Here is a 120,532-nt window from a genome sequence, read left to right as displayed (position 1 = left end):
ATGTTTGAGCTTTATAAATTCTGAAGTAATGTTGGAAGTTTCTAAATAATTATTGTTTTTTTAATAAAGTTTTATAAATTTTTTTCATTATGTTATTTTATAAAACTTCTACTAAATATATATTTTTTAGGTCATTTGAATTTTACAAACTATTGATTTTATATACTGTGATAATTTACTTATGTTCTTTTGCATAAAATTTTAAATTGTTAAATTTTAAAAAAATTTCTAGTTTAAAATTATTTTGAAAAGTATTCTTTTTTAAAGGGACCAGTTTTTAATACATAACCAGTAAATTTTTCACCTAGGTAATTAATATGGCTTATTTTTAATAATATGTTTAGCTTAATAGAGAATTAGTGTGTGATGCTTTAAAACACATATAGAGGGGGGAAAAAAACCCCACAGAAAAAGGAGATGGAAAGATACTTATCAAAATATGAATAAGAAAATTATCATTGTTTTGCTAATTTCTGGATTTTTTATTTACCAATACATTTCTGTAAATTACATGCTTTTTAAGATAGAAATTTGATTTAAAAAATGTCCACTTTCTATTTATGTGATTATGAACAACAAAAAAATGCCGTCAGAAATATAAGTTTTCAAGTAATTATTTGGGAAAATGAACATTATTCCATATTGAACTGTATTTTAAAACTTCTGTTTTTTTTAACTGCAAATTTTAGTTTTTTAAAGTAAATTCCAATTTTGTATTTTGTTTTCAATGTATTTTCTGATTTAATTTTATAATATTAAAAAATAAAAACAAAACTTTTGAAAAAAATGTTTATTTCTTTCATCACATTTATTATTTATATACACATACAAAAACTACATTTCTAGCACTTTGATACAAAAAAAATCTATATTAAAAGTGATAGTTGAAGAAAGCTTTTCATAAAACAAGCTGGAAATCCATTTGCCCCATATTCCCTTCAAAGCATGTTTTTAATGGATTTCTCATTAATACATTTAAACTTGGACTAGACTTTAAAATGAAAGATTACAAATATGTTACTATTATGTTAGTAATATTTTAAATTGAAATCTATACAATGAATTTTCTACTATTTTAGCTTCATTTTTGTCTTTATTACTTATTTTCAACGCATGCAAAGATCAAACATAATTTTTAAATTCCTTTTTTAACATATGGAAAGTAACAAATTATATATAAAAATGAAATAAAATTCAAAAAAATATTTAGTGAGTTATTTAACAATGTGGTTTTGAATTCTAGGTAACAGTTAATACTCTTAATAAAGTTGTAACAATTTTAACAAAATGCAGATTATAGTAAATTGCTTTCTTTAATAAAACAACAAAAAGTTTCAAAACAAATAACTTTGAATATATATGGCTTAAAAAAAAAAGATGACAATCGTTTACACTCAAATCATATTTACAATACTATAAAAGGAAAATAGTAACAGAAGATTATAACGATTGTAGAAAACATTAAATTCAGATGACTCGAATGCACATTTTCAAGAATTACTGTACGTAATTAACATTCAAAAGTTGTTTTATTATTTTTTCTTAAGAAATTATTTCATATCTTGTATAACAAAATTGAAACATTTAGCACATTTTATATTTTTTAGCACCGAAAAATTAATTGTAATAATGATCTAATTTTTCCATTACATTTTAATTTAAAAATCACAGTATATTATTTACTTGACAAATAGTATAAAAATACTGTTAAGACATTTGAAAAATGTATAAAAAATGTCGATACAGTCTCATACTAATTAAGCTATAAAGCATCAAAAATTTTATTTTAATCAAGCAACTGAATGACACATATGACCAGATCACCCACTCCATTAAGCAGCTTTTTGGACATTGATTTTTTCTTCCGTTCCGTTCTTTTCACATTCGTATTCACTGGTTGAACAGAATTAGACGGCATTACAGTCAAGTCCACATTGTTGGACGATGCTACTTCTGGGGACGACAACGATAAAAGATTCTGATGTGGCTGACGTTTCTCTGCAATCTTCCATCCATTCCATCGATCTGGAAGAGATCCGACGCTTGTTGAAGTAGGATTGTTAAGCTTGGACAAAAACAGGTCTTTGTCTTCTTTGCATAAGATACCATGGCTGACTGGACCTCGAAGGAACTCCTCTGGTGTCATCGTGAGGTACCTGACTAGGTAGAGGGCCTTTCCCAGAACAGAACACTTATTTTCGGACGTCAGTTCCTTCCTCTGTTTCTTGCAGGCTCTGCAAGCCCATCGCATCACAGAATCGAACACAACCGCTTCGGAACTAACTTGTAAAGTGTCTCTTTTCACAATCTCTACCATCAGTTCGAGTTCCAGAGTTTCGAAAAGTTCGCTCTGTAGGACGTCATCGGCATGGTGGTCGATAATTAGGAAGCACTTGAAAACGAGTTCGTTCCTTTCATTATCGTTGTCGTGGCACTCTTCAAGAGGCGCGGAGTCGTTGCAAGGATGATGAACTTCTGGGCAGAGTAGATGGCTGAGGACGATGAGGACATTTGAAGTGTTGACGTTTTTTGAAATGTGGCTTAGGCAATGAGTGGTGAGTAAAGGAAGATGGTACACTCTGCTGGGATGCAGAAGACGCAGAGTTGAGTCTACAGTGAGTAAAGTGACATGCCCTGTGTAGATGTATCTAAAAATTTTAAAAAGTAAGTTTAAATTTTGAATGTTAAATTAAACATGATAAAAATAATTACGAATTGTCTTGATTTCGCTAAAAGTTATTATGTTCTTTCAATTCTTCTTTTCCCCATAAAAAGACAGAAATAACTGCTATCGTTACATTAAAAAATTAGCTCTTCAAATTTTTAATTTGTTCAAAATGCAATTTCAGGAATAAACATTTAAAGAAATGAACAAACATGTTCTTTCTAATATGAAATCAATGTTCAAGTCTAATATCAATGAATTGTGATAGCCTGTTGATAAGCTATCGGCTTTGGGGCCGGAGAGTTCCAAGTTCGGAACCCGATTCCATCGATGAATTGCTATACAAGTGACCAGATGCATACTAACTCCGTCTGGGTCAAACGTTATCTAACGTGTATGGAGAGGTGGTTTGGTGATAGAGAAAGTTGCCGTCCTCTTGATCTGATCATGATTCAAAATTACGATGGCCATCCTCAAATAGCACTCCTGCTTCCCCAAAATAGAATATGTGTATGGATAAACTAACGTTAATAGTGTATACTCATTTGTATTTTCGGAAGCCGCTTTTCCTCGAGTAGTCTTTCACTTTTTTATTTCCTTATACTCGTATCTTTCTAGATTTTCAGGATATTCTTGAATATTTTCCTCTCGTAATTTCAAATGAGAAAAAATTCGTGACCAATTTTTATTACATAATTTTTTACGGCCTAAAATTTTATGAATTAGAGCAGCACTATTAATGATAAAAAAGAATAAATTCCTTTTTAAATAGATACAAAAATTTCATGGAAAAGTTTCAAGAGATGGTTTTTTTTTGTTTTTTTTTCTCGCCTCCGTTAGCACAAGTTGCTCTATAACATTGCTATAATATATTCGCAATATTGCGCGACGTTTAGAGCATCGAACAACATTAAGGAGGATATCATGCAATATTTTGAACTTATAAAAATACCATCTGTTATCAAATATTGAAGAAACTGAAAGAAGACATCTTCAAAGTTTTCGTGACTCTTTCTTTGTTCAGTCCTATCCTATTTGATACTGCTGGTACTGTTTAAGAAACCCTGGTTTAACTTTGAAATATCAAAATGCGTTGTATATAAACTCTAAATGTAACTATGATACTGTAATTTGAAATATATTTTCATTCACTGATTCATCATTTATAACTTTGGTTCAAATCATATGATCTTCATATTCGATTAAAAAAACAGCTCAGCAAGTGCGAATTCGGAGTTATAGATTTTTAAGGTACTTCATGTAATAATTTAGATATAATAAAATCAACATCTAATTGAGTACCCTCATCTGTGTTTCTCAACTTAGTTTAACTACCTTATTATCCTCATCTTAACATTACATGATGAATCATCTTCTGAAATGTACTCACCTGAGCATTTGCTCGAAGACTTCAGGTTGGAGATTGGGGAGTTTGAGAACGACTGGCGTAACTGGTTCTGACTGGACATCCACGCTGCTGAGACGGGCCATGAGCTCCTCAGCTTGATCCCCATGAGCTGCCTTCAAGAGAGCGGACAGTGTTGGTCGGGTTTTGCTAAGAATGAAGGAATGGGCAGGGAATCTCCATTCCTCTTGGCCTACGATGAAAGTGATGTCGCTGTGATCTTCGCTGTTGTAGAACAGATGACCAGGACTTGGGGCAGAAGGTTGAGGAAGTTGTTGAGTGTGAGAACTGTTTTCCTATTATAATGAAAAAATTCGCATTTAAGAAAATTATAAAGAACTCATATTAAAAAAGAAATCTATTTATTTTCTAAGGCAAAGACTTAATTCAATTTTTCTATGCCCACTTGTTAATGATAATGCTCAAACAAAGCTGCGAAATGGTACATATTTGATTATTATGAACTGTTATATTTTGCATCTCTTTTAATTGGAATAATCTAGAAATGTCTGTAAAGCTCTTTTGGCATTTAGAAGACCTGTTTTGGTGTGTGTTTATGTGTGTGAATAATGAATGAGAGAAAACCTAGAAATGCTTATGAAAGCAAATATACATTTTTTTATTCAGTAGTTTTTTCTTAATTTGAATTTGCCAATACATTAACCCCGTGGGGCACTTCGAAATCAGGATGAGATGCTTCCGGCATGGTGGTTGGATCTCGCTACCCTGGAGGGTACACTAATAAGTGGGGGATCTGACTCCTCCCATCGATGACGGGACGTACTTCCTTCGGGGAGGGTTGTACCGTGGCCGGTTACGGCCCTTAGGACACTCAACCACAGTTCCCGCCAATGTTTCTGTTGCGGCAGTCCGGTCATTCAGTTTTTATGTTTTAAATCTGTGTGTTTTCGTGGCGGGTCGGAGAGTTAGATGTCTGACTTGCCAATACATTTTTTTTTTTTTTTTGTTCTGTTAGTAGATCGTCATTTGTTTCAGTCCAATTTTAATGATTAGTTTTAATTTGAACATCCTGAATGTAATCAGGGGATTGCAAACCTCACATTTTATTTGCATCTTTTTTATATTTTTTATGGAAGACTGTAACAAAGATTAATGCGCTGAGATCTGCTAATATTTTCTCGAGATAGATGAATTTTCTTTAGTGTAAACTTATTCATTTTATTATTCATTTAATCAAGCATATTTTACTTTTGAGTGGCAGAATTAATTATTTCATAAAGTTCATCTTTATTTTATTATTATTATTATTATTTTTTTTTTTTTTTGTTCCAAGCATGTATCGTCTGATTTCTTTTTCTTATCGAATGAATCACTATTTGTTTCAAAGTGCGTTTAGTAATTATTTTTTATTTAAGTGTTCGCGAAAATTATAGATAGATAAAATCCCACTGAAAGGAAACAAAACTTTAAATATTAATATACATTTACATCCAAAGTGTATAAATAATATACATTTTTAAATCTCTTAAGCACTCTGAATGTGCACGAGATTTTCTACTATAACTTCCATTAGTTGATCTGTGACAATTACATCTGAAATGCTATTAACAGGTCAGCAGCCCATCTGTACGAAGACATCTTTTAGTACATCAAAAAATATCGAAATATGGCATAGAAATTATATAATGAAAACCAAATTTGTCACCTTCTGAATTTTCATGAAATACTGCTTAAAATTGTGCTGAATAACCCATTAAGATTAGAGTTATGTAATCGGAAGTCAGCTATTTGCAAGTATAGTAAGGTTAGTATATAAAAATGACTAACCTTACCTTAGATATGCAAAAATCACGGGATAATGCACAAATATATGCGTTTCCGGATTTAAAATAAAAAGCGAAAACAAAAGCATTCTTCTTTTGCAAAATCAATCCGTGGCGTGAGGTTTTCTGAAACAGGATCTTGTGCATTCACATCGTTTTGAAATGTCGCAGCTTTTGCCTATTAAAAAAAATATTGCTGTCCTTCCTAATATTATTATTATTTTACTGATATTTAAAGTAAAAATTCTGTCTCTAAATTATCTTTCATTCCCAGGATGAAAGATAATTCATTTTAATTCTATTCATGAATGCTGAAAAGACAAGAGGTGAAGCACATATTTGTGGGATGTTTGTAAATCAATGCAAAGTGGATATATGTAGGACATTTGCGTGAACAATGGGATAATACATTTTTTAGAAAGAAAATACGAGAAAGTTTCGGGGAAATCACTCCTTCTCGTTTATTTTATTCTTTTTATTTTCAGTGGTACATTTGAATTTCATTTTATACGTCTATATTTGATTTACTTTTATATTATGCATTACACTCTTCATCTAAATTTGTATTTCTATTTTTTAAATTTTAAAGACTTTCTTTTATTTTAGTAATTTGTAACGATTCGGCAAATTTCATTTAAGTTGATTTTAAAAAATGGTAATAATCAATGTTCTTTCTCGTTTAAAAATTCTATTTTATCGAGGATGGGGAGCACTGAAGTAATTAAAATTGTATTATTGCTTCATTACTCAAACATTTATTATTATTATTATTAATTTACTTGTTGAAAACATTTGTAAAAAACACATATAGCTTCCATTTCCGTGAAACCGTTATTTTGCTTTTGTTACTGGCTTTACTTCCCACAATTCAACGGTATTTGTTCACATCTTTAATTATTTACTTTTTACAACTATACAATTTGAATGACAAATTGTACTCATGAATTAAACTACAAAGAATCTTTATTTCCCTCTATTTTCGACTATTAAAGAAATAATATATATATATATATATATAAAGTGGAACGTGGGAGCAGGATGGAGGGGGGGGGTAAAAGTCTGAAATAACTTCTGAAAGGGTTGAAGTGGCACAATGGGTATACAAATGTGTGCGGGGTGAATGCACTCACCAGAGTGAGGTAGGTGGCTTCGGCAGGCTCCCTGTGTTGCACCCTCGTGGTGACGACAGGGGCGGTGGTGGCGGTGTCTGAGCAGAGTGCAGTTCCCGTGCACCGCATGGGGGGCAGCAGAAGGGTGGGTCTGGGCGTGGGCGGGGTGGAGGATCGTCTGCGCGGATGCTTGGAACTGCTCTTGCGCCTCCATGCGACTCCGCCGTTCTCCGAATCCTTCACGCGAGGACGGCACTGCAAGAGAGAGAAAATGTCTTTTGTTTACATTCAGAAAAAAAGTTAGAAAAAAAAATGTTTGAGAAAAAAATTAATTAGAAATATGGCTTATTATAGTGTTAATGATAAAATTCAGGTCTCTTTATTCGAATGCTCAAAAAATAATTTAAAATTGAAAAATGCAAATGGTTGAGAATGAGAAGAACAATAGGAAATCATTGGTTATTTTTGGATAATGTGGAAATATTAATGCTACTTTTCATATTTCAAAAAAGATTTTGCATAAATTTATCATTAAGTTTATCAAAATATTTTGCATAATCTGAAGCAAACGATTTTCAATAATTACGAGTTTTTGATGATGAAAAAGAAATAAAACTGACAAGTCATGTTGAATTTTGAAAAGTAATACGTTTCGAAAAGTGAAATTAATGCAACATTTTTAAATAAAGAGAAATTTTTATAAAGACCGGAACTAATTAATAATTTTAAACTGCTTTCTTATTAAAAATTATAGGAATTTCAAAAAATTCAGAACTTTGAAAGTGAAATTTTGTTGCATTATCTATTAGCAGAAGATGCATATTCATGAACAAAGCTCATTAAAAAAAAAATCTATAATTTTTTCTTTTACTTTTCAGTGTTAACTTCAATTACACTTCGTGGTCTAAATACATGAGGATAAGAAATAAAACGCTGGATAAAATTATATACGCATAAAAATACTTTTCTGAAGTTGGGTCTTTTGATATTATGAATGAGGTAATATGGACAAACTGTAAGATGCGTGAATAATTTTTAGGCCTCATCCTATCATTCGCTCCTTCTCAAATATAAAATCTAAACCTTCAGGAATTTAGAGGTTTTAGAGCTGATAATAAATTACGGCAGAATAGATCCATCATTCCTTTTCGATACATTTCTTAAAAATAGTTTTGTTTGTTCGAAACAATACTGTATTTATACTTAATTAATATGAAGCATTTTTAATTATTGCCATTAATTTTAAGTAAATTTTTTACAGTAAAGAGATTATTTTATATTTTAAATTGTTTTAACTAAAAGATAAAATCAAATAAAGTATAAATCGCACAAATCATATGCAAGCATTATTAAATTTCGAGCAGTTTGGAATACACTTTTATTGTTGATAAATATTTTTACTATTAGTTTATTATAATTATAGTATAAAATTTTAATATACAATGTATTTAATCGATTATTTTTTAAAGATACACATCGATACAAACATATAGCGAACATAACATCGAATTCACACTGAATGAACAACTTTGAAGTATTTTTTTGTTATAATTCAAATGACGCCATTTTATTAATATAATACATTGGGTATTACTAACGCTTGATTTTAAAATGATGAAATTAGTAAAATTGAAATAAATATTCAATACATATTTATGTTCATTTTTAGAATAATCACTATAATAAAATGATAATAATCATGTAAAACATAAAGTATTAGCATACAAATCACATAAATTATCTACAAAAGTATATTTTTTATCATGGTAATCTTCTGAAAAACTGATAGCAATAAGTTTAATATTTATGCCGTTTCAAAACTCGATACTTCTTACCTTTCTATGCAAAATAGTGAGAACATGTTGAAACATGAGTAATACCAAATATTCACATCACCACCTGTCAACACTCCCTTATTTTCCATACAGCAGCCACACGATTCCGAAGCAGTACCACTCGATGGAAATACCACGGGTATCTCCCTTCTAATCACCATCCAGCCTCCAAGATCACTACTACTAAGATACCATCAGGGGCATTTCTCTTTAACTTTGGTCAGTACATTTCTAATCATCAAACCGTGCGAGAACTATTTCGTGAGTTCTATCCCTCTCAAGGTCACGACTTGTTGGAAAAGAATCCATGTGAAACATATTTGTCAATCTCCCGTTAGAAAGTAAAAGTGTTGCAGAAAACTGAAGTGCTTCCATATGAGCGAGCAAAAAGTTTATTGAACTAAAACGAAAAGTAGAGATTATTTAGGCGCTAATCCTCTTGCAAAACTTGGATTGTTCACCGATATTCGCGCTCGGATGCATATTCATATGTCAGTCGGTGGGATGTAGTATTTTTTTTTTTTTTTCTTCACATTATTGTCCTATTTATTGATTTTTTTATTATATTATCTGTAAGTATGTTTTGATTTTTTTTTACAGTGTAGATTTTTGTTTTATTTAATTGGGTTTCTTGTTTATAAAGATGGAATTTTGTTATTGATTTTTCACTCACTTTGATGTGATTTAGCGTTCTGAAATCGAGTAAAATTATGTGCCACCGATGATAATACGATGCTTTAATATTTTTAGAATTTAATTATTACATAAATTTCTTAAGTCTTAATTTAATTTTTATTTCATATGTTTTTTCTGATAGTATCTTTGTGAAAAAATAATTACAGGATTCCATATAAAGATTAATTCTAAAAATATATAAATGTAAAAAAAAACAATAAGAATAAAAATACTTTTAAAAATAAACTTCTATTAGTATACTGAAAAGTATAAAATAATAATTTCTGTTTGGGAACTGAAGATTGAAGTAAAAGCTCGCAAAAGCGCTAGGAATTAAAAACAATTCCACATGGAAACTAAGCCATAATAAGAACATTCACTAAAAGTTAACATAAATTATGAAAATGTGATTATAACTCTGTTTCATTTGGAGAATTTAAATCAGCTCTGCGCATTTTTATGATATTTGCTTTGAAGTTCATATTTTTTGGTTTTAAAAAAATCGTTTTCTATTCTTTAATACTTTAGTGAAAGCAAGTTTGTAAAGTTACTTTTTTATATATTTTTTCAATTATATATTTCTGAAACTATTGAAGTATTGCATCGAATTTCATCTAAATTGAGTTTTGATAATTGAGTTTTGAATGCTTTATAAAGGCAATCTGAGACGGATTTACGACAAAGCAAACTAGGCAGCTGCCTCGAAATAATAAATTGAGAGAGAAAGTGGTACACACAGGAAAGAATAAACAATTTTTATGATCTTAATTGCCTTACAAATAGAAATAATTCCATAAAAATACAAATTTTATCAATTATAAAATAAGAGGATAATATTAATAATTTATCAAATATAACAAATTAGGCTGATATCTGTTTCATTATGTCCACTTTGTTATAACAAAATTTATAAATCTCGAGTTTTTGCTTAAATAATATTATGTATAAACTTGCTTAACAACCAGTCATGAGTAATTAATAAATAAGCAAAAGCATATTCATAATGTTATTAAAATAAAGAAATTAACTTAAAATAAACAATTAACATGCTGATTAAATTAAAAATGCATTAAAATAAGAAAATAAATAATGACCATTTTATTGAGAAAAAAAAAGTGGCCATATAATGTGCACTGCCTAAAGCTGCAAATTGTTTAAATCCGCCAGTGAAGGCAATGATTTGTGTTTAAATGATATAAAAACTTGGTATGAAGAAAAACATAAGTCCCTAATGTAAGATAAATGAAGGTATAAAGTTAACAATGTGTGCTTTTTATGTTTGAGGTCGAAATTCAAAAACTAAGATAAATGCTTATTTAACAGCATACTCAAAATATTATATTCAAAAATAAGCTTACAAAACAACCTTAATCGCCAAGAATGGATCCGAAATATCGTCTAAGAAGCAATTGTTATTGATACCATCATAAAAATTTGAAAAACTATGTTAAGTAAAATCGTTTTTCATCTGATTTCAGTACCTATCTCGTATGGTGGAAATATAAATTGTTTCTAAATTCTATAAATGAATATGTTTACAAAAATTAATGCCTAAATTTTCATGCGATATTTTGATAAATAAACAATATTTTTTAGAATATTGTGCTAGAACTTTCATTTCCTTATATTGATGTATCTGGAAACATAAGTTAAATAATTTTAAGGAAGCATTTTCTTCCCCAATTTCGATCAAAGATTTAAAGCATTTTTATCTAAAGGGAAAATCTTTTTACTTCTAAACTCTGTTTAATGTTTTCTTTCTATAATGAGCAATTACTAGGAGACATTTGTGCCTTTCAGTTTCAATCTTTTCATCTACAATTTTTTTTTCCTAGATGTGATTTTTCAAACCTAACTCACAATATTTTTTTTATTGATTATATTCTCGTGTAACGCGGATTTCGTTTATTTTGCTCTTTTGCATCGTTTTTAAAACCTTCAAACTTCAGGAAAAACTATCATTGTATAAATTACAACATCTTATTAGATATTTATCTTATTTTTTTAAGAAATATATCTATAATTAAAGTAAACGTAATAGATTTTAGAAATGATATGTATTCTTGTTGCTGAAATGAAAAGTTCAGGCAATGTAGAATACTTTCTATTCATCCACTCAAGTTCAAATACATTTTTTTAAACTTGTAGTGGATGACACTTGATGCTAACACAGTTTTTTTCATGTATTAATTAAATTAATTAACACTATTAAATAATTAAATTTGACATTAATTAAATTTATCTAGTAATTTCTATTTGGTCGCCAAATCTGTCGTCATGTAACCAAATGGTCGCCAAGTTTGTCACCAAGCTCTATTTTGCCACTTAATATTGTAATTCTGTCATATGTATATACATATTAATATTAATTGTAATTATTTAATAAAAAGTAACTAAAATAAAAAAAAAATTGTTGATCTAAGTAGGAATTGACTTAAAATTTTTTTATATATTACTTAGTTTTTATTTCTCAATTTAGAGGATATTTTATAAATATGGCTTTTTTTTTTTATAAAAATGACTCAAGAGATGACTTAAATGCTGATTTTATTAAGGGTTACTTAAACTGAGAATCTTATTTCCACTGGAGTCATGAATGCATTGAACATCAGCTTTTCAGTTTTTTTACTGAATAACCGTATTACGTATATTTTTATCAGTTAAAAAAAACATTAAAGTTTCTTGCAAACTTTAAAAAAAATGCTCTTAAACTAATATTGTTTATTATTAATTAACATTCCTTTCACTTATATTATTTTCCTATTTATATTTGAAGTGACTGTCGCAAATGAAAAACGAATGTAAGAATCCCTGCTTTATATAATAATTATCCGATGCAAAAAATTCTAAACAAATTAAAAAGCTGTTTTGGAAACACCTAAAGAGGGATAATTTCTTTTTAAACGACATTTTTTTTTTTTTTTTTTTTTTTTGACAGGTTACCTCAATAATTTGTATTTTACGCTAGAGAAGCTAAACACCGAGACAGACAGACTTTAAAAAAAATCTCACAGAAAGAAAGAAAAAAAAAAAAAAAAAGCCCCGCCATAGTTTTCCTAAGCATCATTCTTCAATGCGATAACTTGAAAGCGTGGGACATTTATGGCATTTGGTAACAAAAAGGGAGACCTTCAGTTTAACGGCTCCATCTGCTGTCGATTGACAAAACCGATTCGGTAAAAATCCCGCCGATCTTTTTATTTATTTGTTATTCCACGCAAGCACAAACACATCGCGGGTTGATGGATAGAATGAATTGCAAGAGTAAAAACCTTCTTTGAAAGGAAATATTCACACCACCAAAAGGAAACCGTTACTCTCATGCCCAGACTAATAATAAAACTGAAAATAATTAGCTCGGAAGCATTGGATCTTTAGGTTTGTGATTATTATTTATAGCAAAGCTCTAAACAAAAAGGTTCTGTTAGTGGCAGTGGTAAATCTTAACATCAGCGAGCTATCCATTTGCATGAGCTGGAGTTTAATTAGCAGTAAACGAGATTTTAAATGGTTTTTCTCAGAACCCGGGGTAATTGGATAAAGGAGCGAAAAGGAAAAGACCATTTGGTAAAGCCGGTCATAATAAATAATACATCTTTATATCAGAGGAAGATATTCTCCTTTTACGATACGTCTTTGCTGGAAAATACATTAATAAAAGTGAACATGCTGTGTTGGGAATGCTTAGTGAGCCATACATGGAACAAAACAATAGAATTTAACATCTGCAGCGGAGTGTTTGATTCGTTTATTTTGTTTTGTATCCGTCAAAAATGATTTAAAACGTACGTTATTTCAGCATTTTGTCTTGTATATCATTTTTATATAGTAGATTTTGGCCCATTCTCAAATAAAACGCTGAATAACAGTAGCTGTTTTTCTTTTGCAAAATGTATCTTTATTGATAATAGTTATTCACATTGAAAAAAAAAACAAAGCTACATAGTTTGTAATATTAGCTTGTTTCGTTAAATTTTTTTGGTGATAATTAAGTACTTAATTAGATAAATCATCTTTAAAATGATTTAATTTACGAGCATTTTGATTAATATTATTTTTTTTTCAATATTAATAAATTACAATCTGGAAAAAAATGTTACTTCAGTTTTAGATTTTTCTTTAAAACTGCAAATGACATTTTTGAAGATCATATTGCCAAAGTCAACTTGCATTTGCAACACGCATTAATTTGCATAAACATTTTTAAAATGATGGTTACATGCTAGCATTTTATAGTAAGTTGAGATATGCATAGTTAAAAATAAAATAAAATCTTCTATAGAGCAGAATGCTAGATACATAGCTACCAAATTTGGCATTTAGTTACTTCTTGGGTAGCAGATGCTCACTCAAAAAGACTTTTCAACATTTTAATTAAATATTTAATTAAAAATTAATTAAAAAGTCAGTTTTTTCTTCAATAATTTCGATCATATAATTGCACAAAAAGCATTTTACATCACTTTAAAATTTAAAAAATACGCTTTCAAGAGATACTAATTTAATTTCCATACATTTTTTTTCAAATTTTAATAAATTTTCCTCGTTATATGTATGTATTTTATAAAAATGCTTTTAGTTGTTTTAATATGTGCAGTTACATACACGTGCATCACAACGATTTTATTTGTTCTTGTTTTCACTGCAACATAATAATAAAAATATGAATAAATCAATTCTAAAACACCATATTATTATGATGTTTCGGACTAGAAGTTCGAATCTCCTTCAATATTACAGATTCGAAATGAAAATAACTAATAAATGTTTTTTCAGTAAATTTCAGCAATGTATACGAGATTTAATATCCTATTTTTAACACAGAACACATTTTTTAACTAAATAAATCATACCAATATAGACGTAAAATTATAAAGCTAATTTAACTTCACAGATTCCTTCAATGATTTAAAAAAAAAATCCTTACAATTTTTTTCTCTTCTGGAAAGGAAAAAGTTTCATTTGAAATAATTGGTAATAAATACAACTAACAAAGCATAAATGCTAAATTTTCCAATATAAAATAGAATCAATAAAATATTACAGACCGCGAAATTGAATTTAGCTATGATAATGGAATGAATGGTAAGCCCTTTGTGATAATGAGGCACTCAATTCACCATGACATAATTCAAGGTATTTCTAAATATATACCGGCCTGTCAATAATGATTGAAAAAAATTCAGATTGATAAAAGATTTGTATTCAAATGAGATGAAATCTATACTTCTAACAAGTTGCATTTGAATTAATCAAAGCTTAGGCATTAGCTTCTTTCTCTTATATAATCGTTATCAATCACAACAACCTGGAGTTTTTCCGTCAAGGATGTGAAATCCAAGACCGGTTGGGTGTGGATTTTGATGAAGATGCTGGGGATGGCAGGAAGCAAACGAGGTCAGGAAATCCGGCGGACCGTAAACTGGACAGCGAGGGAGAAAAACACGTTATTACCAGATATCGATCTTGCCATGACATTGTGCTTGGATTGCGCAAAGTCAAAAAGACACTTTTCTCATTACGACAATTTGTGACTTTTCTTTTTCTCGCCAAAAGTCAGAAAGTTTTGGAAACCCGTGGAAAAACTATCAGGGCGTAGGGTAGGGCTGTTGCACACATTTGTTTTGTTGTTACACGGTATTTATTTTTTTCAAAAGTGGGTCATTGAAACCATTGGACGTTGGAGTAATTAGTCACGACGAAGTCAATGTGAAGAGCAGGGGGGTTTGCAAAAGACAGTATTTATAGAATTTGGAGTAAGACGTCAAGCGTGACGTCGGGCAAGGGGCGGGTAATTGCGCATTGGTGCTTATGTTCAATGCCACCCAGAAAAGCTCGGTTCCGAAGTCAAGGAAAAACAATTACAATGAAAAAGCGTCAATTTCTGTTTGTAAAAGTCAGTGGCAGGTAATTTCCGATGTTTTATCAGATATTGTTCCACTCACTTAGTCTGCTTAAATAAGCTGTCAAATACATACCTCAAGAAGATTGTAATGATTTGAAAAGTAGGAATTTAGAAATGTTTATTTTTGTCTTACTAGTGTATCTATTTAAAGCATTTTTAAGATAAAATAAAACATTCAATAAAAATAATGATCTTTTTTTCTTTCAAGATTTTCCATAATAATAATCAATAACAAAAACAACATTACAAAAAAAAAGATATATTGTAAAATCAAAAGTATTCATATTTTTTAAAAATTATACAATTCAAAATTTCTTATGTGTAAAATTTAAGAATTCAATATAAAGCAAGAGAAAATATTAAAAATTTTTAAGAGAGATAATTAAAATGCAGATTGATAAGTAATACGAAAGAATAAGTAACAAAAAACTGAGGATAAGTAACACAAAACGTTAAAAAAATTAATTATTGAATATTGACAGATTTTTATATAAAACATGTAAGTAAACCCCGTTTAAGAAATATATGTGGAGCAGAAATAATTTATATGTAAGCCATTCTTTTATTTTTATTACATCTTCGAGTAATAATAGTTTATTAATGCTATAAAATATTGACATCATTCTTGGAGTATTTATGCTATCCATTATTTATATTAACATTGTTCTTCGTTAATGATGATTAATTAACAAGACAATAATTAATCGATTTTAGAAATTAGAATTATATTAATATGAATTTATTAACATAATTAAAATATTAATTTATTTATGTTTAAAAAATTAAAAATAAATTTTGTTTTAAAATTACTAGCATTTTAAGATAAGAATAAAAACTGTAAACACAACTGCAATACACAATTGAATTCAAATCATATCAATTTGAGAGAATTCATACACAGCTCAAAAATGAATTAATTTGAAGATGACATATTATTATCTATGTATCGTTTTTTAAAGAAACGAGTTCACTGAATTTTAGAATTTTTTTTTCCATTATCAATATAAAGTTTTAAGTTTCTATGATCAATTTTTTTACTATGAATCCAAATAAAGAAATGAATGAAGTAAAATCATCTATATTATTATTTTACATCTTTCTTAGAGGAAAAATTGTTAAGCTGATTTTTAAGAAATCTAAAGGCACGAGTTTCAGATCCATAAACACTTTTATAGCGGGAAAAAAAAAAAAAAAAAAAAAACCAGAGAGGAATAGTTTTCCAATACCATTTCTTCCGTCTACAAAAGACATTCCCGGGTTTGAATATATTTTTTTCAACGCTCCAGCAGGTTTTCCTCCCTTCTCGATAGGTGCACTTTTTACGATAGGTGCACTTTTTTGTTATGCAGTCAATTTTATGGAAGAGTCGAATTGATATATTTTATTGTGCTTTGATTTCCCCTTGCTTTTGTGAGTGTAGTGACCTTCAGGATTGGAATTTCGGAAAGGTTTGCTTCCATAACTTGGCAAAATACAAAGCGCGTTAAAAAATTACAGCAAAAAAAAAAAAAAAAAAAAAAAAAAAAAGGAAAGAAAGAAAAGAACTGTGTGAAATGTCTTTATCAATGCTTCATGTTTCTTTATAAAAAGAATACTGTGCGGTGTAACTTTTTATATCTCTGATGTGTGTTTATCCTTTTTCTTAACGTAAAGGCGAAACTGAAGTCTCAATTTACGAAGAGCTCAATTTTAGACATTCCCTCCAAATTTTTATTTTAAAATAGTATTTACGATTCATTCTAAATAAGCTTACCTGATCCCTAATATACATACTATATTTTTTCTCATTATGAAATGACCTTGATTGTCAAAAGAAATAAGCTGCTTAAGTCAATCCATAAATTCTTTTTTTTAAACACCTACTAATTGTTAAAGCACGAAATTTGATTAATGTAAACCATTCCGATAATAATCTCCATAAATTTGAAAAATACTTATTCTTATTTTCTTTATCTCCGAAGACCAACTTCGCAGCTGCCAGAGGCCGCGCTTTAATCAATTCTTCAAAACATGCGTGGAATTTATGCGGATGTAAGCAGCATTTTCAAATACAATCAGAATGTGATTTAAGGCTTTGGGAAATAATTGTTTAACTTTTAAAAAATATCAATTCGTTATAGATATAACTTTTCTCTAATTTCCCCATCCAAATCCCACTTTTTTATTTAATTATTGCTAACACGCGTTTAAAAAAATTGTTGAATCTCAGCACGCAGGGATAAACTTTCCTAACACCTACGATATGATTTCAAAGATACCTAAGGTTTACTTTCCTGAATCGATATGTGTCAAAGAAATACCTTTCTGAATCTCTTAATGAAATCGCTGAAGGAGAAAACTCCTCCCCCCCCCCCCGTTTTTTTTTCTTGTGTTCTGGTGTAAGCAGACGTGTTTCGCCTTTCGTCACTGTGTGCAAATTATGCTTTCCAAGATAAAATAAATTGAAGTTTATTCCAAAAGTCTTTTCATTGCGGTCGCGCATCTGTCAAAATCATGCTATAGAAGCTGAATTTTTAAAAATTAGATTCCTTATTTGTTTGCTTTTATTTTTAGCATTAAATATACCAAATAAACTGTTATTTTTACTCGTTCAGAAATGATGATTAAGACCATGTAGGTATCAGTTCCACATTTTTTATGCCTTTTTAGAAGTTGAGATTTTTTTTAAAAAAAACTTTTGATATTATTGACAGAAAACTTAAAATCACGGAGCAGTACTTTTTCTAAAGAAAAAAAAATGATTAAAACGAAAAGCATCATCAATCAGGAGAACAACAATAAACATTTATATCGCATACCAGCTTTCTGGTGTCATTTCTACCAAAATAAGGCATTGAAAGGTTGTGTCAATAAAGCAATTAGAAATGACAACAAACGGAAAGAATAAAATAAATTTAATGTATCTCAGTTTCATTTACAAGTTTTTTTCTTTCTCTGTTTTAAAAATGATTTAAAAAATATTATTTAGAACAATACAACAACAACAAAAAAAAATCATTTTCGATTTTTATATATATATATATATTTGAAATACTGGAGACAGCATTGAACTTTCAGCCCAAGTTCCCTCCCACCCAACAGCACTGCCCCCCTCTTTCCCTTAAAAATTCTTGAACTACTTTTATAATCTCTTTGACACAACCTTTCAATGCCTTACGGATCGCTTTTTAAATGCAAAATTCGTTTTTCATAACCCCTTTTTTGAACATGATACCTATCCCTCTATTCACAGTTTTCACCAAATGCGCATGCATACACGAACGAGGAAAGAATGCGTGCAGGTGGTTGTGTGTTGGAGTACGGATTAAAAAAAGTGTAAAATACAATAAAAAAAGACGGCAAGGTTATTACCCTCGCATGCATTGTGAAAATTTCACTTCCCCTTCTGCGAAAGTGTGATGCGGAAAGGGGTTGAGCACAAGTGTGTGCGTCACCAATCTACTGTATGGAATACAATACTGATATTTCAGCAATTTGACTTTTTTATCGTCTTTAGCTGCAGTGAACGCTTATAATTACTTGTCAAAGCGGCGATTCAGGAAGTGATTTCTTTTATTCAAAACAAATACCATAGGTCAGTTTATATTTAATAAGGCTAACAAAAAAATTTTAATGCGAATTGTATGCAAGCCTCTAAAGCACGTTGTAAATAGAATCTGACAAAATTATAAAGTCGTTAATAAAGCACCCAACCGAAATTCTTAAAAATCAATAACATTTCTGATTAATCAAATTGTGTTAAAATTATCATTCAATTTGTAGGCATGGATTGAATAGTCAAGATAAATTGTCATGCGGATATTACAATGATACTTTTATAACACTTTAATTACACTATAACTTTTATTACTTAACTTTTATTATTCTATATTTTTCAATAAGCATATTCAAAAAACTGTGAGTTCCACTGTAGAGGATGGAATGTAATTGAGACGATCTATGCCATTCAAATAATGAAAGTAAATAATTTCTCAAATAAATAGAAGGCACGTTAAGCACATTGATAAGGTAATTGACTTGTCGAACGGAAACTGACATTATACCAGCCACTATGGATAGGCTTATTAGGAATTATGTATATTTTGTTGTAAGATGGTGTGTATATGGATTTACAATATAATTCCCGCTTGTGGTATAGGCAACCATTTAGAAGATTATCAAATTTCAGAATTTAAGTAGCATAAATAACCAGGCAACGTGATTTCATTATAACAAGCAAACTCAGTAACTAAAATCGACTTTTATGTGCCGATAGAAATGCTCTTGTTTTGCAGCAGAATGGAAATTTTCCTGCAATAAATCTATGCTAACATCTATTAGGATTGTATACATTTAAAATGTCTGTACATTCTACTGATTTGCAATGTTAAGTTGCTTATTTTCAATTGTTACATTTGATTTATATTTGCTGTCAATCACTTTTCTTTCAGAAGCAAATCTTATACAGTTTGCTTATTGGTATGAAGTTCTTTAAAACTGCCCGCGCTTGAGACACTGATACCAGAGCATCGTTTACCAACACAATCAAAACTGTTAAACATATTCCTTAGATGTTGGGGAGAATTAAACCGATAATTAATTTTTGAAACGCCTTTCAAATGTTATGAAGATCAAGACATTAAATTCAATCGTACTTATCAAAATCAATCCTCAAATATTAATTGATTTGTGAACAACTTACACAGAGGTAAGAAGACTGTAAACAATATTATGAAAAAGATGAAAACATCCTTTTTACTCATATTCATCACTTCTCTGTAATAAATCATTAGCATTTAAAAGGGAAATGAGCTATACTGGCGATATTTCACAGATAAGTTCATGTTTGGATTTATTAAGGTCAAGGTAATGTTACAGCAGCTGCTTCAGTTCGGACGTTACAAAACTAGCTCCAACTCTTTTTCACTTTGACGGTTGACGAATACACCTGCACCACATCGTGAATAACAAATTATTGATAATTATTTACATATACTTCTTTTTTTATGCAAGAAATATTGGAAAAGTGCCGAATACTTGAAGACCATATAACAATTTTTATTATTTTACAGCAAAAAAAAAAGAAGAAAAAAAATGTATAAAGTATTTTTAAAGGACAATTTATTATATATTTTGAAAAATAACTATTAGAATTGTGAATATGCAGTCATTTCTTATCACTAACAATACTCTACTATTAACGAGCATTTTGTTTCATGCAGTCTAACTAGGTATTGAAAATGAATCGCTCTCAAATAAATAAATAATTAAATAAAAGGGAAGAAATAACTAAGGTAAGATATGTTTTTATATATGCTTGCAAATAATAAATTATAGATTCAATAAAATGAAAATCCTTTAAGCATTTGTGCTGAAAGCAGAATTTAAAAATCCAATTCATAGATAAAACAGTAATTCTATTTATCTCCCAGCAAATATTGACTGATTTCAAACAATTTCTAACAATTCAATTGAACTTCCTTTCTTAGTAGAAGATTCCGCCCACTATAACAAAGAAGCGTAATGTTGAAATCAGAAACCTAAATTACCATTATTTCATACCCAGTGCTTGTGGTTCCCGAAAAGATATAACCGTGGAGGGAGAGATAGGAAAACAAAGGGTCTGAACGGAAAGAGTTTTGCTGCAGGCGTGGCCTCGAAGGCTTGTTTTGACTACTCAACGGAAGAACTACATCCGGTCGAGCAGTCTTAACCTACATCGACTTTTCAAAAATGGCCGGACTGTTTGTTTCGTCCTGATCAGGACATTTCATTATGCTTTAGCTTTAATTTTTGCTGTAGTTTTACAAAGCAGGAAATGAAAGCGATTTATTAATTAGGAGACGAGACACGTGTTCGTTTGACGGTTCAATGATTTTAATAATTGCGTACAAGATGATAAGATAATCAAAAAATATGTTTTATAGATTATTCACAAACTATAAGTCAACTAATTTTATTTCAGTAATTTCATTTTAATATTTATAATAAACAATTTTATATAAAATTTATGATAAAACCCATATTGTCAAAATATAAAAAGTCTGAAAAATATTTAAAATTTCTTTAAAACTCTTTTTGGAGTAAAGCCTCTCCCCGGTTCTCTTCTAGTTTCCCATTTTTTTTTTATTTCATAATTTCAAAACTGTTTAAAGTGATAATCATATTCTTGAGCCTTATTTCAGCTCCTAAAATCGAACAGTTTCGAGTTAGCATTTCATTAATACGAAGAGCCTATAAAGTATTTCACGAAATTTAACATCTAAGGACCTAAACTGAAAATATAAGTAAAGAGGACGTTAAGTGCAAAATTTATTAAAATTATAATAAAATCGGAATGAAATTTTTACTAAACATATAAAAAAAATTTATTTGTGGTTAGGAACGAAAATATTTTAAAATTCAGATAAACATATTAGGAAAAACTTTGAAATAAAGATGTAAATGTAACAGGGACTTACAATAGTTTCGGAAGGCTTTTGCTTCTTACTACGACTCGAAAACTTAGACAAAGAGATACCAGTTCAGTTTAGAGTTTATCCTGAGATTGCAATGCAAACTTAGCAAGTCATTTCTTATGATTTTTGAGCTTGTCATTCAAACGTCATCTATAGCGAGGTCTGTGAAGTTCATTCCGATAAGATTATTTTAGAATTTAAAAGAGAAAAGGATATTATTAAGAATTTGCTGAATAATAATGAACCAATTTTTTTTATTGCAAGAAAAACTTTTTATATAATAAAACTTCTAACTTAATGAAACTACTTTAGATTTTTTTCAGAGTTATAAACACCACTGTCATTTTGTTACAAAATTGGGTTGCTTCAAATTATGTCAATATATTTTTTTTATAATTTTTAAAAGTAAATGTTAAATTAGAGTTATAGATAGATATAAGTTTTCTAGATTTATTTAGTAGTTTTTTTTTCATATATTTTGCAGGCTTTAAATCAGTATTAAATAATGAAATGAAATAATTGCACCAGAAGGAATGATTTGGGTTAATTGAATCAATCTAGAACAAGAGAAGTCATAAAATTTGAAAACACATGTTTTTTTTAAAATTTTTTTATTTAAAAGCAAAATTATAGATCACCAACATCATGATCTAGATTCTGGAAAATAACAACAGCAAGGGAAACATAAATAAACATATTAAATTTTTTTTTTTTTAATGAGTGAATTACATTCTGTCACTTTAGATTTTCAGAAACTTAGCAATCTCTGCTATTAAATGCTCAAATTTGTGACAATGAAGAGCTCATTTTCCTTGACACCATTGCTTTTCTTTTAAATCATATTTTTTTCCCCCTTCTACTTTTTGGCTGGTAGTTGCTTTTTTTAGTAGTCCTTTTTTAAAAGGATGATTTATGTAGAGCAAACTGCTATTATAGTACTGCTATTTCTACGTTAAAAAAATGAGGTTTTGCATCTTCAGTAACCTAAAAATAAGTCATCTTTGTCTTTGATAATAACACTTTTGAATTATTATTATTTATTATCTTATTACATTAGTATTTTAGGTTATTAAAAACTATTACATATATTATTTTTAAGTATTGGCTTTAATATAGTTTTATATTAAACTTAAATCCCTCATAAGTAACAAAATATGAGGTACATCGAACGATGGCAGTGCAAAGAAATAATTAAGATAATAAACTTAGTGGTTTAGAAAATAAGAAAAAATATCGAATCTTATCTTTACTGGGACAAATTTAACGAATCAAAAATATTAAATGTATTTCAATAAATAAAATAGATGTGGAAAACTAATTAAAATTCATATAATTAATAATGCAACGAATTCTCAATTACACTTCATTATAAAAAGATGCCCATAATAATAATAAAATGTTTTACGAACAATCGATAGCGTAAATAGTTTAACGAAACAATTAAAAAAATTGCTTTTTCGACGAAACTAGGCTTTTATCTTGTGAAATAACGCAGAAATTTCTTCCGCGATCTCTGAATTCAAGAACCAGTCTGATCGGGAAGAGGAATGTTTGAAATGGGGAATAAAAACCAGGTTAGTTGACCATCTTAAAAGTTAGTAAAAAAAAGTGGAAAATGCAGAACAAACAAGCAGTAGCATGGGAGAGCCACCAAAACAACAAACAACGGTCTCCTGGAGCTAAATAAGTCGTGTTTCTTCAGCCATCCACCCCGTCTCAACGGAATCTTTGCTGAATATCAGGGGAGCCCCATTGAGAGTGATCTTTCCCATCAAAAAGGCAATCCAGTAGTTCCCCCAAGCATCATGACCCCGATTTCAGGCCATTGTCCAGGTACTCCAGGGACATTTTTTGCACTTCTTCCCACAGTTTCTTAAGGGAGGGGGAGGGGGGGGGAGGTTCAAGGGGAGCGATCATTCACGACGAGGGGGCATTGAACCATACAGTTCTGGACTAACTTATTATCCTAAGAGTTTGCTCCTTCATTCAGTTTTAATAGTAAAAATAATGTAACGAGTTCTTTTTGATGAAGATAATAAAGAAATATTTTAAAGAGAATAAGATTTTGGCAAATAACAAACCATCAACATTTAAAATTGCTAAACACGCTCCATTTCACATGATATACTAGATGATGATCTCCTGTGCTGCTCAGTGGACTTAATGTTAATATATATTATGGATGCTTTGTATGAAAATGTGTAATGAAATGGACGAATCAAAAGTATTATCTCTTTTATAACGATGGAAGTGTTAAAGTACTTAAAGCACTTCTTCTTGACAAGCTGCAAGATCATAATTTTTTTAAAGCGTTTAATATTTTGACTCGTAAATTATAAATTTAATTGCTTTTTAGTATTACAGTAAACAGGGCCTTGTATGAAACAAGATAAATTGTTCAACGGTTATAAATCTTTTAACATTTTGTAAGATTGGTTTTAATTCTTTAATTCAACAGGACAAACCTATTTCCGAATCAAGTGTATGTATAATCTGTGTTGACTCGCATTTATTGCTTACTGAAAGGAATTCGCCTTCAGTTTATTTTCCTCTTGCACTTTTCTAATTATAAGAGCTATATATATATATATACCACGAATTTCATTTTTCTTTTCCATCACTAATATGACAAATTATAGTTTTTTTTTTTTTTTTTTTTTTTTTATGTCGTGAGGCTCATATTTTCTAGCTCGCTTACAGACTTTCTTATCTGTACGTTTGACGTAAATTGATTGTGATTTCAGTTTAGTTACGGTTCGTCAAGCTATAACATCTCACCGTTTAGCTACATATTTATTTATTATTATGTTTACAGTTTATTATAATTTATTTTTTCGAAATTCTTCATTTCGATATAATTTTATGCAAGATGTAAGTTCAAAGAAAACTTACATGATATATACTTTTCATATTATTTCATGCTCGCATGCTAAATTTCTTGATTAAAAATTTTTATGTTTCATTTAATATCAAAATTTTAACCTATTAAACAATTAAAAACACTTTTTAGACGTCCGATATTTTGATTTGTAGCCTGGTAATTAAATATTAATTAACAGAATGAATTAATTTTAATATTTCTGAAATATTAAAATATAGTTTTAGAGTATTAAAAGGATTATGAATAATTAATATACCGCAAAATAATTTAGAAAATTCAAAAAGTTAAAGTATTAGTTTAAGTGTATATACTTAACATTATTTCATAAAACTATTTAAACTATATATGCGCAATAATAATGCAAAATAAGCAGTTAAGAAAATGATTTTAAAACAACATTAATTGCCTTTTTATATAACTGGCATATACTATTCTGTCAAATTCTAAAATAAATATTTAATTTTTTAAAAAAATAAACTATTCCAAAGTAAATCAAACCGTTGAAGCGAAAAAATGTTTAAAAAAGAATCACAATAATTCAAATGCTTTTATAACACGAAATTCAATTTGAAGCAGTTTGTTTTATAGTTATGAAAGCAATAGCATTTGTTTGTTTGTTTTTCTTGAATAATCTCCCAACTAACACGGAAATTACCGTAAAAAGTATTAAAATTACACAATAAATAAATAAATACTTAGTCTTATACATTATGCACCAAAATATGCCTGCAGAAATTTTTAAACGATGGTGAGCTAACAAAACATGATTCCTTCTATGGAAAGTAAATATTTCAAAAAAGGGAAGAAAAAAAGAGTCTTAAATCCTTTTTCCCAGAGGGTAGAATGACATACAAGGAAAAACCTCGTTCTGCGAATTTGATCATGACGTATAGCCCCTTGAATAAGGTCCATAGAAAAGACTTCATGACTGCATACAGAAATTTTATCGACCCCCTCCGGTGACTCATATCTAACTTCCCCCCTTCATGTCCCAGGGGCAATTAAGCCCTTCGTATGTCCCGCTGAAGGGAGAGGGGGGAGAGAGGGGAAAGGAGAGGATGAAAAAAGGTACCAGAATTTCACTAGTGGTAGGGTGCAACGACCTCAGCAAGTGTGACGGGATAAAATAATATTAATCACTGAAATAATGTAAAAAATAATTATAAAAAAGTCTTTCATTGTTTCCAGCGTTGCGCTTCAAGGGAAGGAAACTATTTTTTTTTTAAGTCTGTGTTAGGAAGGTGGATAGTGTGTTGCATTTATTTATTTGCCTATACAATTCTCTATTTAGCAAACATAAAAGATATTACTGATTAAAAGAGGAGGGAAAAGATGAAAATATTAATACTATATATCATATAAAAGAATATTACATCTGGTGATATTCATAAATAGAATGATAAATTACTCACATAAAAGAATAAAAAATTTAAGAGTAGGGCAGTTTTTTTTTTCTTTTAATTAAAAAAAATGAGATCCAAAATTTTGAAATTTAAGAATAGAAACATAAGATGGTATATTGATTTGAATCTCAATTTATGAGTTTTTGATCCAAGAATTCATTTTCGGGGGCCATTGCCGACATTCTTAGTTAATTCTAGTACATGTTATTATACTACAAATTTATATATATATATATATATATATATATATATATATATATATATATATATATATATATATATATATATAAAAATTGTAGTTCGAAAAGAAAAACTAATCAAATTGTTCTTGCAGATTACCGTATGTAATAGCACTAATCCAATCTATCAATCGAATAAAATTTAAAATGCTAAATCATTTTTAAAAAATCACAAAGGTTTATTTAAAAATTAGTTCTATGACACTGAAAAAAAAAATATTTCATAAACATCAGAATTAGAGCATTATATTATTTTTCATTCTTTTTGAGACATAATTGTTTATTAGTATAGAATTTTATTAATTTTATTAAACGAGACTTCCTTCATTATAAGCATTATCATTGATCGCAATCAAGAAAGAAAATGATAATAATAAACTGCTGTGAAAATTAATCATGTAGCACACACGCATGCGCGAGTTACACATACAGATTTTAATATAGTGGAAAAAAAAATTCGTAGAATATTTTTCAGATGATTAATTTTAATCGCGTCATTTCTACGTAATTAAAGAAATGCAATTTTGTGTAACTAATCCCTACGTTTCTTAATCATAACTTTCTGCCCCATTATTATGAGAGCGTGCAGTTATTTTGTTTTCAATTTCATTCTTTACACATGACAAATTATAAAAACAAATGAAAGAATTATCGAGAAAAAGAAAGTCTTTAAATTTGAGTTAGCAGTTAAGTTTAATTAAACAAATGTCTTAGCTACTTGTACTTCAAATCCACTCGATAGTTATTTCTGGATGAACCTCAAGACTTTGAGCAACCTCCAAATGCCATGGATTGTATATGATCTGGATATATAATACAATTTTTCACATAAAACCAGATAGAGGAAGGACATCTGGGTTTGATGGATTATATCACCACTAAGCCTGCTTTGTTGGAATTGAATATCGATCCCACAATTCTGCGGTTCCAAAGTTGCGAGTATTCCATGAGGGTGCCGCGATTCCACAGGTTTATCAGACATTTTGTAACCTGTCAGTTCGAAGATCAAATGAATTTCATCAGCGATTTTCAGTTTTTCAGGATGGCAGCCTTCCATGCCAGTTTTAATGTTGTCGCCCTTCTAATGATCTTTTCATTTTGTTGAATCATCCCCCTATTGCAATGAATCTGGTATTTAAAAATATAAATATCAACATAACTTCGGTATGTGTTTACCTACTGTCAAGAATATGTTATCAATGTATCTCAGTTTTAATTTCGATAATTAGTTCATTAGAATTTGCGACATTTTTCGCATCTTTTGTGCCTCCGAACAGTTTAAGAATCACTAAAGCATGAAATTGATTTATAAACACATTAATGTGTACATCTTTTGATACAAAAACTCTTCTAATGCAATTTTAAATATTAGAACGGTATATAAGAGGAACAACCCTAGGGAAATAATATAAACCAAATAAAAAGAACATATCATCTTGCTATCTCTTCATCTGCATCATTCAGGCAGAGGTAAAATGAAAGAGTTCTTTACCAAAACGGTCTGCAGTAGTGAGATAGTGAAAAATCAGAATACTGAGTGACCTTAGAAAGCGTGAATAGTTTACGAAAGCAAATAATGTGCCTTATAAAAAAAAACATCAAAAAAGGGGAAAACAATCATTAAGGAATATTATATACAATTCTACAGATTTCGAAAGGACGATCTGTGAAGTTAAAACTTACGAGCTTCAGGAAATAATTTATTAATGGCATAGTGGTTAAGATCAGGAACTCGACACCGCTTCTATTGAAGGTCTGCGTCATATTAATTTGTTACCAATCTAAACGAATTTAGAGGTGAGTTATAACGACTCTACTACCATTTTCGTCATCTGATCTTAGCCCAGAAATATAAAATTCATGCCAAATTAGACTTCTAATTGCTTCAAAATAGCGGAATTAATTTAATTATGTTAAACTTCATTGCAAGTAAAAGTTATTAATGGTTCTTTACAAAGTTTACGATTCTGCCAATTATACTTTATAATAAAATGATTTAAACGCGTTGATAAATCGTCGTACATTCTTTTTTTAAAACGAGTTGAGAGGAAAAAAGAAGTGTTAAGTAGTTAATTTATTCAATATACCAACCTACACACAAATAGATTGCAAACAATAACTGATTAGCCTAACAGCCATTTAGCCGTTGAAATAATAATCCGAGCGATAAAATTTCTTTTTCCGCATTGTAAGTCTTATCTAAACAGCAGGAATCTTCCTTATAAGAAGCAAGTAATGGGCTTTCTGTTTGACGCGTTTTTGTTTTGTTCTTTCACGTTTCAACGAGCAAGTGCACTCGGTTGCCATAATACTTCAGGTAATAAAGCAGCCTGTCCTTATTGAAATGCACCACGAAAGTCTAATTATTTTGATGAGGGGAGTTCCCTTATGCAACATCAAACAAGATATCGTAACGGAATAATAACGTTCACTTGTGGCCTTGAAAGGAAACGGGTGGACCGCATTTTCGGTTTGCCCGTGGCGCCGTGCCATTTGAAAACGATTTTGGACAAGAAACGTAGGAGTTAAGAGAATTTCTCCCGTTCGACTTCGATTTAGTTTTACAAGGTCTCACAACAAATTCTAAGTACTTTTTTTATAAGAACGAAGAGGAAGGAATATAAGTTTATTTAATTGCATGGTTTACTTTTTGAAGTATGTTGATAGGATATATTTATAACTTAAACCATCACTCATAACGAATTAATAGCTAATTTACCAAAATTTACATATAATATTTTATATATAATATTTTTTGTGTTTCTGATAAACGTCCTCTTTTATCAATGTTCGAATAATAAATCAGACAAAAATTAGTTATTAAAAATATGTTTATTTTATTTCTTATTATTTATAAATACACAAAAAAGAATAAAATTGCGAAAAAATCTTTCGATCCCCCCATAAATTATTTATTTTTTTACACAAAAGCAGCAATTACGTTTTGAACAGACTAGTTTTGTTTACCATTTCATTCTGAAGCTATTCCGGTGTTTTTTGAACACTCGTCATAATTTTAAATTAAGATCAGTTAACAAAGACGGTTCCCAGGTTTAACCCTACTTACTCATTTACCACATCACAACAATGAAAAGACGTCTGATTCTGAAAGATTCAAAGTCACTCAGACCAAGGTATATGACAAATTTTCAGTAGAATCTGGTCTTTTATCTATAACCTTTTAGTCTCGCAGTTGAGACTCTAGATCAAAACGGCCCCAGAGAGATTAGAAGGACGGCTGAATTCTCTGAAATATTTCGGCTAACTGTGCTAAGAAGAAAGTCTCTAAAATGGGGAAAACCCTAAAGGTGGACCTCAGAGCTGCGGAATCCATTTTCAAACACTATATTCCAAAGAAAAAGTTAAAGGGGTAAAAGAGAAAGAGGGGGGGGGGGGGAAGAAAAGAAGTAGGGGGGGAAATGAATTTATGCATCGCATAAAGGGGAATATAAAAAAAAAGTCGTCTTTTCATGAAACAAATACTTCTACTTTCATCCGATAAAAGTATTATACATTTTAGGCATAATTTTACCCATACAATTAATTAAAATAAATTCTTAGTATAAATTCTTCCGAACTCTCGTACGATTCAAATATATTCTAAATTTTTCTTCATTTTTTGAGAACTTCATTTTTTAAATGAACTCGTTTAAATTAATAATATTATTTAAATAATTTGGAAGAAACTCAAGTTTAGGAATTAAATATTATGCTTACTTTTTTTTACTTAATTCAACAGTGAAAAATTTTGAAATTGAACCGTAATTAACATTCTAAATTTTTATACTAGTAAGATGATAACAGCAAGATTCAACAATTAAAAAAATTAACTAAATTATTCGGTTCTTTAAATTTGGTATTAATCATAAATAGGCTAAATCATTGTTAAATAATAATTGTAAAGGGGAAAAAGTTTTTCAAACAAAACAAATTTTTTAATATACATAAATAATAATGCTAGATTTTTTCTGTTTATATACCATGATTTCTTGAAAAGTTCATGTAAACATGGAAAATTTTATGAAATATCTAAAATAACAATAGCGATTTAATAAGTTTATGGACTAAGAAAGGCACAATCAATTGAAATGAAGAAAAAAATTACTAAAAAAGAGAAGCATTAACTTGTGGGAATAAATATCAATTTTAAAACTATTAAGGTAAAATTCTGTCGTCCGTAATATTTCTTTATTGCACATTACATCAATAATATAATTATTATCCAATGCAAATCATTAATAAACAATTAGTTAACTATAATAAAATTATCATACACATTGATAAAATTATAGTTACATAATATACCTAAATTATGATGATAAGTAAAATAAGCCAACATCAATAAAATATAAGGAAGAAACTGTTCATATTAATAACTGAACAATTAATCTTACTGCTATCGAGAGTTACACGAAAGTTGTCATAAAATAACGTTGTTGAGTGCATGAAAAAATACGATTCAAATACAAATGTACGAAATGAAAAATTGATTAAAAATGCAAACTTACGCGCTTGGGCAGGAGTTTCGCCCGAATGACCACAACCCGTTTTGATCCAGATGAGGATTTTCGGATGCTATAGTTGGGAGCATCGATTCCTTTGTAATACTGAGAGTACAGTTTGTCATTTCTGTAATCAATGATGAGGTAATAAACCGGCGATCTCTTTGCAGCTTTTGGTTCCGTATCGATTGCCATTTTTGAAGAAGATGATTATATTTTTTTAATAAGAGTTTAAATTACAATTATAAAAATATCACAATCCAGAGCTTTTCTGGTATTACGGTACAATCTGGTAATTCTGGTACTGTTAACAAATGCTGAGCTCTGACCATATACATTCAAATATGAAGCATTGAAGAGAAAAGAGTTTTACTTTCAAGCACTTTTAAGGTGCGAATTGTTCCAGCTCAGAACAAATTATTTATTCATGCAAGATTTTATCTAGTTTTGTTAGCACTTTACAACTGATATTTTAATCGCAAAATTTGTGCAAGTGTCAATCAACAGTGCAACCGTTTCGCCGGGCGGTATCATTGTATGAAGTTCGTTAGAGAAATATCAATTGAAGAATGGACGGACCATTCGCACACCACTCGAATGTTTTCTTTTTTCCTACTTGGGATAAGAAGAGACTATTGAACGCTGCCTCCCGCTACTTTAAGGGTTGCTTAAACGGGAAATAGAATGGTTGGTCGCCAAAGTTCGCCAAAAAAAAGCTGGAGTAAGAATTGAACAACTCGCTATGAGGGGAAAAGTAAAAAAATGTTTTATAAATGGGGGATTTAAAAAAATCTTATGCCAGACATGGAACCAAAATGACTACTTACTTTGCTCTTTTATAATAAATAGAAAATTCAATTTTTTTTTCGTTTGATTTACAATGTTTTTTTTTTTTTTTTTTTTTTTTTTTTCGCATGAGTAATTGCTTTTCATTTGTATCTCAACAATTGCAAAAATCTAATTTGTCAGCGGAAATTCTTAGAAAAATGAGATCACGATTAATTATATTTCGAAATAAATTGGTCAGTTTCGTATTTCTTTAGAAAAATTCTATTTTTTATTATAGATTTGTTTATAAGTTTGTTTTGTAAGACATTAAATATAGTATTCTCGGTTATAATGTAATGTAAAAGTAATGTAATAATAAAGAAAAAAATGTAAAAGTAATTATAAATTATTCTTTGAAATGAAATAGCATACACTACAAAGAAATAGTAATAAATAGAATAAATAGTTTTTTTTTTTCAAATCTTAATTGTTGGTTTTCTAATTATACATAACACTAAAATCGAATAGACAGTTTTTTTTTTCAAATCTTAATTGTTTGTTTTCTAACTATGCGCAACACTATTCAGATTTGCAAATAGTGTACTTTTTTACACAATTTTTAATGGTAAGTAATTATTAAAAAAAAAAAAAGTAAATAATTATAAAAAAGAGTAATCGTTTTCTGATATTTACTATGTCATTTATAAAACACTTGGCAAACTTCTAATTTTAGTTACTATTTCCGAATTAAATACGCGAAAAAACACTTTAAAGAATCTTTTTGCTCTTCATGCTCATAGTATTAGGCATGAGAATTGGAAAAACAGGCGATAAATATAACAAAATGGAACTCCCCTTCCCGTTTCAAAGCCAATCACACGGCGTGTTGACATCCCAACCACGTGAGATTGAGTTGCCTAGCAACGGGACTGTTTTCTGTTTCGGAGCCAAATAGGCAGCTGATTTTCAACTCCCGCATGGAGATGGTTCATCTAAAGAGGAAAATCTACGCGGGTAATAATGTCAAGCATAGATTTAGGGTTAGATGCTAAAAATAATGTTTTTAAAGGGATCAGAAGATAGAGGCGCATATTTTTTTGAAAGTTGTAGTTTTGTTTGTAAAGAATATGACAAAAAAACTCTTGTAAAATAGCATATTTTACAGTAATTTGAAACGAATAAAGTTGCCAATCAAGCGTGTTATTTCACCAGAATACATAGACGTAAATCGAAATTACATCAATCGAAAATAAATTTCATTTATTTCGAACCACTGTATTATCTTAATCGAGCATATTTAGTAATAAAATAAAAAGACGGATTTGTATCTTAGATGAATTCTGGTTCATGGATTTTCAGAATATCTCTTCAATTTTGGAACTAACTTTCAGAAATTTTATAGAAGATCAATGCGTTAATAACCCACCTATCTCAAATAATATTATTATCTTATTTAATTAAGCGTGATATTTATCCGAGGGAAATACACTTAGCCGAATGATTACAATTGCAAATTAAATCGATGAAATGTACTAACGTTGGCTATTGTAATTAAAGTTTATAAATAAAGTTTTTATATTTGAAATAAATCTTCTTTGAACTTTTGAAATTTATATTTTTTTTTCTCATAATAATTTTTAAAATCAATGTTTTCAGAAATTTTTGCTCATAATCTAAAAATTTGACAATTCTAATATGTTTCTGCAATTCATTATGCAAAGCCGAAAAATGATATTTTTTAATAATGAACATAATGAGACCAAAATAAAAAAAAAATTAATATATGTATGAAAAAGAGGATATTTAGGGGATATTAGGATGAGTTATTAGGAATTAAAAATAAGAAAATAAGGAGTTCAAGATTATTTTTAAAAATTTTTTGAACAAGATATTTAACTGATCGATAAAGTATCTATCTTTAATTTAAAAAGGAAGTACTTTAACCAATAAAATTAAATATATATCAAGAATTTTTAAAAGTTTTGTTCGTGTAATCTTTCATTAATTTTGAAAACCATTTTATAATACAGTGAACGAATCATATAGCTTTTTCTTAAACTGCCAAATTATATATTCTCCTGGCAGGACAAATTTTAATTTAAGTAAATCAAATTATGCTTAAATTTAATTCTATAAAACGAGGAGTATTTCAATACATGTTTATAGGCAAACTGATATAATTATTTAGTGAAAATATTAGGCATAATGATAAAAATAATTAGCGAAACTATTTTTATCAATTTATGATGACATGCATTCTACAGAAGAAAAGTTACAAATTTACAAAAATTCTGATTCAGATATTTCGGATTATTTTTTACTTGCTAAGATCATTTTTAATATTAAAACAATCTTTGGTAAATTTGAGTAGAATATTTGGATCAAATTATCAAAGTAAACTTTAAAATTCTGCAAAGAAAAAAAATTACCTTCATATTAATTATATAACACACCAATATTCCTAGTCTTCTTTTGCGTGAAAGGGTACAACATACTCACTAAAAATGAGTACAGTCCTGAAAAGCGGGTGCTAGCAAACACCTGCTACAGAATACCAAGACTGTCGCGCGTTTTGTCAGACCTGTAAAAAAACTCGCGCAGTGAAAATAGCTTCCGAACATACTTGGGTGTATAAAAGCATTAAAAAAAAGCGCATGAAAATAAAAGAAGAGCGAAGGGGGAGGGAGAAAGTAGAATAGACTTACTCATAAAAAAAGGGGAGGAGGTTGCATGTCAGGAAACCCAAGTTCAGTTATGTTCGAATGAACGAGTTTCTTGTCATAAAAATGACTTTTTTTTTAGCCTTCCTGCAAATGTCAGCGCGGAGAAAATTTCATTAAAATGGAATTTAAATTAAATAGAGCTTTTTTTTTTCTATTTTGTGAATTTTTATATTGAGGAGAAAAGGCAGAAATAAAATAAAGGTCAGGTTACGTGCAATATTTTAACAGAATGACGAAAATTGAATCATTTTGAGTTGCAACAATGCATAAGATTCGACATAGTAAAGTTAATTTATGTTGTAAAAGCTCGATATCTTTAATTTGGATGCTATCGGATATAATGAGATATAATATAAAAAATTTGTTGAGCCATAAGTGTAAATTTTTGACTTAAAAAGAATATTGTGACAAAAAAATAAGACCTTTAAGAAATCTCGCAAACATTTAGAGAAATCTGAACAGTATTATATGAGTTCATGAATTACTAGTGAAAAGTCTTAGCCAGCAGTTACCATTCTGCTCTTCTATATAAGTGAATTTTATTTGTGCATCAGATTAATTTTTTTCCAACAAAACAATGTGAGGTTTCGCAAAATAATTTTAATAACTAAAGATCAGAAATCGAAATATTTTATTATATGAGAAATCGAACACATAACCCAATCAATTATGAAAGTATGCTACTCCTGAATTATAATTTGTTTACCCGCTTCCCTATTGGATGTTTGAAAGAGGTGTTGATTAAGGTGTATGTACACACTTGAAACTTCGAAAATCGTTCAAAATATCGAATATTTTTTTATTGCTTAATAATGTTCTCTGATTCTTTAGCTTTCAAACGATACCAAGAGGTTGTCAATATTCGAAATATTTCTCGAGTTATAATTATTTTGCTTGAGGTGCTTTCATTAAAAACTCTAGTTACGGTGTTTATAAAACTCATTTTATGAAGAATGATATTTTTCCACTATGTTGCTTCATTCAAACAATCATAACTCAACAAGAAATGAACCAAATACAGTTATTTGTATATCAAAATAATCTGTATTAAATAGCGGATGTTTTGTGCCTCAATCAAAGTTATATTTAAAGAAATAAATTTTTAATAGCTGTTTAAAAGTTAAAATTACAGAAAAAATCTCGGTTTTTCTATTCATCATTGATAAAAAAATTAAAAAAAAATTATATAACTAGTTTGAGGTTATATATAATCAGACAACATGAAGACTAATATTAGGCATAATTTCCAACTAGAATTGTGTGTCTGTACAAATTAGAATGTAAGATATCATGTTTCAAAAAATAGGCTAATTAGCTTATTAAATATTTTTTAATTAATTAATAATTAATGTACTATGGTTTTTTCTCACTGAAATGAGTTTAAACATATATTAATAACCTACTGTGAAAAAACTGGATTTTTTAAGTTAAAATTAAAAAAAAAATCTTCAAGTGTGTACGTACACCTTAAAAAAGGAATTGCGCAAGATGATGGTGAGTGTTTGGTGTTTCTTCCAATTAAAACATAGTTGTTTATTAATCATAATTATCATTACAGTGTCAACTTTATGACAATTTTATCCTCTTTTTAAATAACATAACAAAATACATGATTAATGAAAGCAAAGGCATACTATGCCTGTTTAGATTCATATAAATGTATTAATATATACAACAGAGGAAGTATTATTTTCCATTAACCTTGAAATGCATCGTGTAGCCATTTGGTTACACATTTTCATTTCCATTTATAAGCCTCACATGACTGTTCTAAAGGGCATCAATGAATATTTGAAAATCCTTCCTTAAATGTTCTTTGATAAATGTTTGTAGAAAAGCCTAATCTATGGTAATAGTAGTACAAGAATTAGATTTAAACAATAAATTTGGAAAAACACCAAAATGGCTGTTGTATGAATAATTCTACCATTAAAAATACTATCAAAACATTTTTTTGTGTGTGCATTGTAAAAATATATATTTGTAAAAATTAACTTTTATTTTTATTGCAGAGTTTTTACACTGTGGTTTATGTCATTGGGATTCATAATGTTATCATCTGGCACTTTTAAACTTTTTTAAAGATTCACAAAAAATAATTAAAAAATTTTTTAATAATTTTTTGCAGTTATTCAAAACACATATTTTATTTTGTAAAAAAAAAAAAAAAATCTATAAAGTCATGCATTCTAGGGTTAACTTGAAACCGAGGTAAAGTTATAATTCTTTCCCAGGAATATTAATTAATATCAGAAAATTATCCATTCAGTTCTGTTCTTTCTATTCGCTTTTTAAATTGGAAATTAAAGTTCTCTCATTCAAAAGAAGAAAATAAATTTCGTATAGCACAGACACAAACACGAAAAAAAAATCTATTTTCGAGATTGACTTTCTTCTGAATTGTGGAGGCGTTTAAGTCATTTTTGTCAGTTAAAAAAAATATATTGCCACCTCACCGGATTTGACTAAAAGATCACATATTCTATATTTTTTCATATTCTCTTTGTCCACGAGTTTCCTTACCTTCAAGGTTGGCCAAGAACATAAATCATCGTTTGCGGCAACTATTATGAAGAAAAAACCGAACTGAATCACGTACGGAGGGAGATTTTACGATCGTAAAAGTTTCTTCAGTGGAGCGGCTTGTTCATCAAGAGCTCTTTTTATTATTTAACTGAACAATAAAGAATTCCAATGTTAAAAAATGCTTGTAAAATTTCAAGGAATGAGTTATTCTTTAAGTCAATAGTGAAATTTCGTACAACTTAAAGAAAAATTTCAATATAATTCTCTCGATATTAACAAAGAGAAAAAATATTTTCTTGAAAATCAGTTTGTTTATGATGAGAAGTTAAGATGAAGGTGCTATTGCTTAGCAACTATATGATTTAGATTTAGTTGCTAAAGATATTTGAATACATGGTAGAACATAAGCTTTTCTATTTTTGAAATCAAGTTAAATGTTTTTCTTAATATAGTCATTACATCGCCTTTTTAGTTATCATTAATTTTGTGCTATTATTATTCAGAATGTAAATAATTAACATACGAAAATAAAGCGCTTAATTACGTAAATTACTTAAAATAAGAGAAAGAAAATTTTTGTCGTTGTCAAAAATTGTAATTAAAAATTAACTTCTCTAATAAATTGTGGCTAAATTTATGATCTAAACAGACAGCATGGCTGAAGTTTCATAGATTTCCATGAGCTGGAAAGATTGAACCATTTTATTTGCGCACCTTTATAAAATGCACAATCTAAAAATCAAAATTTTGTTAATTACAAATTTCTATTATCATTTAAATGTTGCACAAAGCATGGAGATATTATTTGATGCTTAATAGACTTTCAGTAAAACAGAATAAAAGCAATAATGCTTGTATTCTGCATATAAAATATTTCATTTTTTTATATATAAAGTGGCTGAAAATTTTACCTAAAAACAGCACGCAACATAAATAATTTGATCATATGACTAATTTTTAATGTGTTAACTTAGCAATAAAAAAATGAAAAAAAAATACTAGAAATGGATAAATAAGTTTAATTATAACAATTTTGAAACATAATCTACAAAATCGTCATCAGGAACCTTAAACATCGTTAAAAATAATTGTAAAAATTAAATGTTTAGGAGGCTCTACTCTACATCTATTTAATTATTGGAATAAATCGCATGTGGCATTATAAACGCCTGGCAATCTTTTTCTCATTATATTTAAGTCAATATTGATCAAAATATTTCGATCATGAATTTAGAAATCAAATATTTTTTTTTATTAATTATTAATTTTTATAATAAATTTTAAAGTCAGCATGGATTTTAATTTCCAAATATTCATCAATTCACTTTGTTAAATTATTAGATTTTTTTTCAGCATATATAAAACAAATTCATTGTTTTAATTTCACTGTTAAATTAGATCCTGCCACTTTACAAGAGGATTTTTTTTAACATCGCTTGATATCGACATTCAAAATTTTTTATTTAAACCCAATTTTTTAATTGCATATAAATTGGTAAGATATATTGATGTTTCAAATAATAAAAATTCCTTTTTCGATAATGAAACGATATTTGTTGAAAATTAAGGTTTCTATGTCAAAAGTTCTATGAGTTTGGCATTCGAACTTTTGATGGATGAAGATTGCAATAATCAGAGAAGATGAAGGATAAAAAGAAAGCTATAAAGTTAGAAATCTTTTTCTGTTAATTTGATAACATGATTTTGCTATCTATTCATTTCGCACCATCCCATGTGATCCATTACAAAATGCATAATTATACAGCTGATGTTGCTGGTGCTGTTGGGTTTTAAAATTTGCTTTGGAATGATCACAATAAACCAATCCCGCATCTTGCTGCTTCAACTAGTTTTTTCGGCTGCAAACAGTTGGTCACATTGACATGGACAAACAAAAAAAAGGGCAACTTATTTTAACTGTGCGAGAGGTCATGGGCGATCAACAGGCCTTTTCCTGTGCCACAGTGTTTTCTTTCCTAGGTAATGGAGAGTGTAGTAGCTAATACAGGAGAAAAGTTGAAGGACTCATCGATAACGACACGAGTTCAAATGCCGCTTGTGGTTTCATAATTACTTCATTTTGATTGAAAAGAAAAGTTAATACATGTATGTATAGTAGTTCTGTTTTTTTTTTTTTATGCAGTTGAGAAAATAGAAAAGCAAAACTGGAATCTTTTATTAGTAGGGAAAATATCTATATGCATTTTTAACGAATAACGATTTTACTGACCGGATTTTCAAATTTTTAACTGGCATTATTTCAGAGGTTCTCAATGCATGTACCATTCATAGTACATTGCATTTGTTTTGGTAAAAGAACTTCTGAATAAAAAATTTAAATCATTTTTCAAAACTAATGTAAAATTTCGTTACTTTTTAATCTTTTATTTTTATATTTATAATGCATATATAAATATTTCCCGCGCTTTTATTGTCTCCCCCCTTTAAATTGTTCCCTTGGCGGTTTGTAAAATGATAGTTAAATTCTAGAATGAGACCAATTTTTAAGTATATCATGTGAAAGATTCTATGAATGAGTGCAAAAATTTTATGCAATTTTCGATTAAAAAGATACAAATGTAAATACATTTCAAACAAAACAATGAAATTTTGAAAGACTTTTAACAAATTATATCTTAGCAAAATTGAACTTTCAGCCATGGTTTACAAGAAAATTAAAAGGATGACTAAGTTTGAACCTTTACTCTTCAATGGATATAGAGCTCGACATATCGAAGTTGGCTAAAGGGAAACAGATTCTTAATCAGCAATAAATCAAAATATGTGCTATTATGCCTTATAATTTTTATTAACAATTTTTGCAGTATATAGTATACTTTCATTTTATAAAATGAAAGTAACATTTTATTAAATTATATTTATTTTTTAATTAAATAGAAGCTTAGGATATATTTATAGAGCATGGTTATTTAAAAATTTTATTTCCTAAGTTTTCATATCTCCGAGATCGTAGAATTTGTATTAAGCAATTTAAGTGATTAATTAATTAATCACTTAAATTAACTAAATTAACTAAAAAAATTTTAAAAAGTGTATGCATTTTTTAAATATTTAGAAATGAGATCTGTTAGCTGGTTTTGAATTTTAAATGCATGACATAAACTTATTGTATAAGAGAGAAGACATTTGTTTATTAAGCTGAACAACATAGACAAAAGTCTGTTTATAAATTTCTATTATTCCAAATTAAACTGTACTGTTTTTATTGTTCGTTTATACTCGTAATTAAATATCCTATCAAGGAATAGATTGATTCCCCAAGATAATTTCCAAGGCAATTTTTATAAAAATGCAGAAATCCATTTTGAAAATTCCATTTTTAATAGATAAAAATGTTAACTACTTGATAACTACAAAATGTTAGTAGTTATATAGATAAAATTTAGTATTGAATTTTAGCATCAATTTCAGCCGGTTGACAGTCTGCATGCTCGAGTGCATGTAAAAACTTAACAACCTATATAAATGAAATTTGGTTTATGATCTTTTAAACAGGAGTAATTCCATATCAAATTTTGGTGCCAATCAGTAAAAAAAAAAAAAAAAAAAAAAAAAAAAGCATCGAAATTGCATGTTTATTTTTCTTTATCGTACCATGAAGCATAAAACTCTCATGTACATGACTCTGAAAATAAAAATCTGAGCATTCGTAACTTCTACATATTAGCTCAAAATCCACAATTTTTATGCGGAGAGAGAAAGATTGATAACACTTCAATTAGAGACTACGCGATAAAGATTCCTGGAGATCACTCTCACAGACAGGGTAATAATTGATGTGAAAATATGTAAGGTGTTTTATGTTTTATATAAATTACTAGAAGCCATAAATATCGTCTCAAGTTCAATGCAGTTTTAAGGAAGTGATATAAATTAAATGACCATCCATGAACTTTCATAGAAATGACCATGTACGAGGTCATGAAATAATAAGCACCAGGTTTATTAACAATCAGTTATTACTCAATTTTTCAATGATTTTGATGCATTTATGAGCATAAATACCTTGAGAGAAAGTATGGTGGGTGAGGAAAAACAAAAGAACTTTCTCCTTCTAAGGAGCAATATTCGGTGTCTTAATGCTGGTAAACACGCAAACATTAGGAGCTGAAGAAACGAGCCATAATGTTTTTCTGCATCATTTAAGAGGTAATACGAAAAGAATATAGCATAAATTCCTTTTAATATGCTTTCATGACTTAAAACTGAAAAAAAAAACGTTTAAACACAACATAATTTTATTCTTTATAACTAACTTAACTAATAATAGCTTGATTATTTGATTTAAGATTACGTTTAAATGTATTATTTTTTTTAATATCGAAAACGAGTAAGCTAAACACATCTTTATAGTTAGATTCTCTTTATGGACATTATGAAATACATTTTAAACAATTTGTGATATTAAATGAATCATAAAAAATTTCCTTATTTTCAATCATCACTTTGAGACAAGATGTATTTATATTTTAAAAATCAAAAATATTTGATCAACTTTTCTTATGGGGGAAAAATACAAATGTGTAATATATGTATATAATGGATTTACTTATTCAATCAAAATAGTTTCTAAAAACCAGAAAAATCTCACAATTACGATTTTTCTAGAATAATGGAAGAATGAAACTGTTTAATAAGCTTAATATCTTTTAAAAAATTCAAAATAATCAGTTTTGAAGAAATATTTATGGGATATCTCTAATGAAATAAAACATTAAATCTTCCGAAACTTCGCGAAATAATCGAGTAAACCTCAAAAAAAGTATCTTGTTATTATCTAAGTATGCTCTATGTTGTTAAAAACAAAAGATAATTTTAAGTCATTAAGCAAATTTGAAAATAATCTGTTTCAATAAATAATATAGTTTGAGAAATATTAAATGAACAATCATTATAATTTTTAGAAATAATGTAATAATTTTTTTGCGATAACAAGTACATAGAAAAAAAAAGTGAAAAAAATAATAATAAATAAACGTTTAAGGTATTTGATAATTGGTCTTCCTCAAAATAAATGATATAGGAAATTCAGATACAAGAAAAAAAAAAGAAATGAAAAATAGTCGGAAGAAAGAAAAATAAAAATTGGAAAACTCGTTTCAAGGAATAGCTAATTTTACACAATTTTTTATCCTATTATATATATAATTATTAACAAGTCTTTATCTTTTATGAACAGTTCAACTACATTTTCGACGCTATTAAATTACTGAAAAGGTTTTTTTTTTTCTTGATTTTATCAAAAAATATAATATGTCTTAATTTAGACATTTTTCTATTTCGAAAACACGTGTTGAAAAAGAAGTTAAAAAATTTCAATGTCAACTGCTAATGAACGCATAAAAAGAAAGACATTACATATTTTCATCCTCTTAATCCATATGAAAATCATCCTCTTTAAGATTCGTAATGTTTTTATTAGCATCTTAATCGCTATGACTTCCCATTTGACCATAATCACTGTCTAAATAGCAATAAATCATGCACGTCGAATCTTATTAATTGGTGTTTTTAGTGTAATTTTCATCAAATTAAAGGATTAGTTTTAACAAATTATAAAAACTGAAATCTAAGAAGTTGAGAAAGAGAATATTAATCATGAAATAATTGTTATTGTCAATAGCATATTTAATTAACATAATTTTTTACTTTACATTTTATGGATATTTTTAACTTCTGTTTTATATTATTAAGTTCATTAGAGCATTCTTCTTCTTAGCAACTAATTAATACGACATATGTAGCTTTTCATTGCTTAATTCATGTCACGGATAGCAGAATCCATCGCAAATGACTAACGATGGATTCTGACCCCGATCAGATTTTTTCAATGTATTTATTTCGGCGAAATTATTCCAAGAATATATAAAATGGTGTTTTTGTATGCATGATAAATTTGGAGACAAATTACTCTGTTTTTTTACTTAAAAGGTCTATGTTTAGGTGGCTTTGATTTGTAATGATTTGAGAAGGTAGATTCATAATAACCTGATGACAGAATCTCGGATTCCAGAAATGGCAGATTTTCAATTAGACCGTTGCCTAGGGCGTTGGTTGAAGGGGCCGCAGTAAGTAAATGTTGATAGTCTAGTTGCCAAATAAATTAACTTGTAAAAAGTACATATTTTATAATTATGCCATATTGAGGTAAAATCAACACTCTGTGAAATAAAACTGATCAGGCTTTTTTCATTATACTTGCTTAGTTAGTATGGTATTTAGATACGCCGGATATCTATTTAAAAAAGAGTATTAAGAATGTAGAAGTCTGAACATGATTTCGCTCAGTCATGAATCATAAGAATTAAAACAAATAAAAAAACATGCATTTTATTAAGTTACTGAAAAAAAATCAATCTGGAACAAACTGTTGATAGACGTTAAGTTAAAAATGTGCTGAAATCTGAAACTAAATCCAACTCTATTAATAGAGGCATTCCATAGTGTGCTCTGCTCAGAAATTCGTCATAGGTTTATAGTTGATTTTACTGTAAACGCGCCTTGAATTAGATTTCGCATAGTAAATCTGTCATGACAATTAAACAATCTTCTATTGGTATAGCATGGAAGTTTGGAGAAAAAGACGATGAACCATTGAAAGTATAATACAAAATTCGAAATGTTTCTTATTATCCTCTTACAGTTTTAAAACAGAAAGATTATCTATATAATCTTACTGACGCAATCTTATATGGAAGGGAGCTTTTTGTTATATTGATTTCTCACAAATTTCTTCATGTGCTATAAAGAAATAATTTTAAAATTCAGTAGTTCACTGTCTATGATCACGATAAAATCAGAGGCAAGACCAAATTCAATAAAATTATAATGCATTTTAGTGAAATTTAAGAATTCATATTTTTTAGATAATAATACTTAAGCTCTAAATTGGATCGTTGAGGTATAGTGGCACGAATATTGTTTTAGCAATTCTGATTGCTTTTAGAAATGATTTCAGAATTTATTTGTATTAAAATGTGGCAAAATCGTAAATGTAAAATCAAAACTTTGCTGCAAAGGAAAATAAGTAAATAAATGATTTATTTTGCTGAATGTTAGGACTATACAATTTACTTTGGCAGTGTTTGTTTCTGACAGAAGTATAACAGTGAAGTCTTTCCGAAAACAGTGTTAAATGTGCCTCTATTTAAAATGGTAACGGAGTAAAACTTCTCTATAAAGGTTTGATTCTTTCTTGGTATCAAATCTGCGAGTTTCATAAAGTCCTCTACATTAGAGGACTTAATGCATAATGAGTTCTAAACCATGCAGTTAGTAATTTTTGCATAAGGCAATATACACTTAACTATTAACAAAAGTGACTGTTTGTTGTCTATTTGTCTAAACAATGAAATCACACACACACACACACACACACACACACACACACACACACACACACACACACACACACACACACACACACACACACACACACACACACACACACACACACACACACACACACACACACACACACACACAAAGAGAGAGAAAGAGCGCGAACATAAAGTGCATAAAAAAATCATTCTTCAACTTGCGAGTTCGGAAAATATTCCATCAGCACTTTTTATAGCGCATTTCCCTACAATCCAACCACTCGGCACATCTGGTCACTTTCACTGGCAGTTGATTCGCTAATTATACCTTGAACAGCTCGAGCAGTGCCTCTCGCCTTCCTTTGAATGTCACGAAAATAAAAAGAAAGGAGAAAGAGAGAGAAAAAAAAAACTCTATCGGTAGTTCGGGGTCTTCCCACACATGCAGCAACCCCCAACCTCCCCCTAAAATCCATAACTGCACACCTGGAGTCAAAAATGTACTTTTCACTTTGGATGACCTATTTTGATAACCTCGAGGGTACCCCCAGGGTTGAAGACCCCTCCAGGCATTCGAAGGTTAGCGGGTTGGAGGGATTAAAAATATTTTCGGTAAGTTGATTTGAATTGAATTTTTATTGAATGCATTTTTTTCAGCATATTGTAATTTTCGGCTTTTGTTTAACGTTCTGATTATGAAATTTTAGTATAGTATTTAAGCAGCACAACACTGCATTATATACATCATTTATGAGCTTCCATGTTTGACATATTAACATTGGCATAAATATTAACATTCTGAAATAGAAGAATATTAATACTGATTAAATCTGAACTTCTTTAAAAAATTTACGAACAAGCGCTTCCAAAATGGAAGCATTTGGTACTAATCAAACAAATAACATGTGTTTGAAAGTAATTTCATATAATAAAATTTACATGTTTGTACATTCTGAAGCAAAAGTTTGGGATCAAGTTGGGATTCGATGAAACACAAATGTTTGTATATCTGGTGCTTGCACAATTCATTGATGTGCTTTCTCATAATGTACATAACAAAGGAAATTATCTCATCACACAGTTTCTTCTGAAATATGAGGGCTATAAATTCACAATCAGTAATAACATTTGAGTCATTTGAGTCACGGCTATAAAAATTTTCCAAAGAAGCTTCCGATACAGTAGTTTCAATGGCGAATACTTTTAATTTACTTGAGATTTGATTTTGAAAGCAAGTATACACATCGCACATCCATAAATTCAGTTTTAACTTTATATATGCTAATTTGACTAAATATGCTGATTCTTGCCTAAAATACAAATTTTGATTTCAATCAGTAGGAACAAAAGGCGTACAAATACATATATATTCGCACGATAAATTCAGTAAAAATGCTAGATTCACACCCAAGATCTATATTTCGCAATTATTTGCTAATGCTATGTAAAATCTTTGTAGCCTTATATAAGGTTTATAATTTTATACAGAGGGACAGAGATAAGGTCTTTATTGGAGAATATTCGAGAAAGTTTCAGAAAGGCCACTTCCGCTGGTGTCATAACAGAAGTCCAGAAACTAATCGTTAAAAATATCCTCTAAAATCGCACAATAATAAATTCTTTTTTAACTTTTTTCTAATGCATGCAATGAATAATATACATTTATTAGAGGGCATGCGAGAAAGTTTTTTTTTGGGGGGGGGGATCATTCCAGCTTGTTCACAATCAATATTCTCTTTATTATAGAACCTTTTTCCTATTTGAGAAAAAAATTGAAAATTTTGCTTAAAGTAAAATGCTGGCGAATTAAAAATAAAATCCTTTTACCTAACTAGGAGACAGTTCTCATGAAACTCTTCCACGTGTCTCACTTCTGGAGGTCATTTCCCCAACAATATTTACAGACATATCATGGGATTATGGATCAGAAACATTCCATTCCCATCGCTTACGACTTTCAATGCCCCGCAAGAGGCGCTGCTGCCATTAATATTTCGTCTCGGAACCCTGAAAGAGCAATCTGGGAAAGGGCTGAAAAGAGCGAAACCTAAACACACGCCAGAGGTTGCTGATAAATGGGGAAAAGCAATCAAGTGTGGGGGGGGGGCGATGAAAAAAAAATGAAAAAGTAGCCCGCGGCGACCGCCAGAAAAACGCTTCCGCACAGATGGCGAATGTCGGTTTATTATCAGTTTCGCCGATGAATCTTGAAACACAATTAGCAGCTACCGAGCAACCAGGTGGAACGATTCTTCTTTTCTGTTAAGGAAAAGGATTTATTTATTTATTTATAATTGCTCTTCTCTGTCTATTTATAGGGAACAATAATTCTCTCTGTACGAGTACCCTGATCAAATGACAGTTTTTTTTAAATGCTTCTTGACAAAGTGACCTTTTTACTTAAAAATGCACTCGGTTAGTCTTTGAAGTTAGCTAAGATGCTTGATTGAATAAGTGCCTGAAGATGAATAATTGAGCTAGAGCCGTTGGGAAAAAATCTCCATATTTTTGACAGATGAATAAGGCAAGCGAGTGAAACAATGGTGGAAATATTAAATTCAAAATGAATAAATATTTGGGAGTGTAAAATTCCATTTTAAATGCTTAATGTCTGATAAGAGATTCAGATAAATAGTTTCTGCAAAAATTGATGTATTTATTTATATAAAAATTGTAAGATTTTAGAAATATTTTAAGACTTTATTTATTTTAGAATATTGTCTCATTGAAATGCTAGCTTAGGTGCCATTTTTACCACCTGATCATGGTTCGAAGTTCCTACGTTTTTGCACAAAAAAGATCTTCATGTATCGCCAAAATGGGACTTGGCGAAATGAAATTAAAATTTTTTTTGGTATATCATTAATAAAGTTATATGTGTATTAAAAAGCATTTTTTGTTTTTGTTTTGGAACATTGTATTTCCTAAAATTAATTATTGCATGCTTCTTACTAAAACATTACGAGTACATTAGTATATTTGAGAAAACTATCTTAAAAATCAATCCAATTTCTTAAAAAACGCAAAGTAATTTAGCTATGAACACTTATGCGATTTTTCATCGGTAAGCAAATGAAAAATAATAAAACAATGAAAAAATAACCCATGTAAATGTAAAGAACAGCATATTATTCATTTTTTTTTGTATAAAAGGCTGTGGTAGCGCAAAACATAAATGCTGAATAATCTTTTTTTTTATTTTTGCAATTCTATTCTTTACGAATTAAACTTATAACGGAAACGTATTGACATTTTCAATTCATATAAACAGTTTGATAAATTTTTCATACAAATACAACTATAAGTAAAATTACCATTTTAAGAGAGATAAATGAATTTTACCCAGTTTTCTGTCATTTTGCGCAGACTATAAATTTATTTATGAAAAGTTTTTTTCGCTGAAGAAAATAAGAGTTAAAAAGAACTTCTAATTATTTTAAAATTATATAATACCTTTGTTTCAAACTTTTCTGAATTAATTTAACACACCCATGGAAAAAAAAAAAACAAGATTATTCAGGTAAATAATGTATGTTGAAAGCTGAAGTGTCGTCTTCATCTCTGACTACGGTTTAAAATGCTAGCTTAAAGTACGATGTCTGCCTCACAATAGCTTTCGTGTTGTTACAAAACGGTACATAAATATAACGGGACTACAACAAACGCTGTTTGAAGGATTTCTGAAAGTCAGCATGTTATTGTGCATTTTTTTACACGATTTAAATAACATAGTATAGCCCCGGTTAATTAAGTTAAGGAGGTGGCGTTTCGGATAATGATTTTTTGGTTAAGTTCCATTACCATTTTGTAGCTAGTTAGAATAGGCAACTCGAAAATGTTTTGGTTATAAAACGAATTCAAAATTTCTTTTATAAACACGATTAATTCCGCTATTAAAGTTAAAATTACATTTTTATGATAAAATTAGGTACATTAACATATTCTTATTAATAGTTCATATTAGCTTATGAAATTTTTATTAAGAAAACTTTCTAATTTTTGTTTTGTTTCTTGCATCTCTTCTAGCGTTTCTTGAGCAGAAATTTTTCGGCCTTTTTTAAAAATATTTTTATTAAAACGATGTCAGCAAGGGTTACTTACTGTATTGCTTGACTAAACTTAGGTTGTCGGGCAATTAACGATTACTCCCATGCAGTAGAGGACGTGTTTTTTGGTTTTGCGATTTCGGATAATTAGGGTTTCGGTTCATTCGAGTTTGATCCACTGGGATTTTACTGTATATTAAGTTAATTTTTTTTTTAAGATTTGCACTTAATGGTTGATGGTATCTAATAGCCTGATCTCCAATTATATTATAGTAAATGAGTAAAACATGTGGTGTTGCATTTTTTTGTGACCAAAATGCTCATCCAATTTTGTATCCTAAACCGTTAATGCGTTTGACAACAAAATCAAAGTGAAAAGTGTATAAATTCTTTTTGCCCATCAAAGAACTTAAAATGTTATTGTAGTAAAATTATTCCGAAAGAACGCGGAACAAGGCAAGTACATTTACAGAATAAAATTACAGAATAAAAGATAATATCTGTGCACGGAATAGATAAAAACACGTTATGTGTTGAGGATAAGATCTCTCTCCCTATATATATATATATATATATATATATATATATATATATATATATATATATATATATATATATAAACCTCCTCTCACGCATTGATAATGAGCAATTAAAACGCAATAGTCGGCCAAATCATGTAACCCATTCTCTCAGTAGACAGACCGTTAAACCTGCAGGGCATTTCAATCCTAACTCTTCTCTTTTCAGGTGACAAAACGTTTTTACTTTTTCTTTATTCTATCCATCAAAAGTTGCTTTCACGCAACTTCACATCGTACATACTTGTAGTAAGTGTCTCGTACGTGTTTTTGGCTATAATTACTAAAGTCCAAAAAAAGTACAAACGGGTTAAGGTCTGATAGCCGAACATCCGGTCCAAAATAAAACTCGTTTGAAGACAAAGCAGTTATTACTGGGGCCAGCTGGGTCTTGTAACATATCATCCCAATTAAAAATAAATATTTTTTGGAGTTTTGCTTTTTAATTTCACCAGTGAATGAATGAACAGCAAAATAGTGCTCTTTTTTTGTTCTCATCAAGTTTTTGATTTTTGACAGAACTTCCGGTGAACGAATCACGTCAGGTTTAATTTTATTTTCAAACTTTTCCAAGAAATTACTTTTTAGATTAGTTTTTTTTTTAAATTTTTTTATTAAAAGTGAACTAGAAGTTTCTTATCAGACTTCCAAAAGAATTACAATAACGAGGCTTATTTTTCAAAATTTTTTACGGAAGGAAGCTTCCACAGATGTATTTCCATATCAATTAATGGATGTCCTGGTTTGACTAAAATGAATGGGTAGCGGGGATTTCTCCCACACAAAGAATGAAACAAAAAAAAAAGCGTTTCTTCATAGCTTCATAAAAATTAAGAAGAGATGACAATTTTTATCAAAACTAGTTTCATCACATTTTTACAAAATTACTCGCCATCTGAAGCAACCAGTCAGGGCAGCTTTGTTCTTTTTAAATCACTCTCTTAGCTTTATTCTGATCTTTAAATAAATGCTTCGCTTTCTTTTCTTTTTCTACTTATAAGTAAGCACATGAAATTAAAAAAATCATAAGGTTTAATTATATGAAATACTAGTTTCTCATTAATTTTCATCTTAGCATTCATTGCACTTGAATTTTTTTTTTTAAATACTAGTTTCTCATAATTATTCATCTTAGCATTCATTGCACTTGAATTTTTTTTTTAAAATACTAGTTTCTCATAATTATTCATCTTAGCATTCATTGCACTTGAATTACAGATTTTTTAATTTAATAAGAGAAAGAAAGCGAAGTCTTTCACTTCTCTGATCATATGTATATTTAATTATTTGTGATAAGAAAAAAAAAGGGAAAAAATACATTTGATAACCCTTTTCCATGATGTATCATTTGCATTTAGAAATGTTTACATGTCTTGGGAAAATCATGCATAAAGTGATGAGGATCATTCGGCACCCCCTCCCACAAGTTTCTTTAATGTTGTACTTGGTTTGAATTCAATGCATCGGATTTTTCAGTATCTTAATTTTTCGGATACGTATCACTTTTATTATTAAGTTATTATTAATGCTTCTGTAAACATCCAGATAAGCCGCAATTTGTACTCTTAGTTTCAAAATCAGCTAACTCTTGCACTTTCATTATCTGATTTAGAAACTCTGAACACTACGCAAACAATAGTTTGCTCTCTATGTTTGAAGTTAACAGTATAAATTCGTTTTCAAGTTTAGGGGGAAATTAAAATTAAAAAATGATTAGAAATGCATTTTCTTTATAGAAAAACCTGTTTGTTAGGTTGGAATGTTGCAGAAATGTAAATAGAAATAATTTCAAGCAGTTTTGCGCATTTGGTACTTAATAGTAAAGATGTCTGCTAATCTACTGATGAATGGAGTTAGTGAAATGCTGCTCCATTAAAAAAAGATAAAGGGAAAGAGAAAAATACTTTTGCACAAAATATATGTAGAATCTCCAGATGCATAGTTTATTTATGTATTTTAAGATTAAAGACTAATATGAGATAAACTTAATTTTCCAAAATACTAGACAGTTTAGCTTGCATAGATTGAATAAATTCATTTCCTTTTAATGAATCCCTTTTAATTGAGCAGCTAATTTTTACTAGATTCTCAAATGTCTTTCGTATGTAATTCATTATTAGTCGGTGCACCCAGCGTTACTCGGAATGTAAATATTTTCCTATCTTTTGTTAATAAAAATGAACTATTTAATTAATTAGTCAGAAGCCTTCACTGATATCTTTCTCATGTTCCAAAATTCTCCATCGGAGGGCACTACGATTGTATGGATGAGAGGTTGGTAAACAGATAAGAGGGCTTTCGTTTCTCCAGTGAGCCTAGCAATGGCTCACTGAAAAAGTTACTCTCTCCAATGACGGGATATATCTACAATGGAGACAGTGTATGTTGGCCTAAGATGACCCTTAGAACTGAACTTCATCTGCCGTGAAGATGGTCATCCAGATTGACCTGGATGCCAATGCAGTGCGAGAGTACTTCATTTGCAGTTACTTTTCAGCCTTTTGAAGCAAAAAGGACATAACATAACAAAGGTTACAGTTATCACATTTCAAATCAATTATTTCTGACTACATAGTGTAAAATCATATGCCAGAAAGTAGAAATATATTTGATCATAGATGGAACGCCAACGAGCATACAAATAAATGCATTGAAGGAATACATTTTCTCCTAGTACGAATAACTATATACTCTAAGTAAAGTGAGTAGTAAAAAAATAACTATTTAATTAATTGCAACAAAACCTGTAATAAAAATCTTCCTTATGTTTTATAGCATTTTAGAACAAAATTAGAAGCTAATTTATTCAATCACATGTATTTTTACAGCATGAAAATTATTTTTAGGAGACATAGGTCTTTTGAGGATTGTAGATGCCAGTCGATAGGAGACATAGGTCCTTTGTCTCCTATCAACTGACGTTTGCTAGTGATTATATGGACTGTCCTTTTTTGTGATAGAATCGAAATTTTGCTTGTAAAAATAAGCAGGACAAAGCATTCACGGCAAAGTAAATATAATTTATTACGTGTATAATGCAAAGGCGCCGCTCTCAATAGAATGGTGTATTATCTTTCTCATTAAATCCTTTTGCATTAAGTTTCATAAAATTGACAATGTTATTAAAACATGTTATGAAAATGCGAATTAATATAGTAAAAGGTCTTCTTAATATCTATATAGAAATTTACTAGATCTTATTTTGTATTACTTTTAATTTCAAGTGAGGTACAAATTGCCTCTTCCTTTACAATTTTCAAGATGTTTTTGAAATTTTTAATGATATAATTATAAAAAAAAGTTTTTCTTACATTAGATTTGCATTAGACACAGTTACTTTAATATGGTGCTGCGTATAATTTTTTTAATAAATAACAGAAAAATTGAGAATACAGAATTGTCATTTCACACTTATGTAAGACCATACTTGGAAAGAGAAATTGCTGTCTATTGAGAAAGAGTGACTGGAGAAAATTTTTTCAACTTGCACGAAAACAATGAATAAATAGGATTGTCAGCACTATAAAGGAAAATTTTATCTGAAGAAAGAAAAGATTGTTTTAATGAGAAATACATGAATAGATATTTTTATTTTTGAAATCGAAATTTCCTGACAGTTAATTAAATTTAACATTTAATTGTTTCGGCAATAATATTAAACCGTTTAATGCTCATGAAAAATACAATTTCAAATTAACCTTGCAGCAAACATGACAACCGTACACATTAATTTTTTTTTCTAAAGCAAGCCAGCAGGGGTGGTTTCCCCAGAACTTTCTTGCATGCTCTCTAATAAACTTGTCACACCAGGGAACGCCTTACATGGCATTGATGTACAATAGCTTTGAAATATTAGCTTTTAGCCAATTTAGCATTTTTATAGAATTAATTTGGCGTAGTTATTTGGCGATTAATCCCTGATCGCGTTAACAGTATCAAAGAATCGAATTTCTGTTTTAAGCACATTTTTCTCAACAGATTGAAACAAATATTTGACACAAAACTGCATTTGTAATCACAAATACCGTAACAAATTTGATATATTTAAGTCATCGCGTTTTTTGTTTATTTCTGAAAATACAGACCGAAAGACAGTAAATCCATAGTTGGATTTGGCTCAAAATTTGACAGGTGTCTGCACTATAGGAGATAAATTTCTGTACCGAATTTCATCTGTCTAGCTCTCTTCGTTTTGTAATTATCGTGCTAATTTATATTCGAACAGCCGGACAAACGGACTTCCTCTGAACAGAATTTTCTCAAAATTTGACAGAAATTTGCAAATTTGGTGTTAATACCGCATACTAAATTTCAACCGTCTAGCTCAAAACGTTTTTGAGTTATCTTTGTCACAGAAATCAGATAAACTTACAGGCATATCCAAATTTTTTCGAACTCGGAGGGGTCTAAAACGTGGAGATTCGTCAAAATTTTGGGTTCGAATTTTTAATGATTACTGTATTTTCTCTATATTACATGTAAGAAAGTAAAAAGCAAACAAAGTGTTACTGAAAATTTAATATTTATTTCTATGCAATGATGAATTTTAGAATTGATTTTTTTATGACCCATTTAAATTTCACTAAAAGTCATTATATCCTACTGAATATAAATCCAGAGGTATTGCACAGAGGTATAAAAATGTTTAATCGTTTGTGAAATTTGTACTTTTAGAATATCTTATTTAATTGAAGTTCCTTTCAAACAATTAACCAACTGCTTTTGGCAACCACCCTATTCGGCAGGAATATTGATTGTATTTAGTTTCAATTTCAAATCTTTGCATAATTTTTATTCATCATTCATTCAGCAAAATATTTTAAACTTCAACTTGGTTAGCTGTACCTACAAATAAATTGATGAAATGTGTCTACTTCTAGAAGTTGTGTGACTCTGTCAAAATTTTATTTTATGATGTATTCGAAAATACGTAAACAAAAAAATTGGTTAAATCAGTACAGTGATTGGGAAGTTCTTGATCTCTGTTAATTTTTTCAATACATGCATGTCATATTTTTGCATTCATAATATCTGGAATGTGCTGTTACTGAAATATTTATATTTCCTTTGTAGACAATAATGAAACTGTTTTGTACATTGAATGACAGGGTTTTTAAAATTTAAATCTGTGATTAAATAAGAGAGCAATTAATTATAATAAATTCAACTCGAATACGTTCAAGTACATCAGATGTTCTTAATATTCTTATAACATTTTATGTCTTAAACAGAATCCCCCGTCTAAATAGACAATTAAATAAACTCGATGTCGAAGGATTAACTTGATTTCTGGCTAGAACACATACATAATATTAATTACAAATTATTTTTTCATGATACAGTCTGGCAATGGAAGTATTATGTCAAATAAACAATTAATTTTAATAAAAATATGTGATATATTTTAACTAAAAAATTATTTTACAAGTTTCAGACGGTCATAGAGATACTTCGGGTTCTTCATTTGTAGTTGTAATACAATTATTTGATCATGTTATCAAATGACTGCAGTTATGTAATCGTTGTTGCTGCATGTTTATCTTAGTTTAAATAGAGTGAAAAATTTGCCACCGTTAAAAAGGAAAAAAGCGATTAAACAAATAAGAGTCTATCTTCCGGCAGCCGCACAGTACCGAGAAGGGAACATTAAAAAAAAACCTCAAACAAATTGGGAGAATGATGTGCTAATATCAACGGAAGTGGGCCTGTTTTTTCCTAGTACATATGTCCTGTGTGTAAACATGGCGTGCAGATCCTCGTTGAATTTATTTCATTTAGTTTTTTCAGCACTTTTTATTCTTCGTTCCAGGTCATCAACCTTTATTCTGGGTCTGGCTAGTTGCCCGGTGCCTGGGTTGGGATGCGCCCACCATACGCAAAGTGGGTTGCTGTCTTGAATATGAAGTTATTAATTATAAAACACGTGTTTAAGCAATCTGAGGGTGGCAGGACAGTGGTCTTCAAACGCCCGATGTATGACACATTTAAGTGCCGCTCCAACAAGATTCATTGTTTCATTCCAGGAGCTAAGTAGCTCATGAGTGGTGATGAGTTGGGCTGTAATTGCCATTGTGGGGATGGAGGGTTCCTTTGAACTCCTCAATCATCTGGCTGGTATGAAAATATATAGTTTAAATTAAGACAAGAATGCTACGCTCTATTGAATATTTTTTTGGCATTTATATCCCGTGGTAAACAGGAGCAAATTGAGCTATATATACATTAATATTCTGAATAAAATTATGTCATAATTTGTATTCATTGTTGTTATTTAACTAACCTCGGTGAAACGCAAGCTAAGGTTGCTGATTCACAATTCAAAAATGTCATAAAAATAAAATATTAAATATTTCTATTTTTTTATAAAATCTATTTCATGAAAGATTAATTATATATATCAAGTTTTTCATATCTCAAATGTAAAATTTTGCTAGTTATCTCACGTAAGTATTATTATTGACTTGTATTCTACAGACGCAGCGGATAAAGCAGACCGATATTCTATTGAACATTTCAATTGATATTTGCGTCTTTTTATTTTGACACTTTTATAGAAATGAGTTTTGAGGAGTTATTATTATTTTGAATTAAACATTATATTTCAAGTGTCTCCATAAAAAAGAAAGTAATCGGATCCCCAACAGTCGAAGAATTTATTTCTTATGCGTCCTAACAATTTATTCTTCCAATTTTATTCAAGCAAAATAATAAGATGTTTTCATTCCTGCAAGAATTCCAATTTTTTTCTTAAAAAAAAATCTTATGAATGCTTTGCTTAACACTTTCCTGTTGTAAGATAAACAGTACAAATAAATATATATTATAACACAGAAAGATCCAAACAATCCATACAGTGACAAATCACTCAGAAGATATGACATACAAAAAAAAAGCTAACCCATTGACTTACGAATTTCATTTCCTAATTGTTATATTATCCTATTTTGGACATTTATTGTTATTTCCATTTCCATAATAAATAAAGGGCACTTGAGATATTGACGTTTCAAAGTGATTTTCCCATTTTTTAAATATTTTTGCTTAATCGCAAACACTAAAAATTCAGTAAATCAATGCACATGTCAAACGCCTCATTATGGGTAAAAGAATTTAAAATCTTATTCAATAGTCAAATGAAAATTACCAATTACCTATTAGTACAATTGTAACGGTGTATTAAATTACTTTTTATGAAAATATAGTTTTAATGTAAAAAAAGAAGCTATAATTGCTATAAAAATATACTCACGTCCAAAATTGAGGTCACAAACATAAAATCTATGAAAACTGATAAACTATTAATTGTGCTGCTACGAAATTTGGAAAAGAGATATATTAGAAAAGTGTTAAATCACGAATAAGAGATCAAGCATTTAAATAGGGGAAAGTCTGTCTAATATGGAGTGTGACCACCGTGCAATGTTATACTAGCCATTGCACCGTTATATTATAATACCAATGAGTTCTCATATTGATTATGAAGGTTCAAAGAGATGTTTCTGGCAACGAAATCCATTCTTCCAAAAGCATGGCTTTTAACTCCTGGTGAGTCTTGGGAAGAGGTTACGCTGTACAATGGGTCTTCCTAGACCATCTCATACATGTTCAATTAAGATCCGGTGACTTCGAGGGCCAATCCATACGGTAAATTCCTCTTTTTCAAGAAAATCATCAACAATCTGAACTCTGTGTGGCCGCGAATTATCGTGTATAAAAATGAAATTCAGGCCAACAGCACCAAGGAACAATCTCACATAGGCTTCAAGGACTTATGCCAGCAATGTGCGCTGGCAGTACCCGCATAGAAGACTTGCAGTGGTGTACGACTGCCCAACATTATGCCGCATTTTTACTGGCAGCAAATTAGAATTATTTTGAAAAATAAGTTTGTGACCTTCATTTTGGACATAATCGCATTATATAAATTAAACTTACGAAATATCCGATTGCCTATAATATATTACATATATAAATATGTATAATGAGAAATCAATATGCGCTATCAAATATATAATATTTTCATCATTATGCAAAGTGTATATACAATTTTGAAATACAGTATAGAACAAAGAATTGAATCGTTATTGAAGTATTATTGAATCATTCTTGGCGATTAATCCCTGGATGCGTTAATAGTATCCAAAAATCGAATTTGTTTTCTAAACAAATTTTTCTTAACCGACTGAAACAAAAATTTGACACAAAACTACATTTGTAGTCACAAATTTCCATACCAAATTTGATATATTTAAGTCATTGAGTTTTTGAATTATCACGTTTACATCTTTCTGAAAGTACAGACTGACAGACAATCAATCCGTAATTGGATTTGGCTTAAAATTTGACAGGTGTTTACGCAATAGATGTTAAATTTGTGTACCCAATCTTATCTAACTAGCTATCTTCGCTTTGTAGTTATTGTATTAAATTATATTTGAATAGCCTGACAGACAGATTAGCTCTGAGTAAATTTTGCTTAAAATTTAATAGAAATCTACAAATTTGGTATAAAGACCGTATATCAAATTTCAACCGTAGAGACTGTCTAGCACAAAGAGTTTTTAAATTATCTTTGTCACAGATAATGTCGTATTTTCCGAAATCGTGTTTTTCGAACTCAGGTAGGTCTAAAATATGGAGATTTGTGATAATCTCCAGTTTGAAATTTTTGACGATTACTATATTTTCTCTACGCTTACGTATACGAGAAAGTAAAAAGAATAGGAATTCATTTTTTCCCCAAACGAACAAAGAATTTTTTTAAAGACATAAATGCGAAAGAAGTTCATGATTAAATATTATTCAACACATTATTAGATTCTTCAAAAGCGAAATAAAAACAAATTTAAATATAAGATCTGGAGCTTTAAATAATAATTTAAAATAAAGCGGACAAAGGAAATAAGACACCATTTTTTAAAAAGTAACTTGTAATTATTTGATGGTACAATCACTTTTCCTTTATTTTCATCTAAAAATTCACATTTTATCACCATCGAACGATCTCCTAAACTACTCCTCATTTATTATGAAACTTGTAAAATAAAAATTGGGAAAACAGAAGTTAAGAATTAAAATATGAATGAAACTACTGATTTTTATTGGTCAAATGAATTTCAGAGAAGAAAGAAATGTATTCATCAGTTGTTGTTAAAAACATCCATTTCAGTTTGCTGAAAAATATAGAAAAGCTATATTTATATAAGGAAATAAACTAGAAATTTATCTTCTGAACAAATGTATTTAAAGTTTGTTTAATGTTTTTAAACGAAGCAAAAGAATATGAAACAATAAAATGAGATGCTGGATTGATATTTTCCTGCTACTATTCATAACATAAAGTTGAAAAAACAATGCTTTTGACGTCAAATTTGTTTTATCGAGTCACGTTTGACGAATTTAATTTTTAAGACCTGCTTGACTACAAAGATTTAGGGCTTTCGGAATATTTGAAGGATAAGGATATTATAAAAGCATAAAGAGGAATGAAAATAGTTTTAATTAATATTTATATGGAGTTATGACGGATCGCATCAAATTCTGTAAAAAAAAAAAGCTTTAAACATACTTTTGAAAATGATAATAACATAGGCAAACTTTCTTTGTATAATCGGTATCCGAACACTGTTTTTTACTGAAAAACTAATCATTATTGCTCATTGAATCAAAGATGCATGATGAAATAGAAAAATGATGCCAGTAAATGCAATTTTCGTTATGCATGGTTTGTCTTGGTTTTGGGAATTATGACGTAAGAGTTATTTAGTTGGTTATAATAACTAACAACAGAGAACGATGAGAATTTAAGGTTGTTTCAAGGTAAAAAGGACAATAGAAATTAAAGAACAACATATATAAAAATGTAGAGTATAGTGTAATCTAAACACAATTTTGGTGAAATAATGAAATGGTATGGCTTTTAAAAAAGTAAAATCTGAATATTAGAAGTTTTACTAAGAAGATATGGTGATAAAACTGAGGTCGCTTAGAAATCATGCAAATACAATATAAGCATTCTGACACGATATGATGAATAGATATGATGCAGTTGGAACATGGAATCATTGATATTAGTTCTGCAAATCATTCGCAAGCTCAATTTTTTTGACGCAATAGTTTGTTGCGATTCAGAATTCAAACCTTCCGAATTCAGTTGATTCAAATGCATATAAAAATTTGCCATTTTAAACAAACAGTTAATATATTTTTAGAATTTGAAAATTAAATCTAATGTTAAAATAAAATTTCTGTCTTTGTTTTCGATATATTACAGAGTGTAACTAGTTAATATCAGTAATTTTTACTTAACATTTAATTATTTCATGATGCAAATAAAAAATGAGTTCTTTCAAAATTCAAGCAATATTTCTGTAATTTGCATTACTTTATGAAACCAGATCGTAAGATTTTGTAAAAAGAAACCCTTATAAATTTTTTCGCTCCTGGAACACAACTTTACAAAAATTTCAATTATGTCATTTCATAATTTCTAATTTTTACAAAAATATTCAAAACTGCTCAGAAGTGCGCTATATGTATATACTGCAATAGTAGCATGCGTTATCAATATTTATTTCTTCTCAAATGTCCACAACATAGATGCAATTCAATTTTCACTTATTGTTCGATAATTTTTCAAATAAAAATGTGATCTTTGCGTCCTTAAATTTCAAGATTTATATACTCTAGCTATTTAGAAGCATTAAGCATTACTTTTCAATTAAAGGTTCAAAAATTTTCTTCATTGTAAGAAAAAAAAACTGTTGTAAATAAGTGAGTCAATTAAAGATAGAACATCTCATAAATTACTTCTCAGAGTTGGCCCAAATATCCATATTTAACAATAGAAAAGTTTTTTTTTGTAAATAAAATTCAACGCAAATAAGAAATTAGAAATCAAATTTTTAATTTGGAATTTACAATTATCATAAATGGCGCATTAAATAAAGAATACTTAAAATTTAATATTATTTGAATTTTTTATAACTTTATATTAATATTAATGTTGATGCATTGGATATAACTGAAGATTCAAAATAGTGTATTATCTAGAATCTATTCGTTACAATTGAATTTTTATGAGAGCGCGCACAATTAGTTTATAAAAATAAATTAAATCATTTTCTAATCCGTTAAATTTATGAAGATTTTTCTAATAAAACGCTAAAATTATACAACTGGATTAAGTCGAGGACTTTTTGAATAACTCATTCAGAAATATTTATGAAAACTTTTATTCTATTAATTATTTGAAATGTGGAAGACTGTTAATAGATATAAGGAAATGAACATAAACGTGTCTTTAATGATATTTCTCATTAATAAAAATTTTCTTTCTGAGAAAGATATTACATACTTTAAACTTTAACCTTAATATTTTTGTCACTTTCATATAATTTCATAAGCGATATTCATCTGTTGAATTTGTGCAAATTCTATTTATTTCAGTTCTACTAAATGAAAAATGAATGTAAGGTACATATTAGGAAAAAAATCATCTTTTAAGAAACCAGTAACAAAGAATTTAATTATCTTATCACATTGTACGTTTTATTAATTTTTTCAAATGCTCTAAATTTTCAGAATACTTAAATTTAAAAGAATTCAATTAAATAATCAATGCTATGATATAAAATTTCCAAATAAAAACAACAGCAAAAAAAAAGAATATCAAAGACGTTATAAATGCATCTACATTATATGCTGCATTTCATTAGCTTGCACATTTCAGTTTTCAATAATAAATATTCATTTTTCAGCAACTAAATTAAGAACCATTGTATATTTTATAAATGCCACATTCTGCTTATATATAAATTGAATTTTAAAATTTCTCTGCTATAAAAAATTAATTAATTACCTTAAATGCTCCCTTTCGTGATCTGAGCGTGCAGTAGACGGAGAGATTTACTTCTGTTTGGCTGTCTTGCAAGAATGTCATGATTCCCAATAAATTCCCATAAATGTGTCAAGGCTCGGAAAGTTTCTTGAACCGAAAGATAACTTTTTAGGCAACTTCTATTTACATTGTGCCGGGATCCCTTGTTATGGTTTTTTTGCAGCAGAGCCAGGCAAGCCGGATATCGATAACCTTCAAATCCTTCATCCGCTCCCGGCGGAAATCGGGAAAGAACACAGCACGATGAATCCCATCGATTTCACAGAAATCAAAAGTGAGAGAAAAATTAATTAGGCATGGCAACAGACTGCGGCACTTTCGTGTGTCTCCGGGGAAAGATGTTTCGGTTTAGATTGCTTTGCTAATTGGACACAGTTACGCAATACGGAGCCAACTATCATTTTTACGAACTTAAATCAAAAGTTCGTAAAAATGACCTTTTATGAAGTTAACTTGAATAACAGATTTGCGATGCAAAGTTGAACCAAATTCAGTACAATGCAAAACACGTCATTCAGAAAATGAAAAAAATCCGATTTGAAAAATGTAACATTTATGAAATTCTTTGTGAAAACATTCATATCGCAAAATATGCATTTTGGAGTTGATTCTCAACTGTGTAGCAGTAGTCAGTTTGCAATCTGCCGGAACAATTTGTTTCCATTGTTTTTTTAGTTTGGGTATCAGCTTTAAGTTCGTTTTTCGAAACTTGATAGTTTAATGTTTCTGTACTTAATAATTCAGTTTATGCACGAGAGCTGGGGTTATACCTAATTTGTAATTTCAAACGGTTTTTAACCCTGAGATCTCATTTATAGGATGAATACTTTTTGATTACTAAAAATAAGGAGAATCCATAAAGAACATAAGCGATTTAAAGTAATTTTAATTTCATATAAGTGTCATCCTTTAACTTTTAATATAAATGATTTATTAAAAGAAGAAAGAAATCTTAGAAGAAGATTTTTTTTCCATAGATGTATCTATATGGATTTTTTATTTTTTTTTTATTTTAAGACATCGTGCTTCTTTCATAAAGTCATTTTAAAAAAGATTTTTGTAAAGTCATCGCTGATTTACAATTGAACTAGAAAATAAAATAAATCATGTTTCTTTTATTTTATGAAATTTTACTCTTTATTTAGGTATAGAATTCTCTTATAAATAAATACACATCCAGTGGAAATAATGATATAGCTTTAAAAATCTTTAGCAACCGTTTTCAAAACTCAAGAGTCAGGAAATTAAATGGCTGCAAAATCAGATATTATCACTCTTCGTACGTCAGAAAGATAGTTTGAACTGATATGAATATTAGATATAATAGGCTTGTATAAGTTTTGAAAGTCATTATTACAGTATGAAATAATGTAAATGTAAAATGATGTAAAAGCACTGCCAGAAAGAAGAAATAAGTACAGTTTTAGATATATAAGAAGTTTTAGAATATTTTTAAAACAAAACTGTAATAAAACAATAAGCGCTGTGAAGTAAATTTTCACGCAACTAGTTTTATGATAGCTAGAAACATTAAAATATGTTCAAAAATCTTTTCCGGGCTTAAAGTGATCATTTATTTAGTGTGTTATAAAGCTTGATTAAATACAATCTAAATTTTGACTAAACCCATAAAATCAAAATATGTATTCTTAACATAGATTGAATTTCTCTAAGGATAAAATATAATGGTGTAGAATTAAAAAATATTTGAATTTTTATTGCATTTTTTTAATTTTATAAAGATAACGAAAGGTGGTAAATAATATTTAAAATTTTATTGACTGCGATTATCACCCATTTCTAAATCAATGATTTTTTTTTCTCTGTGATGGTCTGAATTAATTCAAACGAAGAAATACTTTGCGTCAATAATTTATCCCAAATAGAAATCTTGATGAGCTATGTATGGATTAAAGCAATATTTCTATATAGAAAACTTCTATATAGCTATTCCACATACAATTAGTCTACCAAAAATGTTGATAAAAATAATGCTTTTCACAGCTCATAATACTTTAGAGTGAGAGATAAATCATAAATAACCGATTCAAATATTAAATTCACGCAATTTAAATTTATTGCTTAAAGAATTTTTTTTTTGTAGAATTCTAGAAAAATGAAGATATCAACAAAACTTAAATATGAATCTTTATAAGTGAAATAAATTTTATAATTTTAACTTTATTTCAAATTTAGGAAACAAAGTATTTAGTTCTCATGAATCATACCCCGATTTTGCATCATTAATTTAACATCATGTTTCAAAATTTCCATAAATTAAATAATTAAGAACAATTTTGATTAAACCGTGGTAAATAGATTACGTAACTACTAGCTGTTTAAGAGAAATTTATGAGCTTGATTCTTTTTAATGTAATAGAAAACAATTGCTTAATATGAAGTTATCTCTAAACATGGCTTCAAAATTTGATAAAAGTGAACGTAGAGAGACAAATTTACATATTTTTTCAAATGTAATTGACGTATAAAATGTTTTAAAAACTGCGAAGACGTCGAAGAACAGCTGATATATATTAAAAAGATCTACGCCTATTTACAATAATAATCAGTCATTTATTTAAATGATTTATTAAAATAATTTTATAAAAATCTGAACTTAATTCCTTGAGCCGCATTCTTAAATTATTAAAAAAACATTTTAACAGAAATTCACAGACAAAAAAAGGGGGGATTGAAAATTTAATTTAAAAAATTTATATGATATTTTGTAATATTTACTTAGGCATTGCAACTGCCGAAAGTTTAGGAACACCTAAAAAAGTTTTAAAAACTTGCCTTATTCATCATCAAATGAAACACATTTCCAAATAATTTTTTCACACAAAAATTAGAATTCATTCTTTATTGGTGGTATATAGAATTTGAATGGAAATCTCGTCAGTTTCGATAGCATTTCCATTAGTATTTACGGAGACTGTTTTGCTAATCTGTTTTTTTTTTTTGAATTTAAAGAATCGAAATAAAATTTATCTGAGCAATTGCTTCAAAAAAGCATACTTACGGAACTGTTACGGCAAAGCATATTTTAGAAGAAAATATTAACATAAAATATCAATTCTGAGGCTACTCATTCTGTTTTAGATGCCCCTGAATTTTATGCTCAGATACTACATGTAGGTGCATCCTGCTGTGTGCAGTGCTTTACGTCAATAAGACCTGGAACACAGATGCGACATTGAATTTATGTGTCTTCCATACCTTCACATCGGGAGGTACTGTCTTTCCTATTTAATAAACATTACAAAAGAATGAGTAATATCACTCATTTCTTTATCAATCTGCTTCCGAATGCTTGTTAGTTCAAATGACGCAGGGATTTTTAAAGTGATGGGATCATTTTGTTTGGGCCATATGACTTTGTTACGAAATGCTAAATGGATATGTTTGTGAAAAAATACACACATTGAAATGCAGAGTCCTTTGTTAAGAACCGTACTTTAAAGCTTAATATATAGCAAAGAATTCTTAATTCATCTTTTGGGGATAAAATGTTAAAACTTTTTCCTGAGTTTAGTTTAGTTATATTAACATCCTGTTTTAAAGCAACACTAGGGCTATTTTGGGACGGACCTCGTCATGTTGAACTGCGGTCAGATGACAAGACGACACCTGAGCTGGAACCCCTCTCCAAATTTCCACACAACACCAGTGGGAGGGCGTTAAATTTTTCCTGAGGATAAAGTGATATTTAGAATAGCTAAAAATGTGTTATAATTTTTGTTTAAAATTTGACAGTCTTTTCCCTGCGGTTAAAGGAGATTTTGTAAATAACAAATAATAAACTATTCTAATATCTCTATGCATTTTTGAAAGTTTTTTTTTTGTACCAGTTAACTTCAGTAACCAACTCGCTAACTGGGAAAGCTGATTGTTTCATTTCAATCAATTTTGTTTGCATTGTTTCAATCACGTTTTTTGGTTTCTTGGATTTTCTCCTAAAAGTACTTATAATTGCGACATACATTTAATTCAAGCCAACTTCGGAGCTTTGTTCTTGTGTTCATTCAACCGTGTATCCTCATAATTGAAGAACAAAAAGCATAATTATATATGTCCAAAGACATGTTTAGGAACTTTGTGACCCTATGCAGAGAATATTTTGAAGTCCCTCATATATTGAACTAAATTAGTTTTCCATTTCATCACATTTTTACGTCACGTTAATCATTTATATAGGTCAAGTTTTTAATTTACTAACTTTTTCAGGATATATATGTTTTTATGTATTATGACTGTGCAGCATTTTTTAAAACAGTATTACATAATTAAATACTCTTTGTTTATAAATATTGAAATAATTAATTAAACGTAATGAAAACTTTAAGAAAATGATCAATTATATTTGCCAAGATGTTAATATCGTCCATATTTTATAATTCACTGAATTTATAATTTTTATTATTTTATATAGTTTTTAAGCTAATAACATTTTTTACTTTCTTCTATGTGTAGTACAGAGAAAGTATAGCAATCGTGAAAAAACTCGAACTCGAGATTTTGAGGAATCTCTACATATCAGACTTCCAAAAACACATTTTTAAAATTCTCCATCTGTCTGTGACAAAGATAACTCAAAAACGCTTTGATCTAGACGGATGAAACTTGGTATACGGTCTTTACACCAAATTTGTAGATTTTTATCAAATTTTGGGTAAAATCCGCTCAAGAAAAGTCTGGCTGTCTGACTGTTCGAATATAATTTAGCCCGATGGCTGCAAAACGAAGAGAGCTAGATAAATAAAATTCGATAGACAGAATTAACATCTGAAGTCTGGACACCTATCAAATTTGCCAAGAGATTGACGGTCTGTTGGTCAGTACTTTTAGAAATATATAAACGCGATAACTCAAAGTCGCAAAGACTTAAATATATCAAATTTGGTACATGATTTTGCGATTATACGTGTAGTTTTGTGTAAAATCTTTCGTTTCAATCAGTTAAGAAAAACGCATGTAAAGCACAACGTCGATTTTCGGATACCATTTACCTCATGCCAAAGTTTAAACGCCAAGTATGGCATGATAGATCCAGTAAAAATGCTAATAACTCGCCAAGTAAGTATGGCATGATAGATCCAGTAAAAATGCTAATAACTCGCCAAGTATGGCATGATAGATCCAGTAAAAATGCTAATAACTCGCCAAGTAAGTATGGCATGATAGATCCAGTAAAAATGCTAATAACTCGCCAAGTATGGCATGATAGATCCAGTAAAAATGTTAAATTCACGTCATAAGTTAATAGTTCGTAACTATTGTACTCCAAAGCATTCTCTGGAATAACATCTTTATTAGAGTATATGTGAGAAAGTTTTGGGGAGAAAACTCCCTTCCCTTCATCTTGGCAGCTGCCTAGTAGGAAGCTCACTCATATCTTCTAACATGTAACTGAATGTCATTTTTTGATACACCGTCATTTCATCTAGTAATATATTCAATAGACACCAGAGTTAAACCGTCATAGCATCTTTCACTGGTATGACATGAACAAGAATCTTCTCATTTACGATTCTGCAATATGGCTGATAGTTTCAGTTTTAATGTGAAAGTAGAAGTGATCAAAATTCAAATATTTCAATGGTGTGCAGGATGATTTGTGATGCATTCATTAAAAAAAAAATCTCGGTTTCTAATTTTTTGACGATTGCAATACTTTCTCTATACTTCTTATACAAGGAAATAATGAAAGTAGGTACACTTTTTCAGCATATCATCAAAGAACTTTTATACTTTATTAAAAGGGGATTTGTTCACCGATTCTATGTAAAATTTCATGCGCTATAGTTAGAAAGCAAAATTTCAGATAGAATGACAACGCATTTCAACACACTAATGTATATGACAGGAAAGATTAGCGCTTAAAAATGAACATCATAAAAGTAATTACAGACTTTTGAAAAATATGGCATTCGGAAAAGAGAATCGAGAACAAGGAAATAATTACTTTGTTAAAGTCGAGTCTTCTATTTTCTACTATTTAAAAACGACTAAGAATATATAATTTATTATGTTCCTTTTTGCAGCTGATATATAGACGATTTTGAAATGCGAAATTAAATTAAAAAAAATGTTATAAACACAAAGAAATACAAGATATTTAAAAGAGGAAACACAGAATTATTCTTAATCGTAAAATCAAGTGGTTTAAAATATTTTCATCAATTTAAGAATAAGTATTAATTTTGAATCAAAATAACATAACAAATAAAAATAACATCCCCTTTTAAAAAAATTATAGATGACGTACAAACTCATTTTTATTTTTGATAATGCTATAAATAGATTCATGGGTAAAATTTTGAAGAAACTTTTAAAAATGATGCTAATTTCCGAGGAACGATCCAGAATAGTGTTGCAAAACATGTTTAAAGTGTTTTGAAAGTTTATTAAAATTTATATAAACTGCTGAATAAAAGAATGACTCGAATGATGTAGAATTTAGTGAAAAATTCTACATCATTCAAGAATTAGTAGAATCAATTATATGCAATAATGCGATATCGGGATAAAAAGCAAAATTTGCTCTTAATTTTAATGCATCAAAATAAAAGAAAATAATAATGTTCGCAATACATGCATTTTAAATCCTTTGAAATATGTTTACTATTTGGTAGCTCTAGGTCAAGTAGTCTGTCCTGTAGAATATAACAGACAGCCTATCGTTTTTATTATTATTAGAGATGTAGCACCGAATTAGTATCATTTATACAATTAACACTTCTTTGAAATATGAAGAAATTTGAGCTTTTATACGTTGGGAATCTCAATAATTGTCATCTGTCTTTCATCTTTATAAAAAAAATTGGGACCTTACCAATATATAAGGGCTATATACAAACGTACTATTGCTATAATCTCTTGAAGGCGAAGAAATGTATTCCTTTGCCTCAAGAAACCAGTAAACAAAATCCTATTTCCAATACATAATCTTTCTACCATCTTGAATGCTGCATCATCGTTAATATGAATTTTTGATTACATTATCCTCTATTAGCTCCCAGATTAATTCAAGGTTTGTCTTTCCGGAAATGTGACCTCAGATGTAAAAAAAGAAATGATAAGGCATGCTTAAAATAGATGACATGGGGAATAAATGAATCTAGACTAGGGACAGGGTCATTAAAATTAAGAATAGAAAAGATATCAATTATCGATTGCCTTCCAAACATTAAAAGGATTATATATTTTTATAATATACAGTTAACGGATGATTTTTTACAAAATCATTCTGCCTTTTTTTTTGAATATCAAATATGAAAGGAAAAAAAAAACGGAACCAAACAAAAAATATTTTCCATCTATGATTTCAGTATGCTGCCAAATAATGATATAAAAAATGTTTGGAAATTTTTGTGCAGTAAAAGTATTTTTTGGAGGTTTTAGAAGCACATATGAAGCTAAGATGATAAGTATTCTTCGATCTATTTTTAAGAAAATAAGCAAATAGAGAGAAAAATGATTACGTTAAAAACATAGTAATGAATGAAGATCGAATGAATAATTGTTAAAATGAAATTGTTTTCTATCGCAATGATCCGAATGTCCATATGCTTCTTTTTGTTTTCATGAGCCTGATTTGAAAAAACCTACATAGTGTTCTTTTATTTTCTCCCTAGGTTCTCTCTTCAGTAGGAATAGGACTTAGTAACTATTTACACTGACCAGGATCATTGCAAAATTAATTAATGAAAAGTAATTAACTTAAGTAATGTAAATTAAATAGCTATTTGTATATTAAAAGGCGTGCACGTTGTGAATTATAAGAGGAAGCATAAATTCTCCATTGGATTTAATGTTTAAAGAAAGCAATATTTTTAATTATTTTTAGTTCCAATAACATGAAAAAAAACATATTAATAAAAGTCTTGATGAAACAATAAAGTTTTTGAATTTAATTTCAACAATTGACGGCAATTCTACAAATAATGTTTCGATTTAAAAAAAATTCTGGAAAAAAAACTGATTGTTAAGAAAATTGTATCACTGAAAAAATAATTACAGATTCTTAAAAATACTATGTGAATAATTGTTGAGAAATTATTGGGAGAACACTACGCAAAAATGACAAAATTTGATCATATTTGAAAACTTAAATGAAATTAATAAGAAATGATTGATTGGTGAAATTTTGAAAATAGCATCATTACTCTTGGATTTGGAACCCGGAATAGCATGCTTAAATTTGATATTGCTACTGTTCGCCCTTACAAACCACTTCTTGTGACATCCAGAGAAATAGAAACAAGCATTTTATGTTTAACATTATAAAATAGAGAAATATTAAATAGGAATAAAGGAAGTACTGATACAGCTCTTAGTTTTCCTCAAAGGCCTACAAAAAAGGAAAAAAAATTTTTTTTTCATATTTTCTCCTTTTTTTATAATTTTAACGAATGAATTAGATATATGCTATCTAAAATATATAATCAAATTAGAGTATATTTTCTATTTTCAAAATATAAAATAAATAATTTGCAGTCGCTAATTATTTTATATTCAGCAAAATATGAAAGTAAGGATTTAATTGTATATTTTAGAAATTAGACGCTAATAAACAGTATAGATGTTTTAATTTATGGACAACATTTAAAGGATCAAAGTAAATATATTATAATTTGCAGAATATACACTTTAAGTATATGGCAACAGCTAATTTTTTTAATCGTTAGAGGTAGATATGTTTTTTCTAGTCGGAAAAATACATTCAATAACGTAATGAAATATATACTTTTGAATCAATAAAGTACAAATGAAAACAATTTTAATTTCTTATTAGTAATATTCAAAATCGCCTTTTTAATATATTTCGAAAAAAAAAATAGTTTTTTGCCTTTACATTTTAACCAAAAGAAATGTCATTCTTCTGCAATTAAAAAATGACGAACAATGAAGCTTTGAATTTTATTATTTTAAATTAATCAACGGATGCTTCGAGGACTTTTCACCATTGACCGTTGTATATTCCTGAAAGCATTCTTTGAATTGTCCAAAATTATCTAAAATAAGGATATTCAATGTTTCTTGACAAACTTAGCTGTAATCAAAGAACAGTAAAAATGTTTCTGTTTAAAATGTTAAAGTGACGTGAATATTGAAACATGACTAATAGTACTAGAGTATTGAGTAAATGTTTAGACCTTGTGATTTTTCAAAAGTAAAATTATTAAATCAAACAGCATAAAAAATAATTTTTTACCCCTTTTTAGAGTATTTTGTAACTGTAATTATACATCTGTTTCTAATGGTTTAGAAATTAATTATTAGGTAGTGATGAATTAATACAAACTCTTTGCTAACAATATGATCTTAATTATTGCTATTACGTGATTATACAACTTTCGTATTCTCAGCTACAAATTTTCAAGTCTTCGCGATATCTTAAAAACATATATTCTTATGTTGATGTAGCGACTCAAACATAATTTCTGATTCATCATTTCTAAGAGACCTTCTTCTTCTAAACGCACAGTTCAAAATTAGCGTATCTAATTTTAATTCTCACGTGACCATAGACTATCAAGTTCGTTTTGTACGACGCAAGACACTTGATATGTTTTGATTCAAGGTATCTAAATATAGATATTCTTTCCTCAGAAAAAAGTAAAAAAGAAATACATTTTTTTCTAATGTTTTTACTCTCTTGAACAAAACGATCAGATCTGAAACGTAGTATATTAATATAAATATAGAACTATTCTACAAATTTTGATCATGACGTATATTGTATGAATGGTTTCGAAACTGAAACGTCTCTATGTAGATCAAAAATAAAAGCGCCATTTAATGATTGTTCTCCAATTCATATATTATGAATTTCCATATTTGAATATATTTCTAATTACTGAATACAATGGAAATTTGGAATGATTTATAATTGATAATTCAGTTTTGCATGAGATTTTATGATAAGATATTCTTGTCTTATGATATCAGAGATTCATGAATTATGATTTGCTGTCGGAGCAATTTATTAATTGTAGGGATTGCAAATAATTTTTAGGCATATAGTCTGATAAATTATTATAAATTGTATGAAGATAAATTATCAATGCTTTATGACATGATGTCGGAAATTCACTAATTGGGCTGAATTCAAATTATTTTCTAAGTATGTAGCTTATTGCGAACTGTTTATAAAATTCTGAGTAGTTCTGTCATAAGACTGAAATCTCTTTCTTGAACTTCACAAGCTCTTATTGAATTTAAATGAAATAGCGTAGTAAAATTTATTCGTTTTTTTGAATGAAGGAAAGTCACGTAATCTATTTCAGTCAATAAATAATAATTCTTTTTTTATAAATATAGTAAAATACATGGCAAAATTCAAATGCGATTTTTTTTTTCATCAGAAAGATTTAGAATTTTACATTCACAAATTTCTTTCATGAAAATTATTCTCCATTTATGTCAAAATACAAAAAAAGTAAAAATTTTTTTAAACATGCGCAAAATTTTCTTCGAATTCTAAAATAGTAGGCATTTTAAGCCATTCAAATATACAAAGCTAACTTAGATAAGTTTATAGTTATTTTAACTAAGATTTACCTTGTAATTATTTAATCTTACAAAATAACTGAGAAAGAAACTAAACGAAACCAAACTAACTAACAAAGAACGAACATTTCGTTTTTTTATCCGTATAAGAATTTGTATTTTATAATTGGAGATTAATTTAGAATTTGTATTTGTATATAATTTTTTTATATATCCATTCTATCTTTAGTGAATATAATGTTTATGCATATGACATATTTTATTAGTTAGGTCCTTAAAAATTGAAATTTAGTTGAAAGATTAAAAAAATTCTATTTGGTAAATTCCTACGTATAATAATGTTGAATATGTGTATATCTATGTATGTTGGCAATCTACAGGACAGTCCGACAGCTATATATATATATTCTATAATTTGGTATCTGTATATTTCGGCGATAACTCTCGAGATATTTTTGTATAAAACAATTTTAATATCAACTATTATTCAAAAAAATTACCTTTTTAATAATATCGATTTAACTGTCGTGCAAATTTTTCTGAATTTTGGCAATTATTTTAAAATATTTTTTTTGCGTAATTCTTAACAATACATTTCAGTGTTGAACTGAAATTCATAACTGCTTTCTTTGTTCCATCAAATATTTAATCAAATAAATATTTTTAATATTAAGGAAAGCTATAGAAGAAGAGTTCTAATTAATATCTGTACTTGAAGAATACACGTATGGATTTAAGTATCATAATTGTAAGAAGGTTGATTATCCCCGAAATTATTTTTTTCACTATAATGTAATGAGACTTATTTCACTATAATGTAATGAGACTTTCACTATAATGTAATGAGACTTATTATTAGGATAGTTTATATATATATAATGAGTAGAATAGATACAAGCTTATTAAAATAATTCGAGTTTGAGATATATCACAATTTGATTCTTAAAAATATTTCCTTGAAGGGGGAAAATATGAACAATAAGTTCTGGTGAAGAAACTTAAGTTCAAGTAAACACAACCCATATTCTTGTCGAAAGACATAATTGCCAAAGGCGGCTGGTAAATATTATAATTCGAATGAACAAAAGATATCTGGGAGTAATATAAATTGCACATTATAAGTAATAAGATAAACTAAAGAGATAATTTTATGAATGATTAAGAGATATGTACCATAATTTGTGATAGATATTAAAGTTGAGCTTAAAAGAACCTAAAATGTTTCGTGGCAAGATGGATATTACATTTTAAAAAACGTTTTGCGAGCATTTCCTTCTGTAAACAAAGTTTTCTCTGTTTAAATAACCTTATTCAAAAATTATAACGTTCTGTATTTTTAATGTCAAATTATAATATTATTTAAAAATACAAAAATGATCAAAATTCTAAAGCAATAATATTAATTTTCCTAACTATTCTAATTAGAATATATTCTTTCAAAAGCGAAATTAGAAATAAGGGTAATAGAAATAAAAAAAAGTGTATCTCACTTTTCAAATAAAAGTACTTTTTTAATTGCTTTTAAAATATTAAAAAAAATCGGCTTTCATTTTTAAAAAAGAACTTTTTTAAACCATTAATTATAAACAGATAATTATATAAAATCAATAATTTATGAGCAAAGTAATTAAACATACAGCTGTAATCGGATATTTCTAGCTGATTACCATATTTTTGAGAATATTCAAACATTCCAATCTCGAGAAAAAACGCATTTATTTTTAAAATCGTTGAAATTAGCTTTCTTAAAATTTGTTTGAAGTTACACGCTTCCTCTCCCTGTGTAAAGGAACGGATACATACTCATAGCAACTTCTCTTTACTAGCCAAAAAAACATCTACCTTTATCTTCATGTTTCGGTCTTAAATTTTGATTAACGATGGTGATCATGAAAAACATGAGGGTGGCAGGTGTTATGTCTGCGGTTTTAGCAGAACAAAGCACTCACAAGCTTAGAGGCCTTTTGAAAAGAGCTCCTTAACTAATTCATTTTTTTCTATTAGTATGGACATTTAAAGCGTGAAGGAATAAATAATATCTCTGAAAAGATATCTTAATTATGATTCCTTTACATAAGATAAACATTTCAAAACTATCGCTCATTAGAATAACTAATTAATTAATCATATTATTTGATTTATAATTTAGATTAAATATAAATAAGAATTCATGATTATAAATGCAAGGAAGTTTTGAAAATACAAGATTTGCCCAGCAGATTTCTGTTTGAGACAATGACATATAATAATACAATGCAAAATTAAGCATAGCACAACAAATTTTGTTTCCCCCCTAATTTATCCAAATAGTATAAATGATTATAAAACTGTTCTGTGGGTTAAATTTAGAATAATATTGTATCTATAAATTATTTTATCATTAAAAATGTACTTTTAAATTTGACTTTTCCTGTGCTTTAAAAAAAATACAACGATTTGAAAAGTTGGGTGGATTTAATATTATTAGAGGATGATAAGGGAAGTCATGCCATGGACGATCTGTTTGGAAGTGAGGATATCGTTGAAATAAATTGGTAGAGTGGTCTGTCAATTTAAACACTATAATACTTATAACATATAATACTTAACAGTATTATATGTTACAGTATAATACTTATAACATAATTACTTAAACAATATAATACACCCACAGTAAATACTTAGGGTAACACCCTTCTGAATGTTCATATCCACCATTGTACAGTAATAATTAAAACAAATATTAAACGAGAATGAGGCATTTCTACTCTAAAAACTGCACGATAATCTTGTGTTAAATATAAAGATCGTTGTTGTACTCGCCCATTATCTGTACTCAATATTTGAGACTAGTTTTATCATGTACAACTTAAACGGCGGTCCAGTTTAATGGATTAAACTACAGCCCAAACTCTTTTAACTTCTTGAGTTAAAAAATTGGATAACGGACACAGGAATCAGGTAAAGACCAAGAGAGATCATTTCAGGCGATGTAATTTGCCTTCTATTTCATGTTGACGATACTACTAACTTTGATAGCTACAACTGGAGAAGAACGAAGCTATGTTATGTTATATTCAACTATAGTATGAATATGACTTGCAAGTAATTTATGTAATGTAAATACTAATAGAAAATGGAGCAATAATTCAAAAATTAAAATATATATTAATGACTGTGACTCTATCTTAACTTTGATTTTAGATGTAGTGAATTAACATATCTATTTTATATTGGAAATGAGGAACATCTTAAGTACAAGGTTGAGAAATCGCGAGGAAAATAAGTTGATTCTCGGAAGATGCAATATGGTTATGCTGTTGTATTGGCCATATTTTCGATGACAGAATGTACATTGATGAAGAAAAATCCAGTCCTGTAAATGGACATACGGTGAAAAGTTCAATAGGTTCGAAAAAGGATGAAAGCACTTGATTCGACATGAAAACACGAATGCCTTTAGAAGCTGAAGCATGTACGAAATCATAAGTAGAAAGACATAGTCGAAGCATGCAGAAAACAAAATCACACAAGCAGCAATTCTTAATAAATAACCACAACAGCGCAAAGCACTTCAAGCAATTTCGCTGACAAACTATACCCCAAAAAGAAAATCATCGATTACTCCTTTTCTCGACGCTACTAATAATTACTGACTCACTCGACTCCTCTTTTTATAGTTCCCGGGATAAAGTATCGAATTTTCTAGAACAAACATTGGAACTTGAATCTTAATAGAACTGTCGCCAAAATGTCGCCTACCATAGAGCACCCGAGCTCTATGGTAGGATAGAGATAATTAAGTTACGATTATTCTATGATCTTAAATTTCAATCTCAAGATTCAGAAAGAGTATTTACCGATAAACAATAACCATAGATTGTTTTACGGAATATAACTACTTGACCTTTTATTTCTTCAGCAAAATTTATCCATAAATATTTGTGACTTTCTGTAGCTAATGTTACTGATAAGTTTTTTTTTTTTTTTAAAATGAAGCATAGATGTAATTCTTATTTTTCTGTTCACATTATTTTGGTACTTTTAAAATTATATAACAGAGTTTAACTTTCGAACAGAAATTTTTGAAAACCTAAGCTGGTACGAATTATTTAAGTGTAATAAATAATTATTGTTATTGTTAATAATATAATATGTAACGGGCAACACGACTATTCTTACCTCGAATTAGATTTTCTTGATCATTGTCCTTTGAAAACAGAAATACTCAGTAATTTTATATGAAAAACTTTTCAATTATTTTGCAGTAAGTTTTTATATTACATATTTTAAGACAAAAGTTCCATTTAAATAAAAATATGCCCTTTTAATTTCTTTCCAATTATGTTCTGAAAATTCATTTTTTCAAAATATTATAAATTATCTACTTTTAAATTGTAAACTAGATAAATAACTAATAAGACCATTCTTTAAGAATAATTAAGATTATATTTCTATATCTGCCTTCCTTTAAACAATCGTATAAGACTACAGCTTGTCATAGTCTAACCAACAGCAAATAAAACTAACCGATAAAATATTAACAAAAAAAGCTGATAAATAACAAAAGGAGAACATCTAGTTTTGCATAAGTTGAAGTTATCTGTAATTACCTCTGCTCAATGTATGTTACAGTAATTATTTGTGAAGAAACAGTTATTCTAGCAATAAAATGCATCAACAGGATATTACTTTATAAATGGAGATAATATTCTGAATCAATACGAAAAATAAATTTTGTTGCTTTCTCTATCATAAACATAATTTTTAAATATGCCGAGAAAGATTCTCGACATTGTTGGTGACAGATTAAAAAGTAAGTTTGTATCTTCAAAAATGATCCTTCCATTTACAGCTTTCATAGCGTAATATTAAATAATAGATATGTTTCTGAATCGTATTGTATTAATTGTTCTATTGTTTACTGTGCTTACATATTTTGAAAATGAAAAACATCATTTCACCGTTAAATATTTAAAATGAAAACAACCTTGAGATTTCGAATCTTTTTAAATGAGTGCCAAATGTTATTGAATATCAGCATGCCTAGAACCTTGTTAGTGTTTTTCATATTGAAGTATCAGTACATGCAGAATCAATAGTAAAATATCGAATTTATATGCCTGAAAACTTTACATCCATTGAATATCAATTGATTTGAAAAATACAATATTTTACTCATTATTCTCTATCAAAAGAAACCGCCATAAAACATATTTCATTACAATGAACCGGATTGGGTGTGATGCATTATTCGACTTACTATTCTCTTCTGGCAGTCTTAATGGATTTGTAGGAGTGCCACACTGAAGTTTACGAAGCTATTTTGGACATCGGTAAAGAGGTGAAAATACAGACTGGAGAATAATGAGAACGTCTTTAAAAAAGAAAAAAAACCCGACATTATTCGAAAATACAAATCTATGCAATCTAAAAGAAATGTTGTTCCAAATGTGGTATTAAATTATGATATACTTTTTGATGATATTCACAGGTATATTGATGGCGGCTTGAAAAATTTATTTAAACTTGCTAAGATTATTTACAAAAATTGCGCAGTTATTATTATCTATTCCAAATGAGATTGTATTTCATGGCTATGTCTATCTTTTTGACGAACAGAAAAATTGTGATTCATTGCTTATTTGGTAATTGAGAATGAACTGCTCATTATCGCATATAGAAATATATAATTAAAAGAATATTTTAAATAATAGAAAAAGGTTGTGAGTCTTCTTGTGATATGAAGTGACATCTTAGCTTTTTTGCAAATAGCTTGATATTTATAAGATCTAGATAATTCAATAAAACTTTTCATCACTACACAAAATAGCAACAGTTCATTTTTCAAAAATAATTATCTATTAGCTATTCCTCCTTTGGTGATGACTTTTTTTTTATGAAGAAAAAGTGTTTATTATTGAGGGAGTGATTTTTCATTTTGAAGTTTATTGTTATTTAAATGCTTTAATTTCATATTTATATTTTACCGAACAGGTGAAAAAACAAATAACCGTTTTTCGCCTTTCGAGAAAGTTAAAAAATATTTAAAAACCAGACTTTGTTGCAAAACAGTTTATATCCTTCAGATTCGAAGTACCTCTCAAATACTTTGTATTAAATTTACTCCTTTGGGTAATAAGACTGTTATTGGTTCATAACGAAGGCTAAACTAAACCCCATTTTATCTGAAGTGTTTAAACACGGTTATACCTTTATTCCCATATTAGTTAAGTCTACAGATATAAAAAGAAGGTACAATGGTAGAGTATATGCAAACTTCTGAAAGGGACTGATACAATGACAGATTTCGACAATTTAAAGCCACAGACGAAAAATTATTCCCTCCTTCCTTTATATCCAAGATTGTAAATTCTCCGTCGACTAATGCTGCAATAGGTGTAGATTATGAGACCCCATCATTCATTCCCTCCCTTTCACAGGGCTTCGAGGCACGAGACAACGCCTCTAGCACCCATGCTAAAAATCGCCACTTCGCAGATAGTTCATTGACTAATCACTAAGGAGATGAGGTAATAAATGGCTGGAAAATCCTCATCCAATACGAAAGTGAACTTAGAACAATATTGCTTACTATTGGACGTTATTTTATATCGGCTGCTGAGATTACTGGACCTGCTTTACTTAGAATTCTTTTCCTACAATTACGAGAAATGTTTAGTGGATGACCATACAGTTGGAAACTGCTGAGGATATCCTAGTAAGTTTCTCAACAATTGCCATGGCCTTCTCAGAATAATGTTATTCAATGTATCGATGAAGTTAGATATGTGTCACAGCTCATAAATGCAATATCTCCTATGAAATCCTGCATTTGGGAAAAATACTTACTGTCATCAATAAAGCATATTCTCACTAATAACTAGTTGTACTTCCATTCTGTATACACTCTATATAATGGAACAAGACGATGGCGTTTTTAACTTTTCACTGCGTATAATTCTAATTTTTCTTTAAATATCTGTATCCTCTATGACATTTGTAAGTTGCACTGATAAATTCTGAGTGTAACTCCGAATTCTGAAATAAGCTTTCAGCTTTCTTTCTTTTTCATTTTTGGGATACATTACACATATATTATAATATATACCTATCTAATTAGCGACAAAATTTTGATGCTGTAACGCATACATTAAAATTCGCATGTCACAGATATTTTGCGATGCATATGTATATGTAAGATAATATTAAAAAAAAGGATTAGATAGCCGGATTAGAACAAGTGACATTGAATAGCAACCGTACAGACACATCGCACAATCCTTTTTCCTCCTTTTGAGTTAAATTGACCAATACAATCACTGGAAATTTTGAATACATTTTCACTGTCAGAAAATTACTGAAAAGGAAATAAACATTCAGCTTATGACATCAGGTTGACCATTATATTTAATTTAAGTGTTATGACTAATGAATATTGCATAAGTTGTAATTGTTATTAAAATATCACGTAATCATGTTAAATGCTTTTCAAAGCTGAGTTTATTTCAAAATGTTTTCTTTCGTCTTGTATTTCTCAATTGGTTGCATATGAAAATAAATAATTAGGCTGAACAAAGACAGCTTATAAATGCATTTTTTCCCTCACTAAATTAAAATATTTTCTTATGCGATTTCTTTTTTTCTTCCCTTTTTTGAATCAGCTTTCCAACTGTATAATAGAAATGAACTCTAACGAATGGAATTACATTTTCAAGTTTTCGCAATAAGATTTTTTTTTTTTTTTTTTTTAGTATTCTTTTGCGCAGTGAATAATTAATTCCTAAGAAAGCTTTAAATTAGGGGTTTTAAAATTTCAGGTTATGAAAGAGATTACTTTCCAAAATTTAACTGTTAAATAAGTTGAAAGAAATCAATGTAGTAATATCGTATTTCGCATATCTATTGAACCGTGCAATTAATTGCAAAATATAATGAATCATATCTGTGGAGGCAAGGTTATAAGCACGTTAGTGATTTGGACACTACAAACATCCTTTTTCATTTTTTAAATAGATTATACGCATTAAAATGAAGCTTGGGAAATGGTTTATTTACGGAAATGACGTTGGTTACGGAAACCACAAAATCGGAAAAGCGTGGGATGAGAAGATAGAAAAACATCCGAGATCATGGTGCTCACACTAGCGCCATCTGTATTCAAGCTGTTAAGTTATTCAAAAGAGAATTCGGGAAAAAATTGAGAAAATAAGCTAAATAATGGAGAAATATTTATTTAATTATTTGCAGAATTTAATACAATATGAATATAAATCCTGATCAATAGACAGTTTATTTCTTCATTAGTTTAACAAAGATTCATCCGCTAAATTTCTTCTGATATAAATAGCGAAAGTTTGTGTGTCGGCATTCATTATGAAACATTTGCAAATTTGGTGTTAATACACTTTGAGCGATAATAAAGTGCAACTCGATGCTATTTTTTAAAAATCTTAAATCAGAATTTTACGCAATTAAGAGGCAAATACAATTTTGGCATTTTTCGTAGCTAACTTCTGGAAATATCTGAACAATATCGAAAATTTGTGTCTAGAAAACAAAAGAAAATGCTGCTTTCAGCTCTTTCTAAATGTTTAATTTAATTCAAGAATGCAATAATTTTAATTTCAGTTGTTTTTGTGTGTGATTAAATAAATACATTCATTGTATTGAGTAGAAATACTAATCGAAATAACAATAAAAAATATATAAAATGCTTTATTTGGATGCAAGTGTGAACACACATTTAAATAAATGCCATTATATAAAAATATAATGGACAAGCAAGCAGGCATAGTTACAAAAAGATGTTTTGCTGATGTAAGAAAATATAAACTTACCATATTCATCAAAATCTCGAGGTCGAATACTTCGGCGATTTTGAAATTAAGCGTTATTATTTGATTTCACTAATTAGCTATTTAAGCTATATACAAAAAATATAAAGACATAATTGCTTTATTTTATATAACCTATTTCCTCAAAATCATAAAATACTTCATAATAGAATTCTAATTTTTGTCTAATCACTGGGGTACAACATTGGAATAAAAAACTGAACTATGAATTTCTACTTAATACTGCGATACCAACTATTTTGCAAAAAGATGCCAGGAAAAAAAGCTTATAAAATTTTGATCATTTAACAGCATGCAAACTGTTTTTAACAGTAAAAAAATAAATACACAATAAATTTTTGCTATTTGTTAATACATCTGTCGCAAGTTTAAGTTTGTGGCCTTTACTTCTGTTAACGTTTTTTTTTTTTTTTGCATAATTAAATTGTTTATTTATTTTTTACAATTTTAAACGTTCCGAATAAGCTCCAAAAATTACTTCAAGGAAAGAAAGAGAAAAAAATACCTCAGATGTTTTTGTTTAAATATTTATTATTAAAAAAGTTTCGAACCATTTCTCAAATATCGTAGCATGATCGGCTTTTAGGCTTGATTTCCATGTCTAAGCTTATTTTTTTTATTAGTCGTTACACGTTCAGCTCTGTGTTTTTGTGGACAGAATATATTCCTGTTGATCGGTCAACCGCTTATCTGTTTGTCTCTTTGTTCGCATAATTGTTATATAATAGCATTCTATAGCTTAAATTCCTTTAATTTCCCCCACATAACTATTTTTTTCATATAATGCAATTCACTTCATGTAATTTACAAGTAGTATGTCAGAACAAAATATAATGCATATCTCGGAAAATTTTGAATTTGAAAAAATTATTTTTCACTGAAATCCTGCCTCAGAAAGTTTGATTGGTTATTAAGGTGAGAAATTAATTATAACTTCACCAGTAACATGCATTCAAACAATCAAAATACAAAATTTTAAGAAGAATATTATTTTACAGGATATAAACTAATGGCTGAAAACTTATGTATATTAGATTCATAAATTTATTTCCATCCGACAATGAATAATATTGTTGCAATTAATTTTTAATTCAATTAATTTAATTGACTTTAGAATCTATAAAAATTACATTTCAACAGTTTTTTTACTACTTTCGCGCTGAGTATTTTCTTAAAAATATTGAAATACTTATTTTTTATTATTATCATTTAATTAAAAAGTATGTTACAAAATATACATTAATTAACTTCTGATTTAAAATCTAAATGAGCTGTAGAATCACAATTGATAAAAAATTGCAGAAATATTGAAAAATATCCTTTAAAAATTGATGTATTGAAGAAATCATATTTCTATATAGTCAAAAAATTAGAGAAATTCTAGATTTAAATACTAAACGAATAAAGGGGAAAGAAATAAAATTTGTTATTTTTTTCATTTCATAGCTGTGAATTTATTATCGATAAAATATTTTTATGGTGAATTTGTTACCTTCTTAGGTTTTTCAAAATGTTCTAAAAACATGCTCAGCGAATTTAATTTAAATATGTAATATATTTGCTCAAATAAATGTTTTCATTAAATTTAGTTAATTTTAGAATTTGGGATAATGATAGTTAAAAATTTGAAAATGGCTTTAGAATTGCCATTTTTTGTTCCTTCATCTATAACTCTCATTCTTAATATATCATTTATTTTTCTATCTATTCATATCAGCATTCCTCTTTGAGAAAATTTCTTTTTTCCTTTTATTTTGAGAAAAGAAAAATCGATCATTAATTTTTATCTAACATATCGATCCCTTAATTTTTTGTTACTCAGCCGTAACAATTAGAAACACATATAATTAAAAAAAATTGTGGCATTTAAAAATAATTTTTGCTACGAAATTTTTTCACTTGATCGAATGGCATCATCATAATTAAGGAAGTTTGAAATTTTTAGTGCAATAAATGCTTCTTTCGGAGCAACGATTCACAATTGCCTTATTTAGAATTTTGCTCAGTATTTACATTATTGCAGAAGATCATTTCATTCTCTTTGTAGTCAATATGCCATCTGTTGCGATCACTATACTATCATGAATTTCACAAAAGGCACAATTTTTTCTTTCTTTGACATTCTTCTTGCCAGTGCAGGATTATGGTTGATTATCCTTCAAAAGAATTCTTTTTATATACTATTGCTGTATATGTCAGCCATAAATAAATAGATTAAGGACCATTAAAACCTCCTTATACCAAAAATATATTTGACAATTGAAATAAGTTTACGGATACACTATATGCCTGTTGAATTGAAATATCAGTTCTATCTGTATTGCTATACAAAAACAAGACAAATTTTAAAAGAAAAAAAGTGATAATTGTTTAATACTAAGCAGACAATGAGCCACGCAATGTTGGCGTTTGAATGCATGAATTACTGGAAGCGAAAAAAAAAATTATCCAACTTCCTGCAAGCGAAGTGTTACTTCCGGTCAAAATTCCAAATCTTACTAAGAAAACGGAGCAACTTTCTAAGAAATATTGTAGGCAAAAAGTTCAAGGCAGATTCGAAAATGTAGTCCGAAAGATATCTTAATGTTATGAAGTCAAATGGTTGCATAATAATATTTTGGGTTCAATTTATCCGTCTTAATATTGTTTTTAAAAATGTTCTCTTATTTATGACAACACTAATGAACATATAAAATATATTTACTATCGTCGGGATGCTCTTGTGTATAAACGCAGCAATTAAACAATGAAATAAAAAGACAATTGTAAAGATATAAAATGGAATAATTGAAATGCTCATTTTTGTAATGAGGTGTATAATTGTTTTTTTGTGCAATAATTTGTTAAAAAAATATCGAAGATTTTGATTAATATTTGGTTAAAAATTTACGAAAGGTTTATTTTTAATGAATATATTCTACCCCCAAAATAACTAAGGGTCCAATTTGACAGGTTCAACGGTCTATTTTATAGAGCGTTTTCAGTTATCTTTTTCGTTATACCTGTTGAATGACATAATTTATTGAATGACATAAGTAAACCAACCTATAAACATTATATGTTAAGAAATTAAATGCACTTATTAAAAATATGTAAAAATTCTGGGATTTTATAAAAAATTGACTTTCCCTTACATATACAACTTATATTAACTTTGATAAGAAGACACTGAATTTAAAAACTCTTAATTCTAAACATGCAAAAGTCAGTGATAACATACGCATTAACAGATTTTCTAATATTACATTTTTATCAAAATTCATTTTCATAAAATAATAATCAGGGGGAGCTGATTATTTTTGTCTGTTTGTCAGAAACATAGTTGTCTCAATGAAATTTTTTCACATATTTTCTTATATTCCATTCCTCTGCATGAATATTTCAGACCGTCAATAAGTTCGTGAATGCTATGAGTGTTCAGATTTTTATTTTCAAACTCCCACATGTTGGTGTTTTGTGCTTCTTAATATAATGAATAAAACAGAAAGTCTGAATTTGTGACGTCTTTTTCTAAACACCAGAAACCAAAATTTGACACACGATTTCAACTTTAATAACAAGATATCAAGCTAAATTTCATTTATCTACATCATTGCGGTTTTTGAGTTATTACATTTATGTTGCACAGACTGATAGACGAGCAACCCATTAAACGAGTGGGTTAAAAATTTGAACTGAATCTACACTTTATATATTTAACTGAGTTTTAAATTTTATTTATCTAGTCCTCTATTTTTGTAGTTATTTTATTACATTCCCCTGTACTAGGGAAGGCAGGCAATAAAAAAAATCGCGTAATTGGATATCATATAAAATATGCCAACAAGAATTTTTAAAATTGTTTTAAAAGCCAACTACTAACAAGAATCATTAAATTATTTAATTATTCTAGTTCAAAATGTTTTTTGTGTTGTTAAGTTCTGAGACAGACATAACTCCAAAATTTTGTTGTTTTTCAGATTTGAAAAGGTCTTAAATGTAAAGATTTGCCAAAATCTCACGGTCAATGTTTTTGATGTTTTCAATAAACAATAAACAAATAAAAAAAACATACCATAATTGTAATCCAGTACTACCTTTTAATAGGCTATTAATACCTTTATTCCATTAGATTATTAATTTTAAATTATATTAAAACAGTTTTAAAAAGTTTCTATGAGATAATTTTAAAAAGAAGGCGTATTACTCCTATTTTCAATTTTGTTTTTATTTTAAATTACGTTCACCAATATGGAGAGATAAGGGTTTATTAAACATTATATTTCCATTTAAGTAAATAATTCTTTAAACAAAAAATACAAAAATAATTGAAAAAGTTTGATATATATGAATCTTTTTTTATAAATTACATAAGGCGTATATTACAATAGAGCTCATGTACCCGATGTTACTAGTGATTAAAATGTTTTCGTATGTAAGATTTTTACTTTTATTTTTAGTTACAATTTTATTTATTTATCACATTGCAAAAGATGAAGGTAAAGATGACAGGTGATTTCAACGACAAAATTTTCATAATCTATTTTATAGACTTTAGAATTATTTTAAAGCCAATGAAAGCCAGTCAAAATATATTTAAAAAATAAAAATATATTTTGGTAGCATTTATATCAAATATATGGAATATATTTAATAACAAAAGATGAAAGAAGAGTAATTTAAAATTTCATATTAACTTAGCAACAGGCTATCTATAAATTATACCCATACCTATACTTATAAATTATATTCTGATAATTAATAAAAACGAAGGAAAATTGCATGAAAATAAAATTGGGATCACTGATAAAGTAAAATATTGTATTATAAGATAGCATAAAAATATATCTTATGAGATAATTTGCTCCGATTTTATTGCAGAAAAACGGCAGAGTTTCTATTAACTTCTAATTATTAGAATAAGTTATTAAACTTATTCTATTATTATTATTTTACACTTTAAAAAAATTATAGTATTCTTTATCTTGTCTTAAATTATAAGAGAATAAAGTTGAGTTGAAGTCATAAAAAATAAACATTTAAATATTTATATTTCAATTCTTTTATTCCCTTAAACTAACCATTAGTGTCTTATTTGGCCGGTGATTTTAGAGACACTAATTTCATAATCTATTTCAATAAATTTTTGAATTCTTTTAAATTCAATAACATAGTTGCCAAACTATATTTAAAAACTGAAATATATTTTGGCAGCATTTATATGAAATAATATGGAATATATTTTTAATATCAAAAGATAAAACAGGAGTAATTTAAAATTTAATCTTTGTTTAGCAAAAGAGTACCTATAATTTTTTTAAATTTAGAAATCATCTACATCTATTTAGTTACTTATTAAAATCAGAAAAATTAATAAAAACGGAGAAAAATTACACACAACTAAAACTGGTATCACCAAGAAGCTAAAACATTGTATTTTAAGACGGTATAAAAATATTTCTTATGGGATAATTTGCTACGAATTTGTTGTAAACGTTTCGATTAACTTCTAATTAATAGAATACATTATTATTTCTTTTACTTTGAAAAATTAATATTATTCTTTTTCTTGTCTTAAATTATAAGAGAGTAAAGCTGACAACAAAAACAAGAGTAACAAAATAAACATTAAATATTTTAAGCATTCCATTTATATATTTCTATTCTTTTTTTACTTAAAATGACCACTAGTGTTTTATTTAAAAAAATTGCTATGGCAACAACTGCATTTATATAAAATATTTAAGGGATTCAATAAGACGAATTTTTAAACTATAATAAAACTTTGATTAATTACCTGATTTGGGTCTTCCAGAAATATAGATGCTATTTTTTTATACTGATTATAACAATTACATATGTTTGTGTTTATTCAAAGTTCATTTGTTTTAAATATGATTTGTCATTTTTCTGTGGCGTCACATATAATGCCACAAATCAAATTTTATCTAATGACCATTTTGAACGTAGTTACTGCTAAAAGTACATCCATACTGCTAAAAGTGACCAAAAAGAAGAAAAGGAAGACGAATTATTGTGTTCTTTTTTATTTAAAATGCCACCTCTAAAATAAAAATGCCACGTATTCATGAATGGTATATAATATACTGCAATTTTGTTGATATGCATAACTTTTTCTAAAAGAAGATGAGTTTTCAAAGCAATAAGTTTGATTTCTTTTTTCTTTTTTTATGGTTAGTTTTAGAAGTGCATCGAAAATATTTTAATTAGAATACATTTAAATAAAACATCTTTTATAAATCCTACCTCATGATCCATGATCCAAAAGTATATCCAGAAACCGCTCAAGTGAGATTTCTTCACAGATTTACTTCATAGATTTAGATTTAATTCTTTTCGTATAAAAACACTCAAGAGTCTTAAATCGAAGGATGTGTTCGCAAAGTAGTTTGTAAATTTCTGGAGGAAGTTAAAGTCAAAGAGGAACAGTTTGGTGAAAAGAATGATGGGATAGTGTTCCCACTTTGAGCAACAAAATCATCATTTTTAAATTCCAGGGGAAACGTTTATAAATAACCACTGTGGACTCTTCCACGGATGATGTCTTGCGTCACTATCCTCTTACTCTTCCTTATCTTTTTAGAGTAACGAGGTTTTTGTTGGCAGATGGTTGTAGGTAGGTGGAGAGTTCTTTTCCGATCCATAAACTTTTTCCGCCAACAGATCCTTTTTTCAGCATAAACATGTCATGATTTCAAAAGTCCACATGGTTGTTAAATTTAGAATTTTCTTACCCGAAGATCCAAGAATCCATAGTTTGAAGAATATGATTACATCAGTGCAAGCAAAAGCTACAATGTCTTATTTTACATGTGTTAAAATGTATATGTTTAATAAACTAAAATAATAAAATGTTTACAAACCAGAAAAAATGAATATTTATAGGAAAAAATTCCACTTACTATCGAGCAAACGATTTCTATAATTTTAAATTAAATATTTTATATTAAGAAATATTTTTCGAATTATGTCTTTTCGGATTAAGATGGAAATTATTTTGTAATATTAGTTGAACACGACATTATTAAATATTATAATATATAATTTAATTTACTGCTAAAAGTACTAACTACTACTTCTGAAATACTTCTACTGCTAAAAGTTTTTCTGTAATCAAATGTATATTTAATTATTCTTCAAAGTAATATTTGAATATGGGATCTGGAAACATTTTTTCATATTATGAGCTTAAGCCTAAATTTAATTTGCAAAACTTATGAACAGAAAATTAATTAAATATGTTTGTTATTATATGTTATTTGATATTCCCAAGTAAAACCAATTATAAATTAGTGATTATAAAACATTTATAATTCATATGATATTTTCTCTTATAATACTAGGAACAATTCCAAATATTCATATAAATTTTAATTTATTTTTAAAATTAAATATAGTAAAAAGCATTTTTCAAGCATTCTTCGAATTATCAATAGCTTTGTCAATTAATCAAAAGAACAAATAAAGTATCGAAAGTCCCTTCAATCGTTTTATTTACACTTTTATAATAATAAAAACCTTGTCATTATTAAAACCAAAAATATTTATTTTTGCCATTGCGATAAATAAATATGAATTTAAAGTACAGTAAAACCACGATTATTCGAACTGAGAAACCATAATCACCCTTAATAACCGAAAACTCTGTTAATGGAGATTAAATTAATTATTTTTTTAACTTATTTTAATAAATTTCGAGACTTATTCTTTTTTCGACAAAGTTTCCAAAATTATTTACTTGAAATTATAAAAATTATTTCGCAAATGTTATCATATATTAACATTTTAACAAGCAATTTTATTAAATGTTAAACATGAGAGAATTCGCGAATGTTACTAATTTTCATTTTTCCCTTGCATTTTCCCGTTGATTCTTATCTTTCTGAAAAAGATATCAGCATCCAACTCAACAATAAGAAACTTTCCAGGTCAGACAGACAAGAGCATATACAGGAGCATTTTTTATGAAAAATTCCTAGAGTGCTCAGTATTATAGGAATGTCCAAGAATGGACGAATGTACCTTTTTCCCTAAATAAGTTTTTTGAGTTATGACAGATCTCCGCCCTAAAATAACCTTTTACTGATCCTAAAATTCGGCTGCAATGTTAGTGTTAACATTTTTTCCCATTTCCTTGATTTTATTAAAAAAAAAAAACATTCCTCAGTTTTCTAACGCAAAACTTGGTTGATTAAGGTCCGAATACTAGAAGTTCTACAGGATTGATTTTTTTTGAAAGATTTCAACTTTGCGGATATCTAAAGTCGGATAAAAATAGTTCAAAGCATTTTCTTTCAACTTAGTTTTTTTTTGTTGTTACTTTTTTTAGAATAAAATAATTTGACAAATGAAGGTTTTTTTTAAAAGAGATTGAAAATTAGAAAAATGAAATTCTTTAAAAAGTTTGAGCTTTATTACTATGTATTTCAATATTTAAAATAACAAACGAATGATTTACTTTTTAAAGTCATTACAAAATTGGATGAATGTAATTTGAAAACTTTTGATTTATTATGTTTTTAATTACAGAATTGGTTTTAATTATAGTTTTATCTATATAGTACCATTCATATTCTTACAATTTTTTTTCTTATAAACTTTTTAGAATTATATTTTTAAAAACAAAATTAAATGTGGCAAATTCTAGGATATAGAAGTATTTGTCCACTTTTTTTTATAAGTTCAATTTCGGAAAATTCCATCATGCAACATACAAAACGAAAAGCAGATTCTGATATCTTTAATTGAAATTAATAATTTTTGAATATCATAACAAATTTATTTGTTCTCTAATTCATAAATGCAAAAGTGTTTAAAAATTTGCTTAAAACAATTTTTTTAAAAGTTCAGAAGTAAGAAATATTTGTTTGAATATGTGTCTGGATTTATTTCGACAAGTGATATGCTTTATTATTATAAATAGAAGAAAAATTTAAATTGCGGAATTTTATTTAGACACTTGTGTATTCGTATATTCTACGTGAATTTAATTCCAATGCCTTTGTTATACGAAGAAAGTGGGATTATTGATCATTGAAGTATTTTGTTATACATCAACAAAAAGGAGCATTTCAAATTTTATCAAGAATTATTTTCTATACCGTAAAAAACTTTATTTCTATATTTCCCTAAGTTTCCCCAAAAATTCTTTGGTTTACCATTTAGATCAAAGGAAAAAAAAAAATTCTTATTTCTAAAAATAACAACTATTTCAGTTCCTTTGTCTATGGATCATTGTACTCAGAAGCGCCATCTATTGTAATTTTGAGAAACTAAATTAAAGCCACCGTTAAATTGAATACGAAACAAACGCAGAATTTAATTTCTCGGTAGTTTAAAGATCCTTTAAATCCATTTAGAAATAGAATTGTATACTACCTAAATTTTTGATATAGAACCTTTTTCTATTATAAAACCAGTTTAAAGTATCAAATTAAGCATTTGAAATTTCTAGATAAAAGTCTGTAAATGTTACTTTTCCTTCAACCATTTAAGTGAGGAGAGAAACTGTTTTGTTTTCGTTAGAGATGAATAAAATATTAAATGAAATATAGCAGCCGATTTAGAACAAAAAATTATTGCTTATTTTTCTAATTATGGCTGATACATTTAATAAATAAATGAATTTTTTTTGTCAGACAAAATGGTTGATAAAAAACCGTCTGCTTTTTAAGATTCTTTTCTTGCTCTACTAGTGTTAAGTTGTTTAGATAGTTGTCTTATTTCCAAGTATTACTGAAAATTGTAAAATAACTCACTGATATACAAGGCGAGAAATTTTAATTTAAAATAGTTGGCGAGTTTACAAATTTTCCGTAATTAGAAATCTGCATGAAAAAAAGATGAAATAAAATGCTAGTGATATAATGAAAGAAAAAACTGACATAAGATTAAAATATTCTTATTGTAAGAAATTTAAATAATTAAAACTGAAAAATTTTAAAACAAGTTTTATTTAAAAATAAAAACAATCAAAAGAACTGAATAATTTTTTTTCTGTGGAGAAAATGGAGCTCATAGAAATGATTTCCATTCTTTATAAAAACAGCAAACGATATTGACAGCAAAGAGATATTCATTAATTTTTTATAGTAAAATTCAAATAAAATTTTTCTAACTATTTATATGATTACGAAAAGAAATTGAAGTTGCTTTAGTTGGGTAATATTTTTAATCAGGAAAGAGAAATGAATCTAGATCTTTGCACATTATCAGCATTGAAAAACCTTGGGGCAATTTTACAAAATAAAAGCTAATGTAAAATTTAAAATTACATTCATTTTCAGAAATCTAAACATATTATTAAAGTTTGAAAAACTTGACTAGAACAAAGGTTTTAATTACTTTTACCTTCGCGTATACATAATATAGAGAAAGTATAGCAATCGTCGGAAAATTCAAACTCGAGATTTCGAAGAATTTCCGCGTTTTAGACTTCCTTGAGTTTGAAAAACACATTTTTAGAAAATATCCGTCTATCTGTCTGTGACAAAGATAACTCAAAAACGCTTTGAGCTAGACCGTTGAAATTTGGCATACGGTTTTTACATAAAATATGAAGATTTCTGTCAAATTTTGAGTAAAATCTGTTTGGAGGAAATTTGTCTGTCCAGCTGTTCGAATATAAGTTAACACGATAGTTACAGAACGAAGAGAGCTAGATAGATAAAATTCGGAACATAGATTTATCATCTATAAGGTAGACACATGTCAAATTTTGAGCCAAATCCATTTACGGGTTGACTGTCTCTCAATATATACGTTTAGGAACATGCAAACGTGATAGCATTAAGACGCATTTTATATATATGAAATTTGGTATAGGATGTTGTGACTCCAATTGTAATCCTATGTCATTTTTTGTAATTTATTGGGATTAACGCGTCTATAACATAAATTCGACTTTTGGATACTATTTACTGTATACCAAGGATTAATCTTCAAATAATTCGCCAAGGAGGACATTATAAATTCAGTAAAAATGGTAAATTCATGTCAAAAGTTAATATTAAAGTTAACTGTTGTACACCAGTTAATAGTTACAAAAGTTAACTATTGTACACCAAAGCCATATAAGGCGTTCTCTAGCATGATATATTTATTTGAGAGTATGCGACGAAGTTTTGAGGAAAGCACTCTCTCTGGTTCCATAAAAAAGGCCAGCTATTTTATATCAGACATAAAATTGTTTCTACTTAAAATGCTTGAGTTATTATACGAAGATGAAAAACCTTTTGAAAGCGAATCTTAAAATATCCAGCACAGCTGCTCATATTACAGATTATATGTATGAAATCATCCGCTAAGATCTTTAAATTGATTTTTTTCTATTAAAACATTCGTAAAATGGATAAATTTAGAAATGGTGACATATTTTACTCGTACAAGCTTATTAAAAAAGCCTACATACTTTTCAGCTTTAATATAAAATCATCTACTAATCCTATTTTCAATTAAAAATCTAATAATCAAATGATTATTACTATTTTGGTTTAAAGTGCAAAGCATAAAATTTGTAATTAATTTTAAAATGACTCAGGTTTTTTTTATTTACCATTAAAAATGTCTGCAAAAATTATTTGTGGGTATTTAAAAAAAGACATTCTTCCTATTCACTTAAAAAAACGAATCATTAAAAAAAATACTCCTCATAGACCCATCCATATTAAGATAATCGATAAAATTGTTCAAAGTGACAGGTTTCAATCCATTAATACGGCATAATAGAGGTAACCAAAAACTATTTTTCTATTAATAAATGTACGACACGCCACTGCCTCCACTCCAATGATAGAGTTAATGAGGGTTTAACGAGAGAGTTTGGCTATTTTCTGACCCGACCAGATGATTCATTTATGAACTTAACGTAAGTCATGCTTGGGATATTTTTTCCATTTTCTATTATCGGCTCTGTCAGAGATGGAATTTTAGCCTAATGATATTTTCACCTTATCTGGTTTTGTGTATTTTGTGAAGAAACTGATCCGTTAATAAAAGAAGAAGGTTGTCCGCACTCCATTGAGGGGCATTAATTATTAATATTTCTTTTTATGCTGATGATTTTTAGTTATGTTTTCACGTAATGTTTCAGATCGACGGATATGGTGATCATCTAATTCTTCTAATGATACTGGAAAATTACGTTATTCGTTACGTTACCTCGCAATTTACGTTATTATTCTATTCAATTATGTGAGAGGAAATAGCAAAACTCATAATTCAATGAATTCATCTAGTATATCAAGTAATTCGGAAAGATTTCTATAATTCGATGAATTCATTTAGTATATCAAGTAATTCGGAAAATTTGCTATAATTCGATGAATTTGTCTAGTATATCAAGTAATTCGGAAAAAAATACTATAATTCGATGAATTCATCTGGTACATCAAGTAATTCTGAAAAATTATTATAAATTTTTCATGAGTGATTTAGAAATAACTTCAAAATGGCTTGATTTATAAATGAAAAATTGATTTAGTATTGGGATAAAAAATCCTTTTTAGCAAGACAAATTATCTGTTTTAGGTTTGAAGAAAATATAAGAGTACATAGAATGGCAAAACTGTTTGAAAAATATGAGTTTATAGTCCTCCAAAATAGATAAGTGCATATAATAAATGGTACATCAGTATAATAATTGGTACATTAATAAGAAGCAACGAGCCTTGTCAATTTCAAATAACAGATCATTTGAGATAAACAAATATATAGTTAAACAATAGTTTCAAAGACAAGCTTCAGATGACATATCAATTAGACTATATATATATATGTGTGTGTGTGTAAAAATACAAATTAACAGAACAGATTGATCAAAATGATTAGATTGGTTTTTGCACCATAAAAACCTCATTAACCAATTATCATTGTTATTAAAAATGTTTAGATGGTAAAAGTTTGAAAATTTTTCTTAAACGTGACTTTTAATGGGTCATGGAATTCTTAAAGATTAATGGGCTTGTATAAATCCGGTAGAATAAAATAATAATTTCCTAATATACATTAAATAACATTATTTTTCTTATTCAAGAGCAATTTTTAAATAAAACTATTGCATTGGGAGAAAATGATGTTCCATTTTTTTTCCTTCTTTTTTTTTAGAAGAGCAAAAATAACTATCAATTGAGATGGCAGAATAGAGAGCTAAAGTTAAGTAATTATTCAAGAATTGTTATTAAAGTGAGCTCATAAGGTTCAATCTAGGCAACTTATTGTATTAATAATAGAGAGATATTTCATATAGGTTTTTTAATAAAATCAAACAAACAGTCGTATAAATCAAAACTGCATGCAGAAGGGGAAAACATGAATTACCATATAATAATTTGTTACGAATCTATAATATTTCTTCTTTGCACATTTAGTCCCAAAGTAAGGAAGATAGTTTTAAGGAGAGGTTCCTGGGTTCCGGGTCAATGTTTCTTGACAGTCGCGGCAAACTTGGCAGCCATGTGACAGCTAAAATAAAAGCTCTACACAGCTAAAATACAAGAGGAAGTGCAATATCCTTATTAAACTTGGGTTTAAGAGATTCATTTAGGAGGTTCTGCTGGAGGATCTATATTCACTTGAAGAAATATAGCGAATTGAATTGAGTGAATTCCTTTTTTGACTTCTTTAGTTGTCTTACTTTATGTTTTGCTATTGCTACGATTTACTATTTGTCTGCGTGTTGTCCACTTCTGTAAATTATGTCTTGTGTATACTGCGTTTATATTTTGCCTGTGTTTCGTGTTTTCTCGGGGAATAGCGCATCCTTAACATTTACCGAGATAATTGAAGTTGAAGTTCTCATCATGCATTCAACGGACCGATTTTCTTTAGAAAGACTTTAGACAAACTGAACATAGATATGATGACATTTTTTCTGAATCATATGAAAGGAGTCCGAATAGTATTCTAAAACGATTTACTGTACCACACACACACACACATGGAATAATTCAATTTTTCAGAATTATGCGACAAAAGTTGGTACAAACAAAATCTCTTGATTTAACAAAATTTCCTAAACGAATAGAAGAGAAAACTAAATGAGTGACAGTAGCAGCTAAATACTTTATACTGTAACTGTTAAACATATTTGATTTGTTTTTAAAGAAGGCAGAATAATGGTTTTTATTTTAAAAAATTGTAATATCCAGATATATAAGATAGGTGGAATCAGGAATTCTTATATGCCCATGGTAGATAACTGCAGATAATTTTACGATAAATATGCAAAGATAAAACAAAGCGTAGAAAATAATGAAAACAACATAAAATGACATGAAATAAATAAACGATCTGGAACTGGTTTCGAAATTACACAGAAATTATTCATATTTTTAAATTTGCATGAAAAAAAACTCATAAATTATTAGGGACTTTGGTAATGAATTTCCAGAATAATTTTTGTTGGCTTCCTCAGGGTTAGTGTCGGATTTTCAAATATAAGACCAGTGCAAGTCTAATTCGAGAACCAAATTCATTTATCTGAAAGCAGATTTATTTCCATAAATTATAAGAATAAAAATATTTCTTCAAATGTACTCTTTTGGAATTTGTCCTTATTTTTTTTTTGTTATAATTGAAGCTTAAAAATATATGCATCGGTTCCTTTAATATTTTTGCATATCTCATTTATTCTATCACTTATATACTCGAACTGAACTGTAACATTTCACGAAATAGCAGTCACGTCACAATCAATTTAAACTTTTACCGAAAAAAGTCGTCTGCCTCTTCGTACATGACCTCGTTTCTATTTCATATTCGAGCATCTAAGTCGGCATTAAATGAAAGTTGGAGACATAATATTCTAAACTTATTGGCAGTGTGCCCGCTAACGATTTTTCGTTTTTTCCTTCATTTCATTTCATTTCTTCTATGCGTGTTGGGAATATCAAAATCGTTTAGGCTAAATTATTAATCTATTTCACGACGAAGTAGAATGAGAAGTAGTTTCATTTATTTCAGAATATACTTCTCCTCTGAGTCACATTTCGATTATAGTTAGCCCTTAAATTAATTTAGCTCGCTTTTCATTAAATGAAACACTTTTATACTATTGAATTAATCAAAAATAAAGAGATTATGCATTGCCTGTAGCTTTTTTAATATAATTTTAGTGATTAAAGATAAGTAAGGGTCTTTTTTTAACAGGTAATGCCATTGCTCTTTCTCTCATTAGACTTTCAATCCCTTCGTTTTTTTATCAAATGGAGAAAAATCATTTGACGTTAGCCACATGACAAAAATAACTGTGGTTAAGGCATCTAACTTCCTGTTATTTCTTGGTTTGATATTGACACCAAGCCCTACTGCAAGTTATGCAATTCAAAATTAAAATCCAAATAAAAAATCCAACGATAACAAATTCAAGGAAAACAAAATAAGATTTCAAAATTAAATCAACATTCAGTTCTTTATGTCACTGTTTATATCGAACAAAATTTCTGATGTAAATACACCGAAGAGCTGGCTCAATTAAATAATTAAATAAGATTACACAGATTTATAATATTAGTTTTCAATTGTTGGAACAAAAGAATTTTAAAAAAATTCTTCAAACTTTAGATAAATTTAATAAATTTCATTATTAATAATTTTAACGTAATTTATAAGCTGTTTCAAATACAATAACGTTTTGAACCAGCTTATAAATTATTTCAAAACCGTGACTTCATATTCATATAAGAGGACGCTGCTGAAGCAATATTTTTGCATATATTTTGTATTTTTAAAATAATAAATCAAAGATTAATACGTTAAAGGAAAAATAAGGATTATACCTGGGAGCCACTTATCAACAGTATGGCACTATTCAAATAAATTTTCTCCGAATGTTATATAAAACCAGCAGGAATGGTTTCCTCAAAATTTTCTCGCTTACTCTCCAATAAAAGTGTTATCCAGCTTTTCCCATCCGCATAAAATTATGGTTCTTGGGAAATCCTTTAGTATCATGAATTCTCAGATTTTTAGTTTAGGTTTTCCATACATAAAAGATTTTGGTTTTACCTGTATAGTAACAAAACCAAATATACATTTTGGACGTTTTTATATTCAATTGATTCTAGCCAAAATTTAAAGCTTGCGGTTTTAAAAACAAAATCACAGATCAAATATCATTTATTTTTACTGTGTTTTTGAGTTTTTGTTTTTACATTTATAAGAAAATACAGACAGACAGACAGCTTTGTAATAACCGTGTTCATTTGCAATTGGGCAACTAGTCAGATAACCTTCCTCCGAAAGGATTTATTCAAAATGTAATAAAAATCTACAATTATGATAAATAAAGAACACGTACCAAATTTCATACTTCTAGCTAAAACATTTTTGAGTTATAGTGCATACCATCATAGATAAACATAATCCCCAAAATTTTCTTTTCGGTTTCAGGAAGATATAAAACATAAAGATTTCCAAAATTACGGAATTCGAATTTTTTTTACGATTGCAATATTTTCTATTTGTGTACACTTCGAAATAAAATAGGAGAAGTGAAAAATTAAATGCATGCTTACACAAAGACAGTTAAACAAATAAATAATTTCTGGCTATAATGAAAAATTCGGCCTTAAATATTTCGTGAGATGTTGCGTTGAAATGTAAGCACTAGTTAAGATAAAAACAAATAAAATTCTGTTGGAGTAGTGCAAAATTTTTGTTTTAGAATTAATTACTTACGAACTAATGAACAATAATGCTACTCTGTTTTTTTTTTTTTTTTTTTTTTTTTTTTTGGAAATTCTATAAAACAATAAATAGAGTTGTTCCAAAATGTAACATGTCCCTTCGTATAATATCCCAGTCATATGACACATGTCAATAAATGTGTTTCAATTTTGGGGAGGGAAAAGTCTGTGAGAATTGTAATTTTAATCATTTGTACAAAATAAGGAATGAAATTTGTTCGCGTTTAGTTCTGCATTTTTTAATATAAAATGCATTTTATTTATTAGTATTTTGCCTTAGTTATTCTGTGGCGTCACGTTCTTTTGACACTTGGAAAAAAATCTCATGGGAATGCAAAACTTATGCATGTGCAAAAACTCATGCGTGGACTTGATGCCATCCTGCTGACATGGATTCCATTTGCAAGAAACTTTTCAATTTAACACTTTAATTTTTATATGGAGAAAAATATAGGACTGAACAAATACCTTCCTTATTTTTTAGAACTGATTAAAGTTAAAACTCTTATAGATTTTCTTTTTTAAAAATTAAATTTTGGATAAAATTGAAATTTTTTATAGAATTGATTAGACATCATTTAATGTTTTCTACTGCTACAAAAATTTCAAAAGATAATTGTATATATGTATATATATTTTCTAAGTGAGGACAAAAAAATCACATTTATCATTTACGGAATATTTTCACAGAAATTGCACAGTCAAAATAAAGCAAATTCTTGGGAAATGCTGCAAAATTATGAATGAAATTGTGAGAGGGGCATTGATCTTGATGATACATAAGTGTATAAAATCTAAGGTTGAACCTCTAAAAATGGAGCCACCTGTTGATATTTGGTAGAGAGCCAGGCTGAAGTTTGGAAAGAAAAACGGACATTACATTCCCTTCAGAATAATTTATCAACTTGGCAGAATTGAGCTTTAACTTTTCAGTAGGCTATGTAAAAAACAAGTAAAACTCCTAATAAGTTGTCAATGCTTCTATATTTTTTGCTATAACCTATCACCATTTATGAGAGACATGCTAAATTTTATTAGTTATAAAAATAAAATGATTTTATTTATGAATTTAGAATTTCATTCCATGCTCTTAAAATGCACATTTCCAATAAGCTTCAAAAACTTTTATTGTAAGCCATTTTTCTATATTTGGATTGAGTCACGTGTTATTTATAGCAATAAAAATAATTATCATGGCATATATAAATAATAACTATTAATGTACATGACGCCTCCCACATTGAAGGTATCATGTTGAATTCTTCCAAAAAGAATAAAAAGAAACAGTTGAACTTCGTTTTTGTTTGTTTACTCTCTTTTATTTGATGGTTTTTGGAATCTAAAGCATAGCAAAGTTACAGTAAATACGCCTTGAGCTATATTTGAAATTTTTTTGTATATTTTATTTTCGCAAATGATAGCTAAAATCACATATAATTCAAAAATACCTTTAGTTAATTTGCGGGAAAAGTTGTAAAAAATTGCATGCCTTAGAAGAACATAATGATGTTCGATAAATTTTTTTCTGCATCTCCAATTAATGAAATTAAGAGAAGGATTAAAACAATGGGAAAATTTCTGATTGAAAAAAAATAGTTACATCTGAGTCACAGTCAGTAATATGAAAGTATAAGAAATTACAATAAGAATTAGAATACGCACTTTTTTCTTCCAACTCTAATGCATCATAAGCAATAAAAATTTCTTTCATCTGGTGATGTGTAAGGAAAGATGTTGACATATGTATAAAGAGCTACTAGAAACAAAACAAAGTGTACTTTGCACTGTTTTAGAAACAACAGAAAACATATTTCCCACCCTACAACGACATTTCATTAGCATTAAGAAACACACTTCCCAGAATAAATTTTCATTGAAATTCAAATTAATTTCGTTTATTAAATTAAAAAGGAATTCAATTATTATATAAATTTCCATACAAAGAGCAAGAAATTTTTAAGATAGTAGTAGTTTAATGGGGTAAAAGTTAGAAATAGCTGCACTGTGTCAAACACATAGTAATATTAAAAAATACTTCTGAAGATTCCATTTTAAGAAGATGTTTGATATTTCGTTTCATCTGTTGTGCTACAATTACGAATTTGCTGTGAATATAAAGAAATTTGTAGCGAGTAATTCTGTTGGTATAGAGAAAATTGTTTTTTCTAAATACAATTTGGCTTCAATCAGTAATATTATCAATATGAAATTTCAAATGAGCTTTCTTATCAATAACTGTTTCTTTTTTCATACAGCTATAAAATTCTTCCTAAAGTGAAAGTTTCTGAAAGGGATTTGTTGTGTATCTCACAGATAATGTTTGTCCTTCCTGCCTGAATCACCTGGTCACGAGTCTGTCCCCTCTTGTCCTTGCTCCCGAATAATAAAGGACGTATCGCAATGGATCATACGAGTGGATCACAAGACAAATTCGTTCGATTCACGTCAGATTTTAAAACCCCGTTTCATTTGCAGACGTCTCAATTAGGGATCAGTCGGCATCCGCAGGATATCCGGATGAATTATGTCGGAATGTGAATTGAGAAACATGTAAACTTTATGTTTGGTTGCATCATTTTGTCGACATTATACGTCAGAGTAAACGTGACAGTTTTTTTTTAAGACAGAATTTTTTTTCTCGTTTCCATCGCCCATTTTGTTATTTTAAGAATATATTCTCATCCTTATTCCATGCCTTTTCCCCATGGAAGATTTTATGTATTTAATGGAACATGAAATGAATTTATGTTGTTCACATGAAAAATGTAAATGAGCATGGCTGTAACGTATCACTAAATATAGTCCAATATGATACAGAGAGCATATGCTTGTCATAAGACATATTATTAATCATTCAAAAGTGTTTGATTCCTTTCTATCTGCCTAAAGCTAACTGAAAGCGATGAATAATTAATAGTAGCATAAATTTGGTATTAAAAGATTTAATAGATCTATTAGATACACTTGCTAAGAATCAATAAGAATTTCACACATTGGAATATTTTAAATTTTGGAGCATCTGAAAAACATTTCTTATTATTGCCATCTCCAGTTTGAATCTGATACTTTTTATTGAGCAATAACGGACATTCGCATTGCTTTCTAATATCAGACTTCTTTTGTTTCATTTTAATTTTGCAATTATTACAATACAGGCAACTTTTTTTATACATTTTGATTATGGAAAACTAAATTTCTATTCAAAATTTGTTAATTGAAAATCTCCGACAATGAGATTTTTTAAAAATACTTTCCTTGGTACTATGTTTGCAAACTTAGTTCCTTTTTCTGAATATTTCATTTAGTTTTTAATGCATCATTGTCTTCATACAGTACGTAAAATGAAGTGTTTACTGTGCAGTTTTATTTATATACAAATATGTTGTGTTAAACTTAGCAATCCATACGCAAATCATTAAATCAACACATTAAATATTAAAATGCCTTGCATAATTTCATACACATCGCATTGACTTCAATTACATGAAATATACTTTTTTTTTCAGTCATCAAATAACTCAGAAATTTTATATAATCATGCATTCCTTATAAGTAGTAGCGAGGGAAATCAGTATTCTGGGAAAAAAAAACTGATCATCATAGGCAGCAGCTTAAAAATAAAATAATACTTATAACCAATATGATTTTATATTTAATTTGATCTTCAAAGTTTCAAATAAACAATCTGTAATTCAAAATATTAATTTGATGATCATTTTTAGATCTTTTTACTACTGATAAAGGAGACTGGTTTTATTGGTTATGATACTCTACGCCCTATAAAAGAGAGAAACTATTTGACCGAGACTCGCTTAATTCGACATATATATATGATTCGGAGTAAGGATGAGTTACCTCAGCGCGGCTTTAAAAAAAATTTCAATGAAAATTTTAATTAAATAAAAATATTGGGATATTTTGTAGTTTTCTGAGAATAATATTGCAAAATAATATATATTTCTTACTTTCAGATTCTTTTAAATTCTAAAAAGAAAAATCCGTTTTAATAATACCAATTTAGTTGTCATTTCCATATTTTCAGATTTTTTTTGTAATTTTTAAATATATTTTCTTGTTTAATTTTCAACAATGAATTTCGTTGTTGCAATAAAATTCAAACCGCTTTCATTTTTTCATCCAAAAATTAAAAAAAAAAATTTATAATGTCGTTTTTAGATTAAAAAATAAAAATGTCTTTAAAAATCTTTTAGCGATACAAATTTAATTGCAAAGTAATATTTTTTCTAAAATGTTTACATTACTCTAAAAATATTTTTTATAGTAGAATTTAAAAAATTATTTAAAATTATTATTAAAAATTATTTAAAATTATTAAAATTATTAAATTATTTTTCAACATTAAATTTCATTTCTACAATAAAATTCAAATCGTCATCAAATATTTAATTGCATGATTTTCTTTCTTTAATTATTGAAAGCTATAGCTAAGAAATTTGTGCAATATCTGTACAATTTACATGAAAACTAAGAAAATGATTAAAGAATTACATATGTTAGAAGATGGATGTAACCGGACAATTATGCTTTCAACAGCATAATGATGTCACCGGATATAACTTCATTATATACATACTGAATAGAAAAGGTCAAAGCTACTAAAATAGCACGGTTTTAATATCTGTTCAAATTCCATCCTTAAAAATAATTGGTTATGAGAATTATGAGCATCAAGTTATGTATAAGGGATTCAATTAAAATTAAATCATTTAATATTCCCTCGAACCGGCTGGTAGCCACAGGTGTAATAAATGTAATCATTATAATATTTCTGAATCAATGTGTAAAACTGAACAGTTACAAAAAAAAAACCATCATTAAAATAAACTAGATGTAACTTTTCAGAAACAAAATAAAGATTTAGCATTTTAAAAAGTGCGTTTACCGAGCATTTGAAAAATGTTTCAAAACCAATATTTCTCTTAAACTACATTTAAAAGAAAATAAATAAAAAAGAAATCTATTCGTCTAAATGTTCAATCGATATTTGAATGAAAAAAATTAGCAACCGTGATGCTATCATTATTATCAATTTTCACTCACGCAACTCTCTCACAAAGACACAAATCTATAAAAAAAAATTCTGAAAAATATTCACAGATTGTATGCACGCTTTTATTTGGTATTCCATCTCATTTCAAAGCCAATATGGGCAGTGGTTAATGAAATAGAGAAAAGCACATTGTGAAGAAGATTGTTTACAGAGGGTTTATTGATCGGGTCGAGTCGGGCTTGGAACGGTTTCTCTTGGCAACGGTTAGCAAGCGTGTTATTTTATTGGGCCCTTAAGCAGCAGTGACCTGTCAGGCGCTATGCCAATTGGCTCACTTAGTGTAAAGCGGTAGCTCATTAAATGGAATTTCTTAGAGTATGCAAGGCATCTTACATGAATCATTAGTTAACCCTCCTAATTTTTTTTCGGCTTTAGATTTATGATGTTTTTGCTGGTCGTCGTTTGGTGAAGTAATTGCGTTAGGGAAATGTGTTTTTACATTACGTGACATGCTTGAAATTATAAGTTTCACTACTTGCTTAGGGGTCAGTATTGAATTATGCGATTCATGAAGCAAGTTTAAAAAGTTGTAATGAAAACAGTTTTTAAAATATGCTTTATATTTGTGCTAAAAAGTGGAAATCATTTAACCTAGTTTCATTTTTTTTGTTTTCAATTTATAATTCATTATTATAAATATTATAAAATAATAGATTATAATTTAAAAAAAATTCGTTACCAGGTGGCGCTACTTGTGTAGAGACAAAATATACTTTAACTAATAGATTAACTGACAATCAAGTCCTAAAAATAATGTGTGAATAGTGTTTAAATATTGTAATAATCTTAATAGTCAAGTAATCTTCGAGAAGATCAACGTGCCTAAATTTCAGGTCAAAACATATCAGGAAATATATGAAAATATGTTTACAAAACTTCCATTTTTATTAGCCTGAAACAAATTAAGTTAAATAAAAGCGCGAAAAAAATATTGATAAGGAAATTAAATTTTTAAAACGACTGATTAAAAGCAACTTAAAAAACTGAATGCCTTTCCTAACGTTATGGCTACATGCTTCATGCGCAATAAAAAATGATTTTAAAGCCTTTTGGCTTTAGATATTGGTTTTGAATTTTAAAATATTACCAAGACGAATATTTAATTTTTTTTCAGATCAGGGGGACAAAATGTATCCATTTTCCTTTTCAAATGAGTTTGAACAGAAATGAAATTTTTAACTTTGATGATAAATTTTATTGCATTACATTTCAAAACTTTAAATTTAAACTTATATTTTTGATAAAAACATCATCTGAAGTCTTTTCACTCCTTGTTAATAAAAAAACCCATACAAAATTGTCAATAAGAGTTTTTGTTTGTTTTATTAGAGAGACATGGTTTCTTCCTCGGCACTCAGTGTTATGGAAAATTAGAAAATTACTTATCACCCAGAATTCTTGCTAAAAAGGCATAAGTTGTTCTATCCAAGAATTTAAAATAGAATATAGTAAATGTGAAATTGGACTCAAAAATGTGTATAATCTAAATTTTTAGAAAGGAAATATTCAAAATTTCCTTTATCATCAAATAACATGAAAAAAATATTTTTTTAAAAGGAATTTTTTTGCATAAAAAATCATATACAAAATTTTAAAATTATTTTTTAATAAAGTGTTTTTAATGATGTGTTAATTGTAAATTTCTTCCAAAGTTATTTAAAGCTATTTTTGTACCAAGTAGTTTTTGCTATAAAATTTTACACTTAAACAATAAATTGCAAATTGCTTACGAATAAATGTCGAAAATGAAATAATTCAGAATAAATTTTAGCCAATGATGCTGTTACAGATAAAAAGTTGTTAATGAAAATTTCACTCATTTAGAATATTTTACAAAATATTTTTACAATAACTTGAAACCAAAATTTTAATAATTTAATAGCTTTTACTAGTTTAAAATTTTACTTATATGTTTTAAAAGTATATCTTATTTTAAATTTAGAAGGAAACTTAGTTGTATATATTAAATTATTATTACTCTTATTATTATTTCTGTGATGAAGATTTTCTTTTTCGCCCTTTATGTCAAAGAGAAAATGTTAAAAATAAAGTGTTGAAAATGTACTTCAGAAGATGCCAAAAACGAGACAGATTAATATATTTGGCTCTTCGCCCATCTAGATTTTTAGAATTTTGTGAAAGAGTAATAATTAAGGAACACAAAACATATATAATCCAATTAATTTTTTTTTTGTTCTTTATCCAATAAAAATTCTTTTTACCTAGTCAAATATTTGAAATTTTAAGAAAAGCTTTTTTTTCCATATATTTTTGCCTAGAAATGTTTTGCTTGTTATTTCACTTAAGTTTAATAACTAAATTCTTAATGTATTGCTTAAAGTTTAATAACTAAATTCAAATCTTTTTATGAGTAGTATAGAGAAAGAAATTAATGTACTCATCCAAAAATTTGAAACTCGAAATTTTGGCGAATCCCCAAGTTTTAGGGAAAAGTTTTGGGAAATATCCGTCTATCTGTGACAAAAATAACTCAAAAACGCTTTGAGCTAGATGGTTGAAATTTGGTATACTGTCTTCACACCAAATTTGCAGATTTCTGTCAAATTTTGAGTAAAATCTATTCGGAAGAAATTTATTCATCCGGCTGACCGAATATAAGTTAATACAACTACAGAACGAAGAGAGTTAACTAAGATAAGGTGTACAGATTTAACATCTAAAGTGTAGACGCTCATCAAAGTTTAAGACAAAACCAACAACGGGTTGACTGTCTGTAGGTCTGTTCTTACAGAAACATGTTAATATAATAATTCAAAAACGCAATGACTTAAATATATCAAATTAGGATGGATTTTGTGACAACAAGTGCAGTTTTGTGTGCAATCTTTGTTTCAGTTTGAGAAAAAAGAATCTAAAGAATACAAATTCAATTTTCGGATACTATTAATCGCCAAACGTCTCGCCAAGAATGATACGCTAGATTCAGTAAAAATGCTATAGTCACACCAAAAGATAATATTTTGTAACTGTTGTACGTCAATGTTATGCAAGGCGTTCTTTGGCATGAAATATTTATTAGTGAGAATTCGAGAAAGCTTTAGGGGGACCAGTCCCTCTGGCTTACAATAAAAAATAGGACAAGAATAAATAAAGCTTTTTGTTTTCCCTATACATTCAAAATTGAATAAATGGCAACAATCAAAATAATTGAAATAAACTTGAGAGAAAGAGTCTAATTCCAGACTATTTACCTTGAGGTAATTGAAGAGTAAAGAATCATCATTTAAAAATATATAAAAGACAAGTTTTTTTAATAATTTGAGTACAATTGCTCTTTATTATAAGCAAATTAAGCTGGAATTAAAATTCAGGACATTAAAAGGAAAATTAACCAAATGAATTACTAAAAACAAAAACTGGTCGTTATTTGAAAATGTAAAAAAAAAAAAAAAAAGCTATTGAATAACTCGTTACAATGGTCCAATCAACAGAATTCAAACACTAATTTTTCTACTTGTTTATAAATTTAGTACTACAAATAATAATTTATTTTATCAATATGATTTTAAAATTCCCTCTTTAAGGAACACAAATAACTAAAATATTTCATTCCTATTTTTTATTTTATATGAAAAATAATAAATCATCTCACCCAAAAGTTTTTAAAATTTTTGATTAAAAATTTGTTAATACAGTTATTAAAACAAATAAACAAAAAAGGAATCTGAATAAAAAATTCATTAATTTTTTTCTTCTCATAAATTAAACAAAAAATATCGGAGTCTTGTTAATTACATTTATGGTATCATGCATGTATAAAATGTACATTTCATTCGTATTTTTGATAAAAATACGAATGAAATTTTTTTTTTACATAACTGTAAAAAAAATGTCAAAAGTTTTCCTAGAAAAAGAAGAGTGTTTTCAGAGAAATAATTATCTTTAACTGTTAACCCAACACAAATAAAAAAATTTCTAAAAAAGAAAAATTATTTCACGAATCTAAAAATATACCAGGAAATTTCCAATTCACAAACACCATAAAAATAACATTTTGTATCCAGTTCAACAAAATTTAACTATGGAAGTATTCTAAATACATTTCCTATCTTTGAAAAATACATAAATATTCTTTTCTTGCTTTCTGTATCCTGCATAAAGATGGCTAGTTAAATACTTTATACGACACGGAATCTGAACATTTGTTTTTGTGAACGACTCAAACTTTGTGCTGCATAAAAATGTGAAGAATAGGTCAGAAATAATGTTTTTGTTTCGAAAAATGAATTCATTATATTTTTGTTTCCCTTCCGGAATCATAATACGGAGAATTATGGGATTTGAAAAAACATTACTGCCTCACTGACCTAAATAGGAAATTTATAAACTTGGATTGGAGGGCCAAAATAAAATGTAAAATCATTTTAAATTAAATATTACGATATTCTCAGTTTCTGTATATTATAAAGAATAACTTTCCATGCGTCTTGTATAGTCGTCGAAAATGACACTTTTTAAAATGATACATATTACATATTAAATTCGCAAAAAGCACTTAAGTTTTTTGCTTTTCAATAAATTAGATTTTCTCTAATATATGCATCTAACAATAATCGTCTGACTTTCACTACACTTTCAGGTGCAAAACCAAACTACTAATAAAAATAAACTATTCTTAAAAAGAATTTAATTAAAAGACTTTTCAATTTTCTCTGTTAATAATCGATTGGCCTTTTAAAAATTCTAAATTGTTCTATTTTATTCTTTACAATAACTTGTTTCAGACATTCGACAAACCAAAATAAAAAATATTTTGCAATTAATGGTGCAAATATTTTACTTAACATTAACTAAATTATTTGAATTTGTCCTTTATTTGATACAGTTCTGAAAATCTCTTTAAAAATTTTTTTCATAATAATGCTCTCAAAATTTATAGATTACATTTTAAATTTAAATTTCTCTCCACTTTAATTGTGGCACTCAGCTGATAATTCATATTAATTATTTAGAAATTGACTGAAAATAAATAAAAAATATACTAAAATTATAGTTTATGAAAAATTATCATAAAATAATCAAGGAATTTTTATATTTCGAAAAATGAGTCCAACTTGGAACATTTGTCTAAAACTTTAAGAAACTAACAAATAACCCAAACTCTGTACTTAGAAATAAAAAATATATAAATCAGTATTTTGATGGAAACGAAAAATATAATCTAATATTTATAAACTCAGCTGAATTTTGTTTCATTGATTTTTCTTTATATGGAACAAATAACTTAATTTCATAATAGTTACAAAATTGTCTATGAATGTAACTTTGTAATAGTCTGTGAATTTAATTTTAAATTGAAACAAATATTTGTATATTCATCAAATTTAGAAATTTTATTTGTAGTGCTATACAAATTAATTAAATCAATTTATATGAATTTTTATATACAAGATAAAGTACGAAATAACATTTTACTGAAGTTTTTTCGAAATTTAATTTTTTGGTTCATATTTTTAAGATATTCTATGTTTTCCCGGTTTTTTAAGAATTCCATTATAACTTGAATAAACGAATACGAAAAGACATAATACGTATAAATATATCTTACATTTAAAAGGAAAACTTTGTGTCAAAAAATGCAAAATATTTTTAAGTAAGAATAATTTGATTTTAAAAATTCTATTATATAAAGCTCTAAGTTAAAATAAGCATATTAAAATTCTTTAATAAAGAAATAATAAATAATAATGATTTTTTTACATAAAATTTAACTTATTGCAATAAAAAATAAGAATACAATGTTCAATTAGAACCAGGAGAAAACTTTTAAAATTAATTAATAAAAAATATAATTAATCCTTTTGGCTTATTGTTGACAAAAACTGGCTTATTGTTGATTGAGTTTATATTTCATTCATTCAGTCACTTATTCTATAAAAGCAATTTAAATCAGAATATCTTAAATGCTCTTCTAATGGTCTTTTTGTCGGAAGAAATAAATTTTGAGAAGCTAGTTCTTTCATATAAATTTTAATGCGACACCAGAGTCCAAAAAAAATTAATCAAAATAAATGAAATCAACTGTAAATAAATTCAATGAAAAAGAGACTTTTAAGCAAATTTGAAGAAACTATTTAAATCGCAATGAGTTTCTAAACTATTTTTTCGTTCGCGTTTTAAAAAATCTGAAACAGCTCAATGAAATTCTGCAAGAGTTTAGCTAAGCATAGTGTAAGGAACTCAAAAATTAAAATTCGTAATTGGAATTTTTATATGGGCTTAAGGCAATGTAGTGACGGATTTCCAACTACTCAGACTAGGCAGCTCCCTAGGGTAGCAAGGTTAAGCAAGAACCGCAAGCAGGTCGGTTAAAAAACAGTATTTTCTTTGTTGACAAATAAATAAGTTAACAAAAGATGCACATTCTATGAATAATGAAATATTAAGATAATATCAACCCTTTACATTCGGAAAAGTAATTCGATGCATAATTATTCACCTAATACAAAGATTTGTTTATTGCACTGAAAAAATAAATATACATAATTATTTTAAGTCGAATTTCTTTGAAAAATTAGTCTACATCTTTTCACCCTTTAGGCGTTTCTTATAACAAAAATTGAAAAATAAATTAATTAAAATGTCAAAATGATGCACCGTCTTGAATGGTGAGTGAGAAACACCATCTGTGTGCATAGGGTTAACATTTTATTAAGTGTAATAAGTCAAGTTCCAGTATGTTTCATTATGTTCACTCAGTTATTTATAAAACTGCACTTCTGCTTTGATAATTTTGTGTTCAAACATGGATGCCGGTCACTTTGTAATCATAACATATAAATACGAAAAAATACATATTTGCGAACAAAATAAAATTAAAATATTAACCTAAAATAAATCATTAAAACTTTAAAAATGAGCTGAAATTCGAAACACAATTGACTTATTAAAGGAAGCGCATATTGATACACACTGTCTAGGGCCCCAAAGTACCTAAATCCTCCACTGAGGGTTTAGGAAGTTAAAACGCTTATATAGGACTGAATTGTATATTATTAAACTCATAAAAAATGGCCAGTAGCTGTATAACGTCTTTTTTGCAGATTTCGGCCTCACTTTTTAGCTCAAGTGGAATAGAAGAGCGAGAATTTATTTATAGTCACAACAGGGATGACAGATTTACACTTGACTTGCACCACACTGAAGATGTTTGCTTCACATTCCGATCATATGACAGTAAAGAAAATATTTTACGCTGAGGTGGTTTTTTTCCCCCTTCGCATCTGCAGGAATTCCTCTGCCCTTCTAGTCGCATTCTTTTGTTAATTTGAAATATTACTAATTCATTATACAAAATGTCTTAGCACAGAAAATAAGATTAGACGCTTTTTTGTTCTTCAGAAAAAGAGTGGGCTTTATTTAATAAATTTGATTGATACAGGATACATCTCATCGCGTACTATATTGAAAGATTCAGGAATAATTTCAATGATAAATTATAGTGATTTATTCAATCATAACTTCAAAATTGTATTTGTAAATAGCTTTAATTCTTTTCACATACAAAAAGGTACTTGATTCGTACCTTGAATTACCGAAGTTTTCATATTTAAATCTATAAGTCAAAACAATTTCAAATATAAAAATTACGTGGACACACTTAAGTGTCTCACATGTCTTCATAAATTTCCTAGCCGCCTTTAGCGATCAACTGATTCGTCGGGATTGATGATTGCAACAAATTTTGATTAATATTTTATGGGATTTGTTCGTAATAACATTTTCAGAAAGGTATTTTCAATCTTCAAATTTTAGTAAAAGAAAACTTGTACCATTATAAAAAATTTACATACTTCTTTCCATTATGCTAGGATCTCGATAATTTTTTCTCGTCTCATTTAAAATTTGAATTTGAATTTGAATTTGAAACGAAATACGACTTATATAATGACTATTTATCGAAACTAAACATGTTCAATAAAGTTATTAGAATAGATGGTTGGCTCGTTCACTATTTAAATTTTGTGTGTAATATATAATATACTTCAAACTTTGTGAAATATTTCTGAAGATTAGTCAATAAACATTTCTTTGTTTAACAAAAGAATTTAGTCTGTACAATTTTCAAGCTGTAAGAATGATAATATATTTTTATACATGCAATTCTATTTCAAGAAAACAGTAGTGTTTTAATAAAAGGTGTTTTAAGACTTTTTAATCATTGCCTTCTTATGAGGTTGAATTTAATTTTAAATATAACAAACTTTCAAATTTTTTTGTAAAAAACATGTTTTAAATATAAATTCAAGGAAAAATAGAGCATATTTTCATACCTTCAACACAAGAAGGAAAATTCATGATGAAATATTTATTGCAAGCGTGAAAATGTTTTGTGTTTCATGGCAACAATAAAATATATTGTAAAACAAGCTTACAAATACTTTAAAGTTTAGTTAAAAATAGAAAAAAAACTTTATGAAAACTAAATTCGTATGATTGAAAATTTAATTTTTGAAAAATTTTAAAATGATGTAAAATTTATTTTTATTCAACATTTTCGGTGGTTATGATGAAAAAGCGTCGAAATTTCGCTTAATTTTTAATTAATTAAAGAACAAATTATAATTTCTCCAAACAAATCGCTCTAAAGTACACATTATTCCCTCCAAATTATATATGTGTGAAATTTGATTGCTTTTAATCTCATGGTTGGACCAGTAGGAAGCCAATTTATATATAGTTTTCCTTGTTGTTAGTAAAGATATGTATTTAATATAACGGATATAAAAATAAATGTTTCATCTAGGATGTAATCTAATAAGAAATTCAAGGATTCAAAGATAAATAAATAAATCCTTGAATAAATAAATAGATTCAAGGATTTAAGATAGATTCCCTAACGCAACAGTAGCATAATGGATAGGATTCAACTTCGGGAAGTTGGTGGATATCAAAATCGTCTGAAAAATTACTATAAATACAGAACATTGAACTGAATTTGCCTCATTGGATAAAAAAAAATCTTTGCATTCCTATTACGAGGAAATTTAAAGTCAGTATGATAATATGTGTCAATACCTGTGTCTGACTATAGTCTAAAATTGCTATCATCCCGTTTCAAAACGTGACGTTTAGTCTGTAAAAACTAAATTTAGTGTCGGGGGGTGATAGGCAAATTTGTTTTGCTTTCATGAAATGATGTGAAAAATCTTTAGAATATTAGAAACTACCATTTTTTGCATGCACAGAAGTCTTATTGCTAAATATTTAAGTAAAATGGATTGCTATAATAAAAAATGAAGGTTTATGATTATGCATTTATTATCCAAGTATAACAGCCATAACTTTTTATATTGAATAGCCAGTTAAACGGTTTTCCTTCGATACTATACCATTGCATCACTAAAATAAATTTCGAATATTGTAGTTGAAATTCATGATGTCGCACTTACATGATAAACGCAACAGCTCATGCCATTTGGATTTGGCATGTTATCGCTTCATGTTTTAATTAATGTGCCGTTGCTTCCAAAAATAATTTTGCTTATCACATTTGCCATGGATTCCATGAAATCGAATTGGTTCTTTTCTGGAGCATGAATGCTTGTAAAATGATAGAATTTCGATTTAAATTCAAACAGAATGCTTTTAATGGGCTGGAACTTAATTTTTTAGATTTCTTCTTTGAAACAGAAGAAATTGCTTGTTTCAACTGTAAAAGTATTTACAAATAACATTTAGGAGTATATCTTCATTTTTTTCCGATTCACAAAATATGATACCACATTTGATAAAATAATTCAAAGATACGGATACATTTTAATTAATGGTCAGACTCTATGTTTTCATTGTGATGAAAATCATTCAATGCCAGTGTTTTATGATATTTTTAGTTTAAAACAAGAATAAAGAAAGCATTCTAAAATAGGCAACTGGCATTAAAAATTTAATTTAATCTTTTATTATGAGAAAAATCATATCAGCATGGTTAATACTTTTTATTAAATATTATTATATTAATCTTAAATTTTTTACATTTTTTTATATATTTGTAACTTTTGATAATTTCCAACACACAGAAAATAAAGACTTTAAAAAACATTTATGGTTTTTATAATTCATTTTGAACTTTATATAAATATAATATTTTCTTGAATTTTTTGTTGTTATAATCATTATTTATTTAAATATTTTAATTAGTATCTCACTGAATGAATGCTAATAAAGCATTTTAATTCTATATAATAAATTAATAAAATCACATGTTTTCTTTAAAAAAAGCACCGAAAGCAATTTTTCATTGATTTCAAAAGTCAGAGTTACAAATGAAGTAAAAACTTTCGAGTAATTAAGAAATACTGGTTGTTCCAAATGTTATTTAGAAAAATATGATATGAAAGCCAATTACATGATGCGTGGAAAATTTTCTTTTTGAACCTTTTATGATACCGCATTAAATTTGCAAAACATGCATTATGTTTCTGCAAATATTTGAGGAAATAATAAAATTCTTAAAAATATATTTGTTGAACTTTTTATTATGATTTTAAAAAAATACAGCAGGAAATAAGCGACAGCCATTTCTCTATTAGCATATTTATGAAAAAATGAGCACAAAATATCTAATTTTCAAATAAAAATTTATCATTTTACGCTATTTCCGTTCAGTTTTAAAAACTTCCTTTATAACTTCCATTTTCCTTTTATTCTCACACAAAATTTGTCGAATTAAAAATTCAAAAACTTTATATACATTTCTAATATGTTTATGCCAACATTTTCGATCAAATGAAACTGTAAGTTCAATTTTTAAAGCAGTAGAGCGGAATCCGTAAAACTTACTAGCAAGTGAAGCTTTGCAAGCACTTTATACTTTGCTGTTTCATCTACATTTCAGATTGAGCTTAAAAATAAAAATTATATGCTAATGTAAAAGACGTTATATGGGATTCAGATCTTAGACATGTAATTTCAAAATGATGAAGCCTTGAAGAGATTCATTAACAAGTGAAAGATTTGATTTCAACTAGGCATTTTAATACAGAGAAAAAACAAGCACCATAATGGAAAAATTCAGAAATTTGGTATTGTAAAGAAAATGAAATGGATTGATATTAAAAAAAATTAAAATATCGAATTTTTAACAACTTAATTTTTTTCTTATACTGTATGCCTCAGTTTTTTAACAAATAACTTTAACTAAGTTATTTTTTAGCTAAATAAAGAATACCGTACAATAGCCAAACTTTAATATTTTAAATTTGATAAATTACTAAATATTATAATCTAACTGTATTCTTTAGTTAATATTTGGCAAGTTTTCTACTGTTTGGTAAGATATGGAAGAAATTGTTGAAATATCTATGTTAATATTCTTCAAATTTACCTATTTGCCCTGTTATGTTGTAAATTGTCAAATATTTTTTTAAATTCTGTGAATTGGTGAATATGTGTAATGGAAAAGTATTTTAAGTATAAAAAATAAGAATGAATGATCTGTCTTATTTGAAATGATTCTCAGCTTTCATCTTTTTGTTTAAAAAAAAAGAAGCACCTACTCCTCTCAGTCATTATCTGTGGTACTCAATTGATAGTCATTTAAAGTGTCATAATATTATAATCAATTTTATTTTTATACTTCTCACAGCATTTCAAAATGCAGTAAGTCAATACATTATTAAATTTTTATATTAAGCCTGAAAGTTTCTTCAGAAAAAAACGTTTTTTTTTTCGAGAAGTATATTATTGCTTTCATCGTAAAGTAGAACAGTCGACAAAAACTAATACAATTAATTTATAATAATATTTAATTTACTTCTGGAATTGCTGCATAGACAACATAAAGTATTTTTAAGATAAAGAGAAAATTAAAGTTTTATTACTCTCCTTTAATTTTTAAAAATTCATTAAAAAGTATTTATTAATTTTTTCATATATCAAATAATGAAAAATTACAATATGCAATCTTATACTTATAAGAATAATCTAGTCAAAAAAAGTTTAAATTTCTCAGAAATTGTATACTTTCTTGTCAGTGAAAAAAATTCATATTTTTGTCCATTTTTATGAATTTCAAATTTAAATATAAAATCGTTGCAATAGTTTTTATCATACCTTTTCATTGGCGCTAGATTTGGAGATATGTGCTCACTTCAGTTGTTTTGTCTTGAGTTGTTTAATACAATATTTGTATCAGTTTAGTAAATAATTTTAGGAAAGAAATTTTTTATAAGAAAAACAGAAAAACAACTGAATTAATTGATGCAAAAAAACAAGCAAACGAACAGTGATTCCGTTTCCAAATCAAAATAATACTTTTGAAACATTAGATAGAACAGAAATGTATCTCCACAAGTATTTGTTTTTTCGCAATTTCACTTTATCTATTTTCAAACACAGATTTAAAAAAAAATATTCACACTTTTAAAAACAAAGATAAAAGTTACAAATAAATATTTAAAGAAATACATATAAAACTTATAACAAAACAATGTTATTTTCATTGCTATAATTTAAAAAAGAACAGAAGCTCTGTTACAATTCAACTCATCTCAAAACAGCAGACGATTCTTCCAATGTGAAGTTCAAAAAACTGAATTAAAGGAGGAATTTTAAAACTTACCGGACATAAGAATGCACAGCACGTAGTAGATTTTTCATCTTCCATATCTAGTTCCAACTTGTAAGCTTCGGGATTTTCTTTCATGTTTTTGAGCGTTTTTTTCTTTCCACGCCGCTCAGAATGCTGGCATGTTTACTCTAGACGGAGGTTCTTTTCACTGTGAAGGTGCAAGATGAGCTAGAGCCATGTTGATTTGCTTTTCTCCTTTGAATCTTTTCATTGATCTCTTCGCGCGCATGCGCATCTGCTCTCTTTCAAGCCGGCGTTTCGCATCTTTGGACGCGATGATAAACGGAATTGTGCGATGGTTGCTTCTTAAATTTATTTTTATTTTCTGTGAGTGTTTCTTAAAGTTATGTAAGTTAGTAGGAAATGTGGAGAGGTATGAGTGTAATCATATGAGTAACTCATAAAAATAAACTACTTTTGTAAGGCTGAAAATTATTTAAATTGTAAGAGAGAAATTATTACTATAAAAAAGTGATTATAGGAATTGTGAAACTTTGAAGCAATAAACACGAAATTTATTAATGAAAAATCGAAGTTTATAAAATTAATTTTCACTTGGATGGCAATAAAGACATTTAAACTTGTCCCGTTTATCCTATTATTTAGTAGTATTTGAATTTTCAATTGTGGATTGTAGCTGTTTATTTACAGTTTTAGATATGACCATTGCGAAACAATAAATGTAATATATATTGAAAATTCACTTCGAATCTTTATATTGGATTTCATTAAATATTTACATTCCTTATGTTAGATTCATTGAATTTTTTTCTTATTATGATTGCTACAGGGTTCGATAAAATGCGATGAAAAATATTTCCATTTTTAATTCAATTTTATTTTTTATATAAAATTTTAGCTTAAAAATCTTTATAACATAAAAAACACATCATTAGGGGCTAAATTTTTTTTTTTATGGTATTCCATACAATTTTAATGAGACTGTTTTTTTTAACGAAACGCTCAACGCCGTCATAGTTTTACAAAAATGATAGTCAGTTAACATTACATATGTTTCGTCTACATGTATAGATTATGATTAATATAACCATTTAAAAAAATTTCGAAAGTTGCAAATATATGTTATTCATGTAATTTTTTTATAGGAAAAACATCTTTGTATTCTCTTAAAACTGATATCTTTTCACCTCAATATACTTATTATAAAAATAAATAAATTTTTATAAATTTTTTATAAATTATCAATTTAATTTAATGATAGCCTTTCAGATTTTTTATTATATTGAAAGTACTCTACTTCCACCAATTTAGATATGCACGTCGAAGTATCATGAAATATTTTCGATTTTTTTTCTTTCAAAAATGTATTGTTAAATTAGCTGAGAGGAATTATCACCATTTTATGTTATTGATATAATTTTGATACATTTTCTTATAAAACAGGAATAATTAATAATAGTTATTAATACTTAATGGATAAAATAAGTACTGTGTTTTTTTAATTTAAACTTCAGAATTCATATTAAAATAATAGGTTGTTGGGGGTTTTTCCTAATATGTATAATCCATATGAATCGATTCCTTTTGCATTTTATCTTATGAATCTCATTTTGAAGAAATAATAAATTTTAAGACAGATTTTTCCTGAATTAAGACCCTGAGTTAAGATGTTTTACATACAAAAATAACCAGAAAACATTTAAGAAACCAAACAATAGGAATGTTTTATTGCAGTTCCATAACAAAACACTCAAACTTTTTCAAGCTGTTTAAAATATTTCGAAAATTTCAATTTGATGAAAAATTTTATAAACAATATTGATAGTTGTAAGTGTATCTCTTTTACCAGCACTTTTGTAGAGTTACCACATTTATAATGCTAATAACTTATATTTTCTTTGTCTATAATTTAACTTTTGTTCATCAAATCATCTTGGAACGATTATTCTTTTAATTTTGTTTGCTTGTCATGAATTCGTTATATGATTTACTCCGTCAACATTTTGAATAATTTAATAACTTTATTGTAATTCAAAAACTATCAAACAAACTTGCTATCCAATATTGTCCAAAGAAAAGTAAATGCTATTTGAATTAAAAACTCTGAGTTAATTAATCTCAGATTTACTCTCAAATGATTTTGAGAACACTACATACTATTCCACTGTTTAGAAATTATTCAAAGAGCACCATGTTAATGCAATAATTTTTGTAAGAAAAGTAGAATAGTTCTGTAACATTAGATGTAAAGATAATTTTTAGAGAACTCAGTAACGGTTGAAATAAAGCTCCTAAATAAATATATTTCCAAAATTCTTTATAAATTCAAATTTACACATTTGAAGAAGAGTGCATATTGTGTTTTCAAATAAACTTTAAGGCTGTTCTGATCATTTTTCTATGAATTTTCGTTTGTTTCCGGAGATTTGAGTACAATTCATGTGAACCATTTCTTTCACAAGTTTTTTTTTCATATTATGTCACGAAAAAAAGAAAATTATAGAAATAGCTGATATATTATAACTGAGAAATTTTACAATTCCAGTAGACCGCCCTCGCTTCCGATTCTTTCATTCTTGCAAGTTGTGGAAATTTCCACTTCGATAATTTCATTTTCGTTCTAATCCCACATTCCAAAAAAAAAAAAAAAAAAAAAAAAAAAAACTTTTTCAGTAATATTTGTCAAAATCATTACATTGAATATCGTTTTAATCCTTAGGTACTCAGTTGGCAAATTTCCTTTTTTAAAAATACTTTATCTTATTTCATTATTACAATATTTGTTAAAACTATTCTTTTAAGCAGGAAATAAAAATATTGAGTTTATGAAAGTCAAAAAACTTCATTTTTATAAACGGGGATTCATTTTTTTTTTGTCAGGAATTAATTGAATTTTGGATTTTGTTTATCGTAATTGTATTATATCTAGAACGATGAATAATATTTTAAAATTAAAATTAATGTGATTTCCAAATTCAACAATGCACCAGACTCATTTCAAAAGTTGTAAAACGTGTTTTGCTGCGGTAGGACTATGCTTGAGCTAAAAGCAAACGAGTATATTTCACGAATGACATTCAGCAATAATAAAAATACGATTAATCTATCATCAAGATATAAAATTTGTTTTTCTTTTAAAATTATTTGCATGTAAAATATCAAATTTCAAATCTTTGACAAAAATATTAAATGAATTTTCTGTCAAGAAATAAGTATTTTTATTGAAGTTCAGTTATGAATTTCAGGTAATTTAAAAACCAGAATTAATTTCCAAATGACTAAAACAATTTATTTCCAATATTTTTCTTTCTAGAACAATAATGTATTAAATTCTGAAAACGATTTCTATCACAAAGCTAAAATGGAAATTAAAAAAATGTTCATAAATTTCATGGGCATAACGATATAAGCTTTAAGGAATATTCTTGTAGTTATTTAATCGAAACAAATATATAAATAAAAACGATCTTTATAAATCATCTTCACTTTTAATATAGCAATGATTTATTAATATTAAATAAGCAACATAGTTTTCCGCATCAGTCTAGTGAATATGCAAAAGTCGAGTTATCGCAAATTAAAACTTGTATATGAAAGTAAGAAAATAATATAAATAAATTTTGTTTATTAATTGCTGATAAATTTAAAAATTTCTAAAGAAGTTTCATTATAAATGATAAATTATAGTAATATGGTAATTACATATAAAAAGAGAAATAAAAGATTAGGGATAAATTTTTCTAAACAACACGTACCAAACGATATACGTTAGTCCAAAACAATTAATACGACAGCTATTTTAATAAAAAAGCTTTCGTATCTATAAAAAACGTTATAATAGGTCCAATTAATTTTATATAATTTCTTCAGAATATAATAAAAACACAGCCATACTTACAAGAAATTAAGAACCAAACATATAAAAATGATTATTTTAAAGAATCTTAGATATTGTCCTTAGCAAATTGTTTCATTTCCCGATGCGATAAAATGTATTAAAATACACTTAATCCATGATCAATTTCGGTATTCGGTATTCGTTTGCAAACAAGCATAAATATAAGACATGTAAGAAAATGTGCTTTACTGATTTGAAAAACTATTTCTTTGGAAAGCATTTGAGATAGAATTCGTTGTATTAATGTTCTCTTTTGAAACTACTGATGATGGATCGCTTAATATGTAAATAGTGATCTAATAGCAATGGTTGATAATGAATTAATTAATACCAGTTAATATCTTTATGGATGCAGCATTATTGCAGATAAATTGCCAAGAAAAAATTATATCATAACCAGCGCGGAGTGCACCGCAAAACTTTCTCGCATAATCTCTAATAAACTGGTCATGCTAGAGAACGTCTTACATGGCTTTGGCGTACAATAGTTACAAAATATTGACTTGTGGCATGATTTAGCAGCATTTTTACTAAATCTATCATGTTATTCTTGGCGAAATATCTGGTGATTAATCCCTGGAATACGTTAATGCCATTAAAACATCGAATTTTTTATTCAAACGCGTTTTTACTAACAGTCTGAAAGAAAAATTTGGCACTGCGCTTGTTGTCATAAAATTCCATACCGAATTTAATATATTTCTGTTAGAAATATATTTCTGTAAGTACAGACCGATAGATCGCCAATCTGTAATTGGATTTGGCTCAAAATTTGAATTGTGTCTGCACTATAGATGCTAAATCTGTATATAGAATTTTATATATATAGCTCTTTTCATTTTGTAATTATCGTATTACTTTATATTTGAACAGCTGGACAGGAGGACTTCTGAACAGAGTTTACTCAAAATTTGATAGAAATCTGCAAATTCGGTGTGAAGATAGTATATCAAATTTCAACTGTTTAGCTCAAAGCCTTTTTAAGTTATCTTTGTCACAGACAGATAGACGCACATTTTCCAAAAGTGTGTTTTTCGAACTCAGAGAAGTCTGAAACGTGGAGATTCGTCAAAATCTCGAGTTCGAATTTTTTGTGGATTATCATGCTTTCTCTATGCTACGAGAACTACTAGTTTCTACTACGAGAACTACTACTTTCTCTATGTATACGAGAACGTAAAAATGCAAGTGAATGACTGGATCAAAAATAATTATTGTTGCAATTTTTAGGAATTAAATTATACTCACAGTCTTGTTTGAATTAATTAATAATTACTTCAAACATGTAGAATCGATTTATAAAAATGTTAAACAATATTTCATTTGCTTATCAAATTGCTTGCATCTTATTTTAAATTAACATGTGGATTCGAATCGATTAATTTTTCTATACGCAATATTTATATAAATATGTAGCTTTTGTGGAGGACTAGGCATAGTTTTATCTGTTTTCTTTGCTATCGTTCATTCTTCGAATGAACTTTTTGATGAACTCCGGTCGTTGAGCCGATTGTTTCCCGTTCATTTCTAATCTAACCTTGACTCAAGGCTACTAGCGATCTCACAATGGATTTCATCCCGCATTTTGCTTCACAAAACCTACAACGATTGACGTAAAAGAGAAATTGTGGAGTACTCTAGAAAAACCGCATGTTCACCGGGGTGAAAGTATGTAACAAGATCTAAGTGAATCACTCGCAGTGACCTTAACTTTGGAGTCTACTTCATGTATTTGTAGAAATACCTCATTTTTCATACGAAATAATTATTTTTTAGCGTTTTTTTCTGACTCTTATAGAAAAGACTGTATTTTATGTATATTTTAATTTATGAAGAATTGTTGGAAATGCATCTAATTTTGGTTTATTGCAAGATCGGCATTTTTTTCGGCATTTACAAAATTGGCGACTTTATAGATGTTGCTTCTGGATTTCTTCAATATGGATGGGTTGATTTTTTTTTGGAATACAGTAATGACTTGATCCTGTCCCATCAAATAAAGGGTAGCGTTTATAGACAGTTTTCTTTATTTACATAAAAACTACTTGTTCTCATCTAGGTTAAATGAATGATGCTATTTACAACACGAAAATTAAACAAGAATAGTTCCTTGAACAATTTCGGAGAAAACAACTTCACAAGAACAGCTAACAGGCTGTTGGCGTCTCAGGCTACTACAGGGGTAGCTCTCGGAATCCACCGAATTTCCTTCGGGGGGAATTTTACTCAGAAGTCCGATTCACACAAAGCTCT

At 28.1% G+C, this 120,532-nt stretch overlaps 1 protein-coding gene across 6 annotated transcripts; it reads right to left on the bottom strand.

Moving 5' to 3' along the window:
* Nucleotides 1–775: 775 nt before the first annotated feature.
* On the bottom strand, nucleotides 776–114,563 carry LOC129965486 (BTB/POZ domain-containing protein 6-B-like). 6 transcript variants are annotated; one of them, XM_056079402.1, is made up of 4 exons: nucleotides 114,412–114,563; nucleotides 6,985–7,218; nucleotides 4,056–4,366; nucleotides 776–2,648 (listed from the first exon to the last, which is right to left on the bottom strand). In XM_056079402.1, exons 1-4 carry the CDS (start codon nucleotides 114,493–114,495, stop codon nucleotides 1,787–1,789), a joined length of 1,491 nt encoding a protein of 496 aa, XP_055935377.1. In that variant the 5' UTR covers nucleotides 114,496–114,563; the 3' UTR covers nucleotides 776–1,786. The 6 variants fall into 6 exon arrangements, with proteins under 6 accessions (XP_055935377.1, XP_055935381.1, XP_055935380.1 ...); XM_056079406.1 differs by lacking the exon at nucleotides 114,412–114,563 and adding an exon at nucleotides 86,319–86,483; XM_056079405.1 differs by lacking the exon at nucleotides 114,412–114,563 and adding an exon at nucleotides 63,743–63,904.
* Between the last annotated feature and the right edge of the window lie 5,969 nt (nucleotides 114,564–120,532).

The sequence above is a fragment of the Argiope bruennichi genome, chromosome 4, assembly GCF_947563725.1.
Source record: "Argiope bruennichi chromosome 4, qqArgBrue1.1, whole genome shotgun sequence".
Lineage (NCBI taxonomy): Eukaryota > Metazoa > Arthropoda > Arachnida > Araneae > Araneidae > Argiope > Argiope bruennichi.
The sequence above is the reverse complement of the archived record's forward strand: the minus strand, read 5'-3'. Positions and strand labels throughout refer to the sequence as shown.

Coding starts and splice junctions, on each gene's coding strand:
- LOC129965486 (XM_056079401.1), bottom strand. CDS start 31,035: ATGGCAATCGATACGGAACCAAAAGCTGCAAAGAGATCGCCGGTTTAT. Junction 7,219..30,846: donor CGAAACTCCTGCCCAAGCGC/GTAAGTTTGCAT, acceptor TCTCTCTTGCAG/TGCCGTCCTCGCGTGAAGGA. Junction 2,649..4,055: donor GTCTTCGAGCAAATGCTCAG/GTGAGTACATTT, acceptor TAAAATTTTTAG/ATACATCTACACAGGGCATG.